The sequence below is a fragment of the Podarcis raffonei genome, chromosome 16 (genome assembly GCF_027172205.1).
Source record: "Podarcis raffonei isolate rPodRaf1 chromosome 16, rPodRaf1.pri, whole genome shotgun sequence".
Taxonomy (NCBI): Eukaryota; Metazoa; Chordata; class Lepidosauria; order Squamata; family Lacertidae; genus Podarcis; species Podarcis raffonei.
Genome location: NC_070617.1, coordinates 5,479,365 through 5,622,413, shown reverse-complemented (window position 1 = coordinate 5,622,413; position 143,049 = coordinate 5,479,365). Strand labels below are relative to the sequence as shown.

The 143,049-nt window shown below is 45.6% G+C and overlaps 4 protein-coding genes across 7 annotated transcripts; 2 read left to right on the top strand and 2 right to left on the bottom strand.

Moving 5' to 3' along the window:
• Positions 1-29,732: 29,732 nt before the first annotated feature.
• On the top strand, positions 29,733-37,600 carry LOC128404099 (SLAM family member 9-like). 2 transcript variants are annotated; one of them, XM_053369411.1, is made up of 5 exons: positions 29,733-29,916; positions 31,087-31,431; positions 31,916-32,215; positions 34,353-34,478; positions 37,280-37,600. In XM_053369411.1, the coding sequence occupies exons 1-5, from the start codon at positions 29,787-29,789 to the stop codon at positions 37,285-37,287; spliced, it is 909 nt and encodes a 302-aa protein (XP_053225386.1). In that variant the 5' UTR covers positions 29,733-29,786; the 3' UTR covers positions 37,288-37,600. The 2 variants fall into 2 exon arrangements, with proteins under 2 accessions (XP_053225386.1, XP_053225387.1); XM_053369412.1 differs by lacking the exon at positions 34,353-34,478.
• An 8,809-nt stretch (positions 37,601-46,409) lies between these two features.
• Positions 46,410-63,810, top strand: LOC128404097 (SLAM family member 9-like). Its single transcript, XM_053369408.1, has 7 exons — positions 46,410-46,877; positions 50,107-50,451; positions 51,013-51,312; positions 53,198-53,329; positions 54,083-54,174; positions 59,966-60,063; positions 61,599-63,810. Exons 1-6 carry the CDS (start codon positions 46,748-46,750, stop codon positions 60,056-60,058), a joined length of 1,092 nt encoding a protein of 363 aa, XP_053225383.1. The 5' UTR covers positions 46,410-46,747; the 3' UTR covers positions 60,059-60,063; positions 61,599-63,810.
• Positions 63,811-84,580: 20,770 nt separating this feature from the next.
• Positions 84,581-95,934, bottom strand: LOC128404098 (intelectin-1-like). Its single transcript, XM_053369410.1, has 8 exons — positions 95,856-95,934; positions 92,932-93,044; positions 90,664-90,828; positions 89,726-89,973; positions 88,532-88,690; positions 87,175-87,295; positions 86,758-86,861; positions 84,581-84,930 (listed from the first exon to the last, which is right to left on the bottom strand). Exons 2-8 carry the CDS (start codon positions 92,990-92,992, stop codon positions 84,781-84,783), a joined length of 1,008 nt encoding a protein of 335 aa, XP_053225385.1. The 5' UTR covers positions 92,993-93,044; positions 95,856-95,934; the 3' UTR covers positions 84,581-84,780.
• A 4,385-nt stretch (positions 95,935-100,319) lies between these two features.
• LOC128404094 (hemojuvelin-like) lies at positions 100,320-117,674 on the bottom strand. 3 transcript variants are annotated; one of them, XM_053369406.1, is made up of 4 exons: positions 117,493-117,674; positions 107,496-107,679; positions 105,182-105,684; positions 100,320-101,983 (listed from the first exon to the last, which is right to left on the bottom strand). In XM_053369406.1, the coding sequence occupies exons 2-4, from the start codon at positions 107,587-107,589 to the stop codon at positions 101,360-101,362; spliced, it is 1,221 nt and encodes a 406-aa protein (XP_053225381.1). In that variant the 5' UTR covers positions 107,590-107,679; positions 117,493-117,674; the 3' UTR covers positions 100,320-101,359. The 3 variants fall into 3 exon arrangements, with proteins under 3 accessions (XP_053225381.1, XP_053225379.1, XP_053225380.1); XM_053369404.1 differs by lacking the exon at positions 117,493-117,674 and adding an exon at positions 113,344-113,482; XM_053369405.1 differs by lacking the exon at positions 117,493-117,674 and adding an exon at positions 111,193-111,281.
• Between the last annotated feature and the right edge of the window lie 25,375 nt (positions 117,675-143,049).

The window sequence follows — 143,049 nt, the reverse complement described above, 5'->3', positions numbered from 1 at the left end:
TTCCCCAACATCAGGGTCTTTTCCAGGGAGTCTTCTCTTCTCATGAGGTGGCCAAAGTATTGGAGCCGGAGCCTCAGATGATCACCAGGGCTAGCTGGCTAAATTAGTCCCACTTGGGCCAGCGAGGAGACCAATGGAGAACCAGCTGTGGGATCCCAGAGCAGGCAATCTTCATAAAAAGGGGAGGGAGAGGGAAGGAAGGGGAACAAAAGATCAGGCCAGGTTCAAATTGAAAGCCAGGCGGAATAGTTCTGTCTTACAGGCCCTGTGGAAGGAAGTTAAATCCTGCAGGGCCCTGGTCTCATGGGATAGACCATTCCACCAGTTCAGAGCCATCACTGGTAAATAGGTACCGCTCCGGCGGGAAGGTAAACGGCATTTCTGTGCGCTGCTCTGGTTTTGCCAGAAGCGGCTTAGTCATGCTGGCCACATGACCTGGAAAAACTGTCTGCGGACAAACGCCAGCTCCCTCGGCCTATAGAGCGAGATGAGCGTGCAAGCCCAAAGTCGTCCACGACTGGACCTAACGGTCAGGGGTCCCTTTACCTTTAAGGTCATTGTGGATGGATTAACAGAGACACTAACCCAGTGAAAAAGGCAAATCCCTTGCTAAGGATCACTAGGAAAGGGTATTGAAAATGAAACTGCCAATATCACAATGTTGCTATACAAGTCTATGGTGCAGCCACATTTGAAATACTGTGTAGTGTAATGGGCTGGATCTACAATGACCTTGTAAACATTATTAGAACAATATTAACTGTATCGTTCTAAAACACCACTGCCAAAAAACCCAGCACCTGTTCATTACCTCTCTAACAGCAGTTTCCCTTGTTGTTGGTTTCTGGTTGCTCTGCAGCGCCCTCTGGTGCCACATTTTAATAACGCATTACAGTGGTACCTCAGTTTTTGAACAGCTTAGTTCCCAAACAACTCGGAAGCCAAACACTGCAAACCCAGAAGTAGGTGCTCCGGTTTTCAAACTTTGCCTCGGAAGCCGAACATGCTCCTGAGCTTCCATTTTTACTGTTGCGCAGCAAATTTGAGTCCCCCGCATAGCAATTAAGGATTTCTTCCTTCCGTTTTACCCTTAAGCAGCAAATTTAAGTCCCCTACGCCCATCGTAATGAAAGCCCTCCATTTCTGATTGCAGTGCTCTGAGGTAATATTTGGGGCTTTTGTTTTTGCTATTTCTTTGCATTTTTGTTTGTGTGGCTTTTTCATTTTTGTGTCTGTGGCTTGTTTTTCATTTTATGACTGATTGATTGGTTGATTGATTGTGTGATTGTGGAAATGGATAAAAGCCCCCCATCCAAACAATGAATATCATCAGTGCAAGTAAAAAATAAATTAATTAATTTTTATCATCTACAATACTGTCTTGTTTATTTTATAGTGCAGAATATTGATTATTGCTTTCATTTTATGGATCAATGGTCTCGTTAGATGGTAAAATTCATGTTAAATTGCTATTGGGGGGGGAATAAAAAAAAATCCTTCCAGTAGCACTTTAGAGACCAAATAAGTTTGTTATTGGTATGAGCTTTTGTGTATGAGCTTTCTTTTTTTATTTTGTTTTGACTCCGGCAGACCAACACGGCTACCTACCTGTTATTTTAGGGGTTGTTTTTAAAAGTCTGGAATGGATTAGTCCATTTTACATTACTTTCTATGGGAAAGCATGCCTTGGTTTTGGAACGCTTTGGTTTTGGAACGGACTTCGGGAACGGATTACCGTATTTTTCGCCCTATAGGACGCACCGGCCCATAGGACGCACCTAGGTTTTTGGGGGGGAAATCAAGGGGGAAAAATTTATTTCCCCCTCAGGTTTGCGCAGCCATCCCCAAGCTAGAAGAGGGAGACGGAGCGCTCCGTCTCCCTCTTCTGCCTTCAGGGACAGCCTCTCTAGCCTCTGTGGGGCAGTGGCTTGCCCCGCTGTCCCCCGACCTTGTGGGGCTGGCGATGGGGAGAAGCAAGCTTGCTTCTACCCCCCACCAGCCTCCAGACCAGGTCCAGGAATAGCGGGGTGGCGGCGCTCCGCCTCCCCGCTATCCCTCGAGCTTGTGGGGCAAGCTTGCTTCTCCCCCCCCCCCCCCGCCAGCCTCCAGATCAGGTCCGGGAATAGCGGGGTGGCGGCGCTCCGCCTCCCCGCTATCCCCCGAGCTTGTGGGGCTGGCGATGGGGAGAAGCAAGCTTGCTTCTCCCCCCCCCCCCGCCAGCCTCCAGATCAGGTCCGGGAATAGCGGGGTGGCGGCGCTGCGCCTCCCCACTGTTCCCCAAGCTTGTGGGCTGCAGGCTGCTGCCCGCAAGCCTTGCGAGCCTGCGGGACCTCCCACCGGGCTTGCAAGGCTTGCAGATAGCTTCCTGAAGCCTGGAGAGCGAGAGGGGTCGGTGCGCACCGACCCCCTCACTCTCCAGGCTTCAGCGAAAGCCTGCATTCGCCCCATAGGACGCACACACATTTCCCCTTCATTTTTGGAGGGGAAAAGGTGCGTCATATAGGGCGAAAAATACGGTAAGTTTGAGAACCAAGGTACCACTGTATTAGCATTCTAAGCTGAACGTGATGTGACCCTTACATTTTAAAAAATCTTCCCTTGACCCCTTCTGAATGTTACAAACCATGAGTGTAGATCTGCCCCTGATTGCCTCACCTCGAGAAGAATACTGTGGAGTTGAAAAGGATTAGAAAAAGGCAATCGATAGGATCGAGTGGGTGCAGGGCCTCACTTGTCAGGAAAGATCGCAGAGACTGGGGTTGAGAAGAAGCAAATGAGAGGTGGCAGAATCAACCTCATAATGTGAAATACAAAGAAAATTTCTGGATAATGAAAATAACAAAAAGTAAAATGTACAATGTGATTAATGTAACCAATGGTAGTTGTAAATGAATATAGACAGACAATTAGAATTGCGTATACAAGAGGATTTATTTGACTATAGACACTATGGACAAATACAAAAGCAGAACAATAATACAGTCATACCTCGGGATAAATACGCTTCAAGTTGAGCGCATTCGGGTTGCGTTCCGCGGCGACCCGGAAGTAATAGAGCGCATTACTTCCGAGTTTTGCCGCTCACGCATGCGCAGACAGTTAAAATGACGTCGTGCGCGGATGCAGCGAAACGCGATCCATGCGCAGACACGCTGTCGCGTCTTACGTTACGTTCAGGATGCGAACAGGGCTCCGGAACGGATCCTGTTTGCATCCCGAGGTACCACTGTATACAAAACAGATGAAGACAATGAGAAAAATTAGATGTGCTATAAAAGGCCAGAAGAGGGAAGAAAGGAAGTCGGCTCTGGGGAGCAGGCGTAAATGTGAAATGCAATACAATATGTGTATGTGGAGTGCGCAAATGAAAACCGATAAAGAATATCATGAAAAGAAAAGAAAAAGAGAGAGAGGTGCATGATCAAAATTTATGAAATAATGCATTGCAGTGGAGCCAAGTTGAATAAAATATGAGGAATGATCACACACACACACCTGCCCTGCCCCTCCAGAAGGGCACTGGAAGGAGGGAGGGAGGCCAGAGTCAAGAAACACAGCCCTGGGCAGCCCTGGCACTTCTGAGGCCTGGGCAGGCCGGGCTCTGGGTGCGGGAGGTGGCACTGAGCTGGCGGGGGATGTCAGGAGCTCGGCCTACACTCGAGTAGGACCCTGGTAGAGACACATGCCCTACTGGCATGTTCCCTCCCTCCTGGTCGGTCGTTCGGGAGCTTCAAAAGCTTTCTTCTGCCCGAACATCACAGCGACCAATGCCAACCGACACCTGCACACTTAGGGATCCGCAGAGTCTTCGCAGCTTGCGTGACAGACCTCGGCAACTCAGCATTTTGGCTAATCTACTTTATTTACATATAAACACACACAGTGCACTGCAACATGGCTCCCTCTCTCTAGCATCAGACAACAAAGAGAACGAACAAAGGACAATAGTCCCACTTCATGGAACACAGTAACACAAGCATCCTGTCTCCGTCACTCCCCACTCTGTGGAGTCAAGACAGATACCGTCATGTGATAGACAAAAATCCCATGACTGCAATCTTGGAGCAGGAATTCTAACAGGGGACTGGCAAGGGCACAACGGCAGGCCGAGGCTGTGCACAGCCCCCTCTTCTCCCTGCCTGCATACCAGCAGGTGGTGGCAGCCAAGTCCCCTCCATGGCAAGGGATTTGTGGGGCACTGGGTCCAGACTGAGGTCATTGGAGGGGAGGACAGGGCAGGAGGAAAGGCTCCCCAGGAGAGAGGGAGGCACTCTCACATAGCGGTGGTGAAAAGGACTGGGGCAGCTCGCCATGGTCAATGGGGGGAGCAAATATTTTTGAAAGGCCAAGGGGTCTGGGCCCCTTAGAGTTGGTGCCTATGATGCACGGCATGGAGGAAATGGATAGATAATATCAGGATCACAATACCTCAAGGACCGCCTCTTTCCATATGAACCTACCCGGACCCTGAGATCATCTTCTGAGGCCCTTCTTTGTGTGCCTCCTCCTCGAGAGGTCCGGAGGGTAGCAACACAAGAACAGGGCCTTCTCTGCAGTGGCTCCCTGCCTGTGGAATGCTCTCCCAGGGAAGTTCGCCTGGCGCCTTCATTATACACCTTTAGGCAACTGGCAAAAATGTTCCTTTTTAACCAGCCCTTTGGTTAATCTGTTAAACCTCCTATAACCTTTTAAAATGTGGCTCTTGGAGGGGTTGTTATTGGGTTATTGTTTTGATTTTGATTTTGATTTTATATGCAGTCGTACCTTGAATCCCGAACACCCTGGAACTCGGACGTTTTGGCACCCAAACATCGCAAACCCGGAAGTGACCATTTCGGTTTGCGAACGTTCTTTTTGAACCCGAATGTCCGAGGGGGCTTCCGCGGCTTCTGATTGGCTGCAGGAGCTTGCTGCAGCCAATCAGAAGCCACAATTTGGTTTTTGAACATTTTGGAAGTCAAACGGACTTCCGGAATGGATTCCATTCCAAGGTACGACTGTATTGTGATCTTTTCTGTGAGCCACTCTGAGACCTCCGGATATAGGGTGGTATATAAATTCTAATTCTAATTCTAATTCTTCTTCTAATTCTTCTTCTTCCCCCCTCTCTCATAACACTAGAGCTCATGGAAATCTCCCGAAGCTGAATGTGGGAAGATTCAGGACAGATAAAAGAACGTTTTTTCTTCACACAACTTATCGTTAAACTATGGAACTCTCCTTCATAAGAGACTCTTGATGACCAGTTACCTGGATGGCTTTAAAAGAGGATTAAACAAAGTCACAAAAGGGAAGGTTAGCAGTATCAACAGGGCCAGGTTTAGGTTTGATGAGGCCCTCAGCTACTGAAGTTAATGGGGCCCTTTATATGTCCAGCTGTCCTTTGTCAACAACAAATTGTCGCTGGTTTTTTTGTGTTGAATATATGCTGCATGGTAATTTATGGACCTAATAGGTATCTAAAGCCATTTGCACATAACAGAATATGTATTTTATCAAAATAATTGTTGAACTGAAATACAATTAATAAGAAGTATATTAATAGTGAAATACAATTAAGAAGAAGCATATGGGGGGGCAAGAAAGTGGGGCCCTAAACTATAGCTTGTTTAGCTTATATGTAAATCTGGCACTAAGGGACGCGGGTGGCGCTGTGGGTTAAACCACAGAGCCTAGGACTTGCCGATCAGAAGGTTGGCGGTTCGAATCCCTGCAACGGGGTGAGCTCCCATTGCTCAGTCCCAGCTCCTGCCAACCTAGCAGTTTGAAAGCACGTCAAAGTGCAAGTAGATAAATAGGTACCACTCCGGCGGGAAGGTAAACGGTGTTTCCGTGTGCTGCTCTGGCTCACCAGAAGTGGCTTAGTCATGCTGGCCACATGACCCGGAAGCTGTATGCCAGCTCCCTCGGCCAATAAAGCGAGATGAGCGCCGCAACCCCAGTCACGACAGGACCTAATGGTCAGGGTCCCTTTACCTTTACCTTTAAATCTGGCACTGAGTATCAACAACTACTAACCTCGCGTGTGAAGCTCTGCCTTCATTGTCAGAGGCTAGAAACCACAGGAGGAGAGAATGGCTTTTTAGCTTGAGGATTTCCTACAGACACCTGGCTGACCATCAGGTTCTTCTCTTCTCATGTTCCTGGAGGGTGTGGCAGGCCGAGAGAGCATGCACAAGGTATTAATTGAGAATCACAACAGCTATATTTTATCATCATCGCTTATCCATTGGAAGAAACAGGCTCGGTTGCTGTCACCCAGCTTTGGCAACCTCCAGATTAGATCATTACAACATGTTCTACAAGCAGCCGCCTTTGAAGACAGCTCGAAAACAGATTCGGAATGCAACCGCACGCCAGTTAACAAGTGTGGGCTGATAAGCATGCAGGTGTCCCATTCCAAAACATCTACATGGAGCCCAAGGCCAAGTGTTGTTTCCTTCCAAGGATGAGGCCCTTTTTCAGCTCAGGGAAGCACAACTGCCCATGGGAACATCTCAGGGGTTGCATAGCAGCAGTGGATGAGGCCAAAGGAATTAAGTGGGTGGGTTCAAAGGCGAAAGGGCTGCATCCCTGCCATAGAAAAGCTACAGTGGGAAGTTTCTGGCTCACAAGCTAATCTCGAGCCACAAGTGGGATCCTAATTGGCCTGCAAGGCCATTTCCCTCCAAATCACACCCATCAGATGGTAGCTGATTGGCAGAAGCACAGGATTCAGTTCTGAAACTGGCTGCAGACACCCCTTTCTAGGAGGGAACAGGCGTGTACAGCCAAAGCAGTTTTACTGAACATCCTCATCATGAGGATCATCCTCCATAGCCTCCAACATTATTCCAATAAGGACATCTGTGGTCTAAACCACTGAGCCTAGGGCTTGCTGATTGGAAGGTCGGCGGTTCAAATCCCCATGACGGGGTGAGCTCCCGTTGCTCGGTCCCTGCTCCTGCCAACCTAGCAGTTCGAAAGCACATCAAAGGGCAAGTAAATAAATAGGTACCACTCCAGTGGGAAAGTAAATAGCGTTTCCATGCGCTGCTCTGGTTCGCCAGAAGTGGCTTAGTCATGCTGGCCACATGACCCAGAAGCTGTACGCCGGCTCCCTCAGCCAGTAAAGCGAGATGAGCACCGCAACCCTAGAGTAGTCTGCAACTGGACCTATTGGTCAGGGCTCCCTTTACCTTTACTTTAAGGCAGGCATAGGGAAGCTCTGCCCTCCAGGTGTTTTGGGACTACAACTCCTATCATCCCTGACCACTGGTCCTGTTAGCTAGGGATGATGGGAGTTGTAGTCCCAAAACATCTGGAGGGCTGAATTTGCCTATGCCTGTCCTAAGGAGAAGTGGGGCATTCTGGGATCAAATCAGAAACCGGGATGGCTTCTGTAAATCCAGGACTGTCCCTGAAAAACAGGGATACTTGGAAGGTCTGATCCTCTGATCTGTAGAGTAGCCAGCCTCACACAACCAGCATACTTGAGTCTAATAAATGCCTCAAGGGGTTAATGTCATAGAGTAAACTGTCCTGCCAGCCTTAGCTTATGTCACTTCCCCTCACCTTGGGAGGAAATTGGAAACCAAGCCTGAAATATACTCAGAGTCGCAAAGTGATTTCATGCTCTTTATTCAGCTCATAGTGGTGAGGAGGAATGAATGAAAGTCCCCTCAAAGTATCTGCTTTATATACATTATTTACACAATGGGCTGCACATGATTGGCTAATTCCGGAATTCTACTGTAAGCCAATCAGGTTGTGGATTCACTTCTATCTGGAGCATGATTGGGTGGTTCCTGCCAACCAATCATACTGCTGCATTGTTCTAGGACCAATCAGACTGCTGCATTCTGAATCCTATTGTTCTACGACCAATCAGACTGCTGCCTTTTGGATCCTATTGTTCTAGGACCAATCAGACTGCTGCAGTTTGGATCCTATTCAACTCAGTACATAACAAAGCCTTTTGTCATACTCACTCTATATGTGGGTTCAGTATGTGAGGAGGGCTGCACTGGTTGCTTCTGCTCAGGCACATGGCTTTAACCAGCCACTTTTGTTTCAGACGTGGATGGAATCTGAAACTAGGGCTTTTTGTATACCAATAGTTTAGGGTCTTTAGCCATTTTGTAACCAAGCAATGTTTTACTGCCTGGGCAGCTTTTTCTGACTGCTCTCTGGGTGTTCAGAAACCACTTGAATGTTCCCATGCTGGTGTGATAACTACTATAGAGAGTCCCTCATCTGAAGGGAGCTAATTCAAAATCTTGTCATGTTCCCAGGGCTTGATGTGATCATACATGTGGCCAGTTCTGAAGTCTAGTGGACCAGTGAGATCTGAGACCCAACTGCTAGCGCTCTGGGTTAAAGCCTCAGCGCCTACGACTTGCCGATCGAAAGGTTGGCGGTTCGAATCCCCGCGGCGGGGTGCGCTCCCGTCGCTCGGTCCCAGCGCCTGCCAACCTAGCAGTTCGAAAGCACCCTCGGGTGCAAGTAGATAAATAGGGACCGCTTACTAGCGGGAAGGTAAACGGCGTTTCCGTGCGCTGCTCTGGTTCGCCAGATACAGCTTGTCACGCTGGCCACGTGACCCGGAAGTGTCTCCGGACAGCGCTGGCTCCCGGCCTATAGAGTGAGATGAGCGCACAACCCTAGAGTCTGTCAAGACTGGCCCGTACGGGCAGGGGTACCTTTACCTTTACCTATGAAACTTGACAATGACTTTTGTTGCAACTGGGTGGGCATGTATGATCAGAAGGGCAGTACTGAACTGGTTTCCATGGAAAACGAGATGAATTCTGGTCTCTGATATATTTGCTTGCAAATAGAGATGTCCTTTATGAGTTAAAAGGGGCCCATACAAATGCTGGGCGTAACAGAGGAACATAACATCCCCAACACATAATGGAAGTTGGACTGAGAGGCCCAGAAATGTAAGACAGAGGCAGGGCACAACAAAGGGTTGAGACCCTGGCATTTAACGCCTCCCCCAATAACATCTGGATCTGCTCTAAGAGACTGCAGAAGTTTCTTATCCAGGGAAGGGGAACTGAGAATTGGTCACTCTCCCATAAGCTCTGCAGTTAAGGTACTCTCGTGGTCAAAAGCTGGGGAAACAGGTACAGCAATGCTTGCACTACTGTAAGACTGCCAGAAAGACTTTGTCATTAACTCGAAAGCTCCCAGAAAGATCTCAGTACAGTATTTTTCGCTCCATAAGACGCACTCCTAAAAAGTAAGGGGAAATGTGTGTGCATCTTCTGGAGTGAATGCAGGGGGGAGGCAGGCAGGAAAAGCCCCCAAGAGCCACACACAAGCTCCGTGCGGCTCTTGCGGGCTTTTCCCCAGGAGGGAGATGGGACTGACGCGGCCAGTCAGTCCCTTCTCCCTCCTCATAGAAAAGCCCCAGGAGCCGCGCGCTCCTTAAAGGGTGCACGGCTCCTGTGGGCTTTTGCGGGAGGTGGGGGAATTGCCATAGCCGCGCGCAGCCTCTCCTGGCTGGAGAGGCTGCATGTGGCTAAAGAAGCCAAGACAGCCAGTGGAATGGATCCCCCTCACTGTCTTGGCTTCTTTGCTATTTAGGGCTGGGGGGGGGGAGAACCCAGGCTTCCCCCGGCAGCCCCGAGAAGCTCTGTCCGCTGCTCTTTGGGGCTGCGGGGGGGGGGGGGGGAATAATATTTTTTTCCTTGATTCCCCCCTCTAAAAACTAGGTGCACCTTATGGTCCGGTGCGCCTTATGGAGTGAAAAATACGGTATTCTTACTTGGAATCTTGTGGGGTGAGAAGGGGGGAAAGATTTGATAGAGTTCGTGCAAAACAAAAAAAAGGTTAGTATTTACCTACAAGAGACTTGGCCGCAGGAGGCTTGGCCCATGCATCTGTTTAGGAAAGTTTTTAATATTTGATGTTTTGTTCTGTTTGTTAATCTGTTGGGTGCCACCCAGAGTGTCTGGGGAAACCCAGCCAGATGGGCAGGGTATAAATAATAATATATTATTATTATTATTATTATTATTATTATTATTATTATTATTATTATTTACCAGTTTAGTCTCCCAGTAGTCAAGAAGTCTTCAAAAGGGTGAGGAATGAGGGCCCTGACCATCTGATCTAGCTGGGGAAATTATTGTAGTAGAGTCTGGCTTGCTTTATAAATATTTCCTGCCATTGCAGTTTAGTGTAGTACCAGAAGGTTCATTTTTTCTGCATTAACATTTGGTTGAATCTGACAAAACCTCTAGAACAGATTATTGTGAAATGTCTGCTCAGACTTCAATGCCTGCATTGGAGGCAGCTCAGAGGGAATTACACTACCAGGGACAGGGGCTTGGCACGGAGGAAATCTTCCTCTTCCCATGAACTTCTATGGACGAGAGAGTCAGTCATCAGGAACTGGAACTGCTGGGATGGGTCTTCCTGCACGAATTATATAGATATAGATATATAACAAAGATCATGGCCATTGGTCCCATCACCTCCTGGCAAATAGAAGGGGAAGAAGTGGAGGCAGTGAGAGATTTTACTTTCTTGGGCTCCATGATCACTGCAGATGGTGACAGCAGCCACAAAATTAAAAGAAGCCTGTTTCTTGGGAGAAAAGCAATGACAAACCTAGACAGCATCTTAAAAAGCAGAGACATCACCTTGCCAACAAAGGTCTGTATAGTTAAAGCTATGGTTTTCCTGGTAGTGATTCATGGAGGTGAGAGCTGGACCATAAAGAAGGATGATCGCCGAAGAATTGATGCTTTTGAATTATGGTGCTGGAGGAGACTCTTGAGAGTCCCATGGACTGCAAGAAGATCCAACCTCTCCATTCTGAAGGAAATCAGCCCTGAGTGCTCACTGGAAGGGCAGATCCTGAAGCTGAGACTCCAGTACTTTGGCCACCTCATGAGAAGAGAAGACTCCCTGGAAAAGACCCTGATGGCGGGAAAGATGGAGGGCACAAGGAGAAGGGGACAACAGAGGAAGAGATGGTTGGACAGTGTTCTCGAAGCTACCGGCATGAGTTTGACCAAACTGCGGGAGGCAGTAGAAGACAGGAGTGCCTGGCGTGCTCTGCTCCATGGGGTCACGAAGAGTCGGACACAACTAAACGACTAAACAACAACAAATATATATAAATTAAATGGGAGTCCAGATGACTCTTCTAACTGCCAGCTTACCTTTTTACAAAATAAGGGCGGAAGCGTCATAGACTACTTCATTGTGTCGGCCTCGCTTTTCAACTTGGCAAAAACAATTAATGCGCCGGTAAGAACAGAAAATGACCACTCCCTGTTTTCAGCGGCTACTTTAGCCTATTTCCTTGTCAATCCCTGGGTGTGACGAGAGTGAAACGGTCTGTGAACATGAACGATAAGATACGCAGGATCCTGTCAGGTGTTCATAGGATGAGATTGCAACACTATTTCATAAGCGATTTGTCCAATCCGCTGGTGGACTACATGCATATTACTACAGTTACCAGACCTCATCTGATCAATTCAAATGCTGCCAAGGGAATACAGGAGAACGAGAAAGTCTGGTTCGACGGGCAGTGCAGAAAAGCAAACAAGTGCCTGTTAAGGGCTATCAGGACTTTTCAGGGGGGGAACCCTTTGAAATTAACAAGATAAACATGAGTAGAGTCAGAGCAGTATAGAAGAAGTTCCTGAAGTTTCTTAAGTTCCTATAGTGAGAAGACAGTGGCAGTAGCTGGTGCTAGTGGTGTCTGAGCAAAGGGAGGATAAATTTTGGGAACTGGTGTCCTGGACCATGAACAACACAAGATCAACATTAGATGCCACCATAATGACGCAACTTTGGGTGGATCACTTTGTAAAACTACTGGGAGAGCAGGCCAGGCAGCCAGCAGTTGCTGAGATGACCACTGATTGGTGAAATTTACTGTGAGGGCAAGCGGAAACCCCCATGGAAATAAAAACTCTTATCAAAAGTCTCTTATCAAAGCACCAGGTGAGGACATGCTCCTTCCAGAACTTTTTAAGATACATATGGGTCAGTGGCAGCCCATCCTGGGTGGGCTTTTTACCCATATAAATAACACAGCAAAAAGTGCTAAAGTCCTAGTCTAGTCTAGTCAAGTCAAGTCAAGTCAAGTCAAGTCAAGTCAAGTAGCATGGGATCAATTCCAATCTGTTACCTCTGAGGATGTGGACAGTCTGCTTGGACAAGTGAAACTGACCACCTGTCTCCTTGATCCTTGCCCATCCTCGCTCATAAAAGCGAGCCAGGAAAGGCTAGACGATGGGCTCTGCAGAGTGGTGAATGCTTCCCTCTGTGAGGGATCCTTCCCAGACCCACTTAAAGAGGCGGTCATTAAACCGCTTCTTTAAAAACCATTTTTGGACCAGTCTCAAATCTTCCATTCTTGGGCAAGGTGATTGAGCAGGTGGTTGCTGAACAACTCCAAGAACACCTGGAGGATGTGGACCATTTTGATCCCTTCCAGTCGGGATTCGGGCCTCATCATGGGACTGAAACTGTCTTGGTTGCGCTGGTCAATGATCTCCAGCAGGCTAGGGACAAAGGTGAGAGCTGTTTCCTAGTTCTGCTGGATCTCTCAGAGGCCTTTGATACCATCGACCACGACATCCTTCTGGACCGTCTAGAGGGGCCAGGAGCTGGGGGCACTGTTAAACAGTGGTTCTGCTCCTTCCTCCTGGGCCGTGTCCAGAACGTGGTGGAGGGTGTGTGTTGGAAAATTCCATTCCACCTTTAGTTGCAGACATGGAACTGTTGCATGTCACATGTCTGTTTACATACCAGCACAGCTTGCTGGGAACTTCCGTTGTGTGTATAGCTTCCACAAGCCTCACTCCTATTCTGTGTGCACAGTTCGATCTGCTGATATAGTGTGCCCTGGCTTTGAAGCCTGGTTCACTGATTTACGTCGGATTAGAGACCGATGGGTCTTTGCAGTGGGATGGCTGGAAGGAGGCGACCCAGCTGGGGCTAGCCAGCTGGCCTTGCAACCCTCTGCATGCCGACAGGAGGGTGAGTGTTCAGACCCCTGGGCTTTCACTTGTGGGGTGCCTCGGGGTTCCGTCCTCTCCCCCATGCTTTTTAACATCCATACGCAGCCACTGGGAGAGGTCATCTGGGGTTTTGGGCTGGGGGTTCATCAGTATGCGGATGATACCCAGCTCTACCTCTCTTTCAAATCAGGACAAGTGAAGGCAGTGAATGTCCTGTGTGAGTGGCTGGAGGTGGCTGGAGGTTGGATGGTGGCTAACAGATTGAGGTTGAATCCTGACAAGACAGAGGAACTGTTTTGTGGGGACAGGGGGCAGGCGGATGTGGGGGACTTCCTGGTCCTGAATCGGGTAACTGTGCCCCTGAAGGACCAGGTCTCCAGCCTGGGAGTCATTTTGGACTCACAGCTGTCCATGGAGGCGCAGGTCCAGGGCAGCTGTCTACCAGCTCCATCTAGTATGCAGGCTGAGACCCTCCCTGCCCATGGACTGTCTCGCCAGAGTGGTACATGCTCTGGTTATCTCCCGCTTGGACTACTGCAATGCGCTCTGCATGGGGCTACCTTTGAAGGTGACTCAGAAACTGCAATGAATCCAGAATGCAGCAGCTAGACTGGTGACTGGGAGTGGCCGCTGAAACCATATAACACCGGTCCTGAAAGACCTACATTGGCTCCCAGTACATTTCCAAGCACAATTCAAAGTGTTGGTGCTGACCTTTAAAGCCCTAAAGGGCCTCAGCCCAGTATACCTGAAAGAGTGTCTCCATCCCCATTGTTCAGCCCAGACACTGAGGTCCAGCGCCGAGGGCCTTCTGGCGGTTCCCTCACTGCGAGAAGTGAGATTACAGGCAACCAGGCAGAGGGCCTTCTCAGTGATGGCGCCCTCCCTGTGGAATGCCCTCCCATCAGCTGTGTAGGAAATAAATAACTATCTGACTTTTAGAAGACATCTGAAGGCAGTCCTGTTTAGGGAAGTTTGTGATGTTTAATGTTTTATCATGCTTTTAATGTTCTGTTGGGAGCTGCCCAGAGTGGCTGGGGAAACCCAGCCAGATGGGCGGGGTATAATATATTGTTATTTCATCCAGCAGGATGAAAATTGAATATTACCATGCCAGACAAGGCATCCCTGTATTGGGAAGTTTTTTATGTTTGACATTTTATTATATTTTCATATGTGCTGAAAGTCACCCAGAGTAGCTTGGGAAACCCAGCCAGATGGATGGGGTATAAATATTATTATTGTTAATTACTACTACTACTACTACTACTACTACTACTACTACTGCCTACCCCTGATCCCCAGAATGTATCTAGAAATGATTTTGGTAATCAACCAGTTATCTTTAGCACAGGTTCCCTTGTCAAAGAGCAAGGATAATTTACATGGTGTCCTGCAGAAGCAGCACCAACCCTTGCCATCTCTGACCATTGGCCATCTTGGGTGGGGCTGCTGTGAGGTGGGCCCTAACCACATCCAGAGGCCCCACACTGAATACTCTTCTGACATAAATTGAAGAGAAGTAGACAAAACCATTTTGCTCTATGAGATGCTGAAATTTTTATTGAGGATATAAAGGAAGGAGCCAGTGGAAATGACCTGTTGCAGTTCAAAAACATGCAGCAGTAACAGAAATATGAAACATCTTGTTTCTTGGAAAGCTGATATACATCATCATGGACTGAGACAACAAAAAAGCAGAGTTGGTTGCTATTATGCGATGAGCCTCCTTCAGCCAAGCGCTGCTGAAACACATTTTGGTAGCATAGCACCAACAGCTGGGATACAAGACGACAGGAAACAGGGGGAACCAAAGGAATAAAGTCCAAGCATGAAGCATTAACAGAAGTGCGGAGACCTCACAAATCCCACTGGCTGAACAGTAGGGCCTCTGGAGTGCTCAGCAATTCCGACTACTGTGTCCATTCATTCAGCTGCGGGTCAGAATCCTGCCTCTTCTTTCCTGGATCATCAACGTTGCATCTGGACTTAACATGGCCATCTCTTACCAGGGTAGTAACATGGCCAGCGACCGGGGCCATAATACTGTGGGGGGCAGTACTGTGGATATTGCCAAGTGTAGCCAGGACGCCACTTGGAACCATAGCCGCCGCCATAACCATAACCATAGCCATAGCCATAACCCCTAGGGTAGTAGCAGCTACGCTGACGTGGTCGGTAGCAGTACGGATACTGATAGAAGGAGTCCAGGCCTTCCATTTCTGGGTCATAGAAGTCCTCCATCAAGATACCGTCATTCAGCAGAGACATCTTGAAGCTGGTTGGGAAAGATCTGAAACGAGGTTATTGCAGTATAATTTTGTTATTAACTTTTTCAAACATTTTCACAATCATCTTCGTACCAAACAGCTACATCGTTTCATAAATTGACTTCCCACCCCTGATTTCCGCAGTGTTTTCACTCAAACCTTTTCTACTGTGTTCTATCTATTGCATAAAGTTTATTACAATTATGAGGTCTATTACCAAGAATGAGGTTTTTGGAAGAGCGGATATGATATGCAAAATTGGGTTAAAGCAGATGTAGGGAACCTCAGGCCAAGGGGTCGAATGCAGCCATTGAAGGTTCTCTATCTGCCTTCAGAACTCTTCCCATTATTATTATTATTATTATTATTATTATTATTATTATTATTATTATCATCATCATTATTATCATTATTATTATTATTACTAGATCAAACACCCCTCTTGGCAGCCATGCCTCTTCTCTGCATCCCTCACAAAGCCCTGCTTCATGTCCCAAACCTTTTTTTGGTATGTGTGAAATGTGTCTCAACTCTGGTCATGCGTCTTGCATGCCTGGGTAGAGGACAGAGGGGGATTGTGTGAGTAGATACTAGACTACTGCATAAAGGTAATCTTTGCACCTGTTGCTTCATCCACCTTTTCCTCTCCCCCCCCCCTCTATCAACCCTGAGCTTCCTGCCCCCAGCCTCAATTTTCCCTCTGGTCCCAACCCACCACGGCCATGTGGCTTCCAAGAAGTTACCCAGAATGCAATGCACTATGTGTTAACTACTCTATTCCGAACTTAAAAATGGAAAGCGTAATGCTGGTGGTCAGGTGGTTTAAAGACCCTTTCAAGGCAAATCTTTAAAAATGTAGTATAAATACTGACAACTGGGAAGCACTGGCCTGCAAGCGTTCCAGCTGGAGAACAGCCATTACCAAAGGTGTCATGGGCTTTGAAGACACTCGAACTCAGGACGCAAAGGAGAAACGTGCCAAAAGGAAGGCACGCTTGGAAAACCCTCACCGTGATCAATCCTGCTGGGAAACCAATGTCCCCACTGTGGAAGGACGTGTGGATCCAGAATTGGCCTCCACAGTCCCTTACAGACTCACTGTTAAAACCATGTTTATGGAAGACAATCTTACTCGGCTACGAGGGATCACCAAAGAAGAAGACACTATGTGTTACTTTCAGAGAAAGGGGTGGGGAGAGTGAAAATGGATATTTAAAAAAATCCTGGACCTTTGTTCCAAAACTACATTTCTGTTATAGCTTTTTGTTTTTAGCATACACACACACACACACACACACACACACACACACACCTTCTATGTTTTATCTGTGTTCTTTCAATTAAACTCAGCTGTCATTCAGTGCTGGCAGGACTTGAACTGGATGCACCTGCAGTCTGAATCTCAAGAGGGCAGCTCCATATATTCCCCTAAAGGTAAAGGTAAAGGCACTACTGACCATTAGGTCCAGTTGTGGCCGACCCTGGGGTTGTGACGCTCATCTCGCTTTATTGGCCAAGGGAGCCGGCGTACAGCTTCCAGGTCATGTGGCCAGCATGACTAAGCCGCTTCTGGCGAACCAGAGCAGTGCACAGAAATGCCGTTTACCTTCCCGCCAGAGTGGTACCTATTTATCTACTTGCACTTTGATGTGCTTTCAAACTGCTAGGTTGGCAGGAGGGGGGACTGAGCAACGGAAGCTCACCCCATCGCGGGGATTCGAACCGCCAACCTTCTGATCAGCAAGTCCTAGGCTCTGTGGTTTAACCCACAACGCCACCCGCGTCCCGTATATTCCCCTAGTGCGCTCCAAATCCATCAGAAGGTCCTCTTTAGGAAATGTTTGGTGCCAAGTTGAGTCCCCAAACATTATCAGTTACGCTAACTGGACAGACTCTTTTCTCCAGAAGATGTACCCCGGGGACATTCGAAATCAGCGAGAAGAATCGGAACACCAAACCGTAGCTCAGCTGAAACACTCTTTATGACATTTCTCCAGAATTTTGCCCAGGGAGGAACTCAGAAATTTCCCTCAACATTTCACTTTGGGTAAAAGTTGGGTATGGGGGGGAGAGATCAAATCAGGTTAGTCTGATATTGAAGAACCTTCGGAGAAGAGAAGCATTTGCAGAACCATTTGCCCATTAAAAGGAAAGAAATTACCTGGTTTCCTACTGGATCCGAAGAGATGGTTTCAGAGGATCGGGTGCTTCTGGTGTAAGCCATTGGGGGACACCCCTTTTTATACGGTTCGCTGGTGCGCATAGAGGAAATAATTATTGCTCAATTCTGGGAGCCTAAAATTAACAGCTGTTTAATTGTCAGCTGTTTAATAGGCGCTCTCTAATTATTTTCACTTCCTTGTTTCACAAGATGTTTTTCATCCCACCATCGCTTCACCTGAGGGTGGTAGCATGGGTGTGTGAAGATGCAGAGGCGGGGAGGAATAACTTAGGAAGGCTGACATTCTTTATCCTATTAGGTGGGGGTTTCACTGAACCCAGTTAAGCTTACTTCCGAGCAGACATAATCTTAGAATAGTGCTGATAAAGGACTTTTTGCTGGAACCCCCATCCTGCGCTGCTCTCTGGGAAGAGGCATTTGGTGATCCCAGGAGTGTACGGCTCCAGCTAAACCAATTTGAGTAATTAACTTGGTACTTAGATATTTGGACCCCTAACTCCCCTCACCCACAGCCAGCATGGCCGAGACTCAAGACCAAGAGGTTCCCAAATGTGTTTGGCCTACTGCCCCCTTTTCTTTCTTTCTTTTTTCTTTTTTTAATATTTTATTCAATATTTTATTTTCAATGCAAAATTACAACAAAAATTACAAACATTGAATCCAAAATAAAACAGTAAAAACAAGAAAAAAACACAAACAAAAACAAAAAACAAAAACACACACCTACAAATAAAACCATATCATCATTCTAATCATTACGTACATATACACATATTGACTTCCTTCCTTTGTTCTAAGACCTCAAAATTTTTGTTGTTGTTGTTCAGTCGTTTAGTCATGTCCGACTCTTCATGACCCCCTGGACCAGAGCACGCCCGGCCCTCCTGTCTTCCACTGCCTTCCACAGTTTGGTCAAACTCATGTTGGTAGCTTTGAGAACACTGTCCCACCATCTCGTCCTCTGTCGTCCCTTTCTCCTTGTGCCCTCCATCTTTCCCAACATCAGGGTCTTTTCCAGGGAGTCTTCTCTTCTCATGAGGTGGCCAAAGTATTGGAGCCTCAGCTTTAGGATCTGTCCTTCCAGTGAGCACTCAGGGCTGATTTCCTTCAGAATGGAGAGGTTTGATCTTCTTGCAGTCCATGGGACTCTCAAGAGTCTCCTCCAGCACCATAATTCAAAAGCATCAATTCTTCGGCAATCAGCTTTCTTTATGGTCCAGCTCTCACTCAAAATTTTTACTCTTTCTAAATTGTTGTGTCTAATGTAGATTACCTGTATCTTTATACTGTTTGCACCATTTTTCTCTTTCTTTAACCCTGTGAAACTTCATTCGTCACATACTGATATGCTTACTCCACAACAATGTTTTTTCATATACTCTTTAGCACATCCCCATTCTTTTAATATTTTTTGGTCCGATTGTCCCCTTATGAATACTGTGTGGCCTACTGCCCCCTTTTCATGGGGAAAAAAAACCTCAGTGTCCCCCTGGCTCAGTCCAATCAGTACCAGGGGTGCGACTGGTGTCATTTCTTGGCAAGGAACCCAAACAGACATTCATAACAAGTGTTTCTGTTTTATTATTCCAGCACAGAGACTGGTTTACGACTTTGGGTGAAGCAACTGCTTCTTCACCCACTTTTACTGGAAAGAACCAGAGCCGCAAAGGATTCCTTTAACCACAATTGCAGCAGCTTGCAAATAATTGCTGGGATGGTTGAGCTTATCAGGGGTGTTTCTCACATGAAAGGAGGTGAGTGATGCCCTATGAAGCACACCTGGTTTGGGTCCTTTAATCAAGGCTCAGCTGGGTCACACATACACCTACATCGGAAACACTTCAAACCTGCAAGCAATGTCTGAAGACAGCGCATAATCTCTGGCAGATCTCGCTCATTACTAGAGTTATTATGTCCCTCCTTATGGTAGTCAGGGCCCTATCCAGTATTTGGAGTGGAACCAATCTGGCATGGGAGGATCTGGGCACTAAATCCAAACTGGAGGGTGGGGGGGATGCATACACATTTTAATTAGGGTTTATAACATTCTCTCTTTCTTCCCCATCCCCCAACTGCATTGGGGAGTCCTACGTCTAGACCGCCAGTCTGAGAGATGGCATGAAAGCCATCTTCAAATATCTGAAGGGCTGTCACCAGGAAGATGGAGCAAGCTTGTTTCCTAGTGCTATGGAGGGTAGGACCCAAACTAATGGATTCAAATTATGTTGTTGTTTAGTTGTGTCCGACTGTTCGTGACCCCCTGGACCAGAGCACGCCAGGCACTCCTGTCTTCCACTGCCTCCCGCAGTTTGGTCAAACTCATGTTCGTAGCTTCAAGAACACTGCCCAGCCATCTCATCCTCTGTCGTCCCCTTCTCCTTGTGCCCTCCATCTTTCCCAACATCAGGGTCTTTTCCAGGGAGTCTTCTCTTCTCATCAGGTGGCCAAAGTATTGGAGCCTCAGCTTCAGGATCTGTCCTTCCATTGAGCACTCAGGGCTGATTTCCTTCAGAATGGATAGGTTTGATCTTCTTGCAGTCCATGGGACTCTCAAGAGTCTCCTCCAGCACCACAATTCAAAAGCATCAATTCTCTGGCGATCAGCCTTCTTCGTGGGCCATCTCTCACTTCCATACATCACTACTGGGAAGCCTAGGAATATCAGCTCAATATCGGAGAGAACTTTCTGGGGGGTAAGAGCCGTTTGACAATGGAGTGGACAACCTCAGAAGGCGGCAGGCTCTCCTTCATTAGAGGTTTTTTTAACAGAGGTTGAATGGGCATCTGCCAGGGGTTCTTTAGATGTGATTCCTGCATTGTAGGGGTTTGGGCTAGCCGCCAAACGAGCGTTGGGGTCCCTTCCAATTCTACAATTCAATGATTCTATGATAATCAGGGTTTAAATTAGACATATGGTCAGGGTGTGATTGGCAGCAGTGCCCAGCAGGAAATAGTGAGGGGGTTTAGGTGACTTTCCAATGCCACACATCGCCACTGCTTACCAATTGGGCAGTGGGAAGGCAGAAGGAAGTTGGGCACATTGCAAGCTCGGCAACACAAGCACCAACTTGAAGCCAGGTATGCAATGCCACCCCACCAGTGGCTATGGAAAAGGAAATGATTTTGGGAAATGATATATAATGAATTGAAGAAAATGTTCGAAATGACATTTGCAAAAAAACAAAAACAAAAAACAGAAGCATTTTTGTTAGGGATTGTAGGACAAGACCTGCCAAGGAAAATAAAGAACTTATTTACATATGCAACAACAGCGGCAAGAGTCTTGACTGCACAAGGATGGAAGAATGAGGAAACCCCGACAAATGAACAGTGGCAAGAGAAATTGATGAACTATGCAGAGTTGGCTAAATTGACATACAAACTGCGGGACAAGGATAACTGTGATTTCAAAGAAGAATGGGAACTTTTAACAAATTATTTTTTAAAAAACAACAAAATGAATTGGACTCTGAAATATACTCGGAATCGAGTGTGGATTTCATGCTCTTTATTCAGCTCATAGTAGTGAGGAGAAATGGAAGTTCCCCCGAAATGTCTGCTTTATATACATTATTTACACAATGGGCCCCATGTGATTGGCTAATTCCGGGATTCTCCTGTAGGCCAATCAGGTTGCAGATTCACTTCTATCTGGAGTTGGATTGGGTGGCTCCTGCGGACCAATCAGACTGCTGCATTCTGGATCCTATTGTTCTAGGACCAATCAGACTGCTGCAATTAGGATCCTATTCAACTCAGTACATAATAGACTCCTTGGCAGGTTTTGAATAAACATGCACACATTTATTATTAACATAGTAGAAAGATAATATAAGGATTTAGACAATTTTACAGTATGCAGAGAATAATATGTGCTGAGAAATCAGAGAGAGGAGCTGAGGGAAGTCTCTGGGGCAGGGGTGTTTGGGGTGGGGGGGAAGGGGGGAAATAATGATTAAGATATGTTTTGATAAGCTGTTATATGGAAATTGCTAATAAAAATATTTTTATTAAAAAGAGGAAAAGGAGGAGATGCACAAAGACAGCTCATTCATCTCGTGTGACCCCTATAATGATCCCTGGAAACGAGCCAGCTGACTAGCAGTAACAAGACTCCCGTCAGTTCAAGATAGTTTTATTTACAGAAGCAAACACCCGGAGCTTTGCACTCCCTCTCAGCAACGATAGATGCTCTAGTCTGAATCAGAACCCTGCCTCCAACATGAGCGGCCCCAGAACCTCACTGTCAGGAGTGCATGCAGGAGCCAGGCCCTGTGACCAGTAGGACTTTGCAGGACTGGGGCCTTCCTAAGTTTGTTCTGGAGAGGGAGGCACGGCCGCACAGGTGAGGCCAATTGGTAACTCACAGCACCTGGTGGCAAGAGCCGGGAAGGGATATAAGGTCAGCGTTTCCCTTCAGCTCTTTGCCACAGCAACACGTTCCCTGCCTTGCTGCGTTTGACTCCTGGACTCCTTGCTTCTCGACCCTCAGACCCTTGACTTTGTGACTCCTCACTTCTTGATCCTCGGACCCTGACTTTGTGACTCCTTGCTTCTTCTTTTTTTTTATTAAATATTTATTGGCATTTTCAAAAAACACACAACAAACAAACAAGAAATAGACAAAACAAAAAAACACAAAAATACATAATATTCAAAACTAAACAACAAAAAAATGGAAAAAAACACATAAAGTTTCTGGTACTTATTATTCTTAACCTTATTTCTCAGACCTCCTCACACCTCCCCTTCTTGTATTCCAATTTAAATTGTCAGTTCAGCAAGTCCTTAACTTATTTCTTTACCTTAGCTTAAACATTTGTTCTAACATACTATTGTTTTACTTTACTTCTTTTTTCCATTTCCTCAACTTATTTTTAACAGCCTTATTTTCAATTAATTTAAAAAGAAAAAACCAATCTTACCTTATTAAAATTACACATCAATACTTATACCTCATTAATTATTCTTAAACCTTTTTCCTAAAGTCGACCAAAATTTCCCTTCCACGATTTACCCAATTTCCTTACCACTAACAAAATATAAAAAGCAAATTATCCTTATGTACCCTTTGGATTCCCAACCTCCACCCACCCTTTTCCCGGTTCCAGTCCCCAACCAATATCCATCAGTCTTTATGTTATTTATTTAGCCTGGAGATCTCACGTCCGAGGCCCTTATATCTCTCTCAGTTCCTTTCTGCCGGTCTCTTTGATAGTCCTTGATGTTAAGCCCCAAGTCTCGGAGGGGCTCCGGCCCAACAGAATCCATGTTGCTTCCAGCCAGTCCTCCATACTTAAAAGCAAAGCCTATGGGGTGCTCCAACTCTTGTTTCAAATTTCTTTCAGATCCAGATGTCCCCAAAGCTCCAGCTTTCACCTTCAACAAATTTGTAATCCTCAGGTCTTCAGATCTCTTCCAAAGGGGATCTCTCCCTTTTCCAGACTCCCATTCAGACCAGGCTTTCCACATCCAATTTTTATTGTCCTTTTTTATCATCATGTCAGGCCTCATATTATAACTCTCCTTTGACTCCTGCAAATCTCCTGCTCCTCCTTCATTTTCTTCAAAAACAACATATTGCTCCATCGTATCTACACTTTCAGTTTCATTTATTTGTTCAATTGAATAGGCTTCCTGTTTCAAGTCCTTATCAGGCTCAAAACTGTTGTTTACTGTCCAGTGTAGTAGTGATACCTCTGTAGACAAAGCATTGTATTCATCTTGCAAGTTTCCCAAGAGAACGAGTGCTCTGTCCAATTCTGCTTGGATTTTACATACTCCAGCCATTTTTGTGATGTAATGTCCCTATTACCCCTCTAGGGGGATTTTAATTCCTTAATGTTCCTTTTAGCTCAAAACCAAAAGTCCAGTTATTTTGTATCAGCCCTCCTTATTTTCAACAAGTTATACCAAATAAACCAGCAAAAACAGCAGAAACAATGTTCTCTTTTTCCAGCTGACAACTAGCTGACTAACAGCTCACTTGACAGCTGTCAAAATCTTCAATGCAACAGGCTTTCTCATAGGACGTTCCCGGGTCTCGGGGGGGGTGAAATTTCAGCTCCCAAAATTCTTTTTATCCTCCAGTAAATCTTCTTATAGTGTCAAAACCGTGAAGTCAGGATCTTTCATTAAAAAACAAGAAACAGATTCTCTCGACCTTAGCTGCCCAGTCCTTTGCTTTAAATTGTTTACAAAGAGGGGGGGTGGACTTCCTTTTTAGCCCCTTCCCGCTCGTTCCAAATCCAAAATTAAAAATTTTTTAAGGTTCCAATCTCCGTATTACTCACGGGTTTATGTTTTAGAGTCCAATCGGTCTTGGAAGAAGTTGGCGCTCTCTGTCAATGGCTTGCGGCTTCACTCCGTAGGCGAGGGAGTACTCTCAGCACCACGCCTCACCCTGCCTCCGTTCCGAAGCCTTTAAAAAGGCTCCGTCGCGGATTGGGGGGGCGCAAATGGTGCCCGCCGAGTCTCTGTGTTCACAGGCATCCGCGCCTGTGATTTTAAGGGTCTCCGCTTCGCCGCAGCGGCCAGACCCAGACGCTACGGAGCCGATTCCCTCCGGAGCTCGGAGGGAATCCGCCATTAAACAATGGCGCCAACCCGGAAGTCCGTGACTCCTTGCTTCTTGGTCCTCGGACCCCTGACTTTGTGACTCCTTACTTCTTGATCCTCGAACCCTGACTTTGTGACTCCTTGCTTCTTGATCCTTGGACCCCTGACTTCGTGACTCCTTACTTCTTGATCCTCAGACCCTTGGCTTCTTGACTCCTGGCTCTCTGACCCTCGGACTCTTGGCTTCCTGACTCCTGGCCTCTGGACCCCCGTTCCTGCTCCCACCCCACCATCTTGCCCCCGGTCCCGACGTCCCCAGCCGGGACTTCGATCACCCGTGAACCAGTGACACTCGCCTTTCTACCCCTCCTCTTCTGCTCTTCTCTGAGCCTTGCCCAGCACCGGGTGCAAGGACTGAGAGTCTGGATTGGCCCTTCCCCACTGTCAGTGGACAGAGTTTCTGAGCCTATCTTATCTATTTGCAGCCCAGCTTCACCTTGGCTGCCTTCCAACTCTCTCTCTTCATCGGAGCTAGCAGTGTCTGGCCGGGAAAGGAGGAGTGGCAAGCTATCAGCTCTGAAACTGAACACCCCTGAAATTTCAGACCCCACCCCACAAAAAAAAAACAACTAATGCCAAAGTTCAGTGCTAGTTTTGTGCTGTTTTGCGCCACAAGCCCCACGTTTTGTGCCACCACCACCCCGAGCTAGGTAATTGTCACTTGAACCGGGGTCACAAGCAAATGGCTGAAAAGCCAACCTGGTCATTCTGTGCCACAAACCCTGCTTTCTGCAATCCCAAAACTGAGTGATTGACAGTCAACCAAGGGCCATAGATATACCCCCAAATCCAGCCTTACCTGATTGACTCCAAAGCGGTGCCAAAGTAGAGTGCTGCTTTAGTGCAGTTGTGTGCTGCAAACCCCATTTTCTGTTCTGCCCCCGCCCTCCCAAACTGAGTAATTCACTCTCATACTGGGGGCCATAGGTACATCACTGAAATAAAAAAAATTAAGGTCATATATGTGTGTGTGTGTGTGTGTGTGTGTGTGTGTTCATAAATATACCAATCTAGCACGTACATAGATATGGGGACCACACATCTGCAGCAGCACAGGAAGACCACCCTGAAACCATTTTGACTCCCAAACTGACCAAGTGTTTTCTCTGCAAGGAGGGAGGGCAGGAATTGGGTAATCACCATCACAAAGGAACGGGCAGGCTACCAGGAAAGGCAATCAGATAAGGCATGATCAGATAACCTAGCCGACAGGAAAAACAACAACATTCAAATTTCTGTTGTAGACCGCCTTTTCTGTGATGTAGGTATGATGTTTGTGGGGGGTGGTCTTGAGCTACACCCCTTCTGTGATGTATGTATGATGTATGGAGGGGTGGTCTTGAGCTCCAGCGCAGGGAATTTAAAATGTCTATACAGTGGTGCCCCGCAAGACGAACGCCTCGCAAGACGGAAAACCCGCTAGATGAAAGGGTTTTCCGTTTTGGAGGCGCTTCGCAAAACGAATTTCCCTATGGGCTTGCTTCGCAAGACGAAAAAGTCTTGCGAGTTCCTTCGGGTTTTTTTCCCTTTCCCCCCCCCCTTTTCCTAAGCCGCTAAGCCGCTTATCAGCTGATCCGCTGATTAGCCGCTTAACAGCTGATTGCTAAAAGCCGCTAAACCGCTAATAGCGCTAATCCGCTAAGCTGTCAATGGGCTTGCTTCGCAAGACGAAAAAACCGCTATACGAAGAGCCTCGCGGAACGAATTAATTTCGTCTTGCGAGGCACCACTGTATAAGGGCAGGCACACCTCTGTTCTGGGTCCTCCTTCTTTCCTGCTTATGGGGGGAGTACCCTGTTGCAACAGTTCAATAAAGATCAGGCTTACTAGCTGCTTTGCTTCTCAATATTCTCTGCTTGGCCTCTGTTATTTTCTCTTACCGATAGAGAACCTACATAAGGACTCTATACGGGCTCTTGGGTACCCCATAATGTTAATGCTGTAGTTTAATCTTGTTTTTTAAGTTGTATTTTAATCAACTTGATTTTATTACTGATTGTTAGCCGCCCTGAGCCTTGTCTTGCCTGGGGAGGGCGGGGTATAAATAAAATTTATTATTATTATTAGGGGGAAAGGAGCAGGTTTTTCTTATAACAATGTTCACCATGATCAAAACCTCTTCCTCTTTTCCCCATTCAGCTTCCTCACCCAAATTTAGAAAAGCTGACCTTTTTTAACGCAACAGATTAGGCAGCAAAAAAGGGGTGCTCGATTGCATTTCTAGAGCATGCATCTGTTCAGCCAGGGGGTGGTTGGGGACTAGTTTCAGTCTGAATAGATGAGCAAAACCTTTCGCTCTCTCCCTCTCACCACACCCCATTCAGCTTCTTCCTTTTTTTTCAGAACCCAGAACACTTAAGTTTCTTTTTAGCAAAGCAAAACAGCTGTGCAATCTCCCCTCGTGTTTATGACACACTGAGCATCTGCCTCTGTTATTTTCTCTGACCGATGGAGAACCTACGAAGGACTCTATAAGGGCTCTTGTGACCCCCATAAGGGAATAAGGGCAGATTTTTGTTTATTACACTACCAAACCCAACCTTTTCTGATTAGTTTGTGATGGAGTCAGGGCACTTTGATTCAGATTCATGACTAAGCCATGCCTTTGAAGGCACTCGAGTGTTGCTTGTATGTCCCAATTGCACTGTTTTGTCTCAAAGTTTAATCAAGAAGTGCTTGATAGGTTTCATTGAAGTAACTTGGAGCAGACTCGTTGAAATAAATGGGATTGTGTTGTGCATTGGTTGTTTGATGATGTAAAACAACAGTGTGACAACAGACCAGTGCAACTTCGTATATAGAGAGGAACTTCATATAGAGAGAGGGGGGAAAGCCCCAAAGCGATTTACAATTAAGGTAAGAAAGAAAGTAATACAATAAATAGAAAGGAGATTGAACAATGTCATATAATGTCATTGCTGCTACCCAAATGCCTAGGAAAACAGAACATGTTTTTGCCTGGTACTGAAATGATGACAAAGTTGGCGCCAGCCAAACCTGCCTGGGAAAGCGTTCCATTAACCACATGGCTGTGACAGGGAAGGGCCAGTTTCCAAAGAACTCTGGGAAATGTAGTTCAGGGAGGGGAACAGGGATCTCCTAACACTTCTCACCCCCTTTATAAACTACACTTCCTAGAGTGGGGAGGCACGATCTTTTAAAGTGGTGTTATGTACTGAGTTGAATAGGATCCAAAATGCAGCAGTCTAATTGGTCCTAGAACAATAGGATCCAGAATGCAGCAGTCTGGTTGGTCCACAGGAGCCACCCAATCCAGCTCCAGGTGGAAGTGAATCCGCAACCTGATTGGCCTACAGGAGAATCCCAGAATTAGCCAATCACATGGGGCCCATTGTGTAAATTATGTATATAAGGCGGACATTCTAGGGGAACTTCCATTCCTCCTCACCACTATGAGCCGAATAAAGAGCATGAAATCCACTCTCGACTCCGAGTATATTTCAAGTGGTATCTCAGAATTTTAACTGTATGGTATGAAGGTGACCCTAGTCTCAATACCGTTTGCACCTGCAAAAATTTTAAGGGGGACAAACTGCTTCCTTTCCAATCAGTGCACGGCCTGTAATGTCTTGCTGTAAGCCTCCAACTTTTCATTCCACTTTTCTTGCATTATTGAGTTGCCCCTCTAGATGGCAGTGACGTGTTAATATTGTGGAAGCATCACAGATCTGGTAGGAAAGATGATAGCCTAGAGCTGCTTTGGTCCTGTCAGTAAAGGACTGAACTGACTGAAGAGTTGGAGTCGGTCTGAATTTCTTCCAGCACAAAACTGCACTGCTACAAACCTGCATGCTGCGGAAGCTGCGCAAGTTTGGCACACGTCTTTTCCGTTGGGTTTTGAATTCAGGAGCTGCCATCTTGTGGCTATAGCATAAAAATACATTATTTTGCAGAGGAGGGGTTTTTCCTTCTGTGCCAGCATTGCATTTCAGATCAGGAATACTGGAAGGAGAAGTTTCTCTTCCAAAGGATACTCCACAGGCTTCTCCACCCACTGAACAGAACAGAGGCGCATGCTGTCTCTGGTACACGTGCGCAAGTGTGGAAGGGTGTGCGCATAGCTCAGTTGGTAAAGCAGGAGATTCTTAATGCCAGGATTGTGGGTTTGAGCTCCACATTGGGTGAAAGATTCCTGCATTGCAGGGGTTGAACTAGATGACCCTCATGGTCTCTTCCCACTCTACAACTCTGTGATTCTATGTTGATTCTAACAGCTCAACTACTGTATGCACAGATGGTACACCTGAAGACAGCCCTGTTTAGGGAAGCTTTTAATGTTTAATAGACTGTTGTATTTTAATATTCTGTTGGAAGCTGCCCAGAGTGGCTGGGGAAACCCAGCCAGATGGGCGGGGTATAAATAATAATAATAATATATTATTATTATTATTATTATTATTATTATTATTATTATTATTATTATTATTATTATAACATTCAGGGCTCATCAACACTTGCCTTTCCTCTGCTCAGTCTACAATGTAAAGCTCCATGTCTAATCACCACCTTTTTTCTTTCTTTCTTTTTTTACTCTAGATCTTTCCCAGCAAAAACCCACTCTTTAAAGCTCAGTCGGTGCAAACATGAGTCCATGGATGACCTGGATTGACATTTGCTCTCTTTCTGCTTCAAAGAATGGATTTTTGCAGGGAAAGCTTGGGTGGGTGTGGAAATGGTTGAACACAGAGTTTCAAATAGGTGTGTATCTCTGGAAGGAGCAGGGCAAACTGTCAGTGTGGATAAGCTCTAAGCAAACATCACACGTGAATAACTTTTGTGAGTTGCACCTAAGGATGGAGCCTGGGACAGCCAAGAACGCCCTGCTACACTTTCTCCTCTCTGCCTGCTTTTCATCATTTTGCAAAGGCTGCTCTCTCTCCCAGAGGACTGACTATGAGCCGTGCCTCTTAGAAGGCATTGATGGAAGGAGCATCATACTCCATCTTCAGCCTTCAGATAAATTGAAGTCCAAAACTCTGCCTGGGGATATGCAGTTGCCCAGCATTACGCCTGGCGAGAGCAGCGCTTGAGTGGGGAGGAAGGGAAAGCCCTCTGCACATGCCCAGGGGCACTTTTCACAGAGTTCTTAATGATGGTGATCAGCTGGAATCTTGAAGCTTCTGATCGGCAAGTCCTAGGCTCTGTGGTTTAACCCACAGCGTCACCTGCGTCCCCTTAATGGTGGTCATCAGCTGGAATTTTGAACCTTTACATCAGCCATGGAAAGTGAAAGGAAGTTTTGAAAGTGGAGCCAGAGGAAGAAAACAGGAGCCTGGTCAGCTTAAGGCAGGGATGGGAAACTTTGTTCAACCTGAGTGAGGACCATGTGCCGGTGGTCGGTGAGAAGAGAGGCAAAACAGGCTGGAGAATGAATGTGAATTTGGCATTTGCAAACGAGGGAGTTTCACTGCACACAAAGCAGGTCTGGGAATGGGTGTGACATGCAGAGAGGCTCATGGGGTCCGAAGGGAATGCATTTTTCTCCATGGTGCTTACAATCTCTCCCGGTGCTTACAATTCTATTATTCTGTGCATTGGCAGACTCTACTAAGAAGGAGCTAAGACCAGCTGGAGGTCGAAGAAAATGGGCTGTCTGCCAGCTCGTAACCACACCTCTCCTCTCCATAAACGCCCCCACCTTCCTCTTTTCGGCACACAGAGAATGCTCAACCTCTCATCACTTCACACAGCTTTAAGACCCATCTTCTGAATGGATTTACGATGAACGACCAATGTCTGTGTGTCTTGAAGAGGAGTCCTCCACGCAGCAGGCAAAAGGGGGCTGCGAATGGCTGCAAACGAAGCCTGGAGCTCTTTCTTCTGACTCTGTCTTTGCTTTCTTCTCCCTCTGGTAAGTCCTCCAAGGCTTCATAAGGTGATATGCGCGTGTTTTTGCAGGAAAAGACGTTTGTGTAGAAGGGCTCCCTGTCTGCTGAAGCGGCCTCACAATCCCTTCATGGCTCTGTTATTTGGTGACATCAAAAATATGCTACAATAGCAGCAGAGCGCAAACAACAGAGGGGATGCAGCCAGGAGACTCGCTGTTCTGTAATGGATGGATGCAGAGGCCGCCGACTACAAAATCGTTTGAAACAGTACTGCTTCCTTCTCAAGCAAGTGCATTTTAGGGTTGGAACAGAGTGAGATGCCTCAGTTTTCTTCCTCTCAAAATGGAGGGATTCTTCTTTGCAGGAAATTTCATTTCAGCTTTAGCTGGGGAAAGCTGGTCCCGCAAGCGATCCTTCAAAGACTCAGCCCTGGAATATCTGGCTGCTTTGTGTTCAAAAAGGCAGTTTGCAATGATGTTTCTGCAGTCTGACAAAGCACCTTTTAGAATTGAATAATGATATCCAATGTACTCTGAGTGCGTCTCCTTTTGGGCTTGAATTAAAAGCTGCACTTAGTGTATAATTGCTGGTATGAGTAAGACCCTGTCCACATTTAACACCTCTCCTCAGAGATCTGCATTGGCTGGCATTATGTTATGGGACTAAATTTTAGGCATTACTATTGGTACATAAAGCCCTCAATAGCTTGAGACCAGTTTATTTCAGGATCACCTTAACCCATAACTCTTGAATTGGTACTACTTACAAGTGCCACATAATATTCATTTCACACCTGCAAGAAATCATAATCTTAAAGTAGCAGAACCTAGACTTCGGAACTGCCTGCCTCTTGGCACCAGGCAGGTGTCCTTAATGCACTCTTTTTGACGCCTGCTTAAAACCTCTCTATCCAGGGAACCCTTCCCAGACATACAGAATTTGGCATGTGCTTTAATCGGGGCTCCCAGGATTCAGAAACCATTTCATTTTTTTATTGGTGCTTGTCCACAGAAACATACAAAGAGAATAACTTAAAAGCTTGAGTAAAGGTCAATTCCTGAAATTAATAGGCGAGCAGAAATCCAAAAGCTTTAAGCCGGTGATTCTGAGAGACTTTTCCAACCATTGTCCCTTTCTTTGACTTTGTTTCTCCCTTTTCCTTCCTTCTTCTCCATCTCCCTGAACTTTTTCAGGTACTGCAAGTATCAGAGTACAGAATCCCCACAAGGAGACGTTAAATGGGATCCTGGGAGGCTGTGTGTTGCTCCCTGTAGGTATTCCCCCCTTGGAAACACTGAAAACAATTGAGTGGGATTTCCAGGGGGGAAATGGTTTGAGATTTCAGCTGGCTGAATTGAGGGAAGGAAGACTGGAGAGGCTCAATCCAGAGGACAGGTTTGGGCCAAGACTGGAGATGGCCAATGAGACCACCATGAGGATCAAAGACTTGGAAATGGATGACAGTGGCAAATATTCCATTAGAGTGAGGTTTACTTCCACACAGTATGAAGATTACACTTTCCATCTCTCTGTGTATGGTAAGTAGTTCTTTATTCACCTGTGTCTATTTATTGTGGAATAGAGCCTGGAAAAAGAGCCAAGTTTTTTCTCCTTCAGCAGTGATGTTGCTGGACATCTGGCTGGGTTTCCCAAGCCACTCTGAGCGGCTCCCAACAGAATATTAAAACCACGATGCAAGATCAAACATTAAATCTTCCCTAAACAGGGCTGCCTTCAGATGTCTTCTAAAAGTCAGATAGTTGTTTATTTCCTTGACATCTGACGGGAGGGCGTTCCACAGTGCGGGTGCCACCACTGAGAAGGCCCTCTGCCTGGTTCCCTGTGACTTCACTTCTCGCAGGGAGGGAACCACCAGAAGGCCCTCAAAGCTGGACCTCAGTGTGGGGGTGGAAACGCTCCTTCAGGTATACTGGGCTGAGGCTTTAAAGGGCTTTAAAGTTCAGCACCAACACTTTGAATTGTGCTTGGAAACGTATGAGCTTTTCATATGTTTTTCCACAGAACCAGTCCCAGAACCAAAAATCCTCTCCCAAGTTGTCTCCAAGAGCCCAGATGGCTGCAATGTGACCCTGCAGTGTCAGGTGCCTGGAAACGGAGAATTCAACATCTCTTGGAAAGGAGGAGATGCCTTCAGGGACTTAGAAGATGGTTCAAAGTCATATAACCTCTCTGGCAATGGCAACAGTCTCCACTTGTTCTGGAAGCTCAACTCCTCAGAGCCCAAAATCACCTGCCTGGTCACCAATCCAGCAGATCAGAAAAGCATCTCCCCCAACTTGCTGCACATCTGCCAAACTGAAGGTGAGCGACTCTCTATTTTATTTAGAAAACTGCAGAAACCACTTAATTAAAAAATCATTAATTTAATCTTTAAAAGCGCATAAAACACAGTGAAAGCTGAACAGTTATTTGCCCTCCTCCCCTTCTTCATTATGCATTAGCTGGGTAGTTGACTGGGATGTTGAACACCCAAAACTTTCCTTCCGTGTTCATTTCAAAATGAGCCTTATCATGGGGTCAGTGAATTGGAAAGATTTTAAATTTTTCAAATGGAAATCTAGACAGATTCATGAACCGTTGCAAACTTAGGAATCGGTCCGCATAACCAGCTTGCAAAATTCAAACACAATTCTAACAAACAAATCAATAAGCCTATAATCGGACTCAAGAAGGCCACAGAGAACTGAGAAGGAGGTGGAAGGTGAGGTCATTTGGGGACAATTACACAATTCTTGCAGAAAACCAACAGGTGAAGTTCTGGGTGTTGTCTTATCTGTTTCTTCTCTCTCTCTCTTTTTATTGAACAATGCTAGCGGTTTACAAAGGAATCTAGAATATTCATTAAAACATATTTTTAAAAGCAACCCTCAAAAACAAGTTAAAATTTTTATCTGAAAAATGCAGTTTTCACAAGCTTCAAAAGCTATAACAGACACTGTAAACACAAGCCTCTTTGCTTGTGCCATAATTTATGTGGCTCTTTTCATCCTGACAACAGCATTATATTTAAAAGCATATTTATAAAAGTTGTTATCTGAAAGTCTCCCTAGATATCTATATATATATTAAACCCAGAGATAGTGTAGCCCAACAAGCCTGCTGTGGGATAGATTTTCTCACAAAGTCCAAAACATTCAACCTCTTTTCTACTTCACAGACCCAGCTGTGTTTTTGTCTCACCAATATTTGAGCTTGCATTCTCAGAGCAGCAAGAAGGCCAGTCATTGGCAGCCATCAAGCCAACATCTGGCATGAAAAAACATCTGGGGCTTACGACATGTGGGTTTTCTATCCATGGAAAACAGCAGCTTTGGCAATGAATGGAGTTCTCTAACAATGAAAGGATTTCACAGCCATTCAAGCATTCTCAGCATAGCTTATAAACCACATAATAATGGTAATAATAAAAATTAACCTCTAAGTACATAAAAATCGGGAGACGGGTGGCGTTGTGGGTTAAACCACCGAGCCTAGGACTTGCCAATCAGAAGGTCGGTGGTTCGAATCCCCGTGACGGGTGAGCTCCCATTGTTTGGTCCCTGCTCCTGTCCACCTAGCTGTTCGAAAGCACGTCAAAGTGCAAGTAGATCAATAGGTACCGCTCCGGCGGGAAGGTAAACGGCATTTCCGTGCACTGCTCTGGTTCGCCAGAAGCAGCTTAGTCATGCTGGCCACATGACCCGGAAGCTGTACGCCGGCTCCCTCGGCCAATAAAGCGAGATGAGCATCGCAACCCCAGAGTCAGTCACAACTGGACCTAACAGTCAGGGGTCTCTTTACCTTACCTACATATAATAATGAGAAAACAGCAAGGAAAGAAGTAGGAACCAGGTGAAGTGATCAGTAATGGGAAATAGATTACTGCAGATAACCACTGGGTGAATCTGGGAGGGTTTTCTTAACCATTTACCCTTTGGTGAATTTTTCAATGAAAACTCCAACATACACCCTTTTTTTTTTTTTACCCCACAATATTCATTTTATTCCTCTATATCTGTTTATAAAACTGCAAGTTTTTACAGTAATCCTGCTAATGTCTTAATCTGTTTGCAATTTGTTCAATAAACCATTTCTGTTCCTTAATAAAAAGTTGGTTTCCTAATTCGTCCGTTAAGTTTCTCCATTTCTGCACATCCCATTGTTTTCTGCAACCATTCTTCTCTTGTCGGAACTTCTTCTTCTTCTTTCCATTTTTGGGTAAATATCTTTCTTGCGGCTGTAGCTGTATACATAAATAAGTTTCTGTATTGCTGAGGTAGCTCTGATCCCAACAGATAAGTGGAGGCTTTCAAGAAGCTGGTTGCGCACAGCTCTAGCCGAGACCCTTGTCTGTGCAACATGCGTGCTCCGCCAATGAGCATTGCGCAACATTTTAGTGGTCTTCCAATATCTTGCACCTTTTTTGAAAAAAACAAAAAGAAAATTATTCTTTATCCAGTCTTTACAGGTGACCGTCAACTCATACAGCATTGGAGGTGGGGTTTTCTCATCAATTTGCTCCTCTTCTTGGCTGTATTTGGGATTATGACCAGGAAGACAAGAAGGAAGATGTCACCCAAAGGAGGTAGGAAGCTTTTTGTAAGAACAGAAGGAAAGTCTTGAGGGAACCAACCAAAGCATCCATTCCTCCAAAGCTGAGAATGAAGCTATCTCAGTACTGAAGCCCTGGTGCTTACCTGGGTGTCTGCACCTGCAGTCTGTCCCCCCAAAATAAGAATTTGTTTACCCAATTTGTTGAATCACGGGATGGGAATCAAGTGGCTCCTTCAGTCTTCTGTACCTTATTTCCTTCTGTCGTGAAGGTTCCTGGATGTATTTGCTGGAGTAAAAACCACTGCTGTCGGTTACCGTGATGTTCCCTAAAGTCCATCAGATAGCAGTGACCCCACACTTTCCCCCAGGCACAGCCTGAGGGGAGGCCATTAGGAAAACCGATTTAGCTGAGCATCTAACTTGACCCACCTTTGTCACCAGAATGGTAGCCCGCCATGGAGCAGCCCAGGGGGTTCTTCTGAATATAGAGCAGGAGGTCTCCACGCTAGCTTGGCCAAAAAGCAGGGGATGAGCCTGAGAACACTCTCACTCGAGCACTGAAGCCCTGTCTTGGCAATTTGTCTAAGCTATTCCTCTCTGAATCTTTTATCATACTTAATTTACTAAGCACTCCATTTTCTTGATTCAAAAGTTCCATAAACCTTTGTTTAAATTAGAAACTTTGCAGCTGATGCTATCAGGGAAACTCTGAACTGTGGTCAGAAATGGTCCGGAAGTTCGTGCAATTGCTTGAGAAGCTGTTCTATTTTGCACCCGACCGTAATTTCTTAAACAGTCCTCTCTGTGTCGCGTGCCCTGCTGAAATATTTTCCACTACATTCAGAAAGATTTGACTCTCAAGTGATTTCCCATATCTTCAGTTCCTTTGCAAGACAGTGCGGTGCTCAGGTCAGCTGTTAGCTTTAGAAATTAAGAGGAAAACCCATCTCACAAGATCCTGTTATTTGCATGTGGGGAATTGGATTGTGGAGAACAATGAAATTAGAAATAAAATGTGCAAGATCAAACGCTTGTATTGTTTTGGTCACAAAGCAGGGTCCTCCCTCCCTCTCTCTCTGCCGTGTTTCATCTCTGATATCTTCCAGGGAAAAAACAAATTGTGCTTTTATTGAAGCAGCTTTTGTCATGTTTTTCATTTTTACATTGTGAGGACCCTACCATTTTAAGGGTCAGTGGGGATCTGCGGACTAGAATTTTAGAAGGGGCCACCTTTTGCCTTTTGAAATATAACAAGATTACCTGAGATTGAATCAAAATCTTCATTTATTTAATTCCATTCATTTAAATTTGGATGGCTAAATTTCTGCAAACTGGGAAGACCCAGGGGTTAGGGTTAATAGGGTTGATAAACCTGTTGCACAGTGGAAACACGTTTGAAGGACAAATAACTCACCATAGCAAGGGGTATGTGTGTAAACTGTTGGTTTGTTCCCAATGTTTTGTTTGTTCCTATGCTGGGAAGATTTTTACAGAGGGTTTTCAGACTGGGTTTTCTCTGCATCTGATGCATCTGATGGCCAATGAGTCTTTCAAAAATGTGCTACAATTTTGTGTCAAAGTTTAGTCCTGTAGTGGTGGGAGAAGCACTTGATGGTGTGCAGAATATCGAACTCCAAACATTTTATTTCAATAATGCTAGAGCTCTAACATCCTGAAAATTGTTATAAATAAGGCAGTAACAATTATTTAAGGCACATACCAGCAGATACTATTTAGGTAAAGATAAAGGGTGGGATGCGGGTGGCGCTTTGGGTTAAACCACAGAACCTAGGACTTGCTGATCAGAAGGTCGGCGGTTTGAATCCCCATGATGGGGTGAGCTCCCGTTGCTCAGTCCCTGCTCCTGCCAGCTTAGCAGTTCGAAAGCATATCAAACGGTGTTTCCGTGCGCTGCTCTGGTTCGCCAGAAGCGGCTTTGTCATGCTGGCCACATGCCCCGGAAGCTGTACACTGGCTCCCTCGGCCAGTTAAGCGAGATGAGCGCCGCAACCCCAGAGTCGGTCATGACTGGACCTAATGGTCAGGGGTCCCTTTACCTTAAGGTAAATGGTAAAGGACCCCTGGACGGTTAAGTCCAGTCAGAGGCGACTCTGGGTTTGTGGAGCTCATCTCGCTTTCAGGCCAAGGGAGCCAGCGTTTATCCACAGACAGCTTATCGGGTCATGTGGCCAGCATCACTAAACCACTACTGGCACAACAGAACACCATGATGGGAACCAGAGCGCACATAAATGCCGTTTAGCTTCCCGCCAGAGCGGTACCTGTTTATCTACTTGCACTGGCATGCTTTCAAACTGCTAGGTTGGCAGGAGCTGGGACCGAGCAACGGGAGCTCACCCCATCGCGGGGATTCGAACCGCTGAACTTCCAAGTGGCAAGCTCAAAAGGCTCAGTGGTTTAGACCACAGCGCCACTATTTATCAGCTGACAAAATACTCTTTTTTAAATAATGTTTTCTATTCGTTTTCAATTACAATCCAATAATGGCCTCATTATAACCAATTTATAATACTATTATTAATACCAATCATTCAAATACCGAATTATATAATTTAGATAAGGTGGCCCCCCGCATGCTAGGATTGATGGCTTCATTATTTGCTTTATTTCTGCCAACAAAGGTCCGTATAGTTAAAGCCATGGTTTTCCCAGTAGTGACATGACTAAACAACTAAACAACAACAAATGTGCAATATACAACGTGACACTAGATGGTAATGGTGAGCCTTATGTAAAATTCAATGTATTTTTTAAAAACCACATTTTTTAAAAAACGAAACATTTTTCAGAATGTTTTTCTTATGTGTGTAGGTGTCTAGGTTGGCCTCTGTCTGCCTTGAGAGAAAATGGCGTGCTCCTCTGGGGATGAAGCCGAACCACAGTGTTTGCAGCACCAAAGTGACCTTCCTGTGGGGCAAGACTGACCCCCCCCTCGGCCTGGCTGATGTGGTCCAAAGGAAAGCAGAACAAGACATTTGGCGCCGGTGTGGCTGCAGGAGTTGCCAGAAGGAGGTGTACAAGGCGCCACCCAACAGTCTTAGGGACTCCACTCTGGATTTGTGTAGACTTTATTCCTTGTTTTATTCTAGTCCTGAATATATCCTGGCGTAAAATAAACGATACATCAGTCTCTTCCATGTCTGAACTCCCAAGGGAAACATGACCACTCAGCAGAGATCAGGGAATGGCTCCATCTTGTTCAGTATTGCACACCCTGTCAATGGAGGCAGGGGTAAATTGCTGAAATGTAAAATTTGCAGCATGTTATGCTTTGAAAGAAAAATTTGTGGAAATGATTTATAGATGGTATCTGACACTGAATAAGCTAGCAGAAATGTACAAATCAGTCAGGTATATGCTGGAAATGTACAGAACCAGAAGGTTCGAAAAAGGAGCAATGCAGAAGCAAGCACCAGGTGGCTGGAATGGTAAACAGGATGTGGATGTTATTGGATTGTACCGTGGGAACCAGGCACAGTCTGTAAAGTGCTCTGAGAGCCGGATGTTACCTCAGAGTGACACATGACCCTGTACTGGAAGTACATGGGTGGAGTTTATTCTCTCTCTGCAGTTGGGAAGCAGAGTGTGCAGACATGTTTTCTCTGTACTGCTGAAAGACAGAAATAAAGACATGTAGATACATTTCTGTCTGTCTCATTCCCCCCCCTGGAGATGGGAGGGGGAGGAGTGGTGTGTTCTCCTTCACGTTGAGGAGAATCGCCGAAGAGACCTCCTTTGATCTTGCCGGGAGACGCAGACAGGAGGTCATAAGGATTCAAGCCGGGCACCTGGAGGGTGGCCAAATTCCTCTGGACTAAGAGCTAAGTTGGAGGCTCTGCTCGCTTGAATTCCGACAACTGGTAGCAGACCGATGGTTATCTGATCTATGAGAATCTGCATGAGAGGTGAGAGGTCGATGAATCGTTGCCATCCTCTGCACCTAAGGAGATAAAGAAAAGCGTCTGCCTGCAGCCAGAAGCTGAACAGACAAGCTGGACACCGAGAGGAGTGTATTTCAAGGCAACGGAGCCAGAGAAGGTATGCTGTATTTCGGGCTAGAGAGAATGAACGCAGAAAGGCTTATTTTCTGGTTCACAATAGCTGCGTTTGAAAAACAGCTCTGAAAGAGCAAGCTTGCATACCAGGAATTCCTGTGGTGAGATAAGGAATCCCGTCCTGAGCAGGTTGCTAGGCAACGTCTGCCAGTTACTGAGTGGCCTAAAAAGAGCCTGGGAAATCGAAAGTGTATCTGCGCAGCTGTGCAAGGGTTTTGAAAAAAAAACAGCCCAAAGGTTTGCCTGCCAGTGAAGCAGTAAACAGAGACTTTTGGAGTTTACTGGCTTGAAAAGTGAAAGCTGGCTTGAGATTGAGTGTAAAGCTGACCCTTGGATTCAGCATGGATGCCAAGAAGGGGGGAGTGCCCCTGAGTGCCGTGGTTCTAGAAGAACACAGCCGGCATGCTGCACTGGAAGAAAAGGACAGGGGGAGGGAGGAACGGAGTTCTAATTCCCCCACCGATGAAGCTACTGGAGAGAAAGCTGTAGCTTTGAATACTGTCCGTTGTTACAATTGTGGACAGGCTGGGCATCTTCAGCGGAACTGTAAGAAGCCACGTCAGCCAAAAGGAGCGAAGGGCCGCTCAGCAACGCCTGAGGCGTCAGGCAAAGGTCGTACCAAGCCTATGGTGGAACCTGCAAAGGCTTTGATGGCGAGAGGAACCACGCCAGATGTTGGGAACGCGTTTATTATCGACACTGCAGCGACGGTTCATATGTCCCCACACAGAGGACTCTTTTCAACGTTTAAGAAGCAAAGCTTCACTGTGACACAGGCCAACGGTCAGGAGCTGGAAGCGACCGGAAAAGGGACTGTCTATCTTAAGAGCCTGGACTTGACAATAAACAATGTTTACTTGGTTCCTGAATTGAAGTTCAATCTGCTGAGTGTATCGCAGATTGCAAAGAAAGGACTGAAACTGTCCTACGATGCTGAGAGCTGCGAGATCTACAAAGATGGAGAGTTATATTTTTCTGCCAAACAAAAGGATGGACTATATTTGTTGACTTTTGCACAAAGTGATTACATGGAATGTAATTCATCTGTGTCTAACCTAGTTTCTCTTGCAGGTGTGAGCAAGAAGGAGACCGGGGTCAACAGGGCATTTCAGCGGGTGTATGCTGATGTGATTGGTCCTCTAGAACCATCTAGAGGCAATGCAAGATATTATCTTGTGTGTGTGGATCATTTCTCTAACTATGTCTGGGTTTATGTGTTGAGAAAGCCACAGGAAGCCTTGGAGAGGTTTCAGGAGTTTTGTGACAAAGTTAAGAGTATGCATGATGCTAACATTGATTGTCTATTCACAGATGAGAAGCAGATTTTTCTTTTACAGGATTTCCAAAGGTTCCTGCAGAAGAAGGGGATCAGACACAAGATTTCTGTTTCAGCGGAAGCGTGGAACAGGGGTGTCTGTGTACGGGTGAACAGAGAATTGCAAAAGGGGATGGAAGCGCAATTGCTAAGTTCACATCTGCCACATGAGTACTGGGCCGAGTCTCTAATGTCGTTCTGTTATACGAAAGTGAGAAAGGTTTCAAAAGAGTTGGGAAGTTCTCCTTTTGAGAAACTGTTCCACAGAAAACCTTCTGTTGCCCATTTCAAGGTTTTTGGGTCTCATGTGAGAACAGAAGCTCCAGGTGGAGTAAAGAATGCCAGAGGCATTTTTGTGGGGTATGAAAAGGGTCTCTACAGAGTAATTTTGTCTGAATCTGGTCAGGTGATTCTCACAAAATTTCTAGAGAGTGCTCCTGAACAGGAGAGAGTGATAGTACACACATTTCCCACTGAGGACGATTCAGATGATGATGATTTCACTGATTACAGCTGTAATGAAAGTGATGACACCGATAGCTCGGAGAGCTCAGTTGTCACAGTCATTGAGAGGAAGTCTCACACAATAGATAGGCCTTCACAACTGAAGGATGAACCACTGTTTACCATTGGAACTAGTTCTCCAAAGAGTCCTGAGACTGGACCAGTGAGCAGAGAGGATCAGCACCTCATACGTAGGTCTGAGAGAGTTACAAAGGGTCAACCACCCAAGAGGTACTCAAAAGAGTTTGCTAACTTAGCTGTTGCATGTGTTGCTGTTGTAAACAACCGAGGACAGGTTGGAGCTGTGTCTAAGTCAGAGACAAAGACACAACAGAGAGTTGCTAGCCAAGGTAATGCAGATGCACTCATTCCTTGGAAACCAGACAACCAGAGAGGTACACTGGGGAAACCAGTGGCGGGGAGTTCCAAGAGTGGAACTGAAACAACAGGGGAGTGTTATGTGTATAACAACTGTTTTCTTCTCTGGATCATGCTTTGCTTGCTGCAACACGCATTGATTCTTTTGGGGGAGGATGTTACGAAAAAGGAGCAATGCAGAAGCAAGCACCAGGTGGCTGGAATGGTAAACAGGATGTGGATGTTATTGGATTGTACCGTGGGAACCAGGCACAGTCTGTAAAGTGCTCTGAGAGCCGGATGTTACCTCAGAGTGACACATGACCCTGTACTGGAAGTACATGGGTGGAGTTTATTCTCTCTCTGCAGTTGGGAAGCAGAGTGTGCAGACATGTTTTCTCTGTACTGCTGAAAGACAGAAATAAAGACATGTAGATACATTTCTGTCTGTCTCATTCCCCCCCCCTGGAGATGGGAGGGGGAGGAGTGGTGTGTTCTCCTTCACGTTGAGGAGAATCGCCGAAGAGACCTCCTTTGATCTTGCCGGGAGACGCAGACAGGAGGTCATAAGGATTCAAGCCGGGCACCTGGAGGGTGGCCAAATTCCTCTGGACTAAGAGCTAAGTTGGAGGCTCTGCTCGCTTGAATTCCGACACTTTTTACCATATGTGGTGGACATGTAAAGTGGCAAAGGGTTTTTCGGAGACGACTTATTATAGTGAGGTAAAAAATAATAATACTTAAAGTGACACTCCGCCGCCCCACCCCCCACGGTCCGCAACCCGAAAACACGTAACCCGAAGCGTCTGTAACATGAAGTATGACTGTAGTGTGGAAAAACTTAAGGTGCAGGATTGTTGTAAGCCAGAAAATAGCCGTATTTTTCGCTCCATAAGATGCACCTGACCATAAGACGCACCTAGTTTTTAGAGGGGGAAAGCAAGAAAAAAAAAATATTCTGCACAGAGCATGTAAGCGGGTCTCGCTTTTCTTGCTTTAAACCCTTCCGTCCCTCCTCCTCCCACTTTGCTGAGAAGCCAGCAGAGCAAACTGCGCAGCTCTCGCTGAAGCCAGCAGAGCAAGAGCGATAGTTGCGCAGCGCCTCTTCTGCTGGTTTCCCAGCAAAGCGGGATGAGGGACGAAAGGGAGCCCTTACAAGGGAGCGCTGAGCAGAGCCTGGCAACGGCTCTTGCTGGCTTTTCCGGGAGGTGTGGGAAGGGACAGAGGGCAGCCCTTCTCCCTCCTTGGGTAAAAGCCCCCAACGGCCACACACATGCTCCATGTGGCTCTTTAAAGGGAGCGCTGAGCAGAGCCTCCCACCTGCATTTGCTCCATAAGATGCACACACATTTCCCCTTACTTTTTAGGAGGGGAAAAGTGCATCTTATGGAGTGAAATACAGTATCTCCTCAGTTTACGCCAATAAAACTCAGAAACAAGAGGAGTTAGGAGTCCAAAGTTGTTTATTGCAAAACAATAGGTTACAGTTGGATCGTTCCGCAAAACTGCAACCCCGCCCGATGGTCCAGGCAGCGGCATTTATAAAATTTCAAACAAAGCATTTCAGTTTCCACCAATCATGCACATCATTACCTCATTTCATGTTTAATACACATGCGCAGTAAGCACTGGCAATTTCTGCTGATTAGGTTTTGATTCCCACCGTGTTCTGATACATTGTGTTAGTGTGCATGTTGGGAACCTGTGTTACGTGATGCCATTTGCATCATGTAGCAACTTACGTTCTAACTTTGAGCTGTATCTTTGGGATTCACATACAGTGGTACCTCAGGTTAAGAACTTAATTCGTTCTGGTGGTCCGTTCTTAACCTGAAACTGTTCTTAACCTGAAGCACCACTTTAGCTAATGGGGCCTCCCGCTGCCGCCGTGCGCTTTCTGTTCTCATCCCAAAGCAAAGTTCTTAACCCGAGGTACTATTTCTGGGTTAGCGGAGTCTGTAACCTGAAGCATCTGTAGCCAAAGGTACCACTGTATTAGCTGTATTTCTGCCCCAGTTTTTATGGGGGGGTGGGGGGCTTGCAAAATCATTGGTTTCATAAAGTAACAGGCTCCCATAGCTTCTCTATTAGAAGTGCACTCAATGATTTCTAGGGGTACACATTATCACTGCCACAGGGTATCTATAATGCGCATTAATTTTAGAAATTATGGGGGGGGAGACCATGGAGGGATGGAGGGGAAGTGAAATGAATGTGTATCTGGGAAGCATGGATCCATTTGTAAACTTTTGGAATTCAGAAATAAAACTATAAAAAAAGTATTATCCACCCTGACTGGCCACTGTTTTCCAGGGTTTTCTATGGATATGTTGAGATTCCTTTAATTTCTGTTAAGGAAAATCTTCCTTTCCTTCGCTGCAAGGAAGCTCTGCCAGATTGATACTGAACTCTGTGCTGTCTTGTCCTTGCTTTGTATTTGAAGCCTGCGCCTTCTATTAGCAATCTAGTGGAATAGCCTGCATTTAGTGAAACTGCCTTAATGCTTTGAATCTGTCAGTAAGGGACTGAACTGACTGAAGAGCTGGAGTCTGTCTGAATTTCTTTCAACACAAACCTGCACTGCTATGAACCTATCAATGCCTGGAAGGAGAAGTTTCACTTCCAAAAGATTCTCCACCCACTGAACAGAACACCGGCACACACTGTCTCTGGTACACGTGCACAAGTGTGGAAGGGTGTGTGCATAGCTCAGTCGGTTAAGCAGGAGATTCCTAATCCCAGAATTGTGGGTTCAAGTTCCACATTGGGTGGAAGATTCCTGCATTGCAGGGGGTTGGACTAGATGACCCTCATGTTCCCTTCCCACTCTACAACTCTATGATTCTATGTTGATTCTTTCTTTTTTGCTCCAGATTTTTCCCCACGACCACCCGCCCTTTAAAGCTGAGTCAGAGCAAACATCTGTCCGTGGAAGACCTGGATTGACATTAGCTCTGATTCAGCTTCAGAGAGTGGGTTTTCATGGTGAAAGCTTGTGCAGGGGTGGAAATGCTTTAAAAAGTGTGGATTTCTGGAAAGCGTAGGTGTGGATAAGCTCTAAGTGAACATCACACGTGAATCACTTTTGTGTGTTTCGCCTAAGGATGGAGCAGAGGTCTGAGGGATGATGGCTGGTTTTTGGATTTTAGGGGCAGAGAAATAGCTTCTGTGTGTGTGAGAGAGAGAGATTGCTACTTCCTAAGAGGCCTGAGGGGACGCAGGTGGTGCTGTGGGTTAAACCACAGAGCCTAGGACTTGCCGATCAGAAGGTCGGTGGTTTGAATCCCCGTGACGGGGTGAGCTCCCATTGCTCGGTCCCTGCTCCTGCCAACCTAGCAGTTCAAAAGCACGTCAAAGTGCAAGTAGATAAATAGGTACGGCTCCGGCGGGAAGGTAAACGGCGTTTCCGTGCGCTGCTCTGGTTCGCCAGAAGCGGCTTAGTCATGCTGGCCACATAACCCAGAAGCTGTACACCGGCTCCCTTGGCCAATCAAGCGAGTTGAGCACCGCAACCCCAGAGTCAGCTATGACTGGACCTAATGGTCAGGGTTCCCTTTACCTTTAAGAGGCCTGAGTGCAAACTGATATCTGAAGGATGCTTCATGCAGCCTTATTTGAATGCCTGCCTGCTCCTCCCTCCTTAATCTTTTGCAACTTGTAAACAGAGATGGCTACACCTGCAGGCAAATTTCTCCCACACACCAGCTGTCCTTTGCTTGATGCTGGTGTATCTGGAAACTTGCACACCTGTTTCTCATCTTTTAGCTGCCCAGATGAAAAGCATTAGCACCCTATTGTGGGTTTCTAATTTTTTTAAAATATAGCTACCTTGAGCACAGAGATCGATAAGGCTGTGCACCAGATTCAGCAGGGGAACCAGCTTGGATGGCTGTAAAAGTGGATTAGACAAATCTATGGAGGAGAAGGTTCTCTGTGGCTGCCAGCCACAATGGTTACGTTCTCCCTCCGCTGTTCGAGGTAGGATGCCTCTGAATGCAGGTCATCCTGGGATGGAAGTGTCCATGGCAGCCAGATCCTGGCATGTCCTCAGCTGCCCCCGGAGAACCACAGAAGATGATCCATGAAGGGTGAACTCAGGTACTACTGTTATAAGAAAAACCTGCTCCTTTCCCCCTAATAATAATAATAAATTTTATTTATACCCCGCCCTCCCCAGGCAAGACAAGGCTCAGGGCGGCTAACAATCAATAATAAAATCAAGTTGATTAAAATACAACTTAAAAAACAAGATTAAACTACAGCATTAACATTATGGGGTACCCAAGAGCCCGTATAGAGTCCTTATGTAGGTTCTCTATCGGTAGGAGAAAATAACAGAGGGAAAGCAGAGAATATTGAGAAGCAAAGCAGCTAGTAAGCCTGATCTTTATTCAGCTGTTGCAACATGGTTTTCACCCAGCACATGCAGGGAGGAGGAGGAACCAGAACCATGGTGTGCAAGCCCTTATATAGACTTTTGAAATCGCCACCCTGTAGCTCACGACCACCTCACAATACATCATACATACATCACTGAAGGGGCGGTCTACAGCAGAAAACCTGTCTGCCAGGGTACCTGATAATGGTCAATGATTGAATTACATCGGCAGTCTGGCCATTCTTTTGTGATGGTAAATACTCAGTTCCTGAATCCAGGCCACAGGCTCATACTATTCATACACAGACATGCCCTTAAGACAGGATTTGTGAGCAAAGGGACAATGGGTAGGTTTTCCCATTTCCTTCCTCCTTGCAGAGAAACATTTGAGGTCAATTTGGGAGAGTCAAAATGGTTTCAGAACTTCTTTCCTGTACTGTTTCAGACATGTGGTTTATATATTTATGTATGTGTTTGCCTGGTACATTTATGAACATTTATTTTATATCTTAGACCTTATAGTTCTCATAACACTACTTAATAGCTCATGCTTTGCTAGTTTACTTTCCTCCTTGCTTTGCTGCTACTTTCTTCCCTTCTGATGATGTTGGACTACAACTCCCATCAGCCCTGGCTCAGTCATGGGGTGCTGGTGGGGGCTGATGGGAGCTGCAGTCCAGCCTCATCCATCCTCCAGATGTGACTGGACTGCAGCTATTTCCCTGGAAGTCCCTCTGCTCTCAAGGGTTCCTATCCCGGGGGGAAAGTATGCCTGGGAGGGCAGTCTTCGTTTCTGCATCAGGAAAGTGAGACTCCCTGGGCTTTCCATCACTTTGTTTGCCAGGGATACTGACAGTGCTTGGAGGATGGAGCCTGAGACAGCCAAGAACGCCCTGCTACACTTTCTTCTCTCTGCCTGCTTTTCATCATTTTGCAAAGGCTGCTCTCTCTCCCAGAGGACTGACTATGAGTCGTGCCTCTTAGAAGGCATTGATAGAAGGAGCATCATACTCCATCTTCAGCCTTGAGATAAATTGAAGTCCAAAACTCTGCCTGGGGATATGCAGTTGCCCAGCATTACGCCTGGCGAGAGCAGCGCCTGAGTGGCGAGGAAGGGAAAGCCCTCTGCACATGCCCAGGGGCACTTTTCACAGAGTTCTTAATGATGATGTGCCGGTGGTGGGTGAGAAGAGAGGCAAAACAGGCTGGAGAATGAATGTGAATTTGGCCTTTGCAAACGAGGGAGTTTCACTGCACACAAAGCAGGTCTGGGAACGGGTGTGATATGCACAGAGGCTCATGGGGTCCGAGGGGAATGCATTTTTCTCCATCTCTGATGAAGACAGAGGGCAGGAACTCCAAGAGATTTGAAGGGAGATACCTCTCATTTGGGCACTAGAGCTGGACTGTTGGGGTCTCTCCCAGTGCTTACAATTCTATTATTCTGTGCGTTGGCAGAATCTGCTAAGAAGGAGCTAAGACCAGCTGGAGGTCGAAGAAAATGGGCTGTCTGCCAGCTCGTAACCACACCTCTCCTCTCCATAAACGCCCCCACCTTCCTCTTTTCGGCACACAGAGAAAATGAGCTTCTCAATTTTTCTCCTCCTAAAAATGCTCAACCTCTCATCACTTCACACAGCTTTAAGACCCATCTTCTGAATGGATTTACGATGAACGACCAATGTCTGTGTGTCTTGAAGAGGAGTCCTCCACGCAGCAGGCAAAAGGGGGCTGCGAATGGCTGCAAACGAAGCCTGGAGCTCTTTCTTCTGACTCTGTCTTTGCTTTCTTCTCCCTCTGGTAAGTCCTCCAAGGCTTCATAAGGTGATGTGCGCGTGTTTTTGCAGGAAAAGACGTTTGTGTAGAAGGCCTCTCTGTCTGCTGAAGTGGCCTCACAATCCCTTCATGGCTCTGTTATTTGGTAACATCTAAAATAAGCTACAATAGCAGCAGAGCGTAAACAACAGAGGGGATGCAGCCAGGATACTCGCTGTGCTGTAATGGATGGATGCAGAGGCCGCCGACTATAAAATCGTTTGAAACAGTACTGCTTCCTTCTCAAGCAAGTGCATTTTAGGGTTGGAACAGAGTGAGATGCCTCGGTTTTCTTCCTCTCAAAATGGAGGGATTCTTCTTTGCCGGAAATTTCATTTCAGCTTTAGCTGGGGAAAGCTGGTCCCGCAAGCGATCTTTCAAAATCTCAGTCCTGGGTTTATTCTTGAAGGCAAATATCAGGCTGATTTGTGTTCAAAAAGGCAGTTTGCAATGATGCTTCTGCAGTCTGACAAAGCGCCTTTCAGAATTGAATAATGATATCCAGTGCACTCTGAGTGGGTCTCCTTTTGGGCTTGAATTAAAAGCTGCAGTTAGTGTATAGCTGCTGATATGAGTGAGACCCTGTCCACATTTAACACCTCTCCTCAGAGATCTGCATTGGCTGGCGTTATGTTATGGGACTAAATTTAAGGCATTACTACTGGTACATAAAGCCCGCAATAGCTTGAGACCAGTTTATGTGAAGGATCACCTTGCCCCATACAGGCTCTTGAATTGGTACTACTTACAAGTGCCACATAATATTCATTTCGCACCTGCAATAAATCAATCTTTTAATGTAGCAGAACCTAGACTTCGGAACTCCCTGCTACTTGGCATCAGGCATCAGGCTGGTGTCCTTAATGCGCTCTTTTTGACACTTGCTTAAAACCTCTCCATCCAGGCAACCTTACCGAGACATACAGAATTTGGCATGTGTTTTAATCGAGGGTGGGGGCTCCCAGGATTCAGAAACCTTTTTATTTTTTTATCTTTTTTATCCACAGAAACGTACAAAGAGCATAACTTAAAAGCTTGCATAGAGGTCAGTTCCTGAAATTAATAGGCAAGCAGAAATCACAAAAGATATTATGCAATATTATGTTTTAATGTTAATGTGTTTTAATCATTGTCAGTCACCCTGGGACCTTAGAGCGAAGGGTGGACAATATATTGCAATCAAGTAATTAATTAAACTATAATGAGTTTAATCAATTAAATTCGCAGACCGAGATGGTGACATTACATCACTCACTCTCCTATTCATATAAATTGCAGAATCAAACTATTCTGATCGAAAACGTACCCTCTGTTTAGCCCTCCCAGCCAATTTCAATTTATTGATCAACCTTTCAACTGAAGCTGTCTCCTCAATCTTTTAATATACCAATATTCTGGTGTAGCTCCTTCTAAGTCCTCCAAAAACAGATAGTTCTTCACTTTGCCTTCCCTTAAAGATGACCGATCAACACTTTACTTCTCACCTTCTTATTGCTGTTTGAGAAACTGCTTAACAAAGCTAAATGACAATCCATTTCTATATCTTGATTGGTTATATTCTCAATTTCATGAAATACTACACTCCCGCAATCTTTTTCAAACTGTTGTTAGCTTGTCTTTGTTGGGTTTTTTGCTAATAATTTTTATTAGTTTTCAATTACAATCCAGTAATAGCCTCAATAAAATGCAATACAAATTTATAATACAATTATTAATACCAATCATTCAAATACCAAATTATATAATTTAGATAAGGTGGCTCCCCCACGTGCTAGAATTGATGACTTGATTATTTGCTTTATTTCTGCGTTCCAAAATCTTATTAATTTCCATTATATTCCGGTCATAATAATCATCCCTTATACAACAACTGCAGTATTAATAACTTCTAATTGTGTTGACACATTAAATGATTTATAAAATTACAAGTGAGGAACACAAACTATATCCCTGTTCTTTCTGTGTGTGGCAATTATTCTGTCCGCAGTGTTTCTGTCCTCGTAAGATATTATGTCAGTCTTTCCCCGGGTTGTTGCTGTTATCCACCATGCCTTGGGCGAAGCTGATATCCCATTGTTCCAGAAATTTCTCCATTTCTCCATCCCATTCTTTGTTATTTTGCAACTTTCTCAGGCTGGGTAGAAGAGAGGTCTGTTGAACTGCAGATGACTCAGTAATGAACCTTACCAGTTCCTTGGCAAGTTCATAGACTCCTTTCATCTTTCCGTCCAACTGAAGATAAATGAGCAATTATACTGCCAATTAAATTAAATTCCAAGTCCTCTTAGCATTATTCAGTTCATTCCATAAACAATAAAGAGTCAGCTCTAGTTTTTCATCCTAAGCCTTTATCAAAATAGAGCTTCCCTCCCTTTTTCCTTTTTTTTTTTTTACACACGCAGTTCCATTTAATGTTATATTCCATATCTATAATCCAATTTCTTCCATCCTCACTGGTACAAATATAATTTGAACTAAAATTCAGAGGAGAGTTGCCAAATCATAAATGTAGAGCAGAAAATTTTATATAAAGAAACCATAGGCTCCCTTCCCCACACACGTCTTTTGCACCGAATGAAGTCTTCTCTCAAGTTCAAACCTTAAAAGCCTTGCCGTTGGTTTTGTTCCACAGTTTTTGATCTCATCTTTTCTAGCACGTGTCTGTACTTTAGTCCAAATTAAGCTCCAATTAACAGGAGTACCTCTGCCTCTTAATGGTGGCATAGGAGGGTTTTCGGCAAACGAAGTGCTTTTGTACACCGCGCCTCCCTGCCTCCCACAATCCGTTCCGGAATGAGAGCCAGGTACCGAAACGAACTGCGAGGGAAGCCCGTTCCTCCCTGTCCCTGGGGAAAACTTGCAAGGATAATTACCCTCAATCATCCTTGTTTTTCCTTAGCCAACAATCTCCCGCTGCTGTGGGGTCTTCCTCCATTAAGGCAGAGTGGAACCAGAAGCCCCAGCTTGCATTTCTTTTAATTATATCTTGACTTTTTAAAATACCTGTTTTTAACTTTGTTATTTTTAAAAGTGTTTTTTCCATTTAAAATCAAGTGGTTTATACATTTTGTTAGGTAAAAATAACGAATAAATCCACACATTTGGTAAAGCTTTAAATCTGTGATTCTGAGAGACTTTTCCAACCATTGTCCCTTTCTTTGACTTTGTTTCTCCCTTTTCCTTCCATCTTTTCCATCTTCCTGAACTTTTTAAGGTACTGCAAATATCAAAGTACAGAATCCCCACAAGGAGAAGTTGAATGGGATCCTGGGAGGCTGTGTGTTGCTCCCTGTAGGTATTCCTCCCAAGAAAACACTGAAAACAATTGAGTGGGATTTCCAGGGAGGAAATGGTTTCAAATTTCAACTGGCTGAATTGAGGGATGGAAAACTGGAGAGGCTCAATCCAGAGGACAGGTTTGGGCCAAGATTGGAGGTGGCCAATGAGACCACCCTGAGGATCAAAGACTTGGAAATGGATGACAGTGGCATATATTCCATTAAAGTGAGGTTTATTTCGACACAGTATGAAGATTACACCTTCCACCTCTCTGTGTATGGTAAGTACTTATTTATTCATCAGTGTCTATTTATTGTGGAATAGAGCCTGGAAAAGGAGCCAGCCTTTGGTGGGCACAGATAATAATAATAATAATAATAATAATAATAATAATAATAATAATAATTAATAAATTTATTATTTATACCCTGCCCATCTGGCTGGGTTTCTCCAGCCACTCTGAGCAGCTCCCAACAGAATATTAAAACCACAATGCAAGATCAAACATTAAATCTTCCCTAAACAGGGCTGCCTTCAGATGTCTTCTAAAAGTCAGATAGTTGTTTATTTCCGTGACATCTGTCAAGGAAGGAGGCTGTTCCACAGGGCGGGCGCCACTACCAAGAAGGCCCTCTGCCTGGTTCCCTGTAACCTCACTTCTCACAGGGAGGGAAATGCCAGCAGGCCCTCGGAGCTGGACCTCAGTGTCCAGGCTGAATAATGGGGGTGGAGATGTTCCTTCAGGTATATTGTGCTGAGGCCATTTAGGGCTTTAAAGTTCAGCACCAACACTTTGAATTATGCTGGGAAATGTATGAGCTTTTCATATGTTTTTCCACAGAACCAGTCCCAGAACCAAAAATCCTCTCCCAAGTTGTCTCCAAGAGCCCAGATGGCTGCAATGTGACCCTGCAGTGTCAGGTGCCTGGAAAGGGGGAATTCAACATCTCCTGGAAAGGAGGAGATGCCTTCAGGGACTTAGAAGATGGTTCAAAGTCATATCACCTCTCTGGCAATGGCAACAGTCTCCACTTGTTCTGGAAGCTCAACTCCTCAGAGCCCAACATCACCTGCCTGGTCACCAATCCAGCAGATCAGAAAAGCATCTCCTCCAACTTGCTGCCCATCTGCCAAACTGAAGGTGAGCAACTCTCTATTTTATTTAGAAAACTGCAGAAACCACTTACCATATTTTTCGCTCTATAAGACCCAGCAGACCACAAGACGCACCTAGTTTTTGGAGTAGGAAAACAAGAAAAAAAATATTCTGAATCCCAGAAGCCAGAACAGCAAGAGGGATCGCTGCGCAGTGAAAGCAGCAATCCCTCTTGCTGTTCTGGCTTCAGGGATAGCTGTGCAGACTGCATTCACTCCATAAGATGCACACACACTTCCCCTTACTTTTTAGGAGGGGAAAAGTGAGTCTTATAGAGCAAAAAATACGGTAATTAAAAATTCATTAATTTAATCTTTAAAAGCGCATAAAACACAGTGAAAGCTGAACAGTTATTTGGCCTCCTCCCCTTCCTCATTATGCATTAGCTGGGTAGTTGACTGGGATGTTGAACACCCAACACTTCCCTTCCATGTTAATTTCAAAATGAGCCTTATCATGGGGTCAATGAAATGGAAAGATTTTATTTTTTTCAAATGGAAATCTAGACAGATTCATGAGCAAACTTAGGAATCAGTCCTCGTAACTAGCCGAGGGGGGCTGGGGACGATTGCACGATTCCTGCCAAAAGCAAACGGGTGAAATTCAGGGCGTTGTCTTATCCGTTTCTTCTCTCTCTCTCTTTATACTAGTGGTTTACAAAGGAATCTAGAATATTCATTAAAACATACTTTTAAAAGCAGCCCTCAAAAGCACGTTATATAAACTTTTGAGATAGAACTGAAATCAGTACAGTAGCACCTTGAATCTCAAACACCTTGGCTCCTTAACCAATCAGCTCCCGAACGATCGAAACTCGGAAGTGAGTGTTCCTGTTTTCAAACGATTTTTGGAACCTGAACATCTGATGGTACTTCTGCAGCTTCCAATTGGCTGCAGGAGCTTCCTGCAGCCAATCAGAAGCTGCACTTTGGTTTCCAAAAGTTTTGGAAGTCGAACGGACTTCCAGAACAGATTCTGTTCGACTTCCAAGGTACGACTGTAATTTGAAAATAATCATTCTTACTAAAATCGCATGTTAAAAAGTACATGCTCTGGTGATTTAGAATTATCTGGCAACTTTAACAAAGAACTCCAGCACTATCCAGCCTTTTCTTTCTTTCTTTCTTTCTTTCTTTCTTTCTTTCTTTCTTTCTTTCTTTCTACCTTACAACATTTCCCCACCCAAAAATATGGACAGGTGGTCCAGTATCTCTCCATTTAAGCCTTGGACATATTTTAACAAAGAAACTTGTGGGAAAAGACTCCCCTCTCCAGCTGCCTTTTATCATCCGAAAACTTCAGCTTTCACAAGCTTCAAAAGCTATAACAGAAGTCGTAAACACAGGCCTCTTTGTCTGCGCCATAATTTATGTGGCTCTTATCATCCAGATAACGGCATTATATTTTAAAGCACATTTATAACAGTGGTTATCTGAAAGTCTCCCTAGATACGCACACCATATTTTTCGGTCTATAAGACGCACCAGACCACAAGACGCACCTAGTTTTTGGAGGAGGAAAACAAGAAAAAAAATATTCTGAATCTCAGAAGCCAGAACAGCAAGAGGGATTGCTGCGAAGTGAAAGCTCTGATCCCATCAGATAAGTGGAGGCTTTCAAGAAGCTGTTTGTGCACAGCTCTAGCCGAGACCCTTGTCCATGCCATAGCTGTCAACTTTTCCCTTTTCTTGCGAGGAATCCTATTGAGAATAAGGGAATTTCCCTTAAAAAAAGGAAAACGTTGACAGCTATGGTCCATGCAACCCACCAGTGAGCTGTGGGTTCTCCCTTCAGAGCACGTATTGCCCAACATTTTAGAGGTCTTTCAATATCTTGCACGAAAAAACTATTACTTATCCAATCTTTACAGGTGGCAATCAACCCAGACTGCATTGGAGCTGGAGCTGGACTTTTCTCATCATTTTCTTCGTATTTTTGCTCCTCTTGGCTGGATTTGGGCTAAAGACCTGGAAGAAAAGAAGGAAGATGCCACCCAACAGAGGTAGGAAGCTTTTCGTAAGAGCAGAAGGAAAGTCTTGAGGGAACCGACCAAAGAATCTGTTGGGATGACCATCCTGCCCCCCACAGCTTATCTCTGTGAAACTTGGGTCCCTTTCAGTGGGGGTTTAGGGTTCCTATACATAGTTCTGTACCCTTAGGTAAAGGTAAAGGGACCCCTGACCATTAGGTCCAGTCATGGCCAACTCTGGGGTTGCAGCGCTCATCTCGCTTTTTTGGCCGAGGGAGCCGGCGTAGAGCTTCCGAGTCATGTGGCCAGCAGGACTAAGCCGCTTCGGGCGAACCAGAGCAGTGCACGGAAACGCAGTGTATGTAATTAGCATATGTAATGAGACGTTACATCACATATGCTAAAGCTATTTTTTGACATCTGCATACTACCTCTTGCTTTTTCCCATAGGACTAATTGCAGCCGTTAACAGTCGTCAACAGGTTTACCATACCCATTGAGTCAATCGCCCATCTCCCACTACCCTTGTGAGAAAAACCCCACCCCGCCCTCCCACTATATATCAGGGTCTGGTGACTTCTGTTTCAGTGTATCTGAAGAAGTGTGCATGCATACGAAAGCTTATACCCAGAACAAACTTGGTTGGTCCCTAAGGTGCTACTGGAATTTTTTAAAAAAAATTTAATTCCTTTTGACTGCGTCAGACCAACACGGCTACCTACCTGAACCTGCTAGGCAGGTGTGGGTGACCCCCATAGAGTAAATGTCTTACGTTCTCCTCTGCAGCTACCTCCATGATGCCAGTGGAGGAGCCACTTCCTGAGCTTCAGTACTCACAGGTTTCAAAGAGGAGCCCCCCAGAAGGCGATGATGACCAGGTGAGAACTTCTTGCAGAACGGAATGGTGGGGTTGGGAGTGATGGAAATTGTGGTGGTGATGGAGATGATCGTGGCAATCCCAGTGGTGGTGGTGATATGACCTAGTTCGTAAGACCCCCTTTAAGCCCTTACCATCTTCACTATTGGAAGGGAAATATTTACATTCCACTTCCATGTGTCTGCTCTGCATTAAAACACTTGAGCATGTATTACTGTTCATATTATAGGGCGTTCACGCCTTATATAAGGCACCCATTTTAATTAATGTTCGGGGCAGATCTGGGCTGCATCTACACACACACAAAAACGTTTCAGGAAAATGTGTTGTAAACCTCATAAGAGGAAACCACGTTGCCTAAAGATGGAACTCTACAGCGCCATCTGGTGTCACAATGTTATAATGCATTTAAAAACTTTTTTTTAACCAATGTAGATGAGTCCCTGGTGACTATACATATACATAGCTATATATCTATACATCGATATTGATATTGAGATATCGAGATAGGTAGATATTTATATCTATATATTTTTTTAATTGAATTTTCTGTTTCACACTTTAGAATATTCATTCAAACAACCTTAAAATGTCAATGACTTCCCCTCTTCTTTTTCCATGGTTCATTTTGCATATCATAAATCCCTGCATATTTTACATAAGCTACACCACTCGGTATTTCATTATTACATCCATCAACACTTGTTTACACTGTTGGATTTATCTTAAAGCTGCCAACATTCTCAAATGCAAACAATCCCCCCCCCCATATATTCAATAAACGTTTTCCAATCTTCTTTAAACGTGTGTTCTTCTTGTTCTGTTATACAATATGTTAGTTCCGCAAGCTGTGCATGTTCCATCAGTTTATGTTGCCACTCTTCTTTATTTGGGACCTCACTCGTTTTCCATCTGGGGACTAACAAAACACGGGCCGCAGTGGTGGCATACATAAATAATCTTTTTTGACACCTGGGAAAGTCCTAGTCCCTGGTAACTTTTACAGTTCTCCCTCATTTCACCAGGCTCCACTAGTGAAGTCACAATTGAAGTGGCAAAATTATGTACGTTTAAATATCCTTACCAAATATGCTCGTGTTCAGCAAGCCATTCTGCACTCTGCACTTCCACCTGCCCCAGCTGAGTCCTCCCCCACAAGTTCATCAGCTCTCTTATTATTTATACCTCGCCCATCTGGCTGAGTTTCCCCAGCAATTCTAGGGTGGCTTGCAAAGATAGCAGCAGCAAATGCAAAGCAGGAAGAGGTGGCAAATGTCATTTCTGCTGTGTGGGTGTTCTGGCGGCTGCTCCTCTTTCAAGAGGTCCAGAGATCTGAACCAGAGCCCTTTGCCTTACACCCCTGCCTCCCCACCCCTTTTCAACCTGCTCTGTACACTGGTCATCAGGAGAGATACTTGTTTTAATACCCCTGTTCTGAGGTTGCAGGTGGTAAAGGTAAAGGGACCCCTGACCATTAGGTCCAGTCATGACCGACTCTGGGGTTGCGGCGCTCATCTCGCTTTATTGGCCAAGGGGGCCGGCGTACAGCTTCCGGGTCATGTGGCCAGCATGACTAAGCCGCTTCTGGCGAACCAGAGCAGTGCACGGAAATGCTGTTTACCTTCCCGCCAGAGTGGTACCTATTTATCTACTTGCACTTTGACGTGCTTTCGAACTGCTAGGTTGGCAAGAGCAGGGACCAAGCAACGGGAGCTCACCCCATCTTGGGGATTCGAACTGCCGACCTTCTGATCGGCAAGTCCTAGGCTCTGTGGTTTAACCCACAGCACACCCGCGTCCCAGGCATTGCAGGTGGTAGCTGAGGATCAAGCTGTCTCAGTCCTGAAACCCTACTCATTCTCTGGCTCTCTGCACCTGCAGTCTGTCCACATGAACGCAGGTTGCCAAACGAAAATACGGTTTTGTTTTCCCATTTTGTTGAATCACAGGACATGAATCAGCTGGCTCTTTCAGTCTGTTCTTGTTCTACAGTTGCTTAGAATAAATGTTTCTGTTTATAGTTGTTGTCTTTCCCCTCTTCCTTCGTTTGTAATTTGCAAGTTTGTTTCTGTTTTGGAAGTGAGGGCTGCCTCGAAAACAATGCTATTCAGAGGAAGTTTCCACAAATTTACTGTATTGCATAAAACAAATAACCCATCTCCCCAAACCTTGTTCAGAGCTCAGAGGAAACCCACAGGAAATCCAGTCTCTTGGAATAGAAGACTGAACAAACACTTCTTGAACAAACATGTTAACCCAAGCACCTGTACACTCTCATTCACAGATGCTGAGAGTGTCCTGTCAGCTTAGGTTAACTTTTGCGTGTCGAGGTCCCCAGGCCACCCCAAATAACTCACACATCACACAGAATTTTTGTTTAAGGTTTTTGGTCTAAGTTTGGCCACAACTTTATTAAAATACAAAAAAATGTGAGTGGTTGCTTAGGCATTGGTTGTGACTATCTGTCCCCCAGTGGGGGACAGACTGACATTTCGCAAGCTTGCGAAAGTCAGAAAAGGGGAATACATTTTGGGGTAGCCCTCAGCCTTCCCCAAATGCAACCAGGGGCTCTTGCGTGGCCCTAGCCCCTTGACAGGGTTCGGACAAAAGCAATAGTGAGCCCCTATATTCCTTTAACAGAATACCCTTGCAGCAGCAGCATTAGAGGGGCAGGCACAGCCAATCCATGCCCCTCAACCAACCAAACCATAAACCAATGCCTAACCGCAAGTTATGAAGATTTGCTACACAGTAGGCAAAAACCAAATGGCCCCAGCCAATCAGCCAGATGGACAAAATTCCTACCGGGCCCCTGCCCCAAGAGCAGACGACCCCATGACAGGCATAGCAAGGTCAAAGTGAACAACCCTAAATATAGGGGGGAGGACGGGCAATCCGATGCATAGAGCGAAAAGAGGAAGCTCTACGCCTCGTGCAGGGAATTTTAACATTTCTGGCTGTCAATCATCAAATGGCAACATTAACTTCTTCCCAACTACAAGGGAAGCCCAACCACAACAGTGGCCAAAGATCAATTAGTCCGCCCCACAACTTTGGAGTGTCCTGTCAGCCCCCACCACAACACATGCTCTCCATGAAGGAGAACTCGCTTTCTTAAAATATAGACGGAGTCAGACTTGGGCCCTACTGTTAATATCTTCTTCCCTATGCTTTTAAGTGAGTTTAAAGGCAAGCATCAAAAAATTAAGCAGGAACATATATCTAACCTTAACTTTGACCCCTAATAAAGCTACAGTTGGGATGTATCTTGCAAACTTTGCACTAGAAATTTGCAATGGATACATCAAATTCTGTTTCTTTCGATTTCTGATTTTGCCAATCCCAAGGTTATTTCAACACATTTCTGCATCCACTTGTGATTTTGGTTTTTTTAAGTCCTCATGAAAATTAATCACAATTAGGACACATTTCTCCTAATAAATGCTCTTCAGGGTATGTATTTGTTGTATATAATATAGAATCCTGCTAAGCAGCCTAGAACTTTTCAGGTTCCTCCAAGCCTTAGGCAACACATAATTTATAAGCTATTTTTTCAGCTAATGCTAAACTGCACATCTATTTATACAAAAGTGAAAGCTGCAAATCCTGCAAGGCTTTCCATTTCGGGGGCACTGAGGTTGTAGCAGATGTTTGGTGCTTCTGCAAAAGAAACAGGGGAAATATATTCGTTGTTATGAAAATAAAGTAACGAGGAAGTAACGAGATAACAGCTGGTTATTTCTAAGTCGGTAAATTCCACCTTATGGAACACACTTTGCTTATTTGTGATGCAAATCGATAGACAGATGGGAAACAATTCAACTTCCTCTAGGCAACCATGTTTGTGCAGGGAAAATGATATTTGCCCAGTGCCTTAATAGCACCTAAAGATATCTTGGAAATGACCCCTTAGCAGCTGCTAGATATAAATCCATTGTTAGGCATACACAGAGCAGCACTCACTCGGTTGCATCACACCTTTTAATTTCAGTGGGTCTACTTTGAGTAGAACCAACATTGGATACAACCCATTTTTTAATTTATGTACTATAAACACTAAGATAAGAAAACATGTGGGTAGAGCCAGTGTGGTGTAGTGGTTAAGAGCAGTAGACTCGTAATCTGGTGAACCGGGTTCGCATCTCCGCTCCTCCACATGCAGCTGCTGGGTGACCTTGGGCCAGTCACACTTCTCTGAAGTCTCTCAGCCCCACTCACCTCACAGAGTGTTTGTTGTGGGGGAGGAAGGGAAAGGAGAATGTTAGCCGCTTTGAGATTCCTTCGGGTAGTGATAAAGCAGGATATCAAATCCAAACTCTTCTTCTTCTTCTAGATTACTGGTAGGGTGAGTCTTGAAGATATTGCATGCATCCCAACCTCCAAACGGGGGGGGGGGGGAATTTCAGGGGTTCAGTTTCCTTGCAAATGAAGGTGAATGGAGACCGTGCAGTCTTTGGGATGCATGGTTTTATTTACACATATATGCAACCTGAGGGTATTAGGGGAGAGGTGGGACTTTTGGTGGGGGGTACGTCATATATCCTGCACTCAGCTCTCACTTGTGGCTCCAACTCCCAGCAGCCTGCCGTGAGGGGGGGGGTTGGGTTCCCTGATGCTTGACACCTGACCATTGGCCGTGCCAGCAGCTGAGGCTCCTGAGCACAGCCTGGGGGGACGGGACACTAGGACCCCATCCCTGATCTAGGCAGTGAAGCATGAATGGGGAACATCTGTGGGTGTCCAAATGCTACTGGGAGCTGTCCAACAACATCTGGAAGGTCACCAGTTCCCCATCCCTCCTTTATTCCTTAAACCTCTGGTTCCCCAGGTGTTGCTGGACTTAAGCTCCTGTCACCCGAGACTAGCAGTCAGGGAGGATGAGAGGTCTTGGTCAACAACTTCTAGAGGGCCACAGGTTGCCCAACCCCGATTCAACACTTTCCACTGTTTGGTTCCTGAATATAAACCCCTTGCTCCCTTTCTGGAAGCTGCTATCAGCAAGCCAGTTTTCTTCCTGTCCATCATCTGTTCATCCTTGCTTTTGTACGCCTCTTTTCTTTTTGCGCTCCACCTCGCCTAGAATTTTCTGCCTGTCCTTTCTTGGTTTAGAGCATCTGAGATGACTGTAGCCATGTTTTCAGGGGACATACCTGAATGGGACATGGGTGGCGCTGTGGGTAAAACCACAGAGCCTAGGACTTGCCAGTCAGAAGGTCGGCGGTTCAAATCCCCACCACGGGGTGAACTCCCGTTGCTCGGTCCCTGCTCCTGCCAACCTAGCAGTTCGAAAGCACGTCAAAGTGCAAGTAGATAAATAGGTACTGCTCTGGCGGGAAGGGAAACGGCGTTTCCGTGCGCTGCTCTGGTACACTAGAAGTGGCTTAGTCATGCTGGCCACATGACCTGGAAGCTGTACGCCGGCTGCCTCAGCCAATAAAGTGCCACAACCCCAGAGTCGGTCACGACTGGACCTAATGGTCAGGGGCCCTTTACCTTTACTTTACCTGAATGGCAGAGCCCGCACGTTGCCTGAAAGAAGGTCCCAGGTCCACGCCTCAAAATCTCCTGCAAGATTTTGGGAAAGATGAGCAGTGTTTGCAAGATCCAAAGTCTTGCGTAGCCCCCACGCCTCCATTCTCAGTGGCTCCCAAAGGCCACCATAAATGATATAAGAGAATCACATATGCAGCTCGGCTAATCTCGTCCATTCACCATGCATCATCCAAGTGCAGGAGTTCGGATGGTTTTAGCACAGGGTCTGTAAAGGATATCATTTTGTTTTCCTCTTTCAGGAACATACCCATCTCCAAGATACCCCAACGTCATTTTCAACAGTGTATGTGGAGCTCCAATCACCCGGAAGTCATTCTGAACAGGTCACGTGAGCAAGGTGAGGCTGCAATTTGGAACAGGAAGAATTCATGTAACAGACCCTCTAAGTGTCCCTATTTTCCAGGGACATCCATGATTTAGAGAAGCAGCCCTGGTTTCTGATTTGATCCCGGAATGCCCCACTTTCCCTTAGGACATCTCTGTTTTCACTGGAGAAATGTTGGAGGGTATGGAGTTATCCGACCCCCAAGCCGTCTGAAAGCAATCCTATACAGTCATACATTGGATCTTGAACGCCTTGGTACTTGGACATTTTGGCTCCCGAATGCCGCAAACCCGGATGTGAGTGTTCCGGTTTGCAAACGCTTTTTGGAACCCGAACGTCTGGCGGGGCTTCTGCAGCTTCTGAATTTATGGGCTACAATACAAAACAACCCCGAAACCATACATCTCTCAGCAAAACACACATTTTTCCAACCTTGATGAGCAAAGATGAAAATACTCCAAGCATCTTCAGTTTTGACTTTTAAGCTCGCTTTCACTTAACTGATCAGATATCACTCCCTGCCGCACCTCCCACTTCCTTTTAGCTCCTTCACATTTGTGAAAGAATGAATGGGTGAGTCGCTGTCAAATTCAAGAGCGAGAACCGCTCTTTTTCATATAAAAAAAGGACAGTCTCTCTGACCAAATCCAGGAGAAAAAAAGTATGCTTTAAAAAGGGGACTGAACAGGTCACCAGCACAAAATGTTCTGTTGCTCTTGCACAAAGCCAAGAACAAACACTCCACAAAACAAATTACAAATTACCGTGTGTGTGTGTGTGGTCAACCACAGCAGAACTGCAAATGGCGACAGTCAGCTGTTGTGCAAAATACAATGCAAAGGGCACAGGCAACTTCCCAGACATTCTTTCTCAAAAAAGAAGTGCTACAAACCTGAGGGGTGCAAAGCGAGCTGGATTCTTCTGAGATGATGGTCTCTCTTAAGGTGATTTATCTGGGTCTCGACTTACACTGGGGTTGGGAAGGATTGAACCAAGTGAAGACGTCATAAAAGCAAAGGCAGAGGCAGTGGTGTAACAGAGCTGCTCAGCTGCGCGGAGCGGCACACACACCCTGCAGCCAGGGGAGCAGTGAGCCGCCAATGGCGATCATTTGGCACGACACCCACCCACAACCCCCCAAGCCTCCTCCAGCTTTCGAAACAAAGGGGGAAAGGAGGAATGCAGCTGGCAAAGGGGCACAGCTTCCCCCAACGGCTCGGGGTAGGCTTGAGAGTCACAGGCGGGCAGTGTGCCAAAAGTCACCCCCCTCAGCGAAGCACCTGGGTCAGACCACCCCCACCGCACACGCCTTCCTCTGCCCCTGGGCAGAGGAGCTTTAGAGGAAAAGGATATTGGCTGGGTGGGAGATGGTGAGTGCTTTCTAAGTTCAGACTGGCTTAGGAAACAAGCTTGGGTTATTTCCACCAAGTCAGTCCAGTTCGGACTGGAAAAGGGAGTAGCAGTTTTTTGAAACTGGTGCCCCCTGCAATTAAAAAAACAACAACCCATAGATTGTACATTTCTTTCTGTTTCCCTTTTCCCTGCAGGTCTGACAAAACAGGGAATTCCAAATTGTCAAGGCATCTTTCCATTACCACGGAAGCCTGAGCTGTTGGGAATCTCAGGAATCGCTGCTGTATACATTCCACTTCCTGCCAAGTACATGAATGCAATTGGTTAAACAGCTTCCTTGCTTTCTTTTTCCACCACCTGTAGAATCCAGCCCCAATCAAAGCATCTTACTCTGTTTTAAATTTGGTCAGTTTGCAGTCTTGAATCAAATACGTATTTGCAGAAATTCAGAATTACTTGCTTATTTATTTTTAAAACAGCGCACTAGGTGTGTTGGGCCAAGAGGAAGTCTGTGCAAAGGCAATTTCTGGTCCCCACCACGAAAAAAGAAAAGAAAAAAGGAACCATTAGTGAATTGTCTGAAAGGCAGACATGCAGGCACCATATGGAGCTTATAAACCACTTAGAGTTCCATTTTGACATTATGCACACTCATTATGTTAGTACTGGAGATTTCAAGGGAAGATGCAGGGATAAATTATATCTATCTAATTCCGATTCCCTTTTGAGAACAGGTCAATGCTCCCCCCCCCCTTTTTAAAGTAACTTCCCTTTTCTGTTTCCCTTTTTTATTTTATTGCCAATACATTATCAGCCCTTCTATCACAGCATATGATTTATAATTAGAAATGTACTTGGCTAAGAACGAAAGAGAATTGTTCCTACTTCCTCTGCCAGAGAGGGTCAGTCTGGGGGGGAACAGTTTCTGCAACAGAAGTTCAATTCACAGAGGCGTTTTACTGGGGGAGACAACTAAAACCAAGCGGATTTGCCCATGGTGACAGAGCCTCATGAATAGTCCCACACATTCTTGTGGTAGTTTTGTAGATCAAGGCATCGCAAGGCGTTTCTGAGGTCCGGAAGTGCTGACAGCTTGGGGGCCTCTGAAGTTCCAGGGAAACTTTTACTCAGAAAAAGCCCTCAGTCACCTGGCAGCGATAAGATCAGCCCCAAAGCCTCAAAGCCACCAAATTTCTATAGAACTTCTGAAGAGCTCTGAGAATCAGGAAGAAAAATGGAAGCCTCTTTGATTGCAAGAGGAGGAAGCTTTTGAGAAGAGCCCTGCTAATAGCCGCTTTACCTTCTGATTCTCTGCTTTTGCAAAAAGAAAAAAAAAAGATTTCTCTTCTTTCGAACAGCTATCAACTTAGGCCTTGTCAGGAGGTGTCACAGTCCGGTCTACGGGCGATCGAAGTCCCAGCTGAGGACGTCGGGACCAGGGGCAAGATGGCAGGGTGGGAGCAGGAACGAGAGTTCAGAAGCCAGGGGTCCAAGGGTCAGGAAGCAAGGAATCACAAAGTCAAGGGTTCAAGGGTTGAGAAGCAAGGAGTCAAGAAGCCGAGGTCCGAGGATCAAGAAGCAAGAAGCCAAACGCAGCAAGGCAGGAAACGTTTTGCTGTGTTGCTGTGGCAAAGAGCCTCACCTGTTCGGCCGCGCCTTGCCTCTCCAGAACAAACTTAGGAAGGCCCCAGTCCTGCGAAGCCCTCCCGGTCACAGGGCCTGGCTCCTGCACGCACTCCTGACAGGAGGACTGTAGACCATGGGTTTGCTTTTCCATGCTACTGTTTCTCCTTCTTTTCTCCATTTTTAATACACAGACATCATAATTAGTGGCTTCTGCTGTAACGCCAAAGATGCACAGCTGGGTTAGGGGGAACCAAAGTTCACAGAACAGACAGACAGACAGACAGACAGACAGACAGACAGACAGACAGACACAGTTGTACCTTGGTTGTTGAACGCCCTGGAACTTGGACGTTTTGGCTCCCAAACGCCGCAACCCCGGAAGTGATTGTTCCAGTTTGCGGACGTTCTTTGGAACCCGAACGTCCGACTCGTCTTCCATGGCTTCCTGCAGCCAATCAGAAGCCCCAATTTGGTTTTCAAACATTTTGGAAGTCGAACGGACTTCTGGAATGGATTCCGTTTGACTTTCAAGGTACGACTGTAGATAGGTAGGTAGGTAGGTAGGTAGATGATGGATAGATATAAGGAAACTGGCTGGTTTAGGGGCCTGGGTGTGTTCATTGGCAAAGTATTCTAGACGAAAGTTGGAGTTGGGGGCCTCTGAAATGGACTTGTTGGAAACGAGGACGGGACCACTTCTGCAACATATTGTTCCATTTCTCACTTTTGTTTATGATTTGCTGTTGACTTGGGTATTACATGACCATATTTTGTACTATAGTTTGTGTTCCCGTTTTTCAAAGCGAGTGTGATGTATGTATTTATTCTTGCAAAGCTGCCTTAATGCCACTGGTCCACCCCTGTAAGTAGATGTAGATTGGGGGGGGCAAGGATTAACCCCTTCAAAGAAACAGGGGCAGATTTAGGTTTGATGAGGACCTAAGTTACTGAAGGTAATGGGGTCCTTTATATGTCCAGCTGTCCTTTGTCAGCCACAAACTGTCGCTGTTTGTTGTGTTGAATATATGCTGCATGGTAATTTATGAACCAATAGGTATCTAAAGCCATTTGCACATAACAAAATATGTATTTTATCAAAGTAATTGTTGAACTGAAATACAATTAAGAAGTATATTAACAGTGAAATAATTATTAAGCTCTAACTTAAAATGATGAAGGTTTTATTTGGTTTTTTTTATCTTATATTTTAGAAATGGACATCCAGTTTTTTCCCTCTTTAAATCTTTTTGAGGGCCCTAAGCTATAGCTTATGGGACACAGGTGGCACTGTGGGTTAAACCACAGAGCCTAGGACTTGCCGATCAGAATGTCAGTGGTTCAAATCCCCGCGATGGGGTGAGCTCCCGTTGCTCAGTCCCTGCTCCTGCCAACCTAGCAGTTCGAAAGCACGTCAAAGTGCAAGTAGATAAATAGGTACCGCTCCAGCGAGAAGGTAAACGGTGTTTCCATGCACTGCTCTGGTTCACCAGAAGCGGCTTAGTCATGCTGGCCACATGACCCGGAAGCTGTACACCGGCTCCCTCGGCCAATAAAGCGAGATGAGCGCCGCAACCCCAGAGTCGGCCACGACTGGACCTAATGGTCAGGGGTCCCTTTACCTTTTAAGCTATAGCTTGTTTATTTTATACGTAAATCCGGCACTGCAAAGGAAGTAAACATGCATGTGGACATCGGGTTCACCATTGTCACCCCCTGGCCCTACCTACATCCTCAAGCAAGGTTGTGCTATTGTGTTAATGTTGGAGGTGAGGTCAGGAGGCAGTCTTCAGTCCAGCAGATACAGAGGCTGCCAAAGAAAAGAGGGGAGGAGAGAGAAGCCTTTGGCTTCTGAGTCAAAATTACTGCCTTTTGCTGTGGGTCTCTCTAACCACATAAAAGGGGCAGGCAGTGTGTTGCCCTCCTCTCCAGATGTTAGGCTACCTGTCCCATTATCCCTGGTGGTTGGTCAAATTGGCTCCTGAGTCTTAATGGGAGGAGTTGCTCTTATTGTTATCTGCGGTGATACTATCTCACCCTTCCTCCCAAAGGAGCCCAGGATGGCAGACAACAACACAGCAAAACAATACATTTTTTTTTTATTATAAATGAAAAGCATCTTTAAAACATTGCAATCATTCAGTAACATATGGAGAGAACCACACTGATGACCCAAGCCATGCAAAATATAACCTACCTGAAACATGAACCAAGTGTTTTGCTTTTTTTATTTATGTTCAAATGCAATGCTGTTGTACTTTGTATTGGTTAATAAAGTCATTTGTTTAATTATCTGGTGCCTTCTGATCTGGAGGGGGGGGGGACTCTGCCAAACTGCATCTCAATCCAGGCCTGCGTGGTTCCCAGTTTACTGAAAGAGTAGACTTCATCCTGGAGGCGACTTGGGTGGGCAGAGATTAGATGCTAGAAGAGTTGTAATAGCAGCCTGCTAAAATAGCCTCCTTTCTCTTTGAAGTGCAACAGCAATACATTTTGCCTCCAACGTTGGAGGCAGCTATCCAGTCATTAGGATATTTTATGGCATATGCCAGCTGAAGCAATCAGAAAACCATCTCTAATACGATGATTGCCCTCCGGCTCTTTCCGGAAGAACTCAGGGGGCATCAAAGTTTTGAAATTATTGAAATTGAAATACTTTATTGTCACTTGTACAACTTGTATACAGTGAGATTACACGAGCACCCCCCACTCAGCTCTCTTAGTCTTAATTTCCCTCGTTGACTGACGCACACCCACCAAACCCGAAAGTCAGTTGCCCTGTTGTTATCTTTTCATTCAGCAGCCTAACAGCCCAGGGATAGAAGCTGTTCTTTACCCTGTTGGTGCGACTAATCGTGCTTCTATATCTTCTGCCCGAGGGCAGGAGATCAAGAAAGTGCCGGCCAGGGTGTGAATCATCCCTGAGAATTTTCCTCGCTCTCCTGAGGCAACATTCTTCCGCTATTTCATCCAGCGGATTCACGGTACAGCCCATAATATCTTGTGCTGTGTTCACCACCCTCTGTAAGCACTTCCTATCAGATGATGTCAAACCAGCGTAGCACACCGTGATGCAGTATGAAAGGACACTTTCTATTAGCCAATAAAAGTGACCCGCCTAGTCCAGCATCCTGTTCTCACAGTGGCCAACCAGATGCCCAGAAGGGAAAGCTGTAAGCAGGACCTGAGCACATCCTGTGTTGTCCAGCAACTGGTATTCAGAAGGCATTACTGCCTCTGGCTGTGGAGACAAAGCTTAGCCATCTTGGCTGGGAGCCATGGATAGCCTTCTCCTACATGAAAATATTGCATATCTCTTTGTGTTTCTCGCACAGTGGCGGCAGCCACATAACCTGTTATGTACTGAAGTTCTCACCCTGGGCCAGCAGGGGGATACTGTACATAGTTTTCACTCAGGTCCACATATGCAAATAAGGGATTGAAAGTGACGTTCAGTGATTGGATAGTTACAGAAAGTGTTACAGTTGCATTGTAGTGGAGCTCTATATAAGCAGGCTGGCTGAACCCTCAGTTCAGTTCAGTTCTGGCCTGTGAATAAACAAGAGCTGTTTGAAGAATCGCTGTGTCATCTGATATGTTCACCCACAACTTAACACAACCATTTTGGGCAGCAAAAAAAAAATGCCACGCTGCTGCTTGATTCTCCTTACACAAATTGAACATGCCAAACCCACCTCTGAATTTTAAGAAGCTTAATTTTGCTGAATTCCTGCTGGCTCCCAACTTGACAGGAAGACCTGCCATTTCCACCCCCTGTGTTACTGCTGGAGGAATTCTCTTTTTGTAAGAAATGCATAGCTGCTGCTTACACACGGTGTATTTTATGGGGGAGTGGCCCTGCTTTGCTGGGTCGCATTTTCATGTTGTTTTGAGAATTATCAGATCTAAGATATAAAATAAATGTTCATAAATGTACCAAATGCATACATAAATATATAAACCTCATGTCTGAAACAGTACAGGAAAACAGTCCTGAAACCATTTTGACTCTCCCAAATTGACCTCATGTTTCTCTGCAAGGAGGGAGGAAATGGGAAAGCCTCCCCATTGCCTCTTTGCTCACAAATCCTGTCTTAAGGGCGTATCTGTGTGTGAGTAGGGTGAGCCTGTGACCTGAGTATTTACCATCACAATAGAATGGCCAGGATGCCCAGGTAAAAGCAATCAGTGACCATTATCAGGTATCCTGGCAGAGAGGTTTTCTGCTGTAGACCGCATCCTTCTGTGGTGGATGTATGATGTTTTAGGGGAGTGGTCTTGGGCTCCAGGGTGGGCAATTTCAAAAGCCTATATAAGGGCTTGCACACCATTGTTCTGGGTTCCTCCTCCCTTCTACATGTGGTGAGTGGTGACCCTGTTGCAACAGATCAATAAAGATCAGGCTTACTAGCTGCTTTGCTTCTCAATATTCTCTGCTTGGCCTCTGTTATTTTCTCCTACCGATAGAGAACCTACATAAGGACTCTATACTGGGTCTTGGGTACCCCATAAAGGGAAAAGGAGCAGTTTTTTCTTATAACAATGTTCACCATGAGCAAAACCTCTTCCTCTTTTCCCCATTCAGCTTCCTCACACAAATTTAGAAAAGCTGGCCTTTTTTTAATGCAACAGATTAGGCAGCAAAAAAGGGGTGGGCGATTGCAACATTTCTAGAGCATGCATCAGTTCAGCCAGGGGGTGGATGGGGACTAGTTTCAGTCTGAATAGATGAGCAAAACCTTTCGCTCTCTCCCTCTCACCCCACCCCATCCAGCTTCTTCCTTTTTTTTCAGAACCCAGAACACCTAAGTTTCTTTTTAGCAAAGCAAAACAGCTGTGCAACCTCCCCTCGTGTTTATGACACATGGAGCAGCTTCTCAGTAGGGGTTTTTTTGGCTTGTTTTAGCCCAAATTGATTCACTCTATCTGTCTCTGTGTACTTCCTCTCTGCTGTTGTTTAGTCATTTAGTCGTGTCCGACTCTTCGTGACCCCAGCCTGTCTACAGAGAACACCCTGTGGAACTGGATTGTCCAGCGACTTCCTTCTTTTAACAAACCTAAGTCGTGATATATAATTATCATAAAATTATACAAAGCATTATTGTAATTTGGCGGGTGGAGGATGATGACCCTCAAAGCAGTTTTGCAAACAAGATACAACAAAAATTTATCAATTAAAAAAAAGTTAACAATGATGAGAGACCTTCAAAAAGTTAAAATAACAATAGAATAAAAACAGATGAAAACTCACATCAGCTTTCTAAACATTTAAAATATGTTTAGCGAGCATCGAAAAGAGTACAGTGAAGATGCCTGACAGATATCAATAGGCAGGGAGATCCAAAGTGTATATAATATTATCATTTTTATTTTGTTTTCATTTTTCATTTCTTTTCAAGTTTATACATTTCATTGGTTTTACAATCAATTGAGCATTTAAAAATTTGACTTCCTCCCCCCTTTCTACAATTACTTAATTTTTTTTAATATCTTCTGCATATCCAAATTCATTTCATTGCTTATTTGATTATCTACTGTAAATATATACTCTTGTGAAACTGCAGGTTATTACTGTACTAATCTTTCCTGCAGTGGCCCCCGCCCTGTGGAATGCCCTCCCATCAAATGCCAAGGAAATAAAAAACTGTCTGACTTTTAGAAGACATCTGAAGGCAACCCTGTTTAGGGAAGTTTTTAATTTTTGATATTTTATTGCTTTTTTATTGGGAGCCGCCCAGAGTGGTTAGGGAAACTCAGCATGATGGGCGGGGTATAAATAAGAAATCATCATCATCATCATTTTTAAAGCATTATTTTTTTAAAAAAATAATGATAATCTTAATTTTATTATTTATGCCCTGCCATCTGGTTGAGATTACATGGATTTTGGCCGCATCATGAAATCATTTTGAGATGTTCCGTAAGAAGAAATTCATATACAAAAAATCTATATTATTATCCCACACCAGGAAGCAATCATTTCCCTTCAGGAAGGAATGATGTCCGGCCTCTTTGCTGTGAACCTGATCATCTCTCTCTCTCTCTCTCTCTCTCTCTCTCTCTCTCTCTCTCTCTCTCTGGCAATTTTTGTGAGGAGAGGCTTGGGCTCCAGGGCTCCAAGATTCACCCGAGCTAGTTTCATTGGTAGTTTTTAGAGTAGTATTCCATTAAGTTTTCCTCAGAGCAGACCTTTTGAAGTCAATGGCCCTGGAGTGATGGGCGGGGTATAAATCTATTATTATTATTGCATCGTCATGCCTGTTCATTTTAAAGGTACTTTGAGTAAAATGCAACAGACTATCATGCATATTATCTTCGGCAAAATGTCAGCTAAATCGTCCATCAAAATACAGTGGTACCTCCATTTTCGAATGTAATCCGTTCCAGAAGACCGTTCGAGTTCTGAAACATTCAAAAACTGAAAACTCAATAGCCGACAGCTAGGCCTCAGGATCTTGCACTCAGCAGAAGCCGCGTTTCATGTTTGACTTCCGAGGCCTTTTCAAAAACCGAAGCATTTACTTCCAGGTTTACGGCGTTCGAAAACCGAAATATTCGTCAACGGAGACGTTCGAAAACTGAGGTACTGCTGTAGTTGGAAGAGACATGACAGCTGCTTCTTTTCAATGCAGCTGCAATTCCTAGTCTGTCTTTGTCTTTTCTCCTTTAATACATAGGTCTGATATTTGCAAATATGCATCTGCACGTGTGAATTATTAGCACATCTGAGTCCAGGGCAGCTGGGGTCCAGAACTTCTGGTGTTAAATATTCACATTTTAAGACGTATATAGGAAAGGCCAAGAAGCAGATCTGATTTCACATGTTGATGGTTTTCCTGCTCTGTGGGGAGACTTGCTATTGCTGTGGAGGGGGGTGTTTTCTGTGTTATTTGTTTGTTTTTGCCAACTGTGAGGTGCTAAGCAGCCCACAAACTGAGTATAAATACCCTGTGGTTTTGACATCCTGGCCTCTCCTTCCGTTCCTGCACAGATAAAGACTGGAGCTCAAAACACACAACTCAGGTGTTGCCTGATGCCACAGGGAACAGGCACATCACATGGGAATCCTAACTGGACTATTGTAAATTGCTGCACGTAGGGCTGGCTAGTGCAGAGCTTGGCAGCTAGGCTGGTAGGTGGGAGAGCCCAATGGGTCAGTTCAATGCCAGCCCTGAAAGTGCTGCACTGGTGTTGCCATTCAAAGTGTAAATACAAGCATAAAAGGTAAAGGGACCCCTGACCATTAGGTCCAGTCATGGCCGACTCTGGGGTTGTGGCGCTCATCTCGCTTTATTGGCCGAGGGAGCTGGCATACAACTCCCTGGTCATGTGGCCAGCATGGCTAATCCCCTTCTGGTGAACCAGAGCAGTGCATGGAAACACCGTTTACCTTCTCACTGGAGCGGTACCTATTTATCTACTTGCACTTTGATGTGCTTTCAAACTGCTAGGTTGGCAGGAGCAGGGACCGAGCAATGGGACCTCACCCCATCGCAGGGATCGGAACCACCGACCTTCTGATCGGCAAGCCCTAGGCTCTGTGATTTAGACCACAGCGCCACCCGCATAGAAAGCCCAAAATGGCTTGGGACCCCAAACCCTGTAAAAAGCACTTTCCCCTATATCAACCACTTCAGACCCTGGAAGAGAGAAAGTTTTTAAACTGTTGTTGTTGTTGTTGTTGAAATGTTTGAAATGCCTTCTCAGTGATGCTTGTGCAATCACTTCCCTGATAAGGTGTGTCTGTCTCCCTCATTACTGATATTCAATAGGGATTTTAAAGCCTTCCTGTACAACCCAGGCATTTGGCAATTGTTCCTGGCAATCTGGAGAGCGCAGGTTAAGGGACAGCTTATGAACTGCTTTTAGAATGCTTTTCAAATTTGTAAAGGTAAAGGTAAAGGTAAAGGACCCCTGGACAGTTAAGTCCAGTCAAAAGCGACTATGGAGTTGTGGTGCTCATCTCGCTTTCAGGCCGAGGGAGTTAGCGTTTGTCCACAGACAGCTTTCTGGGTCATGTGGCCAGCATGACTAAACTGCTTCTGACACAACAGAACACCGTGACAGAAACCAGAGCACACGCCACAGCGGTAGCTATTTATCTACTTGCACTTTGACGTGCTTTCAAACTGCTAGGTTGGCAGGAGCTGAGACAGAGCAACGGGAGCTCACCCTGTCGCGGGGATTCGAACCGCCGACCTTCTGATCGGCAAGCCCAAAAGGCTCAGTGGTTTAGAACCCAGCACCACCCGCGTCCCTAGCAACAAATCAATAAGTAATGGCCATTGCAGGGATAATCAGGTGGTGTGCATAAAGAGCTCTGCACACTTTAAATATACTGTTGTGGGTTTGTAGGGTCTGTATGGATGGTGCCCTTCCAGTTGTCAGGGTCCTGTACCCAATAAGGGTTAGAATCTAAGAGATGGGGAGGTTGCTGAACTGGTCAGAAACGTTTCTCTGAAAGACAAAGCTGGATGCTTGAGTGTCCTCATCAACATCTCCAAAGAATGAGCTCAGTTGCAAGAGCTACAACTGAGTGATGGTCTCCTGCAGGCTAATGGATGGGTCTTTCCTCTGGCCCCTCTCCTAGCTGCTGGGTAGGAGAACTAAAGCCATCTGCATGTTTCCATCAGGAGGAGCATAAAAAGAGGATGGTGTCCTTCAGTTTAAATATAGATTAAAAAAACAAACCAATTGTCCAGTAGCACCTTAGAGACCAACTAAGTTTGTTTTTGGCATGAGCTTTCGTGTGCACGCACACTTCTTCAGATACACTGAAACAGAATTCACCAGACCCTTATATATAGTGAGAGGGCGGGGAGGGGTATTACTCAGAAGGGTGGTGGGAATGGGTGATTGGCTGATAGGTGTGGTAAACCTGTTGACGACTGTTAACGACTTCAATTGGTGTTACAGGGGGGAAAGCAAGGGATGAAATGGTCAAAAATAGCTTTATCATGTATAACGAGATAAGAATCCAATGTCTCTATTCAGACCAGGTCTCTCCATGGTTTTAAGTTTAGTAATAAGTTGTAATTCAGCAACTTCTCTTTCCAGTCTATTTCGGAGATTCGTTTGTAATATGACAGATACTTTGAGATCTTGTATAGAATGTCCTGGGAGACTGAAGTGTTCTCCTACTGGTTTGTTAAACCTCCTTAGGAAACATGGGTAGGTTTAACAAAACAAAAAAAAGGCCAATAAATCAAATAGCAAGAAAACCAGCAAGAAAACTCTTGCAACGAAGAATACTTCAGGATCCAAATAGCCAGACAAGTTTTTGTTTTGTTTTTAAGAAAAAAGTCTTAAACCATTTCTTAATCATTTCTTCAGTGTGTGAGTTCAAATATCATTTGGGAGGGGGCTCCCAAGCTGAGACACCACCCTTTGTGGCAAAGGACTCATCTACTAAGATTTTGGGACTTTCCAAAAGCACACACGCAAAAACCTTTGGGCAGAGCATTCTAAGGAACCAGGAATCACCCAGTGAGATCATTCCCGGCTGCTAATTCACCACAACTGGCCTCTCCCCCTCTTTGCAAGAGAGCCAGTGTTTTGCATATTTCTTCTCTCCTCTCTCTGCAAATGAAGATAAGATAGCAGGTTCTGCTTCAACAGCAGGGGGAATTGAACTAGACAAGTAACCAGTTGTCTGTGTGAAGGGGGTGGGGAGCAGGTGAGAGGGATTGTGACTAAGAAAATGGGGAAGCTGGAAATATCTCTCAATTGTGGGAAAACCGGGGTGTCACTGAGTGGCTCCAGGATGAGCAGCCGCCTTTCTGCAAATATAATTTGTTGCTTCTGCTGGCCCCACAGCTTTTGCTTATCTTACCACAAGGTTGTTAATGTGCCAGAAATGATATGGAGCGAACAACAGTCAGATTGCCAGGTGCAGCTGCCCGGGGCAATTTGGACTGCAATAAAATATATGGCAAAGTAATAATAATTAAGGGTGGAGATTATTGGGAGAGCAAATAGGTGGGGAACATTCAGTTGGAGGGTGTGTCTGAATAGCAGTTGCTGGAAACCACAGGGAGGGTACAGCTGCTCTTGGGCTCGAATCCTGCTTGCAAGCCTCCTAAAAGACACATCTGAGGTTGGCCAGTTGTGAGAAAAGGATGGGTCATTGGCCATGATCCTGCAGACTCATCTTATGGCATTCATTCCTAAGGCTGCCAGTGGTCTTCAGAAGCCCGCACTAGGAGCCATTTGCTGTAGGCCTCATCTCCCTGTGGCTTCCAACAGCTGGTCTTCAGACACATCCCTGCCTCTGACCACAGAGGGCACCCTCGGAGGCTTCACAGATGGCAGGAGATGATCTTGAGGTCACCCACAGATTTTCCAAGGGTTTGGTGTCTCCGCTATGCGTGTGTGACGGGGAAACTGTTGAATCTCTTTCACATATAATGTTCAACTGTCCCCTACATAGCATAGCCAGGGCTAAATTCCTGGGTCCTGCTTTACTGCGCTTGGTTGGCAGGCCTGTTGAGTCACATGCCGCACTGCTTTTGCAGGATACAGATCCTTCTGTAACTCTGCAGGTGGCGAGATTCCTGAATGCGGTTATCTCACACTCAAAAACCACCAAACAACAACAACAACAACAACAACAACAACAACATCAAAACTAATCGGACTGTTATGATGAGAGTGCATGTCGGATTTCGTCTTCAGTTTTCCTTTCTCTGTGATCCGTCCCTTGGAGCTCTCCTGGCCCCAAGCTGTCATTTGGCTCTGCTCAATGACCCACCCTTGCATCGTGGTGTTCACCTTCTGTTGTCGGATATATCGGTTTTTATGTCTCTGTGTTTTTATGTTTGTACATATTTTATGGGCTAATAGCCGTAAATAAATAAATTCTGATTCTGAGGTCACGACTGCACCCTTGGGTGCCACACCGGTGGCCCAAACCTTAAGGAACATTGTTACATGCCACCCCAGCTCTGAGAGGTGAGGGACTCCAGTGGTTCCAAGCAGGTTCCTAGATCCAGTTTCCTTGGAATGAAGGCTACCTGAGGCTGGAGCAGAGCCCAGCAGAGACTGTGGTGTCTTTAGGATATATGTTTTTATTTACACACCTGTGCAACTGGAGCATAAGATGGAGAGGCTCACAGCACTAACACCCCCAAAGATCTCCGTGCGTCACAACTTAGGATCCAGCACAGAGCAAACATGTCCCTGTGTCTGCAGCTTCCAGCCTCCTTGCAGCCCACCTCTCTCTCACTCTCTCTGGCTTTTCTTCTCCTACCTAGCAACTGCCAGGCTTCAGGGAATTGGCTTCCCTCCCCCCCCCCCCCCCGGCAGCAGATAAGAAGATCAAACAAAAGGAACGGCTTGCCAGTTAGAATCTTTAATCATCACCGTGAGAGAACAAAGAACACATCTCCTAGAAATGGATCAGTTGGCGGCGAAGTGAGAAATATCCCTCTTTCCACCAGTCCTCTGGTACATTATTGTCTTTCTTCTGGTGAATGTGCAGCGCTAGAGCTTTGTTTTTGAATGCAGTTCTTCTCAGAGAATACCAAGGTCTTTGTCATGAGCCACAAAGTTCCCAAAGCGCAGACGGCTATGATGTAGCTGCAAAGATCCTGACCATCACTTCTGCTCCCAATTAAGGCTCACTCACCACCACCCCTGTCCCTATTATTCTACGTCACTCCTACATCTTGTAATCTGAGTTTGTAACCTCTGCGCTTTCTGTTCTGACACTTTCTGAGCTCTCTGTGACTTTGGAGACGGTGGGGAGGGAGGGTTGAATGCTGTCCAAAGACTGCAAATCTGTTAACTCTCTCTCTTCTACTGTTTCTTCTGCTAGCTGTTCCCCATCCAGTATTTCCCAGCTTCTGCCTTCTGAGCTGTGCCCCTCTGCAAACCACTGTTCCAAATCTATACAGTGGTACCTCCGGTTATGAACGGGATCCATTCCAGAGGCCAGGCCATATCCTGAAAATTTCGTAACCGGAGGACCGCTTCTGCGCACGCGCGAGCGGCAAACCCACTTCTGGGCTGGCCACGTTCTCAACCTGAAGATGACGTTACCTGAAGGTAACATAACCCAAGGGTCCACTGTACTGTCCTCCTGCTCCTGGGAAGAATCAGGATTAGGATCAGGAGGAGGGGGTGGCTCCCACCATTCTTCCTCAGTGCAGCCCTCCTCAGCACGGTCCCTGACATCAACTAGGTGGGGGGGGGGCAGAAGAAGTGCCCAACCATTAGCTTGCAGGGTGCCATTACTTAGGTGCAACTCTTGCAACCTGGCTTGTTCTTTGGGGATGCTGATGAGGAAACGTAAGTGTCCAGCTATGGTCCTTGTCTTATAATTCAGCAACCTCCTCCTCTGCTGGATTCGAACCCTCACCGGGAACAAGACTCCAAGAACTGGAAGGGACTCAGGAATCATCTAGACTGACCCAACTCACACACACACCCCAAACCTACATCATCATGTTCTGCTGAGGTGCTTCTCCTTTTAATACTGCTGTCTTAAACAAACCAGACACTTTTCTGCTCAGAGGATGACGACTGCTGAAATCTAACTGGGAACTGAAGGGAGGGAGAATGGCAGAAGTCCAGCTGAGCTGAACTGGGGTATTTTGGGTAGGGCTGCACAGCTGGAATCTCTCGAGTTTGGAAAACAGGAAGGTAATCTTTGGGTCAGGAAGCACGAACAAGGGAGGGAAATTTACAGAACACTGGATTCACAGCTGTGAATGAGGAGAAAATGAAACTCACACAAGAGCTTGGTTTTAAAAGTGTTGATATTGGCATGGGTGGCCAAATTTTTTTCAAAGAGGGCCAGATTTGATGAAGTAAACATGCCGACCAAAGTTGTTGACCTTCTTTTAGGATTGAAGTTGTTGGACTTTTTAAAGGATTGCAGTTGTTGTTGTTGAGCTTTTGGGGGGATTTTAGCCCAGGAAATAAACTGACACAGGGGCCGGATTAAACCGACTGGAGGGCCGGATTAAGCCCTCGGGCCAGACTTTGAACATGCCTGGCTTAGGGTCAGTGAACTTCAGAAACCACCACAAATGCTCACAAATGGATTCCCCACCTTTTCTTCTCTGATCAGCTTCAGGGAAACCACCCTCCCCCCTCTCTTGGTGTCAGCCAGGCATTTAAAAGAGACAGGGTCCCCTCAGTGGCAGCACCAGGATTGGAAAATTCTTCTACATTCCCTCTCTTCTCCAGCAGATTGAGGTTTGGCATTCATTGCATCACTGAAAAAGAGGGACCATTCGCATTAAAGTTGCATTTTCCAATTTATACCGATGGAGGCAAACTTAGAAGCTGGTATCAAAGTTTAACTAGGAACACAAAACACCTCACCTTAGTAGAGAAGACTGCAACCTGCAGGCCATCCCATTTTGCTGCCCTGGTGCTGGAAACTCACCTTGCCCCTTTCTAAAATGTATTTATTGGTGTGCGTTTTTCTTTTAGTACCAAAGAATAAAATCTACCGAATGAAATATAATAAAACTGAGATTAGTGGGTTTTCTCAGGACGGTGGAGGTTGTGTGTGCTGTGTCCCACTGAGGTAGCAGTCGTGGCACTCGCCCTTCGGATAGAAAATGTTCTGTGGTGGTGTCAAAAAATGGGGAGGTGTCATGGAGGGTCAGTTGGCGGGGAAGTAAGAAACATAGCTGTCAAGCGTCCCTTATTTGGCGGGACAGTCCCTTATCCCAAGGCCATGTCCCGCTGCTATTCCTTATTGATGATGTCCCTTAAATAAGCTACTGAAGGTAATGGGGCCCTTTCTATGTCCAGCTGTCCTTTGTCAACAACAAATTGTTGCTGTTTTTTTGTGTTGAATATATGCTATATGGTAATTTATGGACCTAATAGGTATCTAAAGCCATTTGCACGAAACAAAATATGTATTTTATCAAAGTAATTGTTGATCCCTTATTTTGGCTGCTGATCCCTTATTTTCAAGGCTGCTGGTCCCTTATTTTCAAATCTGTAAGTTGACAGCTATGGTAAGAAATATCCCTCTTTTCACCAGAGGACTGATGGAGAGTACGTTATTGTCCTTCTTCCGGTGAATGTGCAGAGCCAGAGCTTTGTTTTCGAATGCAGTTCTTCTCAGAGAATAACAAGGTCTTTGTCGTGAGCCAAAAAGTTCCCCAAGCGCAGACGGCTATAATGTAGCTGCAAAGATCCTGACCATCACTTCTGCAAACGCAACCGCGAGGCTGCTGAGCAAGGCCGAGACCTTGAGGCCTCTTCTGGTTTCTCATACCTCTCACGCCTGAAGCCCACCACCCCTGAGCAGCCACAAGTAGGCCACCCTCTGACCACGACGCCCACACGACAGGCTTGGCCGTTGCTTGGAGCAGCCGAACGGTGCAGATGTCTCCATCCTCTGCTCTCGGGTTCGCAAGACAGCAGGCTGTGGGCATGTCTGCGGAGAGGTGAGAAGCAGTGCATTTTGACCTATGTTCTTGCAACCGATTGCTGAACACCGAAGGCTAGCGGCGTGCTTTTTTGTGTTGTGTTTTCAGCTTTTATGAGAATAGAGAGAGCACATCCCCCCCCCCCACTTCGCTTTAAGAAGAGACGGCTGCCTTGCTTTCATTTCAGATTCAAAGTTTCCTTGTAAGAAAACCTTCCGTACTGAGCCCATGACCCTTTCCTACAAACAAAAGCAAGGTTTTCGTCTTCGTGGTCCTGAATAAAACCTTGTTTTCAATAGGGAACTGTCTCATGCTGTATCAGTCCATTGTTATTGAATTATACTTGGAGTTGAGAGTGGATTTCATGCTCTTTATTCAGCTCATAGTGGTGAGGAGGAATGGAAGTTCCTCCAGAATGTCTGCTTTATATACATTATTTACACAATGGGCCCCACGTGATTGGCTAATTCTGGGATTCACCTGTAGGCCAATCAGGTTGCGGATTCACTTCCACCTGGAGCTGGATTGGGTGGCTCCTGTGGACCAATCAGACTGCTGCATTCTGAATCCTATTGTGCTAGGACCAATCAGACTGCTGCCTTTTGGATCCTATTCAACTCAGTACATAACAGTTATGGATCCCCTCCCCCTCTGTCCTTTTTCCTTTCTCCTTCTGTGATGGAACTCCTATTTGAGGACTTCCCTGGCTTTTTTCTGGCCCATGTAGGACCAGTCTGGATAGTTGGCCTTGGTGAAGATTTGACGTTTTCATCCCCAAAAAGTTTTTGATTTGAGTTTCTACTGAAATGAGACTGCATTTTAATGTTGTATTTTAATCTTGTTTTTAAGTTGTATTTTAATCAATTGTTTTTATACCTGGTGTTAGCTGCCCTGAGCCCGGTTTTGGCTGGGGAGGGTGGGGTATAAATTATTATTATTATTATTATTATTATTATTATTATTATTATTATTATTATTATTTTCCAGGGTTTACTGTTCTGGATTTACAGAAACCATTCCGGTTTCTGATTTGATCCCGGAATGTCCCTCTTTTCCTTAGGACGTCCCTATTTTCAACATAGAAATGTTGGAGGTTTTGCAATGGCCAGGCAGATACTTCTTGCAAGTATTCTGAGCAATCAGGATCTGAGCATAAGAGCAACTCTTCCCTCCTTTGGCTTCCAGCCACTGATATTCAGAAGCGTCTCTGCCTCCAGCTATGGAATCAGAGCATAACCATCACGGCTAATTGTCCTTCTCAGATTTGTCTCATCCTCTTTTATACCTACCCTAGTTGATGTTCATCACTGGAGTGCCACAGTTTAACTGCGAGCCGCATAAAGAAGTTATTTTATTTTGTCTGCCCTGAATTGTTCAATGTTCAGAATCACCAGAGGTCTACGAGTCCCAGCTCAAGAAATGTTGCTTCTATCAACAGTTCCATATTTAGGGTAAAAGCTGCTGGCGCTGTTTGTTTGTTTTTTGGAAAACTCAGCTGTTTATGTTACGGTCATGAGTTTATGCTCATGACTTCTTGGCCAGGAACTGAGTTTTCCCCCTGCTTACAGTCAAAGCAAAGATTATGATGAAGCATAGACTACAGAGAATTTTAACAAGCTCTTATACCAGTCCGTGGTGGGGCTCATATCTTACATTCCTTTCTGCCTCCTGTTTTTTAAACTCTCTGCCTCCTGTTTTTTAACTGGTTACTGAGCCTAAAGAGGACCTGCCTTCTTATCCCACAGCTGTCAAGATTACTCAGAAATCTTTACAAAGGGCAGTGTTTGTTTTTTTCTGGGGGTACGCAGGGGTACGCACACCCCTAAACATTATGTGCATCTAAGTTTGGCCTCATTAAGGGGCAGTATTTCAATATGAGTAGGAAAATTAGAGTACCCCTTGTCGCAGGAAACCCCCCCCAATCATTCAGTTTATACAAACTCGACACACACACACACACACACACACACATGACATATGCTACGCTTCTGTTATAAATTCATAGAAAATTAACCATACATCAGATCTGCACCGTTCCTCTTTTATTTTACTCCATGAAGGAAGGACTATAAAATGGGGAAGGTTTGATACAGGGCAGCCATTATCCCTTGAGCATACCAGCACATACATAGGAGCCCTACCTAGTGGGCATGACAACCTTGATGGTCCCAGACAGAAGACCATCAAGGTCACAAAGGACTTGCATATGGGAGTGGATTCAACACGGACTGGAACAAAGGACAATGATCAGATCTTTCCTCTGGGGGCAGGAAACTGCCAACTCCCTTTTGTCCTCAGGAAATGACTCATGGGGAGGGGGAAAGGAGGAACAAGCCAGGTGACAAGATACTCAGGTTACCTCCACAACTCCTCCCTCAACCCCTCCTTTTTGTGATGTGTCAATGATGTAGTCATGATGTAGTTGTGATGTAGTTCTAGGGGTGTAGTTTGGGGGATTAGTAACTGATAAAAGTTGGGGTCTTCTTTTGTTCTGGGCTTCCATTTTGTTTCACCTGGTGGCAGGTGGGAGTCCTGTCGCGACAGTCTTCAATAAAGACCAAGCCTACTGGCTGCTGTTTTGCTCTGGTAATCCTGGCTGGTGCCCTTGTTTTTTTGTCCAAGGGAGCCCTCAGATTCCTCCGTTAACACCCTAAATATTATTTTTAGAAGGAAGGAAAGCGCTGAGTGAGGGAATATATAGAAAGCCTTTTCCTTTTCTTTTCTTTGTGGTTTTTAATTCTGAAAATGCAAAGAGTGTGGGGTTTTTTAGAGGAAGGTATTTACATAGGGTTTTTGAATATTATGGCTGTATGCAAAATGATTTTTAATTAATTTTTTTCTAAGCCACACAGAAAACCTCATGCTACGCAGCAGCATGCAAATGCCAACAACACAATTAAAGGAAGTAAAGAGGAATAAATTTCACACTGTGACATAATGAGCACATGATAATCTGTTCCCCCTTACATGATTTTGGTTATTTTTGCTAGGGATTTGCAAATGCCAAAAGAGGAGGCTTGCAACAACAACATGGTGAAAATTTCTGGGACTTCACACAGACACAGACACTTTCCACAGCCGGACTGAAGGTTGTGTTTTTAGTGGCTTCGGTGCTTCTCCGGTTAGGTTTTTTTATTGATGTTTTGGGGAAACAGCTGTAAAAAATAGCAACAAAATAAACCGAGTCCTCTTAAAGGAAGCTCTCTTGACCCTTACCCACCCATAGAAGGCATGCCACTTTGAGTTACTTGGGGGGAAAGTTCATGAAAATCGGTCAGCATTTTGGTTCCCGCGGTGGCGCTGTGGGTTAAACCACAGAGCCTAGGACTTTCCGATCAGAAGGTCAACGGTTTGAATCCCCGCGATGGGGTGAGCTCCTGTTGCTTGGTCCCTGCTCCTGCCAACCTAGCAGTTCAAAAGCACGTCAAAGTGCAAGTAGATAAATAGGTACCACTCCGGCGGTAGGTAAACGGTGTTTCCGTGCGCTGCTCTGGTTCACCAGAAGCGGCTTAGTCATGCTGGCCACAAGACCCGGAAGCTGTACGCCGGCTCCCTCGGCCAGTAAAGCGAGATGAGCACCGGAACCGCAAAGTTGGTCATGACTAGACCTAATGGTCAGGGGTCCCTTTACCTTTATCCTACAATGCCCATATTTCAGTGCAATATTCCCTGATATTCAAAGGACTGCAAGCGCTTTCCCTTGACTTTGTGCATTTTCATATGCCATTTTTGCCAATTTTTGTACACACTTTTCCCCCCTAATGCCACATTTTTTTAAAATTTTATTTTGCACAGATATTTTGGCTGGAGAACTGCATTGCAAAATTTGGAGAGGAGCAAATAATAATAGTAATTCAAAATGCAAAGGCCGGTTTCGCTTCGGTTTTTGACTCATTCCTGGGTGTATGAGTTGGGTAGATAAGGGAGCTTCATGCTAAAATAGAAACCAGACTGAGATTCTTCCTTCTCTAAACTCCAGGCAGGGAATCCCCTACATGCAGTGCTTTTTTCTGGGGAGACGCACACCCCTAAACATTTTCTGAATCTAAGTTTGGCCTCATTGAGGGGCACTATTTCAATACGAGTAGGAAAATGAGAATACCCCTAAACATTTTTTTTAGGAGGGAAGAGTAACATGTAACCCACATTCCTCGCAAACATGTAAAAGGGAGGTGAGCAGGTCTTTACATTTATTTTTCTATCTTTACTAATCCTGTGACTCACATTTCTTTCCTTGATGATTAATAATAATTAATGTAAATAAATGAAGTTTTACATTGTGTATATCTGCTGGAAAATGTAAAGGCATATTTTCCCTTTCCTGACCACAACTTTCAGTCTGACTAAGTTACCTGAATCTGAAGCAGTTGCTAACTCTCTTAAGCAGGGCTTATGGGAAAGCAAGAAGGTGGTCGTATGTTATGTACTGAGTTGAACAGGATCCAAAATGCAGCAGCCTGATTGGTCCTAGAACAATAGGTTTCAGAATGCAGCAGTCTGATTGGTCCTAGAACAATAGGATTCAGAATCCAGCCCACAGAGGGATCTGCGCTGGAGTGAACCATCCCAGGTGAGGTAAACCTTGCTGACCCCTGGAAATATAAAATAAATATTCATAAATACACACATATCTAAATATATTAACCATGTGTCTGAAATAGTACAGGAGAGCAATCCTGAAGCCATTTTGACTCTCCCAATGACCTCAAAGATTCCTCTGCTGTAAGGGGAATGCCTTCCCATTGTCTTTTTGCTTGCAAATCCTGTCTTAAGGGCGCATTTGCTTATGAATAGGGTGAGTCTGTGACCTGGATTCAGGAACTAAAAGTATTAACCATCACAAAAGAATGGCCAGGTATCCTGGCAGACAGGATTTCTGCTGTGGACCGCCTCCTTCTGTGATGTATGCATGATGTTTTGGGAGGTGGTCTTGGGCTCCAGGGTGGGCAATTTCAAGAGTATATATAAGGGCTTGTGCACCGTTGTTCAGGGTTCTCCTCCCTCCTGCGTGTGGTGAGTGGGGACCCTGTTGCAATAGTTCCTTGAATAAAGATCAGGCTTACTAGCTGCTTTGCTTCTCAGTATACTGTGGTTGGCCTCTGTTATTTCTTCTACTGATAGGGAACCCACTTAAAGACTCTGTATGTGCTCCGGAATACCCCATAAGGAAAAAGGAGCAGTTTTTCTTATAACACTGTTGTTGTTGGGGGTCTGTTTTTCGAGGGAGAGCCAGGATACCCCTCAGCAAAATAGGAGAATAAGGATGGAAACTCCATTCAAATAATCCTTCAATCAAAACTGAAACTTTGAGTACTCCCTCCCAAAAAAAGTCCATCCAGAAATAAAATGGTCCATTCAGCAGCGATCACAAGATGCTGACTGACCTTTCAAGTGAATCTCAAACTTCCCTGGAGGAGTAAAAAATCTGATTAGGAAGGGATTTTCAAGCCCACGGCAAATCTTCAAAAAGATCATGAGTCTTGAGTTACCCTTATTTCTACAAACTAAAGAAGAGGAGCTTTGAGTGGACGACAGACCAGCTTTTGTTTTAAACAAGGATGACCAAAGCTAATGCGAATTCAATATGTTTTAACTGTTTTAATTCTGAATTTTAAAGTGTGATAACCTGCCCTGGGGCCTGCTGGTAAAAGGTAGTTACCGTATTTTTCGTCCCATAGGACGCACCTAGTTTTTTTGGGAGGGGAATAAAGGAAAATTTTTTCCCCTTTATTTCCCCCCCAAAACCAGGTCAGGGAACAGTGGGATGGCGGCGCTGCACCGCTCTGCTTCAGGGCGTCCTGCGCGCTGGGTGGCAGGCTGCTATCTGCAGCGTGGGGAGCCCTGCGGGAACTCCCGCAGGGCTCCCCACGCTGCGGATGTCTGCCCGGCGCGCGGGGCGCTCTGCTTCAGGGCGCCCCGCGCGCCGGGTGGCAGGCTGCTATCCGCAGCTTAGGGAGCCCTGCGGGAACTCCCGCGGGCTCCCCAGGCTTGCTGATAGCTTCCTGAAGCCTGGATAGCAAGAGTGGTCGGTGTGCACCGACCCCTCTAGCTCTCCAAGCTTCAGCGAAAGCCTGTATTTGCCCCATAGGACGCACACAGATTTCCCCTTCATTTTTGGAGGGGAAAAAGTGCGTCCTATAGGGCGAAAAATACGGTAATAAAGTTCATAATGATAATAATCCATACTGTCAGGGATGTGTTGGCTGAGAAGGGGGGAGAGATCAGAATGTACAGGGAGCCACCTCCTTTAATGAGCACCTGCCATAGCTGTCAAGCGTCCCTTATTTGACGGGACAGTCCCTTATCCCAGCACCATGTCCCGCTGCTGTCCCTTATTGATGAGGCTTCTTTTGGCTGCTGGCTGGGCTTTCTGCCTTTGGCTCAGAGGGGCTCAGAAGTTGAACATACCTGTGCCCAAAAAATCCCTTATTCTGGTTGCTGGTCCCTTATTTTCGAGGCTGCTGGTCCCTTATTTTCAAATCTGTAAGTTGACAGCTATGGCAGCTGCACTTCATCAGAGAGAGGAGGAGGGGCTGTCAGGAAACACAGAAACAAAGAGAAAGGAACAGCCTCCACTGCTTCGGTTTTTACGTAAGGAGAGGAGGAAAAGGGGGGGGGCCAGGAAGTTTCTATGCTGGAAAGGGAAAAGGCACGAGCCACTTCCGGCAACTGATGGCAACTGAGGAAGACATGCTTTTAAGAGCTCCGTACTGTACATAGTTTTTGGACTTAATAAATCTTGTAAAAGCTGGCTGGAATTCCAGGTTTTTATCTCAGCTAGCACCCACATATCATCCTGACACAGACAATTGTAATTTTTTTTTTTGCATGCAGTTGTGCCTAATGTACACACTTTGGCAAAGAACCACCCTGACAGAATGCATCACACATATATATTTCTTTAGGCAGAGTTTCTCCTGATATACCATTTTCATTTGAATGGAGAACTGCACCACAGAATTCGAGAAGGTGCCAATTTGGAAGGGCGGTTCTGCTTCACATAGTATTTCGGGAAGGGCTAATGAAACAGCTTTGCAACTCAAATGCAAGCTGATCTGAATTTCCGCCTCCTTGGCACAAATGCCTTCCCTTCCCCCCAAACACCGATATTTATTCCGTTCCCCCGCAACGTTGTAAGCAGACAGCTTGGTCAGAATGCAACCACGAAGAGACGAAACTAGAATTCGTGGGCAGTGGCGAGATGCTTTTAATGGAATGGTGCAAGAAAGACTAAGACTCGTATGAACCAGATGGTTGCATTAGCCTTGTTGACATGAGATGAGATTTAGCTGGGGGAAACGTCCTCATTCTCCAGTCCAAAGCTCTGGTGCTCAGAGAATCGGCAGCGGTCTTAGACTCAGCGGTAAAAGATCAGCATCGCAGACTCCAGCAACTGTTTTGAAGCACTCCAGCCAGTGTGGGTGCCGTAGCCTTCCCAGTCGAAGGCCGTGTAGTCGCCGCACTGCCGGCTTGATTCCGGAAAGTACCCTCCTCCACCGACACAGAACTGGAGAAAGGAAATTTGGGAGAGTCTAGCTCGGAACTGGGAGTGGCCTTCATCATATTCGACATCGCCGGCGGGACAATACAGCTCCCAAACTTATCCTGCCTCTTTTATTATTATTTACCGCATTTTTCGCTCTATAAGACGCACCAGACCACAAGACACACCTAGTTTTGGGAGGAGGAAACAAGAAAAAAAATATTATGAATCTCAGAAGCCAGAACAGCAAGAGGGATCGCTGCGCAGTGAAAGCAGCAATCCCTCTTGCTGTTCTGGCTTCTGGGATAGCTGCGCAGCCTGCATTCTCTCCATAAGACGCACACACATTTCCCCTTACTTTTTAGGAGGGAAAAAGAGAGTCTTATAGAGCAAAAAATACGGTATTTATCACACCTTTTTTTCCTGCAAGGTGGAATATGTGGTTTCCTCCCCCCCCCCATTTAATCCCCGCAATAACCCTGTGAGGTAGGTTAGTCTGAGAGGCAGCAACTACCCCCCACCCAAAATGGTCAAACCCAGTGATCTCCATGGCTGAGCAAGGATTTGAACCCCTGTCTCTCAGGTCCTAGTCCAACACTCTAACCACTATGCCACCCCGGGAGTGGATCTAAACACAGTGGGGAAACCACTATAAATAAAGTGGTACCTGGGGTTACAGATGCTTCAGGTTACAGACGCTTCAGGGTACAGACTCCGCTAACCCAGAAATAGTACCTCGGGTTAAGAACTTTGCTTCAGGATGAGAACAGAAATCGTGCTCCGGCGGCAGCAGGAGGCCCCATTAGCTAAAGTGGTGCTTCAGTTTGAGAACAGTTTCAGGTTAAGAATGGACCTCCGGAACGAATTAAGTACTTAACCCGAGGTACATTTTTTCATTTATAACATGCCCCCAAGTATAAGACGCCCCACCCCCTATTTTTGGGACTCCAAATTGAGAAAATGGGGGAAGATTGTATCCGTGTATAAGACGACCCACAATTATCAACGTAATTTTTAATTTTAAAAAACCTAGTCTTATACACGGAAAAGTACGGTAAGTCAGAAATTAAATTGTTTTAAATAAAAGGAGAAAAAATCCAAGGGGAAACCTAGGGGAAACCCCTGGGTGTCATCCCTCAGAGGGGTGACAAAATCCCCCCTGAGCAGATCGCCACCCTGGCCCCCTGGGCACTAATCGCCCCCAATGGGCGCCGATTGCTGTGCCAATAGCCCCCAATGGCCAATGATCGCAGTGCCGATCATCCCCAATGGGCGCCAATGCCCCCCCTGGACAGCTCCTCCACCCCACCCCTCCAGGTGCCTGAGCAGCTAGCTCCACCGCTAGGGACATCTCATTTTAAACCATTCCTTCTCTCTTCCGCCATCTGGTGTTGCATGTTTAAAACACATTCAGTTCCTTTTTTCTTTGCTAATGTAGCTGCTTTTGAATTCTGGTGCTGGGGGAGACTCTTGAGAGTCCCATGGACTGCAAGAAGATCAAACATCTCCATTCTTAAGGAATTCAGCCCTGAGTGCTCCCTGGAAGGACAGATCCTGAAGCTGAGGCTCCAAGACTTTGGCCACCTCATGAGAAGAGAAGACTCCCTGGAAAAGACCCTGATGTTGGGAAAGATGGAGGGCACAAGGAGAAGGGGACGACAGAGGACGAGATGGGTGGACAGTGTTCTCGAAGCTACCAGCATGAGTTTGACCAAACTGCGGGAGGCAGTGGAAGACAGGAGTGCCTGGCGTGCTCTGGTCCACGGGGTCACGAAGAGTTGGACACGACTAAACAACAACAACAACAATGTAGCTGAGTCCTGGCTCTCTTTCCACCAACTTACAACTCACCGTTTCTGTGTTACAGCCGGTGGCTTTGATCCCAGCACAGAGCGCCATGGCAGCTTTCTCGTTGTTGAAGACCCGGAACTGTATGTAGCCAGCGACAAATTCACCTGGAAAGACAGAGAGGCGGGGAGGGAGAACACAGTCTTGGTGGCTGAGAGCAATTAACAGCTTTCGCCTCCTCCGTCAATTTGTCTACTCCTCTTCGAAAGGCACGGGGACAAAGCTCACATCCGCAACACATATATAAAACAGATGATGCACATTCAACGTACCTTTAAAGCACACAGCTCCGCCCCCCAAAGAATCCTGGGGGTTCTAACTTACCCCTCCCCGAGCTACAATTCCCTTTACAAACAAAATTTCCCAGGATCCTTCAAGGAAAATCCATGTGGGTGTATCTTCAGACCGGAATGGACTTGCCTCTGGAATTTGGAGAGTAATAGAACGCCGTTTGTTGCGCATTTCCGGTGTCATAGACGACAGGGACGATGGGGCCATTATTAGCTGGGCAGCTGCCAAGCCCAAACTTGACTGGGTATTGCTGGAAAGAAGAACAAATGGGAAATAAACCAGAGAGAGAGAGAGAGAGAGAGAGAGAGAGAGAGAGAGAGACCTTGGCCTGTTCAACTTAGAAGCATACCAGCCTGAGCATCAAATTTGTTTAAAAAGAATATACAGTGGTACCTCAGGTTAAGTACTTAATTCGTTCCAGAGGTCCATTCTTAACCTGAAACTGTTCTTAACCTGAGGCACCACTTTAGCTAATGGGGCCTCCTCTGCCGCCGTGCCGCTGGAGCACAATTTCTGTTCTCATCCTGAAGCAAAGTTCTTAACCTGAAGCACTATTTCTTCTTTGAAGTGTATGAAGTGTATGTAACCTGAAGCGTATGTAACCCGAGGTACCACTGTAATTGCATCATCCTCCCTGTGTCCTTCCTTATTTACTTATTAATTTGATCACATTTAAGGACATAAGAAAAGCCTGCTGGATCAGAGCAGTGGCCCATCTAGTCCAGAATTCTATTCTCTCAGTGGTCAACCCGGTGCACCAATGGGAAACCCTCAAGGAGGGCCCGGGCACAAGAGATATTCTCCCCTCCTCCGGTTTCCAATAACTAGCATTCAGAAGCATCTACAGCCTCCAGACAGAGGTGAAGCTAGCTGCTCCAACACCCAGAGTGGCGCACATGCTGTACTCTCAAGGGTTGGGCCATGGGGGCGGGGCGAGCATCCCTTTTCCATGTTTTCCCTAACAAAGTCATAACAGAGGGCAGAGTGAAGTTGTGACGGGATGGGAACCTGGACCTCTGAGATCTACATCTGAGGTCTTCGGGTATTTAGAAATCTGCTCTCAAACACACACCACCACATCCTTTTGAGAAGTTTGGGCTAACCGAGGCACTAAATATTGACTGTCCATTCATAGAATCATAGAATCATAGAGTTGGAAGAGACCGCAAGGGCCATTGAGTCCAACCCCCTGCCAAGCAGGAAACACCATCAGAGCACTCCTGACATATGGTTGTCAAGCCTCTGCTTAAAGACCTCCAAAGAAGGAGACTCCACCACACTCCTTGGCAGCAAATTCCACTGTCGAACAGCTCTTACTGTCAGGAAGTTCTTCCTAATGTTTAGGTGGAATCTTCTTTCTTGTAGTTTGGATCCATTGCTCCGTGTCCGCTTCTCTGGAGCAGCAGAAAACAACCTTTCTCCCTCCTCTATGTGACATCCTTTTATATATTTGAACATGGCTATCATGTTCAGCCACATCAGTTACCTGATAAAGCCCGTGAAGGTTCCCTCCTTCTACAGACAAGAATCCGGTCTCTGTGTGATACCTCAAGAAGGCAGAGTCACGCCATTCCCTCATGGGGGTGTTGTTTGGGACATGCCAGATGGCCATATCCCGTGCTTGGAGGTCAGAGTAGCCTGGATTCTGTAAAATATCAGAAGAGGGTAGGAGAAAACACCTATATATTTAGTCAGGGCCTTATTCTGCAATCAGAGTGCCTCAGTGGTGGATTCATAATGGACCATCCGTACAAGACTCTGCTTTAATACAGATTTTTCGCTCTATAGGACGCACCCGACCATAAGACGCACCTAGTTTTAGAAAGGGAGAACAAGGAAAAACAATTCTCTCCCTCTCTGCGCAGCGCCCCTTCAGTGAAGCAGCAGGAGAAATGGAGCCCCTTCCATTTCTCCTCCCGCTTCGCTGAAGGGGCGCTGCACAGAGAGAGAAAGCTGTGCAGCGCCTCTCCAGCGAAGCGAAGCCAGGAGAGCAAGAGGGGTCAGTGCGCACCGACCCCTCTTGCCCTCCTGGCTTCAGGGATAGCCGCCCGAAGCCTCCGGAGTGCAGCTGAGCTCTGGAGGCTTCACGTTGCTTTCGCTGAAGCCATGGACCCTGCATTCGCTCCATAAGACACGCACACATTTCCCCTTAATTTTTGGAGGGGGAAAAGTGTGTCTTATAGAGAGAAAAATACGGTAGTTGTTCTGTGATGCTTCCACAAGGTTAACACATTGCTGCCATCTAGAGGGATGACTCCATAACGCAACCAAAGTGGAATGAAAAGTTAGGCAGGAAGTTATAGGGCAGGGGTCAGCAACCTAAAGCCCATGTGCTGGAAGCAGCCCACGGAGGTCATTTGACCTGTCCACAAGCCCCCCCCCCCAACTGAGCTAGCCAGCGTGACTAAGCTGCTTCTGGCACAACAGAACACCGTGAAGGAAACCAGAGCACATGCAAATGCTGTTTACCTTCCAGCCACAGCAGTACCTATTTATCTGCTTGCACTGTGTGCTTTCGAACTGCTAAGTTGGCAGGAGTTCGGACAGAGCAACAGGAGCTCACCCCGTCGCAGGGATTCAAACCGCCGACCTTCTGATCAGCAAGCCCAAGAGGCTCAGTGGTTAGACCACAGCGCCACCCACGTCCTCAAGAAGCTCAAGAAAGGTAACAGAGCCTCACCTTATAGTCATCACACGTTGAGCCCACAGCCGTCCCAAAGGTGTTGTTATTGGACCAGTTGCCTTCTCCACTTGGGTAATCGGCAGTGTTCCTTTGTTGACTAGACCAGCGATCTCCCAGGGTGCACTTCCCATAAATGTTGTTCTCGTGGATGCTGGCCACCAGCGTCCAGCCGCCTCCGTTGGTGGACATGTCGCAGAAGGTTTGGTAGATCTCACCATCCTCCGTGCTCAGGAAATACAACCCATCTGCCGATGAGCCAAACAGGCTATCGTTATGACCCTCTCTCAGTTGGCGGCATCGACTCTGATCACGTTTTGTAATCCTTGCCGTGTAGAGATTCCTCCCCTCCCTTCGGTAGCTCCACAGATAAGAATTTACGAGCATTTGATATATTTATGGTCCTTTTATTACAGCATCATGTCGCAAGCACAAATATACAGCTCTCTGCAAGCAGGGTAGTTGGCTACTCTAAATCCGACCTCCGACCTCCGCAACAATTAAGTTCATCCCTCCCTCTGCCTCTTTTGCTCCCTGATACGTTCGGACCTCCGAGTCCACGGTGAGGGCGGTGTCCCCCACACTCTCAAGTGGCGTCTCAGCTAGCTGCACCCTCCCTTCTGTCTCCCTTGTCATTATCTCGTAACTAGGTAGCTCCTCCCTAAGCTGTTCAGCTCCTGTCTCTCTCTGTTTCTGAACAAGTTGTGGACGGAGGGGGGGGCGACTCTTCCCCCTACAGCTCTCCATCAGAGAGAAGCTGGTCTGGCATAGAATGCAGTCCCCAGTTCTCGTTTTCAGACCATTCCCTGACACAGCAGTGAGCACAGAATCAGAGAATTGTAGAGTCAGAAGGGACCTAAAGGGGCATTTGGTCCAACCCCCTTGTGATGCCTACGAAGAGCCCCTGATCTGGCACATCTCCTTCCTGGCTTACCTACCTGGGGCTCCTTCCAGAGCCGTTTTGATTTCCTTGCAGCTCCGAGGGAGGGTCTGGAGGAGGTTTGGGACCAGGCCCTGCTGGTTCTGCAGGCAGCTGGCATCTTCCCATTTGACCATCAGCTTGAGGATGTCTCTTTTCAAGGAGGCGATGCAACCGTCCGTGTCTGCGCAGAAGGGGCTCCTTATTAGACTCAGGAGAGGAAAGGTGGAGTGCATTTATTGGGGAAAGAGGTGGGAATGTGTTTTGTGGACCTCTCGATCTACAGTCATACCTCCTGTTACGATAGCTTCAGGTTGTGCATTTTCAGGTTGCGTCCCACGGCGACCCGGAAGTAACGGAACGGGTTATTTCCGCTCGCGCATGCGCAGACATGCAAAATGATGTCACGCGCATGCGCAGAAGCGTCGAATCACGACCCATGCATGCGCAGACGCCAGTTGCTTTCTGTTCAGGTTGAGAATGGGCCTCTGGAACAGATCCCATTTGCAACCAGAGGTGCCACTGTAAAGTCTTCTGGGCGGTCTTATTTCATGCCATCACCATGATAAATTCTCATAATCCTGCCCCACATTCCCACCCAGCTGTCAAACACCGCCTCAATTTAGGATGTCTGATGAAGAGGAGGATCAGACACTGGGACTGCTATGGCTAAAGAACCGCTTTCCCCCTTAAAACCATCTGAGGATCTTCTTTGTGTCCTACCTTCAAGGGAGGTCCAGGGGTTGGCGATGAGAGAACAGGGCCTTCCCTGTAGTAGCCATGCTGTTAAGGGAATGTTTCCCCTGGCAATTTGACTGGTGCCGATTTCGTCATCATTTCAGTACCAGGCAAAATCATTTTTCTGTTTTTCTAGGCAGTTGGGTAGCACCAATGACGTTATGTGACACTGTTAAATCTCCTTTCTATTTATATTATTATTTTATTTCTTACCTTGATTGTAAATCGATTTGAGGCTTTTTTAAAATCTCCCTATATAGAGCCATACGACTGGAAAATCCCGGACTTTGCACGGCGGAAATTTCAATAAAACAATGAACAGGAGGGTGGTGATACAATGGCTACTGCAATTGACACAAGTGATAAGTTTTCTTCCAAAAGAAAATAAATGAGCACTGAGCCACTGATATATTACAAGTGAGCTCTTTGCTCAATGCATTTGCAATTGTTTAAGATAAAACCTATTTGGAAGAGAAACTACTTTGGCCATTTGTCTGGAAGTTTATTTTTGTTTACAGATAGTTGCATTGGTGATATTGTCTTGTGGCGAGGGCGGAGATCTCAGCAGCCTTTCGAAATGTCTGGGGAAACTTGAGAATTATATCGACTGACATGCCTGCAGCTAGGAAAAAAGGTTTGCTTATTTGCAACCGCTACGGCCAGGATGATTATAGCAAAAAATTGGAAGGGAGAAAAAACTCCCTCAATAAGAGAATAGCAAATAAGATTTTGTGAATATACAGAATCAACAAGACTTACAGCAGTGGTAAGAGGCCAATCAGACCAAAAACTGATAGAGGAGTGAACTTGCATGAAGGAATACATCAAAAAAACATTGTTCTGATATTAATATATCAATATGCAATGAATGAAACTTATAGGGTAAAAAATTAAGAAGAAATGGGTATAAGATGAGATAGTCGAAAATAATATTGATAACACAGCGAAAAGAAGAAAACAAGCAAAGGAAGCCACATATAGGTGGAGGGAAGTTAAAATTTATGTCTGCATGTTTAGTTTGTATGTTTGTTTTCTTTTTTTGTAATCTAAGTTGAGAGATGTATGTATCTATGTATAATAAGAGTGTTTAGTGTTTTGGTTTGTGTTTGTAAGTATTGCATTTATCAATAAAAGTTAAAAGAAAAAAAGAAACTTGGGGGAAATGTGCAAGCGGGGTTTTTTTTGCTGAAATGTTTAAGAAATTGCTACAAAACTGGGAGGGAGGTTTGCAAGAACTTTGGTCAATAAACTTTGACACTGATGGAGGCATGCTATGTCTTGCATATGTGTGAGAGAGAAAGAGAGAGAGAGAAAGAAAAAGGGAACTGGGGTGGAGAAGGAAATATGTTTTTGCCCTTTTGGAGGGCAGCTGTCTATGAGACAGTGGTCTTGAAACATAAGGTAGTGTGGCCCTTTGGTTGGTTCAGAAGCGGAGAAGGAAAGGAAACGTCAGTGTGGTTTTAGGGAGGGAAATTGAGGCAATAAAAGCTTTACAAAACATTATGTAGCTAGTTCTCCCCTCTTCCCCTATGAACATACTTAGACTTACCACACTCCAAACCTTTTGGGAAGACAATCACACAAAGCAGAATGGCCACAAGTGCCTTCATTCTTCAGAGTGCGAGAGATCAAGTTTATTTCGTGAGAATCTCTCTTCACCACCTACGAAAAAAAAGTCTCTCAGGCAGAAATCCACATGAACCTGACCTTGGAAGAGTTTGTAAGTAAACTATTTTTAACTTCCCAAATGTGTGGTCTTTTTCTATGCTGGGGGAAGAGGAGAACTTTGGAACTCACTTTAAAGGGCACATTTTAAGGGTCTAGCAGCCTTTATCTCCACATTTTGCTGAATATTTTGTGACTATAAATCTATGCTGAGGTTCTCTCACCAAAGAGTACTTGCCCCAAATGTGATTTTGGCATATATATGCATCCCAACAAGGGACGCGGGTGGCGCTGTGGGTAAAAGCCTCAGTGCCTAGGGCTTGCCGATCGAAAGGTCGGCGGTTCGAATCCCCGCGGCGGGGTGCGCTCCTGTTGTTCGGTTCCAGCACCTGCCAACCTAGCAGTTCGAAAGCACCCCCGGGTGCAAGTAGATAAATAGGGACCGCTTACTAGCGGGAAGGTAAACGGCGTTTCCGTGTGCGGCTCTGGCTTGCCACAGCAGCGATGTCACGCTGGCCACGTGACCCGGAAGTGTCTCCGGACAGCGCTGGCCCCCGGCCTCTTGAGTGAGATGGGCACACAACCCTAGAGTCTGTCAAGACTGGCCCATACGGGCAGGGGTACCTTTACCTTTACCTTATGCATCCCAACAAGCACTGCAGTGTCAACAATTCCAATTTCCTGATTCAGTCCACAATCCAAGGAAAACACACCATGTTTACACTTTCTGAAAAAATATGTGAACCGAAGTACAGCCATCCTTTTAAACTGGCACTGAATTTTGCAACGAAGTCCTTCAGCCAACAAGTGTACAGTATATACAAATAGATTGCATATACTATTGTGAAGTGTGCATAAAGATAAATACACCTGTGACTATTGCATGCAAAAAAAATACATTATATTACAGGAAACAACTTTGTAAAAATGTGTCTGTTGGACATATCCATATGAATGTTGATATTGGGAGAAATTTGCACTAAAATGCTGATAAATTTTCATGTTAAATAAGTTGGAGTTCTTGTTATCAAATACAGTGATACCTCGGGTTAAGTACTTAGTTCGTTCCAGAGGTCCGTTCTTAACCTGAAACTGTTCTTAGCCTGAAGCATCACTTTAGCTAATGGGGCCTCCTGCTGCCACTGCACCACCGGAGCACGATTTCTGTTCTTATCCTGAAGCAAAGTTCTTAACCTGAAGCACTATTTCTGGGTTAGCGGAGTCTGTAACCTGAAGCGTTTGTAACCTGAAGCGTATGTAACCTGAGGTACCACTGTATACCAGGAAAAAAGCACAGCAAAAACTCAGGCCAATGCAAGTTTCAATAGTGGATGTGGTCCCTACTCGCAAATCAATAGTCAATTGTGACAAAAACTAATCCATTCAAAAGTATGTATTCTGACAAGGATTACAGACTCAGATAGAGATTACAAACTCAAACAGAGATTTCAAACTCATAAAGATATGTATAACACAATAATTCGCTACAGAATTAGAGATAAGAGTTGATGAGTAGAAATAAGTTCATGTTAGTCCATAGTCAGATTTGACATGGAGTTTCAATCAGTGAGCAGAAGTCAGGAGTCAATTATGGATCAGAAACCAGGACAGGGCCCTGTTTCAAAGTATTCACCTTCACCAGCTAATTTTTAAAGGGTTGTGTAAGTTTGAAGACTTTCGGATAAATATATCCTGTTATTTTCTAGGTTTCTCAGGGATAACAACTGCGTGTGGGTAGATCAACATGTATCTTGAGCTTTTCGGTGTGGAAGTCGGTGTGGAAATTTGGTGAACCACACTTAGGGCTGAAAACACCAGGAACAGTTTCACTCATTTCTGCTCCTGGATGATTGGAGGTTGAACAAAAATGCTTCCAGACTTTATTTTGGAGCAGCAAGCCCCCTCCACCCGCCCACCCCTGCTCCAAAGTTCTTTGTTCCAGTTGCAAAAGCGGAACTGTCCCCAAGGCATGAGAAATGCCTGTGAAATAAATCGGAGGGAAAGAGAACAGACTAACATGGGGAGCGGTCATTTTATTACAAAGCCAGGCCAATATTATAGAGGGCAGAGAGAAGGGGAGAATTTTCAAGGCAAGCAAAATCTTGCGGTGGGTGTGGCATAGACCACCCCTTCAGCCAGACAGGATGGCTGGGCTGTTGCAACTAGTTTCCAGACCACAGAGTCTTGCGCCTCCTTCCCAAAGCCTGGCATATTACCAATGTCTGCCCCTAAAGAGAGGGCTTTCTCCAGTGACAACCCCTAATCTGCAGAATTCCCTCCCCACAGAGGTCTATTCCAAAGCTTCAAAATGTAGTTTCTGTCATGTCATTAAGACCCACCTCTTTATCCTGGCCCTTGACACCACATGTATCTGTATATACCGTATTTTTTGCTCTATAAGACTCACTTTTTCCCTCCTAAAAAGTAAGGGGAAATGTGTGTGCGTCTTATGGAGTGAATGCAGGCTGCACAGCTATCCCAGAAGCCAGAACAGCAAGAGGGGTTGCTGCTTTCATTGCGCAGCGATCCCTTTTGCTGTTCTGGCTTCTGAGATTCAGAATATTTTTTTTCTTGTTTTCCTCCTCCAAAAACTAGGTGCATCTTGTGGTCTGGTGCATCTTATAGAGCGAAAAATACGGTATTTTAGATCTCACCCTATTTTTTTGGACCGTAATTTGCATTAAACTGGTGTTGTTGTTCTTGCTGTTCTTGTTGTTTTACGCTGCCAGCACCCAACCAGGAACCTTAAGGTGAAGGGTAGGTAAGGAATCCAATTAATGATCATGAATGAATTAATTAATAGCTCACCCTTTCAGCAGCTCAGCTCGTTTGGAGTTTCTAAACTGCAGGTTTCAACGGCGGCTGTGGAAATGGAAGGAAAGGCGCTGGCGTTCTGCCGGCTGCCCTCTGCCTTAGACAAACAGACCTTAGTCGAGGATGAGGAAATCTTTGCAGGTGACCAGCAGTGACCTGGGCTTCTTGGCACACACAAGGCAGGAGGGCAGTGGATTGACTGCAGAATGGATCTTTCTTTCTTTCTTTGTATTTTTCCTCCGAGTATTCCTTCCAGGGCTTACCATCTGCAAATTCTGCTACCAATCTTTCCAACCCAGTGGTCCCCAAAGAGGATGGTACAGCCCCCTGGGGGGGAAATGAGATTACCTGTTGGTGCTGAGAGCTAAGAAGGGGGCACAGGGGCACTGGAGGTGTAAATGTCTATCAGACTATGAAAACCTCATATCAATGGGTCACGTTCATCATTTTTTGTTCAACTCATTAAACTGATTAGTTGGATTTTGAATAAACATGCAATTAATTGTTACTGTTTTGAATTTTATTGCTTTGCTTCTAGTGGGATGTGGAAGCCACTATTCTAAATAATGCTTCTTATAGCATAAAAGTAAAGGAACCCCTGACTGTTAGGTCCAGTCGTGGCCGACTCTGGGGTTGCGGCGCTCATCTCACTTTACTGGCCGAAGGAGCCAGCGTACAGCTTCCGGGTCATGTGGCCAGCTTACTAAGCCACTTCTGGCAAACCAGAGCAGCGCACAGAAACGCTGTTTACCTTCCCACCGGAGTGGTACCTATTTATCTACTTGCACTGGCGTGCTTTCGAACTGCTAGGTTGGCAGGAGCAGGGACCGAGCAATGGGAGCTCACCCTGTCACAGAGATTCGAACCACTGACCTTCTGATCAGCAAGTCCTAGGCTCTGTGGTTTAACCCACAGCGCCACCTGTGTCCCTTCTTATAGCATATTATCATTTTATGTATTAAATTTGTATACCACCTCTATACCTGTAGATCTCAGGGTGGTTCACAACATAGGGTAGGGGGCACTGGGGTTGAGTTTATGGAATCAAGGGTGCGGGGGACCAAAAAAGGTTAGGGAGCCAGTGAGCTAAGTTCTTTGTCCACACAAGAGCTCATGAAAGGAGAACTGGAGGCTGCCGGGAAACTATTTCCATTCAAATACATAGGTGCTGTGCCAGTAATAGCATGGATGGATGGATGGATTAGCAATATATCTATTGCTTACTATTGTAGTTTCTAAGCGCTGTGCAAGAGCAATATAGCATAGAGTCAGTGAACATAAACTGTGCATTTTGTGTGACCGTGACAGCATTTTGTTTATGCAGCTATTTTGTACAGAGTTTGCAGTGTTTGCAATTTAATTCAATTTCATGCCCAGATCGTCTGCCGTTCTGGCTGCCAATTTCTCACTACACGCCTCCAAGCCGTTAAATTAACTTCAGCACGCCCTCTTGTGGGTCGTTGGTTTAAAACACTTTATAGAGTGGCCCTCTGTAGAAGAGTGAAGTCCTGTACCTTTAGAATCACAGGATCATAGAACTGCGGAGTTGGAAGAGACCATGAGCATCATCTAGTCCAACACCCTGCGCTGCAGAAATCTCGGCCAGATCATCCATGGCAGGTGGCCATCCAAACCTTGGTTAAACTGTGCATGTTATTTAATGGGAGAGGGATCTGGACTTGCCTGTTTTCACCGGCCCCGTTTGTCAGAAACACAACCATAGAGAGAGAGATTACATTGCACATTTGGTGACTGGAGCGGCAATGAAAATACGCATGAACTGGTGTACTGAAAGTTAGGAGGAATGTCTGAATTGGAGATACAGGGATCCTCTCCTTTCTGACTTCATTGCTGGACACCCTGTTTTGTATGCATTTCATTTTTCCAACGGAAGAGAGACACCCCCCGCCCTCTTTAAGGCGAGTTATTTTTAGCTTCACCTGTTGCAAGCCGGGTGCTTAAAGGAGAAACAGATGAGAGGAAATGATGTATTTTTAATGCCAAACACTTGAGGATTAACGGAGGCTGTACGGAGGCAGTTCAGAAGCGAATACTGTCAGGGCTGGAGGCAGGTTTGGAGAGAGCAGAATATAGGAGTATGTCTCGTACCCAATCATTGTGACGTGACGTGGCTTGAAGGAATCAAAATCTAGAAATTCATTGCAGGCTACGTCACCACACACACACACACACACACACACACACACTGATTCTTCTTCCCCTTTTAGTTTCCAGGTCATTCCACGCCAAATCAACTGATTTTAATATTCGACCGTGCTCTCACAACTCAGATTTTCTTTTTTTAAAAAAAAAAAAAGCTATGAGATAGCTCATAGCTATGTAGATAGCTATGAGATAACCTCAAATTAATTTTTTTAGATTTTTTGGTCCAAATTTGGGTGCAGGATAATTTTTTTTGAAAATTTTGATTTTTGAGTGATTTAGGCTAATGCAATTTCTGTGTCAGTTTAGAGAAAACCTCTTGTTTCACTTATTTTTCAACTGGGCTTATTTTAGTATCAAAATAAAGCTAATTGTGGTCTCTTTGCACACCTTTCCAAAATAAGGTATAAAAATGGTATTAAGTGCCACAGAAAAGGGTCACCAACCATTCAAAGTGATTTTTTTTCATTTTATTCCCGGTAGATTTTATTCCTGGCTAATCGCCGAAGAATTGATGCTTTTGAATTATGGTGCTGGAGGAGACTCTTGAGAGTCCCATGGACTGCAAGAAGATCAAACATCTCCATTCTGAAGGAAATCAGCCCTGAGTGCTCACTGGAAGGACAGATCCTGAAGCTGAGGCTCCAAGACTTTGGCCACCTCATGAGAAGAGAAGACTCCCTGGAAAAGACCCTGATGTTGGGAAAGATGGAGGGCACAAGGAGAAGGGGACAACGGAGGATGAGATGGTGGGACAGTGTTCTCGAAGCTACCAGCATGAGTTTGACCAAACTGCGGGAGGCAGTGGAAGACAGGAGGGCCTGGCATGCTCTGGTCCAGGGGGTCACAAAGAGGCGGACACAACTAAACAACAACAGATTCGATAAGCCATAGGGCACAAACCACAACTAGCACATGTTTCATACTTTTTTGTAGAATGGGCTAACCATGTACTTGTTATGTTTTAAAAATAAGGAGGGTGTTTTTGTGTCAATAAAATAAATTGATTTTGAAGAATATTTTTTACAAAAAACATATTATTTGTACAGGTTTAAGGTCTCTTTGAGCCTGAAATAACTCACACATTTGTGAGAATAGTTGAAATTGTACCCTCTTATGTTACAACGTCATCTAATATAGTTTAAAAATTCAGTTTTATTGATTATTTAATAAAAACAAAATACATCTGAGAGCCCTTACTCATTTTATTGTGTAAAACACTTCTGCAATGATATGGTCAAAGCTATTTTGTTTCCAATACATGCGATATGGTCAATGATGGACCAAAAAATCTTTAAAAAAATAATTTGAGGTTATCTCTCAACCTAAAAAAAAAATTGAGTCGCAAGAGCACATGGCACCAAGTGATTTGGCGTGGAATGACGCTTCCATGCAACATCAATAACGGATACCAATGACACCATCAGCAGATTACATTCACAGTCTCCACAGACAAATGCAACCTCTTTTAAAGTCTTCAGCTTTAATATATTAATCATTTCCCCCCCTTTCTTATTTACATTCCTTAATAATTTCCCTCCCCGATCAGATCCAGTAGGTTTCAATTAGCACACGTTATATGGGCCTAAGGTTGCAATGCACACATCAGCAGTATTAGAGTAAAGGTAAAGGGACCCCTGACCGTTAGGTCCAGTCGCAGACGACTCTGGGGTTCCGCGCTCATCTCACGCTATAGGCTGAGGGAGCCAGCATTTGTCCACAGACAGCTTCCGGGTCATGTGGCCAGCATGACTAAATCGATTCTGGTGAACCAGAGCAGTGCACGGAAACACCATTTGCCTTCCCACCTGGAGCAGTACCTATTTATCTACTTGCACTTGACGTGCTTTCAAACTGCTAGGTGCGCAGGAGCTGGGACTGAACAACAGGAGCTCACCCCATCATGGGGATTCAAACTGCCGACCTTCCGATCGGCAAGCCCTAGGCTCTGTGGTTTAGACCACAGCACCACCCCGTCCCCTAGTATTAGAGTAAAGGTAAAGGTAAAGGGACCCCTGACCATTAGGTCCAGTCGTGGACGACTCTGGGATTGCGGCACTCATCTCACTTTATTGGCCAAGGGAGCCGGCGTACAGCTTCCGGGTCATGTGGCCAGCATGACTAAGCCACTTCTGGCGAACCAGAGCAGCGCACGGAAACGCCGTTTACCTTCCCGCCGGAGCGGTACCTATTTATCTACTTGCACTTTGACATGCTTTCAAACTGCTTGGTTGGCAGGAGCTGCGACCGAGCAATAGGAGCTCACCCCGTCGCGGGGATTTGAACTGCCGACCTTCCAATCAGCAAGTCCTAGGCTCTGTGGTTTAGACCACAGCGCCACCCACGTCCCTTAGTATTAGTCTTCCTCATATCAGTAGGCTTGCCCTGGAGTCAACAGGCCACGATGTCAGGGCTCATTCCAGAGAGGAATGTTCTCCTGGGCATGCTACATTGAGATTTATTGATTCAAGACCACCGAAGCCATTTTGGTGCCTGAGATGGAGGAGAATCATAGCATTGTAGAGTTGGAAGGCACCCAAAAGGTTGTCTAGTCCAATCCCCTTCAAAAAAAAACCCAAGATGGTGTCCCCCTTCTGGTTCATGTAGAGAAGGCTGTTGGATTGGCAGTTGACTAGAGATGACTTCAGTGCTAGAGATGGTGCCATGACCTTCACTGTACCTGAGACGAGCAGCCGAGCTTAACAGGGTGTCAGGCAGAACATGAGGCACACACAGTAAGAGTGTAAGCAGACATAATTCTCTGCTCCGCCCTATATTCGCCACTTGCAGCACCAAATAATATGCCAACTGAAGCACAGATGTCATTTGAAATCCACACTTCTCCAAATTTTGCGATGCAGCTAACAAAGAAAAAGTGTACAAATATGCATCTGCTAAGATGAAAAATCTGCATACTTTGGTAAAATAGTGTACAAGAATGCATTTCTATTAATTGTTTGCCAAAAAAAAATGTGCATATTAGGAGAAATTCTCACCAAAACACTGACAAATTTTCATGAGGATTTGTTAAATAAATAAAAAATGATGTGGAAGTGTGACACGCTGAACTTAAGATTTGAGGAATGAGGAGCGGAGAGGTCAAAATCAACAGATTTGTCTGTTTCCACTCTCAACTTTTCCTCTCCCTAATAAAGCTTTGAAGGTCAGGGTGCCCTGCTTCTAAGCATAATCTCCATCTACCCCAGATGCTTACAAGTTTGCAATTTGTCCTGTCCCATGTTTGCTGACGGCCATACTTCTGGGGGAGTCAACCCCATTCGCAAATATCCTCTCAAACTAGCACCATACACCTTTCCACCAGTCCCCAGAAGCCTTCAGAAGTGTAGCTGCAATGCTGAAAGGACCAACGTGATGGCGAGGAGGAAGGCCGAGCAACGGGAAACGCAAGCTGCGTCGCTTTGGAAGAGGTGGTGCTTCTTGGCGTCCGGGTGGAAGACTTTGGCGTCCTCCAAAGCAGCGTGCGCAGCCAGCGTAAAGTTGATGTCTCCCGATGTCACCACATCAAAGACGCATGACTGGAAGTAGACGTCCTCCACCGGCAGCTTCTCCTTGCACAGGAGCTGGGCCTTCTGCGCAGGGATGGCTCCATTGCTGCAGCAGCATTCGGTCTGGGAGATGCGCTGGCTGGGAGGGCAGCCTCCCACACACAGCTGAAGGTCCTGCTCCTCCGTGAAGGAGCGCACCACGTCCTCGGCCGCCCGGATGGAGAAAGAGAGCTGCCTCCCGGCCTGGCGCACAGCAATGGTGGTGCCGATGTACGTGGCGAGGATCTCCACATGCTGCCCGGGTGTGCGCTCGTGGATGCTCAAGCTTTTCCCTCCGGGTTTCTCGCCCCCGTTCGTGGATCCGTCCTCGAAAGCCGCCGGCAGGTTGTCGATCTCCGCCTGGTAGACTTTCTGGTCTATGCACTCCTTCATGTTCTTGAATATGATGGTGAGCTGAAAAGAGAGAGGTAAAAAGGTAAGGGAAAGGAGCCCTGGACAGTTAAGTCCAGGCAAAGGCGACTATGGGGTTGTGGCGCTCATCTCACTTTCAGGCCCAGGGAGCCGGCGTTTGTCCACAGACAGCTTTCCAGGTCATGTGGCCAGCATGACTAAACCACTTCTGGAGCAACAGGACGATGGAAACCAGAGTGCACAGAAATGCCCTTTACCTTCCTGCCACAGTGGTAGCTATTTATCTACTGCACTGGCATGCTTTCAGACTGCTAGGTTGGCAGGAGCTGGGACAGAACAATGGAAGCTCACTCCATTGTGGGGATTTGAACCACCGACCTTCTGATCTGCAAGCCCAAGAGGCTCAGTGGTTTAGACCACAGCACCATTTCAGGCTCTCCATGTGTGCCCAAGCCACTTAATCTCCCTGGGAGTGTGATAGCTGTGAGCTGACCCATTTATTATTTTCCAAAAGTATGTACAGGGAAGAGAAATGCACACTGAAATCCTGACAGATTTTCAGCAGGACTTTTGGATGTTTGTGGGTAGTGGGTATGTGTATCTGTGTGTATATATACATATACATATGCATATACATATGTGTGTGTATGTATGTGTATGTATGTGTGTATATATATATATATATATATATATATATATATATATGCACACACACACGCACACACGGGATGTGGGTGGCACTGTGGTCTAAACCACTGAGCCTAGTGCATGCCGATTGGAAGGTTGGCAGTTCGAATCCCCGCGATGGGGTGAGCTCCCATTGCTCTGCCCCAGCTCTTGCCAACCTAGCAGTTCGAAAGCACAAAGTACAAGTAGATAAATAGGTACCGCTCCAGTGGTAAGGCAAACGGCGTTTCCGTGCGCTGCTCTGGTTTTGCCAGAAGCGACTTAGTCATGCTGGCCACATGACCCGGGAAAACTGTCTGCGGACCAACACCAGCTCCCTCGGCCAGTAAAGCAAGATGAGCGCCGCAACCCTAGAGTCATCCGCGACTGGACTTAACTGTCAGGGGTCCTTTACACACACACACACACACAGAGAGAGAGAGAGAGAGAGAGAGAGAGAGAGACTCAGAGACTCAGAGACTCAGAGAATCATAGAGTTGGAAGGGATCTCAAGAGTCATCTGGTCCAGCCCCTGCAATGCAGGAATCCCAGCTAAGGAATCTCTGGCAGATGGCCATCCAAGAGCCCTGTGTGCTTCAGAATATACGTCCTCTCAGTTATCTCTCTTCTCCTCCTCTCTAGTTCTCCATGTACGAACTTGAAGAGTCCTCCTAGGGCAGGGGTGTCAAACTCAAATTCATCGGGGGGCGCATCAGCAGTTTGGTCACCCTCAAAGGGCCGGTTGTATCTGTAGGAATGCATGTAAAGTGGAGGTTTCCTGTGTAGAATGGCCGGTGCCGCTAGAGGGCAGACGTTCTCTGGCTTGTAGGCTGCCGTGCATGTGCTGAAGAGGCGGCTTTCTTGTGTCAAAAAAAAAAGCGAGAATAAAAGGTGAAGGCTGGCGGCCGGTGGCAGCTACACGGGCCACATGACGAGGTCTGGCGGGCCAGATTCGGCCCGCGGGCCTTGTGTTTGACACCCGTGTCCTAGGGGACTCGTCGCTCCTTAAGGGAAGTGGTAGCATCAGCCCTGGGCAGTTTCCCGGTTGTTGACATCTGCAGGGCAGCCACTTGGGCCTCTGCTCACACTTTTGCAAAGAATTCTAAAGCAGGTGGGTTTTCCCTCGTCTGACGCTGCATTTGGGAGAAAGGCACTGCGGAGGGTTGTTCATATTTGTTCTGCTGCAGGGAAAACCAGCCCTGTCCTTAGGGACTCCTGCTCTGCTGCATCCTATTCATAGAATATGCATTGGCAAAACCAAAAATTGGTACTTGCCATTAATTTCTGTAAACCGGAGGATATCCGCCCACCTCTGGTTCCCTCTCTTATTCCCTCTCTTGTTCTCTTATTCCTACGGAGTGTAGGTTCATATGCTTTTGTTGTCCTACTGCAGATCTACACTCGTGGTTTTTAACATTAAATAAGGGTTTTGATAACCTATATGGACACATGATGACCTACTTTTAACGTTCATAACATGCTATTAAAATGCAAGACAGGTGGGTTGCGCAGAGCAACCAGCCATCAGCAGTAGAGAGATAGCTTTTCAAAGAAAAAAGCCAAAGGTAAAACCCGCTTTAATTAACAAGCATGCCCTGTGATGTTTTAGAATGATATAACTCAGGCATGTCCAATCAATATCTACCAATAGATCCCCGGCTGCTCGTGCTAGATCACGGGGTCATTACCAAAACAACTCTGGGCAATCCTCCCCCTGCACACACACACCCCACGCACGCTCCTCCTCCCGGAGGGAGGGAACTAAGGCGGAGGGAACTAAGTTCCCGCAGGAGGAGTGCTCGCCTCCAAGCCAGGAGAGGCGAGCCACCTGTGGACTGGGGCTGCCCTATGCCTCGGGGCAGATAAAAGCCAGCCAGCCCCAGTCCCAAGTTGCGGGAGCAACATTGTTGGTAGCCAGTTCCTGCCTGCACCCTGCCCTGCTGGATCTCCTGACCTCACCCGACTCCCTGCCTTGGACCCTGCTTCAGCTTTGACGGACGGCCTCAACACTGCTCCCTTGACCTCGGACTGGACTCGGACCTTGCCTCACGGAAACCCACGGGACCAGCACACCTAGGAGAGCAAACGCCACAGATGCAATTTGCTAGAAATGCCCATAGTAATTATGAGGCTATCTCCCTGGTCACACCACTAATGACACAAGCCATGGGAAACTTTAATGGGACACCTGTAGAGGTCACCGTTTCTTACGGCCACAGTCCTGTATACCTGAAGGAGCGTCTCCACCCCCATCGTTCAGCCCGGACACTGAGATCCAGCGCCGAGGGCCTTCTGGCGGTTCCCTCATTGCGAGAAGTAAGGTTACAGGGAACCAGACAGAGGGCCTTCTTGGTAGTGGCGCCCACCCTGTGGAATACCCTCCCTTCAGATGTGAAGGAAATAAGTAGCTATCCTATTTTCAAAAGACATCTGAAGGCAGCCCTGTTCAGGGAAGTTTTTAATATTTAACGTTGTATTGTTTTTAATACTTGACTGGGAGCCGCCCAGAGTAGCTGGGGAAACTCAGCCTGATGGGCGGGGTATAAATAATAAATTATTATTATTATATATTACCTTGCTAGTAGCTGTTGCGTTTGATCCTTTCAAGACGGGGTAGCTGGTCGCTTGAGCGAACAAATAGTTGTTGTCCAGGAGCGGCCAGGAACCTTCCACTCTGCACGTGTGGAACTCGTCGCTGAAGGTCCGTACATGGGGGTCCCCAAACGTGGCACAGTGCTGGTACGTGGGAGGTCTGTTGTGCTTCCGGGAAAAACTCTTCTCATAATCGCAGATCTCTGGGGGTTCCAAACCCTGGTGTGCAGGGGGTGGCGCAGGGGGCCGCCGCGGCGAAGTGGGCCCCTCCTTCGAGCACTTGTTCTGGATCATGAGGTCCTCAATGCCGTGGACGGCAGAGTGGTAGGCAAGGTCCCCGCGGCAGGTACGGGCTGTCCTGCGGGTGCAGCGGGAGTAGGAGCGCAGGGTGTTGCAGTAGCTGGCGTGCTTGTTGGGGCCACGCAAGTTGAGCGTGGCGGCCACGTACTCGGAGTTGCAGCGCAAGATCTTGCAGTGGGAATATGCTGCAGGGCAGAACCCAAATAGCAACGATGGTAATGACAGGAAGAGAAAGGGGAAAAAACAGCTGTGAAGATCAGAGTCGGGTAAAACGTTCTGATTTACATTTGAAAATATTCATTTAAACAACCGTAAATCAATGACTTCCCTTCTTCTCTTTCTGTGGTTCATTTTGCATACCATACATCCCTGCATGTTTTACATGAACTAAACCATGGGTAGGCAAACTAAGGCCTGGAGGCTGGATCTGGTCCAATTGCCTTCTCAACAGACGGTCCGGGAATCAGCATGTTTTTACATGAGTAGAATGTGTCCTTTTATTTAAAATGCATATCTGGGTTATTTGTGGGGCATAGGAATTCGTTCATACCCCCCCCCAAAAAAAATATAGTCCGGCCCCCCACAAGGTCTGAGGGACAGTGGACCGGCCCCCTGCTGAAAAAGTTTGCTGACCCCGGAACTAAACCATTCAGTAATCCATAACTGTTTTTAACACTTGATTGGAAGCCGCCCAGAGTTCTACCCTCCTTCCTTGCAAAGATAACTGTGGAGAATTCAGCAACACACTCGTACAATCACTGAGCTGCAGTCCTTGCCCTAAAAATAATATCCAGTCCTAAAAATAATATCCAGTTTCCCAGTCCTTGTGCTTCTGAATAAAGGGCTGGAGATTTAATATGTTTCCCTCAATGACAGTAAGAGGAAGATATTTAGCTCTCCCAGAAGCAGAGCGTCTCTGCAAATGTGGTAGGCAGGAACCTGATATGTTGGAGCATATTTTCTTTTCTTGTGATTTTGGCATTTATGCCAGAAGACAATTGTTAGAGGCCTTACAATCTAACAGGCTCAGTTCTATGCTGCCAACGGTTCAGGGCCTGCTCTCGAACAGGAATGATCAAATCACTTTAATAGTGGCTAAATTTTTGACTAGCAGGGACGCGGGTGGCGCTGTGGGTAAAAGCCTCAGTGCCTAGGGCTTGCCGATCGAAAGGTCGGCGGTTCGAATCCCCGCGGCGGGGTGCGCTCCCGTTGCTCGGTCCCAGCGCCTGCCAACCTAGCAGTTCGAAAGCACCCCCGGGTGCAAGTAGATAAATAGGGACCGCTTACCAGCGGGAAGGTAAACGGCGTTTCCGTGTGCGGCTCTGGCTCGCCAGATGCAGCTTGTCACGCTGGCCACGTGACCCGGAAGTGTCTCCGGACAGCGCTGGCCCCCGGCCTATAGAGTGAGATGAGCGCACAACCCTAGAGTCTGGCAAGACTGGCCCGTACGGGCAGGGGTACCTTTACCTTTACCTTTTAAATTTTTGACTGCTGTCCATGAGGAAAGACTGGGCCATTATAGAGAGATTTAGTGGTTCTTGAATTGTCGGTGATGTGGTAGTGTTATACTGTTTAATTCATGCAAATTGTTATGCTGAATTCATATTTTCCGCAATCTGTACACGATGTTTGATTTATAATGTGTGGTTTGCTATGCCTAATAAAGGATTGATTGATTGAATAAAGGGCTGGTTTAAACAGGTACAGTGGTACCTCGGGTTACAGGTGCTTCAAATTACATACACTTCAGGTTACAGACTCCGCTAACCCAGAAATAGTACCTTGGGTTAAAAACTTTGCTTCAGGATGAGAACAGAAATCATGCTCTGGTGGCGCGGCGGCAGCAGGAATCCCCATTACCTAAAGTGGTGCTTCAGGTTAAGAACAGTTTCAGGTTAAGAACAGACCTCCGGAACGAATTAAGTAGTTAACCCGAGGTACCACTGTATAGCAGAAGAGTCTTCTGGATCCAGCCAATGGCCTGTCGAGTCCTTACCATGTCTACAAAGCAGGAGAAGGAAGAGCGCTTTAATGATGAAACCAGCGTTCGTCGAGCGTCCCGGCCCCATGGAGCAGGCGAGTCTCCCCATTCCAATCCATCCAGAGTTTATGAACTTTGCCTACCCAGATTGTTCCTCTCCCTCTGTTTTCTTTGCTTCCTTCTTTCTTTCAGTGGTTGTCTGGAAGAAAAGCCAAATAATAGTAGTAGTAGTAGTAGTAGTAATAATAATAATAATAATAATAATAATAATAATAATAATAATAATAATTATTTATTTATTCCCTGCCCATCTGGCTGGGTTTCCCCAGCCACTCTGGGCAGGTCCCAATAGAATATTAAAAACACAATAAAACATCAAACATTAAAATTCAAAGTGTTGGTGCTGACCTTTAAAGCCCTAAACGGCCTCGGTCCAGTATATCTGAAGGAGCGTCTCCACCCCCATCGTTCTGCCTGGACACTGAGGTCCAGCTCCGAGGGCCTTCTGGCGGTTCCCTCACTTTGAGAAGCCAAGTTACAGGAACCAGGCAGAGGGCCTTCTCGGTGGTGGCACCCGCCCTGTGGAATGCCCTCCCACCAGATGTCAAAGAGAAGAACAACTACCAGACTTTTAGAAGACATCTGAAGGCAGCCCTCTTTAGGGAAGCTTTTAATGTTTATCAGACTACTGTATTTTAATGCTTTGTTGGAAGCCACCCAGAGTGGCTGGGGAAGCCCGGCCAGATGGGCGGGGTATAAATTATTATTATTATTATTATTATTATTATTATTATTATTATTATTATTATTAAAACTTCCCTAAACAGGGCTGCCTTCAGATGTCTTCTAAAAGTCAGAGAGTTGTTTATTTCCTTGACATCTGGTGGGAGGTGCCACCACCGAGAAGGCCTTCTGTTGGTTCCCTCACTATGAGAAGTGAGGTTACGGGGAACCAGGCAGAGGGCCTTCTCGGTGGTGGCACCTCCCTCAGAGCTGGACCTTAGTGTCTGGGCTGAACGATGGAAGGAGGAGACGCTCCTTCAGGTATACTGGGCTGAGGCCATTTAGGGCATTAAAGGTCAGCACCAACACTTTGAAATTGTGCTCGGAAACGTAGAAAAAGACAGAAAAGACAGATTCTATACCAAACATACATCTGCACAATGGGTTGATTTTCAATTAATTTATATACCACTTGATTTTTATTTTTAAGAAAAGGAACTTCACAGCAGTTTATAAAAAAAGAATAAAGTTAAAAACAACCGTTTAAAATATTCAAAATGTAATTAAAATCAAGGATAAGCTATAAAAAAACAAAACCAAGTTAACTAACACATGTCAACGTTCTGCTTGTTTGAATAAGCTTTCCCAAAATTGCAATGTTTTTAGCCGGGGCCAGAAAGAATACAGCGAAGAAGGCACCTGCCTGTAGTCAATGGGCAGGGAGTTCCGCAGATCTGCAAGGCACAAAGCTGGGTGGCTGATATAGTATGCAACCACCCAGATGCAGGGACATGATTCTGATTGCGAGTCTTGCCCTCGCCCCTTTTCCTTTCAAAATAAAAACAATGCAAGTTTCTGGCATGAACGTTGATTTGCACGTTTGGTGAAATTTGGGTAGGCTGCAATTTTTAGAGAACTTGCTGTTTTTAAGGATTGCACCAGGTTTGACTGGTAATAAGCCCTCCCCTAAAATGCTTAGCAGGGGGAACACTTCCTTCAACTGGTTGGACGGTGTTTGTCCTGAAAATATAAAAGGTAAAGGTAAAGGGACCCCTGACCGTTAGGTCCAGTCGTGGCCGACTCTGGGGTTGCGGCGCTCATCTCGCTTTACTGGCCAAGGGAGCTGGCGTACAGCTTCTGGGTCATGTGGCCAGCATGACTAAGCCGCTCCTGGTGAGCCAGAGCAGCGCACGGAAACGCCGTTTACCTTCCCGCCGGAGCGGTACCTATTTATCTACTTGCACTTTGACGTGCTTTCAAACTGCTAGGTTGGCAGGAGCAGGGACCGAGCAACGGGAGCTCACCCCGTCGTGGGGATTTGAACTGCTGACCTTCTGATCGGCAAGTCCTAGGCTCTGTGGTTTAACCCACAGCGCCACCCGCGTCCCTATAAAATATAGGTATTCCTTATTCAAATGGTTGAAAACAGAGGTGGAAGATCTTTTCAAGAAGGCAGGTGAATTTTGTTTTCCTTTTTGCACAATTATTATTATTATTATTATTATTATTATTATTATTATTATTATTAAAAACCTGCTTCACCATCCCACATATAGCTCAAATATCCCCCCTTTGTCCTGCCCCACATGCGGATATAGTATATTTCTTGACCCCTTTCTGCATATCCAGTGAATTATGCATTCATTGTTTTGCATGCTGCTGCTTTAATTTACATTCAGATGTCTTCATTACGCTTTCCTACATCATTAATCACATTCTACATCCAGTTTCTTAAGTAGGTGCCCTTGTGTTAAGTGGATAGCAGTGCTTGATTTATAACATAGAACACAACTACTTTATGATACGATCATGGGACAGCTACATAAGAACAGAAGCCGTTCCCAAAATACAGTTTTAAATGAGCCTCTTGCAGAAGGTGCTTTATGTATACAAACTCAGTCAGAGGGTATGAGCTTGCTTTGGCCGGACAATTTCATTAATTCTAGGTCTAATTTGAGACAAGCAAACTCTCATCTCCTCATCAACACAAATATAAGCCCTTCTCTTTTCTACATCTTGCATTTTTGTCAGAGCTTAAAATCCCTGTTCACAACAATATGTCATGGAGAAGTATGAAAAAACAGTCATTGCCCTTGGAGTGGATACTGTTATTTCTGCTTGTATAAGAGGTAAAGGGACCCCTGACCATTAGGTCCAGTCGTGGCCGACTCTGGAGTTGCGGTGCTCATCTCGCTTTATTGGCCGAGGGAGCCGGCGTACAGCTTCCGGGTCATGTGGCCAGCAGGACTAAGCCGCTTCTGGCGAACCAGAGCAGCGTACGAAAACGCCATTTACCTTCCCGCCGGAGTGGTACCTATTTATCTACTTGCACTTTGACGTGCTTTCAAACTGCTTGGTTGGCAGGAGCAGGGACCAAGCAACGGGAGCTCACCTCGTCTGCTTGTATATCCATATATATATACAGAGAGAGAGAGAGAGAGAGAGAGAGAGAGAGAGAGAGAGAGAGAGTGGTACCTCCGCTTACGTAACCCTCTAGATACGTAAACTTTGGGATGCGAACGCAGCAAACCCAGAAGTATTTTTCCGGGTTTTGCCACGCGCGCATGTGCAGAAACAGTCCTCCAGTTGCGAATTCCTTGGGATGTGGCCGGACCTCCAGAACAGATCCCGTTCGCAACCCGAGGTACCACTGTATACACACAAACATGCACAAATACACGCTATACTAAGCTACCCTACACTGAAATGTTAAAATGTTTGTCTTTTTTAATTGCCCTTGAATCTTACTGCCACACTTGCCATCCCCTCATGCCACACACCCTGGCATAGGGTTTCGGGCACCGTTCTCTTCCCAGACCCACCTGGAGATAGCTATGGGGATTCGAACCTGGCCCCTTCTGCTTGTGAAGCAGGTGCTCAGCCAACAGAGCAGTAGCCCTTCTCAACGACAAAATTGCAGCATTTCACCACCACCCTGAAGGTAGATGACACGATGCCCCTTTGGGCATTTCTCAAGAAGAGTGGATACCTTCAAGATCATGACAGCAAGCCAAAACTGGGTTTAATACATCTTCCCTCTGAGTTGCAGCAACTGACATAAAGACTCTCCTCCCTGGAAGAGAGGGGAGTGGTTGTGGGCGGGAGCCCGAGCTCCGCCCCTGGCCGGGGGCCTTAGCCCCCGCCCCTCACCTGGCTGGCGCCCACGCCCACCGGAGGCAGCCAACCAGGTGACTCCGGGGGGCGTGTTTGGCAGCTTAATGCTGCGGCTCCAGCTCCGCCTCCTCCTCAGTCGTCGTCGTCCCACAGCGAGTCATCAGCTAGGAGAGTCATCACAGAGAAGAGCCATGAGGTTTGGAGTCGGGGGGGGGGGTCTGGTTCCTTGCATGCCTTTTAACTTTAAGAGGCTTGCGTGCGCTCATTGCTTTACTGCTTTAAAAAACCCAGGCATCCAGGTTTGCCTTGCTGTGTTCTCTTTTCCGTGTAAAAACCTACATTTAACCTTCTATTTCCCTCCACTCCTGGTGCTTGATTTGTTTGTGCCCAGCACGTGCCCCCAGCGAGGTCTGAGTGTGAGTGTGGCTCCATCTTTCTTTCTCCCTCGTCTCCTCGCTTTCCTTCCATTTTGGCCAGGATGCTTGTATGTTTTCCCCTCTATTGCCCTTGCCTGTCCAATTGCATGGCTGGTCTGGGTGACTGAGTGGGTTTGCCTTACATTTAATTTGTTGGCCAGGGTGCTTATGTGTTTTCCCCCTCCATTGTCCTTGAGAGCCTGTATGGGACAGCTAAATATTTCTGCATTGCTTGGGTTGGACTAGATGATCCTCAGGGCTCCTCTCCAATTTTAAGTCGTGTGTGTGTGTTTGCAGCATGTGTTTGTGCCTGCCGTTTATTGATTATTACTCTTCTAGCATGGGTTTAATTTACCCTGCCATCCCTTCCATTGGTACCACTTAAATCGGGAGCCCACTGTAAAATTTAAAGGCTGCTGGGGCTTGGAATACATTGTGCACTTAAACCTCGCCCCTCTTGGTTTCTCTAAGCCACCCCCCTCCCTTCGCTTGATGTTTGGGGGAAGAAATAAGGCAGGGCTTGGGGTGGACAATGCTTTGCCTCGTGGAGAATGGAGGTGAGTTGCTATCATCGAAAGCCATCAATGAATCAGCACCAAGGCCTGGAATATCACCTGCTTGAGCATCATTAACCCTATTCAGCTGCACTCTCTCTCTCTCTCTCTCTCTCTCTCTCTCTCTCTCTCTCTCTCTCATTCCATTTTCTTCTCCCCTTCATCTAGTTTCTGTTTGGAAAAGGAACTGGAAGAATTAATTCAGGGAGCAGGGATTTGGGGTCTTTTTTTAAATTAAACACCACTCCATAAACCATTCCTCCCCCCCCCTCATTCTTTATAATCACACTTTCATCCAGGGACGTCGAATAACTTACAAAAAAAATCATTCAGTCGAAAATCTAACCATAACATGCATCAAAATCATCCTCCTATTAGTAATGCAAAATGGTATATACTTTTGTCCCTACTCATTTATCCTAGTTTTTTCCCCTTCCTCCCTCCCCTTTAACTCCTCCCCCCCAAGTTGTTCTCTCTTCAGATCTTTAACCATGTGCACAGATTATTCGTTCTAATTTGGATGCTTGGTTTGGCTTCCCCCCGTGCTATCCAATTCCTATAACTTGTCCATTTATTCAAAATCTTTTGACATTTGTTTTCCTATGTATCTTCCGTCATTACCTGTTCAAATATATCAGATTGTGTATATTCAAAAACATAGTCATTACATTTTTTCATTGTCCATTTATCCTTTCTTTCCATCCTGATGCAATAACGAGCATACCAGCTAAGGTCATAATTTTATACCAATCTTGCTCTTTTCTACCTCTCCATAAACCTCGCCCACTTAGCACTACCTCTGTCCCATCTTTTGGCCAAGCCAATTCTTTAAAGAAACAGATACGAAGCAACGCACGAAGATGCCTTTGAGCATGTGCAGAGTGCCCCTCGTTCACCCACTGCAACCTGCTGTCACAAGAAAGGAGAAAGCAGCCTCCCCTCTGAGGATACATATTTAAAATGGTAGATATCTCAAAACTAAGTGGTATGTATCTCTTTCCGTGTGTGTGTGCATGTATGAAATGAAATGCAGAAAGAGTAAACCAAAATGCTTACCTCAATGTGAACTAGAATGCTGCTTGATCAAACTCCCCCTGCGGGGAAACGGCCAGCTTTCCTCCATAAACTCCCCCAAAGGCCCTCAGCTCCTGCCTTCTCGTGATAATCGAGGGGGAAAAGACATCAATTGCTCGTGGCCAGCAGCCTAGAGACAGCTGAGCCTCTGCAACCTGATCTGTCCCCCAAAAGGCAAAGGTCCGCAACAGATGCTTTAAAAATAGGTTGTAGTATTTTGGATCCCGAAAGCAGAATTCGGGGGCGGGCAGAAGGCCACATCCCGGAGGCGGCTGGTTTTATTTTAGTAACTGACACCTTGTATACACACACACACACACACACACACACACACACACACACACACACTTTTCCTCCGAATATTAATTGCGGGTCATCACAAATGGGGAGTGATCTGCTGCTGTTTGCTGGGCCTCTGATTGGCAGCTGTGAGAACAGGAGGGTGGACTAGATGGGTTCTCTTTGGCCTGATCTAGCACAGTGGCAGCTTAGAAATACACTTTGCAGACCCAGAATGGGAAGAGGGAAGGGGAAGGAACTGGGAAAGATCTGTAGAAATGGAGGGTTCAGCCCTCAGGGAACTATAACGATACCCGCCCTCCTGAGAAGTCACTCACAACTGGGAAGAACGTGGATTAATTCACACCTACCAAGGGACACGGGTGGCGCTGTGGGTTAAACCACAGAGCCTAGGACTTGCTGATCAGATGGTCGGCGGTTCGAATCCCCGCGATGGGGTGAGCTCCCGTTGCTCAGTCCCTGCTCCTGCCAACCTAGCAGTTCAAAAGCATGTCAAAGTACAAGTAAATAAATAGGTACCACTCCGGTGGGAAGATAAACGGCATTTCTGTGCGCTGCTCTGGTTCGCCAGAAGCGGCTTAGTCCTGCTGGCCAAATGACCCAGAAGCTGTACGCCGGCTCCCTCGGCCAGTAAAGCAAGATGAGCGCCTCAACCCCAGAGCCGGTCACGACTGGACCTAATGGTCAGGGGTCCCTTTACCTTTACCTACCAAAGTCACACTTTCTGAAACAAATATGCGAATCAAAACAAAAAAAGTCACTCCCTCCTTCAGAATTTGCAATTCTCTGAATTTGGCACCGCAGTTCCCCAGCCAAGTCAGGTGCTCAGAAAATGCATATACCAAAGCGTGCATCTGTTGGTGAAAAGAAATCACACAGAAACACCTTCACTCAGCAGAACTTGTTTTGCAAAAATGTACATTGTAAGGGGGAAATTACCTACAAACAGGTCTTATTTTAGGAGACATCCTCACTAAAATGCTGATGAATTTTCATGATGACTTTCCCACAAAAAAGTAAAAGAGAAATCACAAACTGATGTGTCAATGAGGAGAACAGAGAATTACATGGGGGCAGGTGAGGCCCTGATGGAAATCTAAATTGACATATTTCCCCTGTCTTTATTCTCAGCCTCAAAGACATTTCTGTAGGCCTCTTAACCACATTTGCTCCTTCTTTCCCCTTCTGTCAAAGTCTGCATCTGGATTGTATCCTCCTCGGGGCAAGGGACTGTATTTGTTGTTTGAGCCGCAAAGTGCCACACACATTCACAACTCGGCATTTGCAACAAAGACCTCATCATGATAACGGGAACCAAAAACTCCCAGATTCTAGATGCACGAAATTTTGCGTGAAAAATGTTCAGCATCTCCAAATAGACACATTTTATTGTGATCTTGCCTGATATTTATTTTACACATTTTTGCAAGGCAGTTTCCCCTTGTACATAATGTTATTTTCAGGCACGCTTTCTGCTAATATACACATTTCTATACAATTTTGAAGTGTTGGAGAAGTGCATTGCAAAATTCAGAGAAGTGCAAATTTTAAAGGATAGGTTCGTTTCATTTTGCATAGGGTTGCCATATTTCAAAAAGTAAAAACCAGGACACCCCAAAAGTTTTTAGGAAGACCCTTTTTTTTTTTACAAAAAAAAATCCAGAACAAAGTGCCCCCTTTTGGAAATTCTACCTTTGAAATCCCAGTAATGTCCAGATGTATGGCAGCCCTAACTTTGCATGTTGTTTTGAGAAGCATTACAGTATTTCCTGGGGGGGGAGGGAGGCCTGTCACCGATCTGCTGTGCTCAATCTGGCATCTCTGGGTAAGGTTTAGGTCTAGGAGACACCCCTGCTTGAAACCCTGAAGAGCTGCTTCCAATCCATGTAGTCAACTAGATGCACCAATTGCCTGACTGAACAAAGGTGGCGCCATGGGTTAAACCACAGAGCCTAGGACTTGCCGATCAGAAGGTTGGCAGTTCGAATCCCTGCAACAGGGTGAGCTCCCGTTGCTCGGACCCTGCTCCTGCCAAACTAGCAGTTTGAAAGCACACCAGTGCAAGTAGATAAATAGGTACCACTCCGGCGGGAAGGTGAAGGTAAACGGCGTTTCCGTGCGCTGCTCTGGTTCGCCAGAAGCAGCTTAGTCATGCTGGCCACATGACCCGGAAGCTGTACGCCGGCTCCCTCGGCCAGTAAAGTGAGACGAGCGCCGCAACCGCAGAGTCGTCCGCAACTGGACCTAATGGTCAGGGGTCCCTTTACCTTTACAAGGGAACTGCCTATGCCCTTAGTTAAATTGGAACCATGACACAGGGATAGGGAATAGCTCGGTGGAAGAGGAACTGCTTTGCTTGTGCCACATTGAATTTTTTATTGATAAGAAATACTTTGGAAAACAAAAAGAAATGGGGCTGGAACAACTCCTAGCAGTGCTTGGTTTATAATGTAGAACACAACTACTTTTTATTAATAATAATAATAATAATAATAATAATAATAATAATAATAATAATAATTATTAGTACCCTGCCCATCTGGCTGGGTCTCCCCAGCCACTCTGGGCAGCTTCCAACAAAGCTTAAAAATACATTAAAATGTCACACATTTAAAACTTCCCTGAACAGGGCTGCCTTCAGATGTCTTCTAAATGTCAGGTAGTTGTTTATCTCTTTGACATCTGATGGGAGGGCGTTCCACAGGGCGGGCACCACTACCGAGAAGGCCCTCTCCCTGGTTCTCTGTAGCTTAGATTCTCGCAGGGAGGGAACCGCCAGAAGGCCCTTGGAGCTGGACTTCAGCATCTGGGCAGCATGATGGGGGTGGAGACGCTCTTTCAGGTCTACTGGGCCGAGGCTGTTTAGGGCTTTAAAGGTCAACACCAACACTTTGACTTGTGCTCGGAAACGTAGTGGGAGCCAGTGTAGGTCTTTCATGGGATGTCCATAAAGTATAAGGCAAGGCAACTACATAAGAACATGAATCATTCCCAAGGTATAATACTGATTGTCCATCAATCTTCCTGCCACACTTACCATCCTCTCCCGCCACACCAGTGTGGCATGCTATACCCTTTGAGAACCACTGGTATAGACAATACTGAACAAGGTCAATTAGCAAACTGAACCAAATCGTCCCACCCCTGTGCTATTGCAGCTAGGAGCATCTCACAGAACCCAAAAGGGCAAGGCTGAAAGTTATGGGTCGAGCGGATAGAATTTGTGGGTTGAGCGGATAGAATTTGTTGCAGCTGCGCACGGGGAATGCAGGCAAAGTTGTTGTGTGTGCCAGGTGTTGGGGGAGCAAAGGTGGCAGTCCCTACCATCTGTTGTTGCAGATTTTTCTCAACGTGCCTTGTCAGGATGGCTTGGGGAAAGGAAGGGAGAACACTCAGCCCTGCAAACCTCTCATATGAATTTTGTATTTTTTAAAAAAAATATGAGTGAATGGCTGAGATTAGAAGCTAAAGCGGAACTGCCTCTTTGCACCAAACTCTCTATGGATACAGGAGTGGCAACTTAGCCAAGACCTCTTCCACCATCAGTTGAGTTGCACCTTGCCACAACTGCAGCTTAAATATATTTCCATTTGCCTTTCCCATCTCCACTTTCCCCCTTTTCCAATTGCTCTCTGAAAGTATTTTATAGAAGAAACGGCTACCCATTAAAAAAAAATTCAGCAATGCCCAGCTTCATGAAACAGGCAAGACCAATTTATCTGAAAACGGTGCCTTTTCTGAGTTCATTGGCGAAACTCAAGTTTTGTTTAACACCACGTTGGCCGCACAGATTTTAGAGAATCTCTCCCAAACCTGGGCATCACCACTTACTTCCTTGATCGTTGGAGAGACATTCTGGATGATGTTGGCAGTGGATTTCTTCCTAAGAGCCCAGAACTCCACGCTGGGATTTATGAAGGGGCAGAGGAGACTTCCAAGACTTCTGCCATTTCCCTTCCCCTCTGGAAGGTATGAGATCTGGGAAGAGATGATGAAACTGGGTCACAGCACCAGGCAAAGGAAAAGACAAGGAGCGGAGGGGGGTGGAAAAGGCCGTCATTAGACCCATCTGACACACCCCCTCTGGACACGCAGATACAGTACTGTCACCCCCTCTTGGCTAATCTTTGCAGAGGAGCCGGGGGGCACCAGAGATAAATCAAGGGACAGAAGCACCTGTTCCGAAAACTGGCATTTGTAAACGGGAGCTTGAGCCAGGGTTGGAGTCTGTGTGTTTAAAACAGGAACCAGTCTGGGAAGGGACCGGGGGGGGGCAAGTTTTCTAAAAAAAGATCAGAGCAGATGGAGCAACAGCAAGATTCCATCACATGGGTGGAGATCCAGCGAGGACGGCAGGCCTGCCATTCGAGACTAGTGGCGTGCAAGCATTTGGCTCAGTCTCTACGGGCGCTGCAGCCCCTGTCCTCACCAGGGATGAGGAAAGAATTCAATTTGGTTCTCATTTGAAGGTGAACGGCCCTTTACGAAGCAAGACGCAGCCAGCCTTCGAGATTCGCGCTTCTCTGAATTTTGCAATGCGGTTCTCTGACCAAACCATGTTTGCAAAAAAAATAATAATGCGTAGATTATGGGAAATGGTGCAGATATTTGGGGAAGGGGCAGGGAGAGAAGAGGGCAGAAGTATGGTTGTGCAACCACGTGAGGAGCAATTGAGGGAGTCGGTCATGTTTAGCCTGGAAAAGAGAAGACTCAGATGTGATAGGATAATAATAATAATAATAATAATAATAATAATAATAATAATAATAATTTTTATTTATACCCCACCCTCCCTGGCCAGAGCAGGGCTCAGGGTGGCTAACACCAGTAAAATTACAGTAAAAACATTATAGGGGGGGGGGGACCAATTTAAAATACAGGTTAAAATGCAATTTAAAATGCAGCCTCATTTTAAAAGTAGTCCATAGATCAAAACCATAAGGGGAGGGAAACGTAAGGGTCAGACTGAGTCCAAACCAAAGGCCTGGTGGAACAGCTCTGTCTTGCAGGCCCTGCAGAAAGATGTCAAGTCCTGCAGGGCCCTGGTCTCTTGTGACAGAGCGTTCCACCAGATCGGGGCCACAGCCAAAAAAGCCCTGGCTCTGGTCGAGGCCAGCCTAACCTCCCTGTGGCCCAGGATCTCCAAGATGTTTTTATTTGAAGACCGTAAGGTCCTCCGTGGGACATACCAGGAGAAGCGGTCCCATAGGTACGAGGGTCCTAGGCCGTATAGGGCTTTAAAGGTCAAAACCAGCACCTTAAACCTGATCCTGTACTCCACTGGGAGCCAGTGCAGCTGGTATAACACCGGGTGAATGTGATCCCACAGTGAACACCCTGTAAAGAGTCTCACCACGGCATTCTGCACCTGCTGGAGTTTCTGGGTCAGTCTCAAGGGCAGCCCCACATATAATAATAATAATAATAATAATAATAATAATAATAATAATAATACCCCGCCCATCTGGCTGGGTTTCCCCAGCCACTCTGAGCGGCTTCCAACAGGAGATTAAAAATACATTAAAACATCAGTCATTAAAAAACAGAGTGGGATTAAAAGACTCATTGGAAAGGTCTTGAAAGTCCAGGAAAATGACAGAGACCTGGAATGCCTATCTGATGTGCAATGAGTTAAGGAGTTTAAAAATGTTGCATTCTACTAATGAGAGCCATGCTCCATGGGAGTTCAAAAGCAGTTTGAGGGAGGCTTCCCAGCAGATGGCGACGTCTACATTCCGTTGGTAGCTGCAAGCGCTGAAAATTGCCGGCCGCCTACAGACTTCTGGTGACGTGCAGGACCAATTACTCGCATCCCAGCCAACTAAAGTTGCCGTTTTCTGGGCGCAGGGAAGATTCACTGGCAGAGTTTAGGTTTGACCCCAAATCTGGAAAACAGTTCGGAAAGCAATTGAGGGAACCTGGTTGGCTATCCCTGGATTGCAGTCTATATGCAACTAAGCTGGTCTGAAGGACCCATTTCAATCACGGCCATTCCTCCTTCTGCACATTTACACTGCAGTAACTCTGTCCTGAAGGGGAAAGAGGGTCCCCTCTTTTGGGTCACAATATCCTGGAGAAGCTGGAATGGAACCAGGGCCAGATTTAGGTTTGATGAGGCCCTAAGCTACTGAAGGTAATGGGGCCCTTTATATGTCCAGCTGTCCTTTGTCAACAACAAATTGTCACTGTTTTTTTGTGTTGAATATATGCTATATGGTAATTTATGGACCTAAAGCCATTTGCACATAACAAATTGTTGAAAAGTCCATGAAGAATGTAGGCACCCTATATATAGAACAACACAAAACACGGTTGCTGTATGTAGGCTTAATTTGTTTCTTATATTCTGGAAATATACATCCAGTTGTTTTTTTCCTTTAATTTTTTTTTGGGGGGGGCACTGTGGGTTAAACCACAGAGCCTAGGACTTGCTGATCAGAAGGTCAGCGGTTCGAATCTCCACGATGGGGTGAGCTCCTGTTGCTCTGTCCCAGCTCCTGCCAACCTAGCAGTTCGAAAGCACGTCAAAGTGCAAGTAGATAAATAGGTACCGCTCTGGCGGGAAGGTAAACAGTGTTTCCGTGCGCTGCTCTGGTTTGCCAGAAGCGGCTTAGTCATGCTGGCCACATGACCCGGAAGCTGTACGCCGGCTCCCTCGGCTAGTAAAGCGAGATGAGCGCCGCAACCCCAGAGTTGGTCATGACTGGACCTAATGGTCAGGGGTCCCTTTACCTTTACCTAAGAGAGTGGGGCCCTAAGCTACAGCTTGTTTAGTTTATACATAAATCCGGCATTGGATGGAACCCACAGCTGTTTCACAGCAACATCTTCCCTTTAAGAGCTCAGAATGAATGAACCCTCCCTCACTGGGAGTGTGTGTGAAGTGTCAAGGCGAGCACTAGGTGGCGCCATAGCATGCTGGACAGAGCACTTTGGCAATTTGTTCCGCTCCGGAGTCAAGATGAACTCAATGCTTGATTTATTTGATCTGATATCTTACGCACCATTCACCACGAGGTGCCGTGGAAGGGGGCGGTAGCTCCATGGTAGATCACTCTTGTAAGATAATAAAATACAGTGGTACCTTGGTTCTCAAATTTAATCCGTTCCGGAAGTCTGTTCCAAAACCAAAACATTCCAAAACCAAGGCGCGCTTTCCCATAGAAAGTACAGTCATGCCTCAAGTTACAGACGCTTCAGGTTGCGTTTTTTCGGGTTACGGACCGCCGAAACCCAGAAGTACAAGAACGGGTTACTTCTGGGTTTCGGAGGTCTCGCATAGACAGAAGTGCTAGATTGGGCTTTGCGCATGCGCAGAGGCACCGAATTGCATCCTGCGTGTGCTCAGACGCACTGCTGTGGGTTCCAAATGCTGCGGGTTGCGAACATGCATCCTGCACAGATCACGTTCGCAACCTGAGCAGCCACTGTATTGGTTTTGCTATTATGATGCATTTTTTTTAAAAAAAATCCCTAATATATGCATTTAAATGCATTCTCCCCACTAATATGAACATGCTTTGTTGGAGATCTGCATTGCGAAACAGAAGCACAAATTTTGATGCAGAACTGAATTTTGAGTTGCATAGAGTTTTGGGGACTGCAAATTAGGCAGGTTTGCATTAAGATGCAAACAGAACTGAATTTCTCTCCACTCGGAAATAACATCACATTGAACCAACAATTTCAAACTGCTGCTTTCTGCCGAACCATGCTGGATAATCTCTTGAGAATCTGGTTTAATTTTAAAAATAAAAACATCTTTTTTTAAAAAAAAGTGTTACGGTTTTTACTGTGTAAGAATATATATAAACATTAAAAATAAATAAATGAAAGCCTGCAGGATACAGCAGGGAGAAAAACACAGAGAGTAAAAAGTGTAAAATTACACCCCACCATCAAAAAAACAAGGGCAAAAGGTTTAGATCTTAATAGCCAAGCCACATTCTTGTACTGAGTGGGTAGGAAAAGTGTTTTAATATTAAGAACTCAAAAATTTCTTAGAACTTTTCTGGCTTCCACCAAAACTCCTTAGGAAATCCTACCCACACAAGAATCTAGGACAACTTTCCATCTCACATAATTTCAGCTGACCTAAAAGAGAATTACTTTAAGATCCCTGACCAATGGTGCTTAACACCCTACAGATTAATTTAATCTATAAATTGGCATCAGACAAATCCTGGACCTGTGAACTGAGTAAAGCGGGCTATATAATCAACTTTCGGAATTGCTCTCAGTTACAAACATATTTGAAATCTGTCCAGGGTAATACTTCTGATACAGTAGGATATCTTATGGTGCTGGAGGAGACTCTTGAGAGTCCCATGGACTGCAAGAAGATCAAACCTATCCATTTTTAAGGAAATGAGCCCTGAGTGCTCACTGGAAGGGCAGATCCTGAAGCTGAGGCTCCAATACTTTGGCCACCTCATGAGAGGAGAAGACTCCCTGGAAAAGACCCTGATGTTGGGAAAGATGGATGAAGGGCACAAGGAGAAGGGGACGACAGAGGACGAGATGGTTGGACAGTGTTCTCAAAGCTACCAGCATAAGTTTGACCAAACTGCGGGAAGCAGTGGAAGACAGGAGTGCCTGGCGTGCTCTGGTCCAGGGGGTCACGAAGAGTCGGACATGACTAAATGACTAAACAACAAGAATATCATATACCGTTAGGTCCTAAAATATTTCTACTTAGTTATCTGAAGGTCGTTATCTCAGAAAATGATCGAGAAATAGTAACTTTATAACTGTTGCAAAGATAGCTAAGATTCGCAGTGGTGAAGAGGTAACGTCACCTACTGTATGTGAACGGTTTGTGGGGGGAGGGGATCTAGGAACTATGATTAAGTTAACTTTTTATAGAATAATACATATAAATCAACCTAACAGGTTTTTTGGGGGGAATAGTATTTTTGGTAGTGTTTTGGAATAGTAAATTTAATGATAGCATTCAACTTTTCAGCCTGTTGAATGGTACGAATATTTCTTAATTGATATTTTGGTTTCCGTTATTTAACTTAAATATATTTTAAAAAAAGAAACACCAGATTTTCACCCCAAAAAGTAGGGGACGTTTGTTGGGAAATCGTAGCCGCAACCAATGTCTAATTGAGTGTTTCATGTCCGTCGTGTGGGGCCAAAATGTTAATAATATCTCAGGAATGCCAAAGGGGAGCAAGGCTCTCACACTTTTGCGCAATTTCGGCTGAGGTCTCTGGACCCGAGATACCCTATATTATTTACTATCATTTATTCATTTTTAAGAGGCTTTTCAACTCTTGAACTCTCCCATGGAAACAACCGGACCAACTTTCTCTGCTTGCGAACACAGAGAATGAGCGGTAACTATTTTTTTTCCCAAAGCAAAACAAAACTAGGCTATCCTTAAACACAACACAGCTTTTGGGGAGGGATATCCAGAAAAGGACACAGAGTCGGGTTTTGCGACGACACCAAAATGAAATATTTTGGTTTATGGAGCCCATCAGGATGTGGGATATGACCCCCCGGGGAACCAAGAATACTCTAAATCACCAGCCTCTCTGAGATGGAAGACGGCAAAGTCGTTTCCATTGTGTTTTCACAGTGACACTGCTCTGGCGACATGTTTTCCTTCCCGAGTTCAGCGGCGCAGGGAGGATTCTGACCCTGGGAACTTGCAGTAAAACGGGGGGAGATGGCTGTCGGGCCATCACCTGGTTAACCAAACAAAGCTCAGACCCTCTTTGCAAGAGAGTGTCCCAGCTTCCATTGCCTTGTGGGGGAGATTTGGGGACAACTTTTTAAAAACGTTGCAACCATCGGGTTCGATTTAGCTCAGTATTGTCTACACAGCTTAGAATTGTTGAGTTGGAAGGGATCGTGAGATTGGTCTAATCCGCTGCAATGCAGGAATCTTTTGCCCAACACAGGGATTGAACCCACAGCCCTGAGATTAAGAGCTTCATGATCTCCCGACGGAGCCAGTAACAGCTCTCCAGAGTCTCAGGCTGGGTTCTCTCCCAGATCTATCCGGAGAGGCCATGGAACCAACCTGGGACCTTCTGCATGGCAAATACCTTGCTTACTCTACCACTGAGCTACAGCCCTTCCTTCTTCATAAGGTTCTCCTTCCATCCATCAATGATTTCCTTCCACTCTTCCATTCTCTCCTTTCCCCCTTCTTTATAGAATTGGCCAAGATGTGGGATTCCTTCTTCCACTCTTGGTCGAGTTACTTCCATTCCCTCTTTCTTTGGTTTTTCATTGAGATTCTTCTATGTTCTCGTATTCCATTCTTATTCTTATTCATTTATCTACTCTGGGCAGCATCCAACAAATTAAAACCCAAAAATCCTTGAACATTAAAAACCTCCCTGTAATAATAATAATAATAATAATAATAATAATAATAATAATTTATTATTTACACCCTGCCCATCTGGCTGGGTTTCCCCAGCAACTCTGGGCGGCTCCCAACAGAATATTAGAAACACGATAAAACATCAAACATTAAAAACTTCCTGATACAGGGCTGCCTTCAGTTGTCTTCTAAAAGTCAGGTAGTTGTTTATTTCCTTGACATCTGGTGGGAGGGCGTTCCACAAGGTGGGTGCCACCACCGAGAAGGCCCTCTTCCTGGTTCCCTGCAACCTCACTTCTCGCAGTGAGGGAACCGCCAGAAAGCCCTCGGCACTGGATCTCAGTGTCCAGGCTGGACGATGGAGGTGGAGATGCTCCTTCAGGTATACAGGGTGAAAGCTGTTGAGAGCTTTGAAGATCAGCACCAACACTTTGAATTGTGCTCAGAAATGTACTCCTCTTTGTAGAGTTCCCCAAGATGTGTGACTCCTTGCACCAGGAGAGACACTCAAAAATTTTTACGCTGCTTCAATGCCATCTCAAAATTCTCTCCTTCTAGATGGCCTTTGGCCTAAATCAAGGATAAGGAACATCTCTGACCTTACAGTTGTTATTGGATGCTCATCTCCCAGAAGCCAACATAGCCCAATGGTCAGGGATGAATGGAGATATAGGCATGACTGTTCCCCATTCTTGATTTGCTGTCCAAATCAAGGATAAGGAACACGTGGAAACCCCCAGAGGCCATTGGGCCACCAACTCCCAGCTGCCAGCGAGGCCCGTTGGTCAGAGATGATGGTGAAAATAGTAATCCCTAGAAGATCTCAGACCCTCAAGCATCCCTATTTTCCAGGGGCAGTCCTGAAATTACAGTTACCATTCTGGTTTCTAATTTTATCCCGGAATGTCCCGCTTTTCCTTATTAAGTCCCTATTTTCATCAGAGAAATGTTGGAGGCTATGGAGTTACCCGGGACGCGGGTGGCGCTGTGGGTAAAAGCCTCAGTGCCTAGGGCTTGCCGATCGAAAGGTCGGCGGTTCGAATCCCCGCGGCGGGGTGCGCTCCCGTTGCTCATCCCAGCGCCTGCCAACCTAGCAGTTTGAAAGCACCCCCGGGTGCAAGTAGATAAATAGGGACCGCTTACTAGCGGGAAGGTAAACGGCGTTTCCGTGTGCGGCTCTGGCTCGCCAGAGCAGCGATGTCACGCTGGCCACGTGACCCGGAAGTGTCTGCGGACAGCGCTGGCCCCCGGCCTCTTGAGTGAGATGGGCGCACAACCCTAGAGTCTGTCAAGACTGGCCCGTACGGGCAGGGGTACCTTTACCTTTACTATGGAGTTACCCAACCCAGAGCCTTCTGTAAAAGCAAGTTTTTTAATGTTTAATTATTATATTTTATATATTGGAAGCCTCCCAGAGGGGGGAACCCAGTCAGATGGGCAGAGTAATAATAATAATAATAATAATAATAATAATAATAATAATAATAATAATAGAGGGTTTTAGATCTGGAGAGCTGCAAATGTTCCCTATCCACAGCCCAGGTGTATGACGGTTATTTTATCCTGCAATATGCCTTTATCCACAATGTGCTGCTGTTTCTTTCAACATTTGTCATTTTAATATTTTGCTCTTTTTTAACCGTTAGCAATTTATGACTTGGAAAAAAAGAAGTCTCGCAGTCCTAGAGCACTTTAGAAACAAGTCTCTTAATAAAGACGTGTTTCACCTCCTCTACAACCAGCGAGGTGTGTTAATGCTCAATTAACATATCATCGGATCATTATGGTTTGCTAATATATCTTCAGCTAAAAGAACAAAGGGCCTCTCTGCTCTTAAAATAGCACGAGGCAGCCTATAGCTGTGGAATCTGCAGGAGACATCGGCCCAGGGGATGGAGAACACATACACATACACACACACACACACACACACACACTCCCTGTCAGGTCAAACTGCACACTGTCAAGCACACAGTTCAAAATATACGATACGATACAATACGATAATCTTTATTGTCATTGTCCCATACAGAACAACGAAATTGAAAATCTGCATCAGACATTCAGAAACCAACAAGCCTGCTATCCCAGCCTGGTTAGCCCCCTAAAAAGTCTTATACCCCATAATTAAATACAATATGCTCCCATAGAGACTACCTTACGCTGCGTTTAAAACCAAAATTTCATTTGGATCGAAACTGTTTCTCAGGCGGCTAGTCCTAGTCTTTATAACCCTGTACCTTCTTCTAGAAGGCAGAAGCTGAAAGAGATCATTTCAGGGGTGCGCACTATCCTGCGCTATCTCTGCAGCTTTCTTATGGCACCTGGAAGGATAGATTTGATCCAAGGTGGGAAGAGTGCACCCAATTATTCTCTCCGCAGTCTTTACGACCCTGGACAGCATTGTTTTTCCCCTGACCGTGCAGCTCCCAAACCACACACACAGACCATAAGTGAATACACTCTCCACAGTGCAATGGTAAAATGCCATCAACAGATCTTTTGAGAGATTGTTTTTCCGGAGGATTCTCAGAAAATATAACCTCTGCTGTGCTCTCTTCATCAGGCCTTTGCTGTTTTCTCCCCAGGTTAGGTCATCTCTCAACTCCATTCCCATGCGCTTGCAATTATAGTGGCAGCCGTGAAACCCCACACCCCACCTGGGTTCAGTTGTCATAAGAACATCAGAAGATCCTAGCTGCCGGATCAGGCCCAAAGGAGGCCCATCTAGTTCAGCATCCTGTTCTCATAGTGGCCAAACAAATGTCTGTGGGAAAGCAGGATCTAAGCACAAAAGCAACTCTCTCCTCTTACTGTTTCCAAAAACTGGAATTCAGAAGCTTTGCTGTCTCTGACTCTGCAGATGGCCAGCAGCCTTCTCCAAGAAGTTGTCCAATCCTCCTTTAAAGCCATCGAGGTTGGTGGCCTTCAGTGTCTCCTGCAGGAGCGATTTCCATAGTTTAACCATGTGTTGCATGAAAACGTCCTTCCTTCTATATGTCCTGAATCTTCCAACATCCAGCTTCGTCCAGGACTTCTAGTGCTGCAAGAGAGGGAGTCGTAATTTTATAAACTTTTTATCATGTGTGTTGTTGTTGTTTTTTAAAGATACCTCTCCAAACCATTTATCCTGCTTTCCAGTCTTTGCAGCCGGCCTCACAAGAAGGGACTTAGTTTTTTAAAAAAAACCTGAAAACAAAGCCTGCGCTAAATTGATGGATTCAGCAAAAGGAGTGTATTCAAGCAGATTAGGGACCAATTGGTTTCTTTCCCCCTTAGTTCCTTTCCCTCTCTCTCTCTTCTTTCTCCTCTTTCCCTTCACAATGCCACTCACGGGGCTACCAAACTCTCGGCCCATCTCCGAAGCAGCCCAGCTGCCTTTGGGAAACTCAAGGGCTGAGATCATGCCGGGAGACGGCCAGGGAATCAACTGGGTAAGCCATTTGTGGCAAGCAGGAGAGGGAGGGAATTGGATGTTTGCTAGATTTTCTACTAAGATACATTGCTGGTGTGATTTTCCCTTTGTTCTTGGCTCTGAACAGGGAGGAATCTTTGGTCCCTTTCACCTAGTGAAACGTAGATCCTGAATTCTATTGCAATATGTGTTCTGTCTTGGATGTTGAAAGTAGTGTGTGTGTGTGTGTGTGTGTGTGTGTGTGTTGTTTTGGTTCCTTCAAATATTTACTCGTTTTGATTATTTAACCCACGCTTCTGGGTAATTTTGTACCTAAATGATTTGATCAAATGTATGCCTCTCGTTTTGCTTTGGGGAGCATCAAAGCCTGAACTAAGCAATTCAGCTGACTTCCGTAACGGCAATTGAGAATGTGGCCTTTTCCGCAAAGGAAAATGTGGGGTTGAATTGCGGGTTTGTGAGATGAATAATCGCAGCAACCGAGGCAGGCAGTCCCAGGCAGGAAAAGTTGTTGGTGTGCATTTCTGTGCACGATATGGTAGAGAGCAGCTTTCATCAAAAAACACTTGCTGGCTGGCACTGGCGTGATTGTGATAATGTGAAGTTTGAGTTTCTCACTAGAATTTCTGCGCCTTTGCCCCACCCACTCAACTTTTTGATGCATTGTTGAAGGAAATTGTAGGTTGTAATCTCTTTGTAATCCCTTTTTGGGGTCATTGGGAAAGACCAAGAACCCCTGGAGGGCCAGCGTTGGTCAGTGCCGATAGATATGCCAATGGTCTGATTCAGAAAGAGGCAGGTTTCTGCCTCGGCTAGTTTGTCTCAGTTCTCTGAATTCACTCTGCAAAACCAAATTCCTGCAGCTGTGTGTGGAGAGATCTTGGTGTGGACCTGAGGAGCTTCTTCTGTCCTCCTGCAGTCTCACTGGAGCTCACTCATGAATCCGTTCCATTCTGCTTTGTGCATGTCTTTATTTTGGAAGGATGTACAAAAATGTCTGCATCTTGCAAGCCTCTTGTATCGACTCCCCCCGCTCCTAATAAGATATGCACTCTTAAAACCTAAACACTTTTCAGCATAAAATATACACTTTCCAGTGCACTGGTTCATTAAAAAATAAAGTTTGTGCAATTTTTTTACATGTTATATGTATTTTTTTGCACACTTTCCCTGAAACTGGACTGGAGAATCTGGAGGCGAAAACCTGGGAGTTGTTTTCCGATTGAGAAGCAAACGGGAAAGTATCAGATTAGGTCAGCCCACTGCAAAAAGCAAAATCCTCCCCCATCTCTAGAAAGAGCCAAGTAATGTCTCCAAGAATCATTTGCTTTCCTGTTCTCTACAAGCCTTCGAATATTTGTATTCATCCGTTTTTGTCTTTGGGCAAAACAACAGGTTGTTCTGATGGGGGAAAATGCCTTCACCCAGGGGGGGAAACTAGACAGGCATCTATTGTGTGACTATTACAGCTAGCCCAGGACTATTAGGCAAAGTTGCAAATGACACCATCCCTATCGCATGGCCACTCAAGTTATCATGGTCCTGTATACCTAAACGGCCTCGGTCCTGTATACCTGAAGGAGCGTCTCCACCCCTATCATTCAGCCCAGACTCTGAGGTCCAGCTCTGAGGGCCTTCTGGCGGTTCCCTCGCTGCGAGAATCCAAGTTACAGGGAACCAAGCAGAGGGCCTTCTTGGTAGTGGCACCCGCCCTGTGGAACGCCCTCCCACCAGATGTCAAAGAAAACAACAACTACCAGACTTTTAGAAGACATCTGAAGGCAGCCCTGTTTAGGGAAGCTTTTAATGTTTGATGGATTACTGTATTTTAATATTTTGTTGGCAGCTGCCCAGAGTGGCTGAGGAAGCCCAGCCAGATAGGCGGAGTATAAATAATAAATTATTATGATGATGATAGCTGAGGCCATGAACATTCCACAAGTGCCTGTCCTCCTCTCCTTCGCAGTGAAAATGGAGCAATAATGGGTGACATGACTAATTTTCTGCCTACCAATGGCACCCAAAACCAGCCGCCTGAGGGAGCCGCCTCACTCTGCCCAACGTCAGAGCCGGCCCTTATGAATATTCACCTCCTACTAGGGATGTGAAAGAATTCCGATGGAAACAGAAAAGAGAGGGGAAATTGTCAGTGTCCCCTTATTCACCCCATTTCCAGAACAGAAAGCAATGCAGCAAACACGATCGGTATTCGTTGCTGTCGTTCTTGCTTTCAGTACAGAAATGATACATTCCCCTCCCGATTTGCATCGAGTTTCCTTTGCATTGAATTGAATGGGATGTGATAATGTAATGACAGTGTGAATTATGTAATTTCACCACAGCAGACAGCAGGACAAGTAATGTCAATTTTTTTTGTTGGCAGTAGTTGGCCGTAGGCAAACTGAAGCTGGATGTTGTGTGTTGCAAATACAGGGGAAATGTTCCCAGTTTCATTCCCTGACTTTCTTCCCACTGCTGCTTCCCTTAACCCTGAATTAGTCAGGCGGGTGGCCCCAACCAATCAGGGATCAAACAGGACAAAGTCACCGTGCAATATCTGACCCAATGAGATCGCCAGAGGTCAGTGCATAACGCAGCCACATGGGTCTGCCTTTCTCCCTAAGTGATTTGAGGTCACCGAGGGTGAACAAGACTAATGTTGATGCAGAAGTGAAGGAAGGTCAAAGTTGCTGGTTTGGGCACCCCTGAAAATGTCGTCTCCCCCCCCCAAAAAAAGTGAGGAGCAATTTAACCACTTCTTTGTATAGCCGTACCGAAAGCAGGGTGGGACGCGGAAGGCGCTGTGAGTTAAACCACAGAGCCTAGGACTTGCCAATCAGAAAGTTGGTGGTTCGAATCCCCGTGACAGGGTGAGCTCCCGTTGCTCAGACCCTGCTCCTGTCAACCTAGCAGTTCAAAAGCACGTCAAAGTGCAAGTAGATAAATAGGTACCACTCCGGCAGGAAGGTAAACGGCGTTTCCATGTGCTGCTCTGGTTCGCCAGAAGCGGCTTAGTCATGCTGGCCACATGACCCGGAAGCTGTACGCCGGTTCCCTCGGCCAATAAAGCGAGATGAGTGCTGCAACCCCAGAGTCGGTCACGACTGAACCTAATGGTCAGGGGTCCCTTTACCTTTACCTTTACTGAAAGCAGGGACAGAGTTGGCGATTCCCTACTTGGCAAATGAGAAGATAGATCATAAAGCACACCCGCCATTCTTGGCCTACATCTGACACAAATTTCTGAACACATGTTTAGGAGCACTGGATGTGCAAATCTGATGCGCAGAATGCCAAGCATACCACTCTGATGATGTCAGGCCGCATTATCATGAATTCTTAGTGCTTGTGTTATTCTTTTCTTTTTTTTCTTTTTTAAAAGGCCTGAAAGCGTTATATTACGTGCATGTAGGTTCAGACCATGATCACTTTCAGAACTGTTCTGTCCAGCCTTTACACAGACAGTTTCATAGACATCCTTCTGAGTTTCCCCTCTCTTGTGTTTCTAAGATAAGAAACTAAGAACATACCCTATACAGTGGTACCTCGGGTTAAGAGCTTAATTCGTTCTGGAGGTCCGTTCTTAACCTGAAACTGTTCTTAACCTAAGGTACCACTTTAGCTAATGGGGCCTCCCGCTGCTGTGCGATTTCTGTTCTCATCCTGAAGCAAAGTTCTTAACCCGAGGTACTATTTCTGGGTTAGCGGAGTCTGTAACCTGAAGCGTCTGTAACCTGAAGTGTATGTAACCCGAGGTACCACTGTATACTGCCACTTGACCACCTCAGTCGATGGAACTACTACAGTGGTACATCAGGTTACAGTTACCCCATTCAGGACCAGGGAGTCCTCCATGAATTTCTGTAATGCTCTTATAAAGCAAGTTGGTAGCGATTGCGGCCTCTTGTGGGAGGGAGTTCCATAGTTTAACTATGCTCTGCACGGAAAAAGGCTTTCTTTTTATCTGCCCCGAATCTCCCAACATCCAACTTCACTGGAAGCCCCTGAGCAGTGCCAGATTTCCGTATAAGCTAAACAAGCTTAAGGCCCCACTCTCTTGGGGATCCCAGAAAAACGTTAAAGGGGGGGGGACTGGATGTACATTCCCAAAATATAAGATAAAAAAACAAATATAATAAAACCTATATACAGCAACCGTGTTTTGTGTTGTGTAGGCTCCTATGATGTAAGTCATGGGTCCTGCCTGCTAGCCTGCTCCCTAAAATATCACTGCTTTGCTCCTTTCTATATACAGGGTGCCTACATTCTGCATGGACTGATTGCATGGCAACATGTGCAAATGGCTTTAGATACCTACTGGCCCCACAAATTACCATATAGCATATATTCAACACAAAAAACCATGACAATTTGTTGTTGATAAAGGACAGCCAGACATATAAAGGGTCCCATTACTTTCGGTAGCTTAGGGCCTCATCAAACCATAATCCGGCCTGCCCCTGTGTTCTAATCTTCCCAGAGAGGAAGGAAAACTTTTCTCCATCTGCTTTCTCTGTATTCGCACCATGAAGAGTCAAATTCACCTCCGCCTCATCTCCTCTGGTTCGCCTTTTCTCTAAATTAAAAAGCCCCCAATGCAACAATACCATCAGCGAAAGTGGATATTTTGGACTGGAGGAAACTGCTGCCAGATTAGGGGAGCAGAAGATGGATTTGGGGCAGTTCTGAGTTCAGGCTTAGAGGCAGGTAGCAGAGAGGGCAGCTGGAGTTTTCCACCCTCAATGGATGCTTCCCGTACTAAACTTAAAGCATTGCATGGCAGGTTTGTGATGCACAAGGCAGACAAGGAGAGCTGAGGGTCCAAGACGCTTTGGCTATCTTCTTGCGTATGTGGGTCAGTTGCTCTGTAACGGCCACCAAGCTACTGAACAGCTTCCTCCGCTAGTTGCCTGGATTTCACTGGGAAGGAGTTGCTGGGCGAATCCCTCACTTTGCAACTTTAGGGAGTAGATAAGATCAAGGATTAAAAACTAATGGCCTGGTGGCCTTCTCACATCAAGGTATAGTAAACATTTTGTGCCCTGTTTCAGCCGGAAGAAATTAGAACTGTTTTGTTTATTCATTTCTTCTTCTTTGGCGATCACCCGTAGCCAAGTAAGATTGTCTTCCATAAACAGGGTTTTGGCAATGAGTCTGTAAGTGACTGTAGAGGCCAGTTCTGGATCCATACATCCTTCCACAGTGGAGACATAGGTTACCGGGCGGGAGTTGATCACGGTATGGATTTGCCAAGCGTGCCTTCCTCTGAGCACATTTCTCCCTTGCATCCTGAGTTCGAGTGTCTTCAAAGCCCATGGCACCTTTGGTAAAGGCTGTTCTCCAATTGGAGCGCTCGCAGGCTAGTGTTTCCCGATTGTTGGTGTTTATACATTTTTTAAAAAATTGCCATGAGACAGTCTTTAAACCTCCTTTGTTGACCACCAGCATTGCGTTTTCCTTTTTTTTATTATTGCACTTATATCCCACCTTTTCCTCAAAGGAGCCCAAGGTATGGCATGCAGGACTCTTCCCCTCCTCATTTAACCTTCACGACAACCCTGTGAGGTAGGTTAGTCTGAGAGGCAGTGACTGGCCCCTAAGGTCACACCAAGCGAGTTTAATGGCTAAGTGGGGATGTGAACCGACTGGCTGCTGAGGGCCTGAAGGGCTCTGCCCTTGCCTCTCTCCCCCTGGCTTGGGCTGTGCTTGTCAGGCTTCACAAGGACTGTGCCTGCTTTTAAAATGCTTTTAATTTTTATCTAGTGGGACGCGGGTGGCGCTCTGGTCTAAACCACTGAGCCTCTTGGGCTTGCCGATCAGAAGGTTGGCAGTTCAAATCCTCGTGACAGGGTAAGCTCCCGTTGCTTGGTCCCAGCTCCTGCCAACCTAGCAGTTCGAAAGCACGCTAGTGCAAGTAGATAAATAGGTACCGCTCTGGCGGGAAGGTAAACGGTGTTTCCGTGCGCTGCTCTGCGCCAGAAGCAGCTTAGTCATGCTGGCCACATGACCCAGAAAAACTGTCTGTGGACAAACGCCGGCTCCCTTGGCCTGTAAAGCGAGATGAGCGCCGCAACCCCAGAGTCATCTGCAACTGGACTTAACTGTCAGGAGTCCTTTACCCTTACCTTTTTAAATTTTTACCTGTGTTGTTTTAAATGAGACCATATTGGCTGTGAGCCCTGGAAGATCTGCACCCTGCCTTGCTGGCCCTTTCCCATCTGGCCTGGGAGAGTTGAGTGCTGACTGACTCCAGCTACAAAAATTGAGGCTGTTGAACAGATTCTTGGGCTGGAGTATTGTTTATGGGAGTTGAGAGACCTTGTTGCTGTTATCGATATTATTTTTGTATCTTTAAGATCTTATGATTTACATGTAAATTATTTCCATTTGGTTGTGCACTTTTTGATGTGTTTTATTTATTGTTTATGACTTCTGTTATGTTTGTAATTATTATGTAAATCCCATCATGTTGTAAGCCGCCTTGAGCATAGTTTCAACTACAGTGGTGCCTCGCAAGACGAAATTAATCCGTTCCGCGAGTCTCTTCGTCTTGCGGTTTTTTCGTCTTGCGAAGCACGGCTATTAGCGGCTTAGCGGCTATTAACGGCTTAGCGGCTTTAAGAAAAAGGAAACAAACTCGCAAGAACTCGCAAGACGTTTCGTCTTGCGAAGCAAGCCCATAGGGAAATTCGTCTTGCGGAACGACTCAAAAAACGGAAAACCCTTTCGTCTAGCGAGTTTTTCGTCTTGCGAGGCATTCGTCTTGCGGGGCACCACTGTATGGAAAGGCAGAATACAAATAAAATGATGATGATGATGATGGTCTCCAAGGACTTGGTCCAACACTCAAATCACCACACTACAAAAGCTGGATATTGGGGAGGTCCTGCATCAGGCGAAAAATAACCCTGGGGAATTTTGAGAGAAACTGTAACGTTTTGGAAAGATAGGGGCAAATCTTATTTTCACAGGGGAACTGCTAATCGCACACCACTCTAGCGAGCAGATGCATCATTTCAGAAAATTTGCATGTGGGATCAGTGATACTTCTGACCTTGTACCTTTTATTCCAGAGCCTCCTTCCGGCATTTATTTATTTTTAATCATTTCATGAGCGTTGCATCCCATTGCGGATCATTTTGACTTCAGATCGGAAGGGGTGCAAATGATTCGTCACCTCGTTCAACACCAGGGAATCGGGGGGGTGTTTCAGCGGGATTTCAGCGTGGGTGGGCCCCCCCAATTTGTCCTGCAAAACAAATCAGGGGAGGGAAGAAGATCTAAAATTACAGGAGAGAGGGCATTTAACGTTCTGGTTTTTCCCCTGGGAACATTTTCTTTTTTTCCTGGGAAGCGAGAATGGCACAAATACATCATCCCCACCAACAAATCCTTCGGAACTTCTACTAATTATCAGGGCTTTCCTCCCAACCCACCCACTCCCAAAATTGGGCAGATTCCTGAAGCAAAATGAAATTTGTTGATACTCAGCAGAAGAATTCTGTTGACAAATGGAGGGTGCTCCATCAACGACTACCCCCCCCCCAACCATACAACACATAAATGCTTTAACTCAGCGATAACAATAAAGCCTTGAATTTATAACTTTAGGGTTTGTACGTCGTTCCCCATCTATATATGTGATCCATAACTATAAAGCCTTTAACATAAGGTGGAAGTGGTGCTGTTATTGAGATAGATCATGTGAGGGGGACAAACCAGGCAACTTCTAAGCCCTAGAAGTGGGTCAGGTGGATGGGCGATGGCACAAAATCCATTCCATGGGGTTGTTGCCAGCTAAGCCCTACTCAGAGTAGACCCACTGAAATTAATGGACTGGTGCCCATTAATTACAGCGGGTCTCCTCTGTCTTGGGATAGGGCCCACAAGCTGGAGAGCTCTGCTGAGAATTTACCACCGACTTTCTCTACTGTCTCTTTCGAGTCTGTTTCAGCTCCAAAATGGTCTTGGATTCCTACGGTCCTTGATTACTGGAGAATGAATAAATACTACTTTGTAAGGTCCTTATACTGGCCAGAGACACCTCTCTCTGTAGGATTAAATGCTTGTCTTGAAAGGACAGTGGGGGTCACACTATGGGCGTCTCTTCAGGAAAATGGGATTAAGAAGTGGAGAGATAGCTCCCTTTCAAACAAGCAAAAAACAAACAAAATAGAGGACAATAATGAATGCTGAAGGGTCTTACCTAATTGAAATAAGTCACTCTCGGGGCAGAGGGTTTTGTCCAACTACTCAAGAGTAGATTCAGGGAAATTCATGTGCCTAAGTGAGCCCTTTCTATTGTTTTCAGTGAATTTATTTTGAGCAGGACAAAGGCTTGACCCAGCCCAGAATTCCAACAAAAATCGTTAATGCTTGAAATAATTTAGGCTGCAATCCTAACCCCACTTGCCTGGGAGCAAGCAGGACTGAATTCAGTGGGACTTACTTCTGAGTAGATACGGTTAGGATTGTGCTACTAATCTATTTTTTAAAAATACATTTATTCCCATGCTCTTTATTTCTCTATCTGCTGTGATTTTTTTAACCATGAAAGCAGACATATTTTGTCCATCTATAGTTTGATCTTAATGTTTCAAAGTTCTATAGTAGGGACATGTCACTGGAGATGGTCAGAGAAAGTTTTGTATATGTGTACAGACTATCCGAATTTTTGTGAACATTCTTGTGTGATCCACACACACACACACACACACACACACACACACACACACAGTAATTCCAGATTAATTTAAACAATACTGAATCATAAAATTTCTGTAAGGTTGGTTTTGCATATGAAGAAGTAACAGTGGTCATATAGGAAAGGAGAATTTAATACAGATGTTGGAAGAGTAAATGAAAGCAGAAGTCCCCGAATATCACCGCATCACAGATTTGGAGTGTGAAGGCAACCCACAATTATGTAGGCAACCCACAATGGAGGAGAAATTTGGCTTGGTTTGTCTCTGAATGCAAAACTGCCCAAGTCTCGCTTCCAGAAACAACATTTGAATTGAAACCACAGCTGTTCTTTGAAAAATTCACTTTGAATTTTGCAAAACAATTCTCCAACAAACAAACGAAACTACTTGCAACCCAAACAACTTTTATAAATGATTGCAGAAATTGTGTGCACGATGGAAAGTGTGCATGAAATACAAAAAAATGCATTAAATTAGCAAAAAGCTCTTGCAAAAATATGTGTGTTAGGCAAGTTTTGTACTAAAGCTGTGATTTTAAATGGAAACAGTATTTTTTTGTTTTTGTTTTATGGAACATATACTTGTACACATTGTTTTACATGATAAGCTTCTGATAAAGAACCAGATATCTAAACTGCCTATTAATGTTCATTAGAACTTCTGAACACACAAGGCAAAGTGGAAACTGAAACTGAACTTAACATGGCAAAAATGAGATTTGCAGCAAACCCAAAATTGGGATGATCATCCATGCCTGTACAATAATGCAAGCAGTTTCTGGTCTTCCATCTAGGGTGGTGTTGTCATCATCACAGAGTTCGTGATGGAACAGAAAAACAGGTTGATGGAAAATAGCGATAGATAGAGGGAGGCGGCAAAGAAAGAAAACCGTTTCACAAGAGCAGACCTCCCGCCGTTCCTTTACCGCCCACCGTTGATGCCGATCAAACAGGTTTTAGAAGCGATACCGAAAACCTGCCCAGCCTTTTAGCCACAGGTGGGGAGAAGGATTGGTTCACATGCCCTGGGCGGTGATCCCTCTTTCAAAGCACCTTCAACTCTTTGAAACAATTATTCTCTTTCCTGCAGTTCATTGTTGCTCTTTGTACCTTAGTAAAAAGGCGAGAGGAGGGGGACTTCATCAGCTAATATTATAATAGCAACGAGAGAACTTTGCAGCTACATATATTTTTTTAGCAGAAAAGAGTGGATTCTTCAGTCCATCTGGGGCAGGAGGACAGCAGAGTTTGAGAAATCTCCTCCCATTCTCCATTGATGGTACCGATCCCCCAGTCGAAGCAGGGAGGAAGATGGCTTAATCGAGATGTTTTGGCCCGTAAAGTGACAGGGCAGTGTGTAACTATTCCACCTCCAAGCCTTTCCACCAATCCTTCTGCTTCATTTAAAATCGAGTCGAGTAATCCCAGGAGAAGAGGGCTTATCGCTACCCAAAGAACAAGGCGAGAGGCGATAATCCGGTCTCGTTTGCTTATATTATGATTACCCCTAAATCCTACTTAATGGTTTTCACTTTTTTAAAAAAAAACCTGCATCCCCTCCCACCTCCAGGCACCCCCACGTTCAGCAGTACTTAAAAAGAGAGAGATTTTGGTGTGCCGTCCTGCTCACTTAAACACCATTGAACTTGACGGAGTGCCTCTGTGCAATTAGTTTGAGATTAAGACTTGCAACCCCATGTACACACACGCTAGGCATCAGCTCTGGCTAAACACAGCGGGGTTTTACTCCAGAGTAAACATATACAGGAGCATGACGCATGCTTTCCTGTGCTTTATATTTGGTTCACCGCTATTTATGAGAACTCACCGTTCCACTCTGAAAGTGCCAATCTGGTAACATAGCATAAAACGTTGGAAATAGGAAACACGTTAAAACAGCACCCCAAATTAGTCCTCGTCTCTGCAGAAACTTGCAATGGCTTCTTTTTTTAAAGGAAGGACTTGACCTTTGCAAGCAAAGAACTAGAATTATCTATTTGTTGGAAGCGATGAGCAATAAACTGTGGTGCGAAGAACAATGTTTAAAAAAGCAGGCTGCTTTTTTAAAAAAAGCTAGTTATGCACTCTTAAGTCTCAAAAAAAATTCTCCGGGGTTGGCTTGGGACTTCTGAGTAATTTTGAAAAGAAAAGAAAAACTAACAAAAACCAAGGTGCAAATTGATAGACACATAAAAATGTTGCCTTCCTCGGTCATTAATAACTTGAAACTTGGTTTGAGTTCTTGTTGGCTCGGAAATTATTGTCATGAAGGGAATTAAGAAATATGTTATGTTAAACTCGGACGCAACAGCATGTTTTCATAACAAACGCCAGACTAGAGCAGTTCTTATGAGAGGCAGAATTGTAAAAAAAAGAGCTCTAAATCTCTGCAAATATCACCTTGTCACTTAAATTTGTAATATTTCTTTTCCAGCCAAAACCGCCTTTTTCTGGTCTTAACTGTAGGACATAGAGGATGAAAGGGAATTGAGGAGCTAAAGAGAACTTTAAGAAAGAAAACAAATAACAGGAAAGGAATAAACAGTGCAGAGAGACACATTTTGATAATTTGGGTTGCTAATGAATAATTAGTAGTGAGTCTAGAATGAGGACTTGGTCGTGTGTTTCTCAAAACCTCCAAAGGGAAGGAACAGCCTTGAAACCGAAATGAAATGTGTTTGCAGGAAACTGCAAATCTTGTTAGTCCTAGAGCTGTTTGTGGTCAAACATTTGGGATTTGGGTAGCATTCCTCAGGAACTGAACACAGTGCCCTGTCTTCCCAGAGCATGGTGAAATTTTGATATACCAAATGTTTTAATTAGACAACCATAATTATTGAAAGCAAGGATGGAGGCACTGGGCAACTACCAAAGTTTTTAGATATGTAAAATGCTACCAAAAGCAGAAAACAAAATTTAGGGTGTGGGGGAACCAGTGAAAAACATTACTAGAAAACCGATTTTATTCTATATCACACATTTGTTATATTAATCAACTCAACCAGAGATTTTAACATGTTAGCTTTGCAATTCGATCTTTATTGCAAGTGTTTCCAGTGGAAAATGCTTCATCGTCATCATTTTTAATTTGTATACCGTCTTTCTATCTTACAATATTCAAGGCTGTTTACAAGCTGAAGAAACAAAAAATGTACATCTTATAACAATCTAATGCAATACAAAAATGTGATGATAAAACAAAACTTTAAAATAAGCAACCTACATCCAAAAAGTAACATTCAACAATTATTAGAATAGTATAAAATAATAATATCAACATATAAAAGTTAAACAGAAATCCACTCAACAGTTAGAATAAATAGTTTCTAAACTATCATCAATAAAACAATGGCAAGCCACAGTACATAAAACAAATATAATACAAATTCAGAATATCAGAGCTGCTGCAGTCAATCTCTGGACAACTCTCAGTTTTGGATAAAGAGCTGTGGATTCTTTGCTTTCTATCATCTACAATGTTCAGTCGGGAGAAAAGTAAACCACTTTCTCTCTTGCCCCTGTGTTATCCGATTACTTCTGCTAAGAGCAAGACCACTCCTCTGATTTTATTTTTATTTATTTTTACTTTTAAGAAAGAACGAAAGTTTTAAAAAGGTTTGTGTGCCCAAGCCCAAACCCTTGACACTGAAATTTGACACTTGAAAATTAACATTTAAATAACCATCGCTGGAAGGTTTTGAGTCCAAATTGTCCGTTTGGGGATTGAATTTCACCTTTGTGGGGAGAAGAATCTGAGTCCGTAGCATGCGCGTTGTAGCTCCCTGGAGTCCCACTGAAATCAATAGGGTTAAGTGAGGCATACTTAACTTGCCCCATTGATTCCAATGGGAAGCATTGAAACTAACCTTCTCTGCTGTGTGTGTGTGTGCGAAGATACTATTAAGGGAAGGGCCACACAGCTCGCTGTTAGAGCACCTGTTTTTTATGCAGAATGACCCCAATTCGATCTCTGGCATCTGCAGGCAGGGCTGAGAATGTCCCAACTGAAACCCCAGAAAGATGCTACCAGTTGTGGTGGATAATATTGGGCCAGTGGTCTGACTGGGAGTAAGGCAGCTCCCTGGGTTTATATTTAAACCAGTGCTTTATTCAGAGCCCCAAAGAGCAGAATCGTGCTTCATTTGTAGGAGAAAGGCAGTCGAACACAGTGGGTGAGCTTCTCTGCCTTACATGCCCTGGAGAGATGCTGCCAGCCCGTGTAGGCAGCACTGAGCCGGAAGGGCCAGGGGTCTGATCCAGTAAAACGCAGCTTCCTTTGTTCCCGTGCGGCAATGTCAGCCCTCTTTAACTTGGTGCTTCCCCAAAGTTTTGGATTCCAACTCCTGTAAGTTGGGAGGCAGGCAAGGTATAAATCGGGGGTCAGCAAACTTTTTCAGCAGGGGGCCGGTCCACTGTCCCTCAGACCTTGTGGGGGGCCGGACTATATTGGGGGGGGGGTGAACGAATTCCTATGCCCCACAAATAACCCAGAGATGCATTTTAAATAAAAGCACACGTTCTACTCATGTAAAAACACGCTGATTCCCAGACCGTCCGCAGGCCGGATTGAGAAGGCGATTGGGCCGGATCCGGCCCCCAGGCCTTAGTTTGCCTACCCATGGTGTAAATGAATAAATAACAGGATGTGCTAATCAGCGTCATCCCCGGCTGTTGGCTAACTTGGCTGGGGCTGAGAGGAGCTGTCATCCGGCACTTATTCTGCAGGGCAGACCAGGTTGAGGAAGACAGGAGAACATCAATTACTGAAGCTGACCTCTCCGTTTCCAGATTGGTGGACTCGGTGAGGAATTCGGCGTTGAGCTATGATGAAATGTCGTGTCAGTGCGAGAATTTCTGCCAGTCGAAATGGCCCCTCCTTCCTCTGCCCACACACTGGTCCAGTTTTCTTTCTTTCTTTCTTTCTTTCTTTCTTTCTTTCTTTCTTTCTTTCTTTCTTTCTTTCTTCTTCCTCTTCTTCCTCTTCTTCTTTAAAAAAATCTTTATTATACAACAATTTACACATGGGTAGGCAAATCGAGGCCCGGGGGCCAGATCCGGCCCAATCGCCTTCTAAATCCGACCCACGAATGGTCCAGGAATCAGTGTGTTTTTACATGAGTAGAATGTGTGCTTTTATTTAAAATGCATCTCTGGGTTATTTGTGGGGCATAGGAATTCGTTCTTCTTCTTTTTCCCCCAAAATATAGTCCGGCCCCCCACAAGGTCTGAGGGACAGTGGACCGGCCCCTGCTGAGAAAGTTTGCTGACCCCTGAATTTACATATGACATCGACGACACATAACTACATAAACAACATGGACACTCACTAGCAATATATACATTTCTGATCCATCTCATTATGCTTTTTTACCGTTTGTAGATCTTTACGCACTTTATTATTTTACTTTCCCATTATTTATCAACACAATTTTTATTTTATAATTTCTTTATATTTCAGGATTCAGTCTAGGTGTGTCAGGAGTTTGTGCTATCGTAATAATTTTTGAGATGTTCTCTAAATATTACCCAATCTTTATTAACTTTCTGATTTGATCTTCCTCTTATTCTCCCAGTCATTTTCGCGAGTTGTAAGTACTCTTATCATTTTTGCTTTCCAGTCTATTTTTGTGGGGATGGTGTCGCCTTTCCAATTCTTTTGCTATTAAAATCCTGGCCGCTGTGGTTGCATACATAAAAAGGGTTCTGTGGAGTTTTATATATATATTTCCGTGGACATAATACCTAACAGAAAGGCTTCAGGGTTTTTTTTTAAAAATGAGAGTTTAAATATCTTTTTAAGTTCATTATATATAAAGGTAAAAAGACCCTTGACAATTAAGTCCAGTCGCGAACGACTCTAGAGGCCGAGGGAGCTGGCGTTTGTCCGCTTCCACAGACAGTTTTTCCAGGTCATGTGGCCAGCATGACTAAGCCGCTTCTGGCGAAACCAGAACAGCACACAGAAATGCTGTTTACCTTCCCGCCAGAGTGGTACCTATTTATCTACTTGCACTTTGATGTGCTTTCGAACTGCTAGGTTGGCAGGAGCAGGGACCAAACAACGGGAGCTTACCCCATCGCAGGGATTCGAACCTCCGACCTTCCGATCAGCAAGCCCTAGGCTCTGTGGTTTAACCCACAGCGCCACCCACATCCCTCATTATATATAGTGTCCCAAAATTCTCTTATCTTCTTACAGTCCCACCAGATGTGCACAAAGGTAGGAACAGAGTCAATGTTTTCATGGGTGCACAGTGTGGGGAGAGGGGCTGGAAGCCCCATCACACAAGCAGAAATCCTCGTGCTTAAAGGATTCATGAGCTGAATTTTGTCCTTCGGTTGGGACAACACAGCCCAGCCAACATATAGCTTCGCGTTGAAAGCAAAGGTCCCCGTGACTCATTCTCTTCCCCTTCCCTCAAGGTAAAGTTAGAGAAATCTTATACTTTGATGCCCTCCTACTCAGCAGGCGAGTTCCCATTCTTCCACTTGTTCAACAGCCATGACAGGGAACGTCACATTAACACCTCTTGCTTTTCTTATGTTCACACATTACATTCAGATGAATTTACACCCCGTGCCCCTGTCTGCAGAATGTCTGGGTGTGCACCGTAGCGAAGCCATACAAACCAACAAGTGTGCACACTTTCACACAAACACTTGTACCGGTGTTAACTTAAATGTGTGAACTAGCATCAGATGAGAGGTGTAGGAGGGGCAAATCTCCGTCTTTTTTTCTGTGTTTTTTTACTTATTAATTTATTTACTCATTTTATATACCACCCTTTATCCAAAGATCCCAAGGTGGTGTATACCGTATTTTTCGCTCAGTAAGATGCACTTTTCCCTCCAAAAAAGTAAGGAGAAATGTGTGTGCGTCTTATGGAGCAAATGAAAGCTGCGCAGCTATCCCAGAAGCTAGAA

What these genes read in the sequence shown, in the direction of transcription:
- LOC128404099 (XM_053369411.1), top strand. Translation starts at nt 29,787, where the DNA reads ATGAACGACCAATGTCTGTGTGTCTTGAAGAGGAGTCCTCCACGCAGC. An exon ending in TTTCCATCTCTCTGTGTATG is followed by an intron (nt 31,432 to 31,915) that starts GTAAGTAGTTCT and finishes GTTTTTCCACAG; the next exon opens with AACCAGTCCCAGAACCAAAA. An exon ending in GCACATCTGCCAAACTGAAG is followed by an intron (nt 32,216 to 34,352) that starts GTGAGCGACTCT and finishes TTCTTTATCCAG; the next exon opens with TCTTTACAGGTGACCGTCAA.
- LOC128404097 (XM_053369408.1), top strand. Translation starts at nt 46,748, where the DNA reads ATGAACGACCAATGTCTGTGTGTCTTGAAGAGGAGTCCTCCACGCAGC. An exon ending in TTTGCTTTCTTCTCCCTCTG is followed by an intron (nt 46,878 to 50,106) that starts GTAAGTCCTCCA and finishes GAACTTTTTAAG; the next exon opens with GTACTGCAAATATCAAAGTA. An exon ending in GCCCATCTGCCAAACTGAAG is followed by an intron (nt 51,313 to 53,197) that starts GTGAGCAACTCT and finishes CAATCTTTACAG; the next exon opens with GTGGCAATCAACCCAGACTG.
- LOC128404098 (XM_053369410.1), bottom strand. Translation starts at nt 92,992, where the DNA reads ATGAAGGCACTTGTGGCCATTCTGCTTTGTGTGATTGTCTTCCCAAAA. An exon ending in TTACTCTCCAAATTCCAGAG is followed by an intron (nt 86,862 to 87,174) that starts GCAAGTCCATTC and finishes CTGTCTTTCCAG; the next exon opens with GTGAATTTGTCGCTGGCTAC. An exon ending in CCGGCTGTAACACAGAAACG is followed by an intron (nt 84,931 to 86,757) that starts GTGAGTTGTAAG and finishes TCCTTTCTCCAG; the next exon opens with TTCTGTGTCGGTGGAGGAGG.
- LOC128404094 (XM_053369406.1), bottom strand. Translation starts at nt 107,589, where the DNA reads ATGGGGAGACTCGCCTGCTCCATGGGGCCGGGACGCTCGACGAACGCT. An exon ending in TCTCCTGCTTTGTAGACATG is followed by an intron (nt 105,685 to 107,495) that starts GTAAGGACTCGA and finishes TCTGCCCTGCAG; the next exon opens with CATATTCCCACTGCAAGATC. An exon ending in ACGCAACAGCTACTAGCAAG is followed by an intron (nt 101,984 to 105,181) that starts GTAATATATAAT and finishes CTCTCTTTTCAG; the next exon opens with CTCACCATCATATTCAAGAA.